We start from the raw sequence: 102437 nt of genomic DNA on the forward strand, positions 1-102437 counted from the left end.
TGACATACTTCTTTCGGCGAGAAGTGTGCACACGATGGACACTTTATTATCCCATGGCCATGAGGGGATATGAGAGGATTTGTGAATGGCAGTGGTAGGTTCTACGATAATGACAACATGGCGAATGTAGTATGTCCAGATTCATACTACACACATTCATACTATAAAGAATATACTTTTTTTAGCGGTCGTGAAGTTATTCAAAATAACTACCTTCTCAAGTTTGCGATTTCTGACTCATCCCTAGTCTTGCGTAGACAGACCTTCAGACTGACAGCAGAAGGTGTGGACTCCATCACAGCTTTAATTGGCCAAGGACCGCCCAGAGGCCGCCTGACTGACATGTAAAGCAATCAATCACAGTTTGATTTGTTCCACGTCAGGTTTAGAGGCGTGAAAATGTAACGAGGATGACAACCATCCTTGTGTCTGTGACGCTTCACTATGAAAAGACAGAAAGACTAGTATGTAGAATTTTTTTTTTTTTTTTGGTCCTCCACAAGGGGTTCGATGATGTTGACCAATAAGAGCACAGAAGCTCTTTCTTACACAGCTTTCAAAAGATGCGAACGACAGCCGATGGACCGGAAGTCATTCATTTGCTATGGAGAGTTGTACAGGGGTTGCATGGGGTGCCGACCATCTGCGGATGCGAAATTTTCGGATCCGTTTTAAGCTTTGGATGTGTTGTTAATTTTTTACTTGAGCTACTACACCGTATGCGACACGCCGCCCGGATGGGATGTATTCCAATGTATTTCAATCAGATCGGTGTGAGAATTATTAATACTTTTTGTTTAACTTTATCAGAAATACATTTAAAAACTTGCATGGTTATTGAGAAATAATCAATTATCAATTTAATATTTATATATTTTTTTATGTTGTCTGGCACAGTATTTTCACTCAAATTATTGGTGGTTATTTGTCCTATATGCATAGCTGTTTCTTGTTTGCATCGATTTATTCGTTGTAAACTCAGTCCGCTTTTAAAGCCTCATTATGCTTATAATTGTGCTCTTATAAACTATTCTAACTCAAACTTTCTGGGAAAATGTTTTTAGATAAAAGCTGAAAAAGTTGTCGGAAGCTTAGTGGTGGTGACGTTGAAGTTGAGCGACCGTGGTCTAGTTCGTTTATAGTCTACCTTTACCTTTTTGCTTCTGGCAACTACATTTAGGCTTCAAAATTCATAAAATCTGTGAAAATGATCTTGATGGACAAAACATGTAAGTATCATAAACCTTTGTTGATCACAGAGCTTGTTTTTTAGCGATAATCCAAAAGCATCCTACTGGGTTTTTGTCGAGGGAAACAGTGTGATGCTAACTGCCAGTTGGCCTACAAAGTGACGTCATACCTGCACCACTCTTTAGCTCTATGGTGCTGCTAGGTGGTACTATGCAATAGAGGAAAGGTTCCTGGAGCTATGGCATCAATCCCTTTATGATGTTTCCTAGAGGTACTACCATGACAGAGTGTAAAAAGATAAATGCTGGCAAACGATAGCGAAGGCGCTTCAGCAACCATAATGAGTTTATGGTTATTACCATAAACTCATGAGTTATCAGCACATAATGTGTGCTGGACTTAGCATTAAGCTAACACGCCGTTTTGGTTGCCTGTTTGTTTACTTTCTTGTTTTCGGAAGTCAGTCACTAGTTCCGCCCTCTTGATGACATCACGCACATCGTTAAAGACGGCAATCAATGATTGGTTGCGAAGCAACGTGTAGTCTTCTAAGTTTCTTGTGTTCGCACCCAGCCTCTGCCGAGACACGTCATGAAGAGAACAGATGTCATTGAAAGAGGGATGGGAGGTTAATTAAAGATTATGTGTACATATTAATAAAGAAAAAAAAGGTGTGCTTGGATAAATCATTTATAACGAACACTGCAAAAGTGAAAAAAGAAAAAAGAAATTTTTTATTTTATGGTGACTTTGATATCGGCCATTTTTCAGTTATCATTCATAAAATTTAAATAATTATCAGCTTATCTGTATCAGCAGGTTGAATACAGGTAAATACTTCCTTTAAGGTGCAGTAAGTGATTTCTAAAAAGCACTGTTGATATTTGAAATCAACCCAAACAAACACACCCCTCCCTTCATTGCTCCACCTCCAAAAAGCAATAAACAATCTTTATCATAGCAGAAGCAAAGCAAAATAATGCTTTGCGAAATATAAAGCTAAGTTGACAAATGAACAACATGGAACAACAAAAAATGAACATACCCAAGAGTATATACAAGCAAGAGTTCACTGTTAGTCGCCAGCAGCATACCAGCTCCAGACAAACAATGACACTCAAAACTGTCCTGTTACTATAGCTAACATTACAACAACAACAACATATCTTGGTTCTGTGAAACCGCAAAACCAAAGTTGCTCACGTTTGGAGCAGAAAAAAACGCAATCACGGCGTCCGTTTTCAGGCCTTCCCGCTTAGCACTGGAAAGCTTTTCTAATATTAGTCCTGAAGCTCTTGCCTGATCATATTCCTTCTTTTTCCAGTGATATTCCTCTGACCTTTTCTCTTTTGTAGTGTCTCTTAGGCTCAGCCCTCTCTCTTTGTCTTTCTTCAAATCTCCCTCTTGCTCACTCTCTGTCCTCCTCCATCATGTGTGGACACACCCCCATGCTGATTGGGTACAAGTGTGTTGTGGTGCTCGTCTGATCCACTTTCAACAGCGTTTCTCAGAAATCCTTAACTATACATTCTCATTAATTATATATGATAAACTTTCTCTTATATCATTTTTTTATTCTTGAAATAAATCTTAACTGAGACAAAAAATAAGTTCAATCTCCAAAGTACATATGAATTCAGTATGCATAATAACATACAATCTCTAAAATGTGCAGGTACAGTACCGTATGTATCAGGTCCTTTGCTGAAGGTCTAAAGTAAGGGAATAGGGATGGAGTGTGTTATCTTGGCATCTACTTGTCGCTCATGTGACTCACTCAAACAGCTAATTAGAGGCAGCCAAGCTTGCTCTGTTACCAGGCAACAGCGCCATGGGGCATTGGTGAGATTAGCAAGTTGGCGAGCACCGTGCTCTGGATCGGCTGGATCAGACTGTAGGTCCTCAGCAGGACTGTTTCTCTGAGTCACACCTGCAAGGCTCTGCAGCTGAGCACTCCTGGGGTGAGCCAGGAACAAAGTCGAACACCCTCTACACCTTCGCATGGTGTTAGGGGCAAAGGAACAGACACACTATATAGAATAAGACAAATTTAGGTTATCTACTAAAGAAAATCATATGTATTTGGTGTAAATGCGTCACTCGTACTCGTACACATTCATCACCATTCAAATATTACTGCATAAAAAGGGACAAGTAATTGAAAAATGGACAAATGAACATTAAAATAAAGATTAAAATGCCCCTATTATGCTTTTTTGGGGGGATAATTACCTTATATCTAGTATATAATAAAGCTTTTTGTGAATATAAAATGTATGCAAAGTTTTAAAGCGGGGCCAGAACCCGTCTACGGAGAGCCTGCCCACTCCCTATTAAGTCCTATTGTACCGAATTTTGGTTGTAGTTCCACCAGAGTTCCACTGGGGGCGCTCGCCATGAGTGCAGAATGAATGGGAGTCTATGGGGCTAGACGGCTAAATGTGTCTCTTTCACCCGATTGCCGTTGAGAAATCTCACATTTGAGTGTAGGTTTTGCAAGTTCAACATGGGTTATAGGTCGAAAGTTGAATGAACGAGTACTTATGTCCTTTCGATTTCTTACAGGTTGAGTTGTTGTTGCCCATAACACGCTAGCATTCTGCTAATGAACGCTGACTGGTCAGTGAAGGACTGATTACGACCAGAGATACCGCTTGATGCGGGACCAGAAACAAACAAAACAAAAACTCGTCTAGCACGTGTATTTACCTGTGTCAGCTGTGTTGTCGATGCCTCCAGAGAAAACAAAGTGCAGAGCGCGAAAGCACCAGAGTGACTGAAGGATTGCCGTAAAGCAGTATCTCTGGTCGTACGTATAACGTCATTGACACTTTAAAACATTTTTTTAAGCAAATAAGTGACTCTAAAAAATCTAACACCCAGCACTGTGTAATTTCTTTGCATCTCCTTTCGAATACAACATTCAAATTCCTAGACAAAAAATTATATCCTGAGAAAAGTGGATTTTGGTTGGTATAGCGCCATAGACCTCCATTCATTCTGCACTCGTCCAGTGAGCGCCCTCATATGGAATCAGAGTGGAACTGCAACCAGTTCAGAAGCCGGAAGTGTACTGAGAGTGAAACTTCTCATCATATTAGACATTCTCTGGCGGGGCTCAGTAGTTTCGGGATTTCTTCGCTGTATTCTCGCTTTTTGCTCGCAGGTTTCTCTCTAGAGCTCCCCCCACAGCTTCGGAATAGATATTTGACAACACTGTTGTAAAAACTCGTTGGCGATTCTCAGACACCAGAGGCTAGTAGATCAACGACATCAAAGGAGATGGGACATTCTTTAAAACGTCTTCTTCATTCGGGTTCGAACAGCTTGAGGGAGCGCAATAATGACAGCATTTTAGCAGATTTCTTTTGGCCGTAAAGCAATTGTTTACATCGCGAGACCTGATATCACGCGATACTTCCTGACGCGGCGGCCCGGCGGCCCAAAGTTGCAAGTGCGGATTTTCCGCTCACGGGCACCAGGGGGGTGCGAAACGACCACCATTCAACCCCAACTAAGTAATATAACCATTCCAATGACTCTGAAGCTGTTCAGTTAAGGTAAAAAAGTTACTTAGATCACCTTTAAAGATTAAAGTGCATGACAATTCTAAACTGCCTGAAACGAGTCGTCAGTAATTCCAGTCTAACTTCCTGCTCAAACCTACGTAGGTTTGTAACAAATTTGCGTAATGCCAGCCTATGGTCTTCCCTGGCTGCCCGCGAACAGCATCTATTTTGACCCGTCCTCAAACACTGTAGTTGTAGCTGAGGCCTGGAAGAGTTTGGTTTGTGCGGTTGACATGTCGAGAAGATGCCGTTTTCTGCACTGCAAAAGTAAATCCACTATGCATGCACTTCCAAAAGATGTGGACTCGGGCTCAAATTGATACTGTAAAACCGACACCATCGTTACTGTTTGTATCACTGTGTATCCAAAGTGCTGAGGAAGCCGCTGGAGCTGAAATTCAGATATGGAGCTGAAATTCATTTCGTTTCTAACACGTGCTGTAAGCAGAGAAATCACAACAGACTGGGCCATCTGACCAATCAGAGGAGGCTCTCAGAAAGGCATGGTTTGGAAAGGATCCTTCATCAAACCGTTTAGACACTGCAAAAGAGGTGATGCTGCAATGTATATTATGAGAAAATTAAAGTGTTTTTTACCCTGAATGCATGTAAATCTATTGTAGGAGGCCTCCAAAGAGCATTTAAAATAGCACAACAGGGGCACTATACATATGGCTACATAAAATGTATATATTAGGATGTATTTAGAAAATCTGTCCATCTGCATTTATATTCAGACGTGAATTATTAGAGGTCTTGGAATCTGACCCTGGAGGTCCAATGTCCTGCAGAGTTTAACTTCATTCCTAATCAAACTCACCTGCACAAGCTAATCAAGGTCTTCAGATTTAGTAGAAAACTTCACGTTTAGTAGTTTGATTAGGCTTGGAGCTAAACAGGACATTGGACATCCACGCCCAGATTTGAAGAACCCTCTAATCACATATTAAAACATGGAATATTATTTGTGAATATAATTGTTGCAACATATTCAGTTAAAAGGACTGATATAATAAAGAGTAGCAAAGCATTTCATTCTGTTAGGACTCAGCTATTAAGGCAGATCAAATGGTTTGCTAATACTTATGTGTCCATATGTAACACTGAAGTCAGTGTAAAAATAACTTTAATTTGCAATTACAAGCCAGCACCTTGTAGATGATCTAATTTGTGTTTGCATATATATTTGCATGGATGAATCATTCACAATAAGACCAGTAACATTCAATAAAAACATTTCCATGGATTCACAGTATTGTACAGGTCTAAAAACAATTTTCTTTTCTCGTTTTTAACTCTATTCCATATAATGTCTCATTTGATTTGTTGTTTTCATTAGGAAGCTCAAATTGAGGTTGTTTTTAAAGCACACAATAAATTAGCTCTCCGTGCATCTTACTCCCACAGCCAGAATATGAATTTTATTCATTAAGACAAAGAGTTTGTGAGAGAGTTTTTTCTTCTTCTTCTTCCATAAGACCTGGTATGATGATTATTACACCAGAAATGATGAGCTGCAATCATCTGGTACTTTTTAATCTTTTGTATTTTTGTTTATAATATTGACAAAATCATTCCATCAAGGTATTTTTAAGCATACAGAATTATCATGCTCTAGTTAGGAGCAAAACAAATATCTGTTGCAATACTGTATAAAATGAGACACATGAGCAAATAATAATAAAATGAAACACCTCAGAAACCACATCTAGTGTGATTTAGAAGTTGTGTCTATTCTATACATTTGCCCTATTTCTCCAAAGCGCACTAAATTTCCTACTTGGTTAATCATACATTTGTCTACATGTTCTTAGCCTAGAAATGAGATGTGATTTTTTTTAGAGCCACAGACTAGCCAACAAAACCACTTGACAGATTGAAACCAGAAGTTTGTACCCATCCATTTTTTTTTAAATATTAAATTAGTTAAATCAAAAGCAAGAACACCTGATAGGCCTAGTTGTTTTTAGGTGGAATCAGTGGGAGGGATGTTCTCATTCTAGAATATCACAGCATTGTGACACCACGTCCGTCATGTGATTGAGGTGTGAGCTTAGCTGTAGAGCCTCGCCAGAGAATGTCTAATATGGCGAGAAGTTTCACTCTCACTACACTTCCGGCTTCTGAACTGGTTGCAGTTCCACTCTGATTCCATATGAGGGCGCTCACAGGACGAGTGCAGAATGAATGGAGGTCAATGGCGGTATACCCCTCAAAATCCACTTTTCTCAGGATATAATTTTTTGTCTAGTAATTTGAATGTTGTATTCGAAAGGAGATGCAAAGAAATTACACATTGCTGGGTGTTAGATTTTTTAGAGTCACTTATTTGCTTTAAAAAAGTCTTTCAAAATGTCAATGACGTCAGAATGCTGACGTCATTAGCAGAATGCTAGCGTGTTATGGGCAACAACAACTCAACCTGTAAGAAATCAAAACGACATAAGTACTCGTTCATTCAACTTTCGACCTAAAACCCATATTGAACTTGCAAAATCTACAATCACATCTGAGATTTCTCAACGGCAATCGGGTGAAAGAGACAAATTTAGCCGTCTAGCCCCATTGACTCCCATTCATTTTGCACTCATGGCGAGCGCCCCCAGTGGAACTCTGGTGGTACTACAACCAAAATTCGGTACAATAGGGCTTTATAGGGAGTGGACAGGCTCTCCGTAGACGGGCTCTGGCCTCGCTATGTGCCGGTCCGAACTGATAAATGGTCCGTGCAACGTAAATACTGATTAACGTTAACTTACCTAACGTTACTTTAGTTTATCTGTATACATTTCACCAGGCATTTTTATTAACGTTAGGTAATACATTTCTAAACGGTTTCGCTAATCTTTCGGCTAATGTTTTAATGATGTTATTAATGCTAACGCGAAAACTGGGATAGCTAACAACAATGAAAATGACAAAAGTGAACGATAACATAAAAAAAATAGTTCTAAGATATATTTAACGTTTCAGTACACATTATTTCATGTTTTAAAAGTTATATATATAAAACCTCATATTACTTACCTTTCACAATCAGGCAGTCGTCGCTGGTGTCCGTTGACTGTTTGTCACTGACTGGTCCGTTAATATTTGAACCATCGAAGCGCGAACGTATTTAACCCAACGGTTAGGTTATCACTAAAAATAACCCAACGGCATAAACAAATAACCCAACAAATTTTAAAGATGACCCAACATGCATACACCAATGGTTGAGTTAAAAAAAATAACCCAACGTTTTTAAGTGTGAGCACTTGATTGGGCAAACATCTGTGTAGTGCAGGATGGTCAATTTTCCTAAAAGATAAAGGTAAGTTTTTCTAATGAGCCTGGGCTGACATTTTAAATACAAATCTACTAAAAGTGAATATTATTAACATTTAGGATCACACTTACATATAAATTATCTCAAAGCAAAAACATGGACTAAAAGCCACCAAACTAATTTTGATCACATTTAAAGCTAGTTGATCTGGACATGAGAGCCTTATCCCTGTTGCTCTCTCTGTCTCTCTTCTCTGCCCTCCTTTGCTTTTTGAGGCTAATTAAAATGAAAAGCAGATTTATGGGTGGGCTCCCTCTTGTCACTTCATGTTGGCAGGACCACTTGTGACTTTCACCTTGAGGGATCTGTGCCTGTTAGTCACAAGTCCTCCCAGCAAATGACTCCCAACCGTTTGATGACCTACTCCAACCTGCTGCAGCGCTGTCAACTCCTTGAAACTAAAAAATCATCATCATCATCATAATCATCATCATCATCATCATCCCGCCAGCCTGGACTCAACCCTGCCCTGCTCTTTACCCCTGCCTGATAAAACCCTAACCCTGAACAACAAGCACCAATAGAATGTAAAGAGCAGGCCAAGCAAACTGGAAAGTAATCTACTGATAAATGTAAAAGAAAAGAGGAACACTGAACAGCAGTGTTGTATTTAGACATTAATAAACTTTCGTGGACAGCTACAGCAGTTTTGTAATTATATTTAAAAGTGCATTATGGAACTTTAGTCTCTTTATCGCTATCTGTGGTTAAAACACTTATTTTACACTAGGTTTTACACAAGACCCACTAACAGTAAAAAAGTCTGTTGAGGCTATACCTGAAAACATTTTTGTCTGAGCAGTTAAACACCATATCTGTCACCGTAGTAGCCAGACCTTATTTTCCTTACTTATGGACATGCCCACTGTTATTTTACTGATACTAAGTCATAAAAATACTGACATAAATTATGACTTAAATACTTAAGACTTAATAATTATGACCTTCCACTATTTACCATAGTATGACTTTTTCAGAAATGGACTTACATAGTATTTATTATTATTTATATATTAATATTATTTTTTATTTTAGATTATAGCTTTTATTTTTATATTTTAGTTTCAGTTTTAGTAAAACTAAAATTAAACTATGTGCTTCTGTCCTTTCACTTTTGTCCTTTCAAATATTTGTACAAATATTTCAGTGTTTTACTTTTTGTAATTTTAGTATTTAAACTTATTTCAATTAGTTGCTAAGACAATATTTCAAATTTTCATGGCGAGGTTTTTTAGTTTAAGTTTTTTTTCTACCAACAAGAATGATTTTTAATAGTTTGTTTGTAGTTAACAATAACAACACTGGACATGACATACAAGGACAAATGCTGAAAGCCTTAAGAAACTGCCAAATCGGAAATTACCAATTATAATATCACAATTCTAGACCTACCATAGTGGATCAGAGTAAGACAAGACAGTTTTGCATGGAGTTTAGTACTCGCATGTAAATTGTGTTGATTTTTACCCAAATAATCATCCGCATTGCACTTTTTAAAAAACAGTGTTAAGGCAAGTATACATTGTCAACTAAGGAGTTGAGTTTTTTCAATGCCCTATGACAGTTGACCAACCTTCTCTTGCTCTGGAGGAAGCCTGTGGGTGCAGGCGGTCTGGATGGATGAGGCAGCTCAGAGGCCTGACATGATGACTGACAGCCACAGGGAACAGATGTGAACACACTTCTCCGTCAACGTGGCAAGAAAATGCATGTGTGTGTGTGTGTGTGTGTGTGTGTGTGTGTGTGTGTGTGTGTGTGTGTGTGTGTGTGTGAAATCTGAAGATGTTTGCATTTGTGCATCCCTTTGTGTGTGTGCGTGTGTGCCTCTGTATGTGTGTGTGTGTGTGCGCGTGCGCGCAATATAACAACCTCCTGAAATGAGATGACGATACACGTGTTTGTGTGTGTGAGTGTGAAGGCATATTTTCAGCAGTATTCTTGGAGGCCTTTCCTCCCCTAAGATTCTCTTTTCACACTTTGCTGCACAACACATCTGCATCCAATGACCTGACTTAATGTCTCACTCAGGCAAATAAGATTGCAGAAGTGAAGAACAAAAGACCTATCACTCACAAAAAGGGACGCTTTCGGCTCAGAGTCATTTGACAGTGTGTAACGGCATCCTCTGAGAGAGTCTGAAGGTAATTGATTTTTTTCTCGGTTTTTTTCCCCCATTTCACCCATTCTCCATTGTCTACTAATACAATTAAATCAGGCCAGAGGAGAAGGGTCCTGTGGAGGTGTTGTCAAGGTGCAGTCATCAGCATGCATTAGCAGGCCCTGAGAGGCTTCTGTGAGCACGCCTCATCTACCGTCCTCCTTCAAGGGATTAACAGACAGACAGTAATAACCAGGGAGATTTACTCACAATTAGCTTCAAACTGTAAACATCTTATAACAAAATGCGATTAGTGGTCTTTGCCGAACATGGAAGTCTTTACATGCTTCATTAATTGTGGATGTACTACTTCCGAAATTGTTTGTGTTGTTTTATTATTAGTTATTGTTTTTAATTTTGTGTGCTTGCTTGTTTTCTAAACCCCACTATAATGGCTAATGCTCTAAATAAAACATGTAGAAATGGAAATTAAGTAACTGATGGACGCTCCCTCTGAAAATTGTTTCAGTAAACAAAGCAAACACTAATAATAATGTGGCAGTATCCGACGAATAACATGGTGCTTTCACTTATACCATGTTACTAAATGTATCATTGTATTTAAAAATAAATTTAAATAATAGTTTATAGTAGTAAATATTGAATTCCATGAATATGTTAACTATACACTAACACCGCACACTACCATCATGACTGCTTTCATATAACAGTTTAATAAACATTGAGTTAGAAGTGAGTTACTAACATTTTAGACACAATATTGCCAACGAAAATAGTTCAAAAGAAGTCAAAGCGGAAAGAACTGTTACACGTCTCTAACTGTGAGTTCACACCGCCGCCGGCGAGAGCGGCAAAATTCGCTCTCGCCGCCCTGCCACCGACGCCGTGGAAAGATTCAGGGACGCTCTGACGTAGATTAGAATGCGTGATTTTTTAAAAACTTTATTTAAAGGGGCCACAAAGCAAATAAGACCTGAACATAAATCAGTAGGCCTATCCTATTTTGTGCAGAGTGGCCTCACGTAGGGTTAGTTAACCTAATGAAATCTTTTAATTGTGAAAGTAACAAAATGACAGATGGAAAGACCTTAACAATTATAGTTATTTTGCTAATGAAAAAAAAAAAAAAAATCAATTTGTGTTCTGAGTCTAATTTCAACATGCAGATAATAGGATGTTTAATAGACTTGGTATTTAATTAACATTGATTTGTGTGCAATCTACATTACAATAACTGTCCTGGTTGTAGCTGCAATTGGTCAAAATCATTATTATTTTGAGCAAATGAATTGCATTCCCGCTGAAAAAACAAGCGTTTTTAGTTCAAACAAGTTCTAGCGCGAAAATGTTGCCTATAAATAGTGTTGCGCGGCTTTTTCTAATCAAACTGACAAGACCATGGATGAGCAAGTTATTGCGTTTGGTGTGGCATTGCTCTACATGACGCAACAGAAATGATGAATTTTTCCATTTTGCTTAGGAACTAATGTGGTCGGAACCAAAGTTTACAGGATTGTGTTCTCTTGTATCCTCTCAGGCGGAGGACTTCTACATTCCGATTGGTTGCCGCCGAACCGCGTCATAGCTTATTACCATAAACTTATTACCTCGCCGCCGGCTCTCATTGAAAATGAATGGCTTCCGGCCACTTTGACGCTCTCGCCGCCGGCGGTGTGAACGCACAGTAAGCAGCACACTGTAGTGGTTTTTCATTCTTGAATGAATTGGTTGAGTGAATGATTAAAATGATTCCTTCATAGACAGTCACCTGTTGCCACCTACTGGTGTAACGGTGTAACCTGCAGTAAGAGTCACTTAAAATCCCCATCACTAACAAAAAAGCAACACAGCCAAGCGATGCAATCTGTGACTTCTCACTGATTGCATCGCTTGGCTGTGTTGCTTTTTTGTAATATATCAACTTAACAGACTTTGTCACTACAGAATTTACAAGTAAATGATGTGTGAATTTGATATAATGATACAGTAATATAATATAATTATATTACTTCATTGAATTTAATGCAGCTGTTTAATACAAATTTTGATTATAATTCTGTTTAGATCTACTTAATTTGCTACTTAATTCAGAATACTTACTTTGTCAAACCTGGGTGGTATGATGTTGGACATCAAAAAATTATTCATCATAACCTCAGGTGATGATTAAAATATTGGGGTTTTCTTGGAATCAATAACTGTGATCTCTAAATCTTCTCCTCATCAAGTATAAAATATGAAAGAAAGCTGTACCTCAAAAAGATAGCTCAGAAAGAGACCTCAAAGAGTTCCAGGACTCAGATTCATGTCTGTGTTCATCCAGACATTTTCATCTCTGTACTTAAACACAATGTTTCACTTTTTCCATTTTTAAAACATACAATGAAAGAAACAGAAATAGAAATCTCTTCAGTAGAGAAAAAGAGAAAAACTGAATGAAGACTGATTGATTTGAGATCCATCCTAGAGGTCTTTTCATTTATTTTAGTTAGAAGCTGTAATCTACTTTGAACTATAATTCAGTCCAGTCTTGTTTGCCTGATATTTCTGTTTTTCCATATCTCCACCTCAGTTCTCCAGTAACTTGTCAGCATTTATACTAAATCTGCCATGTCTTTCAAACATATGGCGTATACTGTACATTACAATCATACAAAATAAAAACTTATCAAACGAACTATTTCCTTTTGGCTGCAATGTCTCAGAGTTCTTTAAACACCGCTCCCATCCAAAAGTGAGTCTTCTTTTACATTCCCCATTGTTGATGTTGGGGGGGTTATGACAGAATTCAGAGCAATGTGTGCTATGCTAAGTCAGGGCTGTGGCAGAGGTTTAAAAAAAGAAAAAGAAAAAAAAGATGAGTTCTTTCATCTGTCCGTTTTTGAAAGAGGAGATAAAAGGACTCAATAAAAATCTCCTTGAATCTATCCCTCTCCAAAATCATATTCCTGACAGATGTGTTACCTCTTGTTATTCATCCCCTTTTTGTTTCACTCCATTCATCCCCCTTACAGGAGCAGAGCTACATGGCATGCGCTGGTTATTTCCAGACGTTAATATATGCATTTTAAAGACTTTGCCTTCATTTGAAGAATGCAACGGTTACCCACACCGAGATATCAGAGAAACGTTTGAAGTGAGTGCTCTCCTGCCCGCCTTTGTGTTCTGGGCTTGTAATATGAATGAATAATGTATCAGGGATTAGAAATTCATAATGCTCTTGTTTTCACCTTCCATGAGGCTTTCCCCCTCTCACATATCCCTGCGCTGGCCTGTGAGTAAAATCTCATTATGGCAGATTCCCTGAGGTGGGCAGGGCCAGGCCTCGAGAAACGGCCCGGATGGCACTGGGAGACTGTATGGATGATGGAAGCTGGAGGAGAAGAAAAGTTTTAATCACCTTTCACCAAAACCACTCCACCAGGGAAGGCAGGTTTGTGTTATGTGCTGGAAATTAAAAGCACAAAAAACAAACAAGCAGAGTTTGCCTGTGGTGATTAATGCTTCGAGCGGGGGAAAATCAATTTTGTAAAGCAAAAAAAACATGACGTCTGTGTGGTACATCACCAGGAATGTGTTTATGGAAAGTAAGAGTGCTGGTGACATGAGCTTAGCTGTACTAAGAGCTTCTGGAAGGTGTCAGTGATCGGTTTACACATATTTTACAAACCGAAAAGAAACCCGTGGGCAGGGCTTACAGAGAATTTTCACAGGTGAAAATGAAGAACATGTCTCGCACAACATCTACAAAGCAGTTTTGCCTAGTAATGAAGAATATCCACAGGGCATTTCTTTCAGGATTGTTCATAGGATATGCTGATTAGAGGTAGGAGAGAAAGCCCTGTAGCTAATATCCTCTGAGATCATAATTTCAACCAAAAAAAAAAAAAAAAAAAAAGAAAACTGTGCCTTCGTTGAGATCATATGGGAAGTGGGGAAAAGATGTCAGTGGCTACTAGTCTTAAATCTAGTAAACTGTGCAAGTTTTGTTATTTAAAGGTGCATTGCGCAACTTTTCATGTTAAAAATACCCGTTTTCTAACCCATACATGCTTAAACAATTGCCTGATGGGCTGACTGAGCCCTTCTCTGATCACTGCGATTGCCTCTATAATCCTGTACAGTAAAATAAATAAGAGGGATTCGGGTCGGAATCTGAGACTGGGCGTGACGTCATGCGCGTTCACGGCACGCTCATATGTCTGGCAGGTTTGTGTATGCGCCGACGCCGCCATTCTCCGTAGAAAATGGATTCTAAGAGACCGGCTTGTAGTTCATTTCAAACACCAACGCAAACTCCACGTAAGATAAAAAAAAAAAAGAGAACTTTTGTCTAGTGCAACCAAAAGGTCCAAATTGGAGTCAGACAGGCGTCGGGGTAAGACGAGAGTAAACATAGGGAAGGCTTTCAACAAATGTGGAGAGATCTCCGGTCTGCTCTAGGGCTCAAACGGGATCCATCAGTTGGCTTTTTTCTTGATAAAAAGGTAAGATATATCCCATTCTCTAATGTCTGATACGGCCAATAATGACAATAAATGACGATCCATAAAATGTGTAATGCTTTAGCGTAAGCTAGATAAATGTACAATCGGAATAGGTTTTACTAACTTACCATTGTCAGTGATCAGGTTCAGAATGATTGTGATATAAAATGCTGATATATAAGTTAGATACTTAGACACAAATTTTGAGCAAATTACTGCTTAATTACGATGTATTGCTATTGGAATATGCTACTTAGCTGATCAATAAAACAGGCTAAACCCCCGCAAATCTTCGGCGGATTAGCCTGTTTGGCTTTTATGGTAACGTCATAGTGCCACTTGATTGTTTATTACCTTGAGACATTTGGGTGTACTTTGTTGACCGACTGTGTATGGTATGGTATCATGATTACAATTTTGAGCTTTTACAAAGTTATAACTTATATTGTTCATGAACGTGTTTCCATAATAATAGTCATAAGTGGATACAGTAAACACATAACACAGTTCAACATGGAGATAGATGGGAATAAAAAACGAAGTTTTCTACTACCCCCATTTTTTCCCTCACACATAAGTGTGTTATTTACTCAATTGCCTTTCCTTTCACATATTTTAAATTACTTGCAGATTTAAAACTTTATTACCTCTGAAGACATTATGATTGTAAACAAAAGATTTGTGCGGCTGATGCTCCTTGGGTTATGACCAGCTCGAGCTCGTGCAAGCGTGCGTGTGCGTGTGGTCCGTGAGCGTGCACACCTCTGGTTGCAGTTTCGCTTGCCGCCAGAGGGGGCGTAGTTCTGCGAAAACTCAGACTCTCGCGCAATGCACCTTTAAGTAAAAAATTAATTATGCTCGGCTGCATTTATTTGATCAAAAGTAAAACTTGCAAAACTGTGAAATATTATTACAATTACTATTTGAATGAATTTTAAAATGTCAAAGCTGAATTTTCAGCATCATTACTCCAGTCTTCAGTGTCACATGATCCTTTAGAAATCATTCTAATATGCTGATTTGCTGCTCAAGAAACATTTCTGATTATTATCAATGTTGAAAACGGTTGTACTGCTTAATATTTTTTTCAGGATTCTTTGATTTATAGACAGTTAAAATGGAGAGCTTTTAAATGAAATAGAATCTTTTGTAACATTATAAATGCCTCTGTCACTTTTGATACATTTTAATGCATCCTTGCTGAATAATAAAAAATAAAAAAAAACAGCACATCCAGACCAGAAAACACTTTTGTTCTCATTGATATATGAATGTTTCAAATGTTGTTAGATTGACCTGAGATTCCATTATCCTACCTAATGATTGTATCCTACATTCACATGAATTCAAAATGTTTTTCAGCACTAATAACACCCAAGTGTTATTGTGACACTAAAATTATGATGTTTTTGAAAAGAGCAACATTCAAAGCAAGCTTTCTTAACCACACTTTCCTATTGGTCATCTTTTGCATTTGAACTGTGCTGGTTTGGGAATAAAAGGGAATATTTCTCTTCAGGAATATCTCCTCTTCTGTGCGAACATGTAGGCTAAAACTAAAGTTTTCTTTTGTGATCATAAAATCCAGTAAGGAGTAATAAGATCCTGTTGGGAGGAGTTTAGGAGGTGTGGGAGACGAGCAGAACGATGGGTTACAAATGTTAAGAGCTACAGAGGAACCACTGCAACACTGAATCAGCAGAGAAAGAGTGAGATTTATTCAATTAATAAACTCTAAGGATACAATAGGGAAGCTCTGATATATTTATTTTGCATTGTTGTAGTTATTATTTTCCTAAAAGACTATTGCTTTAAATGTATTACAGGACTGAATAGAGCCACCTCACCTTAGTTCAAGTAGGGGCAATGCTCGTACTTTGCAGAAGTTGCTGCTGACTTGCCCAGTTTCTGTCATAGAGATCTGCAGGAAGGAGGGTGGTAGGTCACCATGGAAACCCAGGATATTTCATGTCTGTAAGCCACCTAGGGATCAATGAAATATTAAACTCAAAGACCATTCAGCAACTAAGGGTATTAATAGTATTCCAACTTCTAGCCAGTGTGCTCTATAGCCGCTATAGTTTGTAGTTACACAAAAAAAAGAGAAAAAAGAGAAAGATACTTTATTGATCTCTGAGGGAAAACTGTGTAACTCAGTTATTCTGCTGATCATCCAACAAGACGATTAAGACAAAATGTGAGTGTAAGTCAGTGCAGTCATTCCCTGTTTAATATACAAGTCTTTGATCCTGATATTGTATATTTTTCTCTCATTTGAGCTGCATAACAAAATGCATTTCCCTTGTTTTTCTACAACTGTGAGGAAAGAGAGGACATAGTCGGCTGACCATGTATAAATGCAACAAATCATCTCAAATTAGAATAGATTATATCAAGACAATCCTTTCTTATTATCCTGACCAAGAAGAACAGATTGATTAGTGTGGATCTAACTGAAGGTATTCCTGTGGGGAGAAAACATCAATTCAAACGAAATGCTAAATCTGGATTGACAAATTGAGTTTGAGGCTATGCTGCAATTATAATCCAACGAGTTGGATTGTCGTAAAATTCATTACAGTTCAAATACCTTTCAACAAAAATTCAACAAATTAAGCCGTTTTTTAAGGGACTTCTTGCACTGTAAGAAAATAATCTGTACAGAAGAAAAAAAGAAAAGGTACTGGTAATTTTATGTCAGGACATTACTTGTTAAGTTTATGGACATTTCAGTCATTACAACTCTTGGAGTGGATTATTTCAACCGTCATTTATTTGCATGGCGTTGGAAGAACCAATCAGCACTCGGTTAGAGTTTCATGCCTGAACTATGTATTTCCTTTAAACCTAAAACACAACAAAAGGCAATGCGTAATTCAAAATACAAGGAAACACCTGTGAAAAGTCAATACATAAAATTCTTCCATATTAAAACAGTACTATGGGCCCTATTTTCATGGACGTTTGTGTTTCGTTTCCCTCACCCACCACAATCCGGGGAACAGAATTAAATTTGATATTGTGTATAACATAAATGCACTCTAAATATCAACGGTTCTCCAAACAGGGATAGCAGTGGGTGAGAAATGTGCTCATTAAAATTTGTTTTTATTCAATGCTGATCAGTTTCATGCTTACTGGACTGGAGCAAAGCATACAATGCATAGCAAAAAGGCAGACTAGCTGATAAAAAGGTGATCAGTCATTTTAATTGAGGCCATATAGATATCTACTTGATCATGCCTTGAGATTCTACACGCTAGAAAATATAAATGGAAACATTATTAACAATAATTTGATTTCTCAAGCGTTTTTCTTATTTCTCAAAGTCAGTGGAATTCCAGCAGTTCTGCTAATTTCTTCTTAAACACACTTAAAAAGGGAAGTATATGAAATTCCTGATGGGATTAACATTTACAGTGCATTCTCTGTGTTACCTTGGTACAACCTTGATACTTTAGCGAAAGTTCAAAATAGTTTTCACAATAAATGCATTTAACAGCATTTTCATGAACGTGTCTTCTGACATTCAAGCACACATCTCACAATAAAGATTTACCAAAAATGTACTCTTGCAAACGTAGATGTTTTATGACGGATGCATGTCATCTCTGCACTTACAAATAAATAGAACCTGTCCATCACAAGATCTGAAAAGATGCTGTCATTTTTATTGGTGGAACCACCAAATTGAACTATGATTTATGATGTAGTCCAATGTAATCTCAGTTTTCTACAAGCTGAATGTCATGAAATGACAGCTGTCATATTTATACCATCACTTTTGCTAATTCAGCATTAAATTTGTTTTTACAGCAGGTAGTTCGTTTATATTTGCTGTTTTTATTCGATCATATCTTCTTAAAATCTAGTGTGTCATTTTTCTTGTTAGTCAGTTGATGAAAGTAGAATCAGCAGACAATAAAAATGGACAATAAAAGTTGTTGATAAAATGAGTAATGAGTTTGATCAATCATCAAAAAAAAATGAAGGTAAAAAGTCAAATGAATGAGATATATCTCATAAATCATTAAAGAGAGAGGACTCTGGGTAGCCAAAGCATCTCAGGAGAAGAAGCCCAGATACAGATACATCATGCATTTGCATGGCAAATATGTCACAAGCTCAACCTGATCTCAAAAGAAAAACGTAACGGTGACAATTTCATTTGAATTTGTGCGAAACGTATAAAAAAAGTATGATTATTCTGAAAAAAGTAAGCATGAAGGTCCACTCCTAAATATACCCTTCTTTGGGGCATAAGCGGATAGTACGAAATGTATAAATGAGATTCATACAAATTAGCCACCAACTCACCAAAATGTAAAATAGTTACGAATTACCACAGGGACGGAGGACAAGTTAAAGATAAACATCAGATGCACGTCTTGCTTCCAAGTGTTGAAGCATCAGCATGTAGTACAGAAAGGTCAACTTTAACATTATTGAAGCACATGCTTACCCTGATTCAGATTTCTGAAATTGTGAGAGCAAACAAATGTTTAGTATGTGTTTTTCTCTCTAAAATAGAGCAAATGAACTACGCGCAATACATGTGTATATGATCAAATTAAACAATCCGTGTAAAATAATAAAATGATTAGCATAACACCATTGAAAACAAAAACATCATCTACATATTTCCCCATTCACCAGTGATAATAGTCTGATAAAACTGCTGTCTGGTAGAGTTTATTTTTTAAGTTTCCTTATTATCGGGGTGTTTTACAAACGTAATCAACACAACAGACTGCATTCATTGTAAAGACACTGAGCAATTCACTTTGGTCAGCAGAACTTATTTACATTTTTTATTTCACCAGCATATAATTAACCTACAAATGGCCTGAGTTCAAATCATGATTACTATATTTGCAACTCTGCTCCATATTTAAGCAGCACTTTACTTCTGTGAAAGCATGCAGTAAAGTGTGATGCAACATTGTCTGTAGCCTAGTTTGTACAATGTGTGGAATATTTTATTTATTCAACTCTCAGGTGACGTTAGAAGCACTTAGAGTCTGACTCCTCATACAAAACCCTCAGACAGAGCAAGAGCGGAGATATGCCCAAAATCATTGCCACATGATGTCAGGGATACAATAGCCCACTGCCATGCTGAAAGCTTGATAACAGTGTTTGAACATGATGGGCAGCACGGACGGCATACTCCCTGAAAGGTTTCTTGTATTGTAGTGGCTTTTGATTGGCCAGAAAAATGGGTTACATTCTTACCCATATTGTAGATCTTGGCCCTAATCCTCAATAGAGCAGAAATGTAGCTGTGCTTGAATTTGTATGAAGTCCAGTGAGTATGAAATGTGTACGCTCAACTTTTTTTTATACCCTTCAGGATGGTACCAACTGTTTTCAATTTATAATTGGACCATTTTTGTCCAGCTGCGCAATTGTAAGAAGCAAATGCATTGATAACTACTGTAATTTTCTGTCATTCAACATTTGTTAGTACCCTTACAAACTAACAAAAGTACTTGCCTCAACCTCAGTTTCACAATCTGTTGTGTTTCTGAGCTTATGAAAGAGAATATCACACCCTACAGTCTCGTGAACTTAACGGACACACGTATGTGGTGGCCCTATTCACAAGGCCGCAAGTTAACATGTAGGACGCCATTTGGGAGAGGGCCCTTTCCAATGTAAATTAAATTAATTATATATTACATATAATTTAATAGGAAATTTTACTATTTTGTAAATGTTTGCAACTCAAATCACAAGCACCACAATTTGACCCACTTGAACACTTGGTCCAAATACAGGAAATAAACAATGTAAGTGAAAAGTGGTAAAGTGCAAAGGACATGCCCAATGTCTCGTCTGAGTGAGTCAACGGATCATTCACTCAAGTGATTTGATTCAACGCTGATTCATTTGTGAATGAAACATTGCTAGTGTCTGTTGCCTGCACATTATTTTCATATGCAGAGTAAAAACAGACATCTCAAAATTAGCTTATTATTTTATTGAACTGTTGATATTCGGAACAACAGCATGCACTCTTGCTTGTGTGATATTGCTTAATTGTTATGACAGGTCGAGGCAAGGAGAGGACAACTTTTTTTTTTCAGAAGACAAACCAAAACAAAGGTGGTATATCCAACGTGGAGGGCAAAAGCATAACAGCTAGGCATAATAACGTAGACAATACAGGACTGATAACTGAATCAAACTGAGGGCTTAAATTCACAAGAAAACGAGGGACTAAAGAAGACACGGGTAAACGTAATTAGTTACCACTGAAAACAAACTGGACATGACAAAAACAGGAACTAATCAATTACAAATCAAAATATTTTTTTTATTTCAATCTAATTCTTGACCTACGCTCATGAGGGTCAAAATAGAGAGCAAAATGTTTAGCAGTTAATTGGTTGTTCTATTTCTACACTGATAATTCACTACATGTTCATATCAAGTGTAGCTTAATGTTGACCATTTGTTATTTGAAACTAAAGTAGATGTTTTTCAGGCAGCAAGATAATGTTACTGTGCTGTGGGGTTTTCAGGCTAAATGGCATGTTTCTTTGACCTAATAGCATGCTTGTGTTAAATGTGCACTTGCAGATGGTTAAAGAGTTCATGCAGACGTGGATAGCTTTAGAGAGGTGCTGATGGAAAATGTGCTGTGGCAAGCTGAAGGGTTAACGGCCGACTGCTCTTTTCCAGTGGGGGGTTTCTCTCTTGCCTTTTCCCTGTAGTAAAGCAAGCTGAGCACTGGTCAGGGATGCCCACTGGCTCTCATTAAGAGATGCCAAATCATTATGGATCCCTTCCCTTCCTGCAAAGCCCCCCTAAACCTCTGGCGGCTCACGGCTGTGAGCTATCATTACCAGATGACAAACCCCATTAGAGTGCCCCCTCTCTGGGCTGGAGTGGATCTGACAAGCCCTCTTTAGCCTTCAACCAGTTCAAAAGCGCAAAGAAATGCATTAAATTTCCTTTTGGTAAATACACGCATACAGAAGCTCAACAACATACAGATATTTCCACACTATCACATATGCACATAGCCTTGTTTATAGACATTCATAAGAACAAGCCTACATAATTTTAGAGGGCTTTTTTCTCCTCTCTTTTATTCCCTTTTTTGGCACTAGCTGCAACTCCTTTTCCACAAAAGTTGGCATGGCAAAGTTTACAGTCATTAGGTGTGGATTTTGAATTGTGCAATACATAATAAATCAATTCATGAAACTCTATCTATCCATTTATTTATCTATCCATCCATCAATCCATCTATCTATCCATATCCATCTATTTTCTTTATTTTAAAGCTTGTAGATCGAAAGCCTTGTTAAGAAGAGTTTGGGGTCTTTTCCACTTTTTACCATTTGGATTGCTTTTACTTCACATTCCCACACTGACACTCCACCCTGCACCAGGTTTTAATTAGAGCTATCTGGTCGGGACCAATAGCTTTGCTTCTTAGACTTTGTCTTGCACGCCTACTAATTTAAAGGGACCTTGATGCCTGTGGGACTTTTTATATCATTCCAGGCAGGAGTGTGCAACGCATGCCCACTTTCATGTGGAAAACTTTGCATGTGACAAAGAGACTTAGCTGCTAGTAATGCCGCCATTATTGAACCTCAGAGAGGTTTTCAAATGGGCCCTCAGACAGCATCGGTCTGTTTGAGCCTGGATTCAAGTGTGCGTGGCAGCTGTGTAGAGCCTTACCCTGAACCAATAAAGTCTGTGAAGCCTTGTGAGTGCACTTTGTGGTTGTGTGTGTGTGTGTGTGATGAGAGAGGGGACTTGCAAGGCTTAATGCACAGCTGGGGTAAATTTACTCCAGGGGCAATAGCGGAGAAGGCCTGCTGTTGCCAAAGTGAAATGCATGGAGAGCCTGTGCAATGAAGTGTGCTTCCATTGTCTGGAAGTAGGGCAGTGGCACAATGAGGACTGGACCTGGGAGACCATCTCACCTTGGCTGGAGAAAGCTGTTGTTACAACAAGCCGATTCGCACAAAGATTTTGAGAGTGTGTCTGGGAAACTATTACATTTATGGCGTCCTGGAAAGCCTTGCAAAAAGTAATCTTGTTAGTAGGCTCACTGACATTTTTAATTTGCTGTAATATGTAAGGGACAATGTACAGTCAACAGTCAACAAAATACACCCTGACACAGAGGGGATGTGTATTATTTCTGCCTATATTTTGCGATAATGTACTTATGTGCCAAATAAATGAATACATGCACTTGAGATATTGAGTTTCAATATTTTATGATAGTAATTATATTATCTTTAAGCTTCCACTAATAAAATAAATATAGCGTACAAATCGAGACGAACATATTCAAGTAATATTAATACGAAAGTCATCCAATGAAATTTTCACGTCACAATCGATAATTGACCCTTTGCAGGGAGTTTGATTGACAGGCGATCTGACCAATCATAATCCGCAGAATCCGCCAATTTTGTCCGACAAAGCAGTCAGGAGAGTTAGTAGATTAACGTTGGAGGATTTGAACTTGAAAAACGGTGTGTCCTGACGTCTTTCCGCGGTTAAAACAACATTCCTTCTTAATGTTCATTCATGATTATTTGATGCTATAAATGATCGGTTCACGAGCAGCTTTAACTGAGGTGCTACAGCGATCTGTCATGACACATTAAAGAGCCACAAAACTGTATTTATTGTTTACATTTCTTTTAAAAAAAAATGACCAAATTTGAAAGGTGAGACTTTGTTTCATATCAAACGTAACCTGCTCTGTCCTGTCTGTCAGCGCGTTGTCAGTGTCCTCTTTGCTCCGCGATGTATTTTTGGTGTGGCGAAAGAACATGGTGTGGCGTAAGAGCGGCGTGGCTTGTCGGACATTTTTAACTTGAATCTGATAGGTTTCCGGTGTTATAGCTGCTCCAGTTATTTTAATTGTTCAATTAAGCTGTAATTTGATATTCATATTATTTTAATTTATTATCGTATTCATAAACACACTGGTTTGTTGTGCTAACGTTACTGTTTATTGCACTGTGCTGTTCTTGTAGTTATTTACCTATGCATGTTTCCTAAATTATTACGTTTTGGCAAAACGTAAGAATATAGGGAGCATACAATGAACATTTATGGTCATACAGACATTTGACCTATATTTAAAACATCTGGTGGAATAACTAAAGAAGAAAAGGTGGTTGAAATTTTAGGTTATTGAAAATCAAAAGGCAACGTCTATCAGAATGCTTATTTCCCCGATGCATTGGCCCACTTTCAGCTAGCGGACTTGCTCATATTAGGGTTCACCTTCACACTATGGCATAATCACACATGGCAGGAAGACATTGTCATCAGAATCCCGGGTCATGTCATCACAATTGAGTGACAACTACATTCGTTTCACTGCTTCTCTTATCTCTGTCTTTCCATCATAAATCACTGTTCTTTCTGTGGCCTGTCTGTCCACCCCCTCAGTCCTGTGTTCTGATCACCTCATGGGTTAAGAAAAAAATGAACTTGGAGGATGGGAAATAAGTCAGAAAATTAGTCAGTGTTATCTCAGTAGGATAGCGCAAGATTGTTTCGGCCGACTACATGGAGCTTAAATTCTGGATGCTGTCTGTCACTATAAAACCATGAGATGGCCAGGGAATCAGACTTTTTCTTCCTCATAATATTTAACAGTTTTTATGAAGGAAGATCAGTTTGGAAATACAATTTCATGGCTTTAAAAGGTATGATATTCATCGATTCTTGGGATAAAAATATGTCCTACAACTTTACCAGTCATAAGTTTTAAAATAGCTAATGTACCATTCAATTTTTTTCTCTCTCTCTCTGGTCAAAATTGGCATTACATTGGCACTCAGCTTAAAACCACAAAACTTTCATATAGATTTGATTATATAAAAACAAATATATTTTAAATAAACATTACTGTCTGCCTAATTCATTTAAAAACATGTATACCTCTTTTGTATCACACATTTTTGTCACCATTGTCATATGCTGGGGGGCTAATTCAAAATAATTCTCTATTACACAAGCTTTTTGTATTTTTCATATACAAGTACATGTTGAATAGGGGCAGGGGTGCCCAATCCTGCTCCTGCCGATTGACTGTCCTGCACAGTTCATCTCCAACCCTAATCAAACACACCTGAAGCAACCAATTAAGGTCTTCAGGATCACTTGAAAATTATAGGCAGGTGTGTTTGATTAGGGTTGGAGATGAACTGTGCAGGACAGTCGATCGGCAGAAGCAGGATTGGGCACCCCTGAATAGGGGGGAAATGTTTTATGTGAAATGTTTTAAATGTGAAAACAAAAACCAGTTGCATAATAATAAAATGTTATGCCAATATTATTACAATTTAAAATGTAATTTATTCCTGTGACGGCAAAGCAACATTTTCAGCACATTAGTCCAGTCTTCAGTGTCACATGATCCTTCAGAAATCATTCTAATATGCTGATTTGCTGCTCAAGAAACATTTCTTATTATTATCAATGTTGAAAACAGCTGTGCTGTATTTTTGTGGAAACCATGATGGATTTTTTTCTTTTTCAGAAAAACAGCATTTATTATAATTATTTTGGATGCATTAAAAATGTCTTTACGTTTGATCAATATAATGTATTCTTGTTGAATAAATATATATATATTTTTTTTTTTTTACAGATAAGTGATAAACCTACATAGACTCTAAGCTGCTTAGTAATTAAAAGATGACCTGTTCTTTCTCTCGGTGTATTAGGATGCAGTGCAGTGCAGGGTCCTCAGAGATTTTGTGTGTTATACTGACATCCAGTGGTACTGCAACAATGGACGTTGTTCATTGCCAATATTATATGCTCGACAAACAGGAATATTGTTTTAATCTGTGCTCGACATTTGCCTCTAACTCCCTGTCATTATCTAGAACAAAAAATCAGTTTGGCTGAATCACTGGTGTTTGATAAACAAATATCGGAAAATCATAAAACTAAAGAAAATCTCGAACAGCTACATTTCTGCCACACTCAATATGGCAGACAACTACAGCCATGTTTCAACTTTCGGTATCAACGAGACGTAGTGACGTTCATTGGCAATAGAAACCAAAACTGGCTTTATGACATGTAAACTTAAGCGATGGAGGAACCCAAAGATATGAATTCTCGTTCTGATTTTAATATTACTTGACGCTGAATGCATGAGCGGTGCTCGTGCAGTTAGAGGATGTCGCGCGTTACAGCCGATCTGAATTTTCAAACACTTATCGAGGTAGGTTTACTGTCAACACTAGCAGGCTGACTGTAATGTTTACTGAGCTAACAAGCTAATTACCGATAGTGCATCAAGTTTAAAAGTGAGCCAGATGATATACTGAATTAGATATTTCAATATGAGCAGCTGTCCGGTCAGATATCATGATAAACTCCCTCAGGGATCTCCTTTCAGAATCTTCAGTCATTTTGTTTACTTTACGTTTGATAGTGGTGATTAAATACCAGGTTACCACAGTTTTGTTGAAACAAACAAACAAACAATTAACTATAGGCCTGTTGGTTACGATATTAATCTTCTATTAGTGAAATGTGTCTTGTTGACGTTGTGGTGAATCAGACAGGATCCAGATGTCACTATGTCCTGATCACTATCTTGACGTTTTCTCAATAGTGTAATTACTGCTACCCAGATGATGTGCTTGATGACATCAAAGATGTGTCGGCAGTTTTCCCAAACCTGCAACTATACGTGGACTATTACTGTAAGTTGATATTTGAAAGCACAACAGTGGTCTAACTGATCTTTGTCAAAGTGTAGCAGGGGTAGTTTGGGTTATTTCACCCAAAAATGAAAATTCTGTCATGTTTTACTCACCCTCACGTCGTTCCAAACTCGTAGGACTTTAGTTCATCTTCGGATCACAAATGAAGATCTTTTGGATGACATCTGAGAGCTTTCTGTCCCTCCATTGACAGTCCACGCAACTGACACTTTGACGCTTCAAAAAGTTAATAAAGAGATCGTAAAACTAATTCATATGGATCAAGTGCTGAAGAGACACAATTACTTTATATGATGAACCGATTTAATTGAAGCTTTTGTTCACATATAAACATTAATCAATTCACACATCAGTTGTGGTAAAGGGAAGCACACATGCATGTTCGCTCGACGTGCAAGAACCAATGAGGTTTGTTCTCGTGTGTTACGCAGCACTTTGAGCTTCCGCAAGAACCAATGAGGTTTGTTCTCGTGTGTTACGCAGCACTTTGAGCTTCCGCAAGAACCAATGAGGTTTGTTCTCGTGTGTTATGCAGCACTTTGAGCTTCCGCAAGAGCCAATGAGGTTTGTTCTCGTGTGTTACGCAGCACTTTGAGCTTCCGCAAGAACCAATGAGGTTTGTTCTCTTTTGTTAAAGCATGTATGCTTGAACAACTGTTTATGTTCGCTGATCTGTTGTCAATAAAATCCTAAATTCAATCTGTTATATTAATCCATCGAAAAAAACACACAAAAAAACAACAACATTTGCTAACACTTAAACTAAAATTACATATACATTTAAACAAATTCAAAAAAATGATAAAAAAGCAGTAGTTAAATGGATTATGGCAGTCGTTTCATGTAAATAAATAGGGGCGATCAGGGACAGTCTGTGGTTGTCACACAGGAAAACAATGTCTAACTATGAGTCAAAGGTCTAATTACAGAAATGTGTCTTTTTTTTCTAACAGAGGTTTTCAAACACATCAAACATAAATGAAAATGTTTTTTGTGACTTCTAAACTGAAACTTCAATATCACCAGAACAGTGGACACAATAAAACCACAATGGCATACATGCAGAGAAAAATTAGCGGATAGATTTGAACAAAATGTCATAATTGTCAGGTTGTGGCAAGTTGTCACATGTTTTAAAAGTTATATATTTAAACAATTTATTAGTTGTCTTTTTTTTCTTTCTTTTTTTGTGCTGTTCCATGAATTGCTTTGTGTTTCATAATTACTGTTTATATTTAGCCTATAATAGCCTTCTGAAAGGCCTGTAATAGTCTACATACCCTGCAATTGGGGGATATTGTCGTACAAGTTCAACACGTTTCTTTTTTTACAAAAAAATAACAGTGAGCTATGTTATAAATAACGTGCTATGTTCAATAGCATATTTTGTTACGAAGACTAAAAAGACACAAAAATGTTTTGCTCTAACAAGCCCACACCACAACTATAATGATACCGACACTAAGGAACGATATAGTTGAAATCACTTTCAGAATTATAATTTTTTTCAGCTGAAAACGATTCACAGCCAATCAAAATCCATCCAGATTCATGGAACATAACTATAGCACATACCCGGAATAAACATAACGTCATCGTCCATTGGCATGGATGCTAATAAACACTATCTTTCATAAGTTTGGGGTCAAAATATTGCTTATGCTACAGTAAAAACAGTAATATTGTGAAATATTATTACAATTTAAAATATAATTTATTCCTGTGATGGCAAAGCTAAATTTTCAGCAGTCATTCATTACGCCAAACTTCAGTGTCACATGGTCCTTCAGAAATCATTATAATATGCTGATTTGCTGCTCAAGAAACATTTCTTATTATTATCGATGTTGAAAACAGCTGTGCTGCTTCATATTTTTGTGGAAACCATGATGGATTTTCTTCTTTGAGTATGTGGTAGATTTTTCTTATTACGCACATCCTGGGGCGACTCCAATCGACACCCAAGCGTCTACAGTCGACACTTAATAATCTTTATACTCTAGCACTGCGTCTACAGTCGACAACTGGCTTCGAGTTGGACGACTTCTCGTCCCTTTTCCTTTAACACTATCAAAGTGTCTAGTAAGCTTCCCTTACTACCTTGTTGCGCAGCACTAACTAGACAGACTCCAGACAATGCCTTTGAATATGCTTTAACCACGGCCGGAGGATCTCAGACAAATTTCAGAGAGAATCCCACCAGCAAAAAGAATACAACAGTTTTTATAGAATAGGAGCATGGCAAAAATGGCATGATACATTACATAATTTCCCTACAATTTGATTGGTTCTTCATATGCAAACCCTTCTGTTACTAGATATAAGCAACTTAGATCTCAAATCATTAAAAAAATGGAAAAGGTTAGAAGTTCAGTTGATTACTCAATATGTCTTGAGACTATTCTAGACTGTTATATTTTTGATATTGTCTACCAGCATCTCAGAATTTTCCACTGGTTTCGACACAAACTTCAGAGTGCATTTTGTTCAAGTGTTAGAATGTTAGGCCTAAAAGAGAAATAAAGTTAGATGTTAAAATTTGAATTTATTGTTATTGCATGGTAGTGTAGTCTTTATAGTTTTAGTTCTTGGTGTGAATTGACCTTAAGGTTTGTGCCTATACAGAAATTGACTATTGAAAGTATTGAACACTGTTAAATATTCACTGGCTTAGAGATTGTACAGATTATCCCTGTCTTCTATATAAAACGAAAACTCTTAAAAACAAGTGTATAACAGATATGTAGCATTTTTGCTTACTGTGCACATTTTCTTGCATGTGTATTTGCTGAGTTCGGTTGTCTTCTCTTTTTACAGTCTATCCCAACAATGATAAGAAGAAGTTGGTTTATTTGGGTGGCACTGTTCCTGTAACATATGAAGGTAAACTGGTTTCAGAAGATCTACTGCAACATATACAGTAACTCATCCCTTCCCATATTTATATTGTTCTTTGTTCTTTATTTATTCTATTGGCTTTCCACCAACTGAAACTCATATAGTATGTTTTATGTTGTTACAAAGACTCCAAGTACAATATTCCAGTTTGCATCTGGATCCATGAGACCCATCCCAAAAATCCACCCAGGTGTTACGTCTGCCCTTCACCCTCCATGGTTATCAATGCTAAAAGCAGCAATGTTGATGACCATGGTCGCATTCTTCTCCACTGTCTCAGCAACTGGAAGATTGTAAGTCAGTTATGTAGTTATTTCACCATTACTTCTTTGAAGTTAATCATTTATATTTGTCACTCTGGATTTAAATGTTTGATTTCCAGGGGTGGTCAAACCTGTCTATAGTTCTGGAGGAGATGATTGCCGCCTTTCAGCGCGAAACTCCTCTATTTGCCACCTATTCTGTCCAAACCCCTCCACTATATTCTCAAGCAAAGCACCTGCCGGCTGAACTGGTAGTTCAACCGAATCCTGTTTCATCCTATGGCAGGTCAGTGCTTGTTTGAGTTGCAGCTTAGTCATTCTTATCAAAAGCATTAGGCCTCAGTCTGTCAGTTTATCACCTTTTTAATGATCAGTGGTACTGATGTTGTCTTCAATTTTCTTTTTTGTTGTTTGTGCAGCAGCTGGCCACATACAGGCAGCAGTTCAATGCAGAAGACTTCAACAGCTCAACACGAAGCGTCCACTTCATCTGTGCCTCAGCATGCCAGCAACAGTAAACATAGATTTTTCTGCTGTATTAGTCTTGTATAGATTGTTCACTACTTCAGATTTTCAGTTTTATGCATTTTTTTTTACTCTCTATATACACCAGTGTTATATATTTTCTGTTTTAATTTTTAATTTTAGTAAAAGTATTGTAAATGTTTTTACAATTTTTATTAGTTTTCTATATTTTGCTAATATGTCTATGTAGTTTTTATTCGTTTTTTTTTTTTTTTTCAGTTTTAGTTATTTTTAGAAAATGAAAAATGTTGACTTGGCAACTAGATAAAATAAGTTTTTATCGTTTTTTTTATATATATATATTTAATTTCAGTTAACTTTCAAATTTCAAGTAACAAAAATATTTTCTTATGGTTTTAGTTAACTGTAATAAGTCATTCACAGTCATCACACTAAATTCATATTTGCATTGCCCATCTGATCACCACAGTTCAGTTTGTCAGAGTATGTGATCTTTAGTGAGTTGGTAAATAAAGCTGCAATCTCCATCTTGGAAGCAGAAAGCAGGCAGCATGCTGATCCATTACAGTTTCCGAGATTAGCGATTTAGTGCTATGAGTTAATGTTTCAGACTTTCACTTTTGATTCCTGGCTAACCATAATGTTTCCTTCACTAGTCCTACCCAAGAGTACAAAGTCCCAGATGAACCTGAATCAAGTCAGTGAAACAGAGATGAGTGGGGTAAGGAGATCATACACGCAAGAGTTGCTGGATTTTGGAATCACATTTGATGCACAAGCTTTGGACACCAACCACCAAACAAACCCGTTCATTTCTCCTGCCTCAGGTAATGTTTATGTAATATGTAAATATGTTCAGGCGATATTTTAAAACGCCCTTTGTACAGTTTTGAATTAATTAAAGATTACCTCTGCTTCAGCTCCCACCAGCAGTACTTCTAATGTAGATGACATACACGACATGTTCAAAAGCCTTCAGTTACAAAGAGTTGTCAACGTGTACCAGTTAAGCAACAGGGAGAAAGGTAAATTACACATCATTTAACCTTGTTTTTAAAGACGTGGCTTTTTGTGTAAGTATACTCTTAAAAGATGACAAAATAAACTTCTTATCTTTTTCTTCCTTTCTATTAAAAAATTAAAAATACTATGGCATCATTTTAGGTTTGAACCCTTTCATATAAACACATTTTATAAATATGATTAGTTTTAAAACTGTTGAGATAATTGAAAAACTTTTGTCCATCAATTTGTATATTCTTAAATGTCAGGGTGGAACAACTGCAAAAATGGCTCTTTTATTATGAATTGACAAGGTGATAACCGTAAACATGATAATGCATCATCCAGAGGAGCCCAACTGATCCTTATGGCAGAATGAAACAATTTGTAGATCTCTCTCAAATATTGGTAAAAACTTTTAATTTCAAGTATGGGTAGGTTGGTACACTTTCATGTCAGGTGGTACAACTACAGTATGTATACATACAACTATTTGGCAATTATTTAAACATTTTGAAATTTTATTTAACAATTGAAACTTGTTTAAACAGTTTGTTCATGACTCAAAAATATGCATTACATCAGTTTAAAAAAAAAAAAAAAACTTTTTTGAAGCTTTATTTATCAATGACACACATATACTGTATATAGTGTGTGTGTGTGTGTGTGTGTGGTCTGATGGCTTATAATAATGTGGACAGAACAACCTCATAGCTCACAGTAGGTCTATCTATAACTTTTTATAAGTTATTATTAAATGTCAATTGCCCATTGGAGATAGTGAATGGAATTTTTACTTTACATTCCACATCTTCTGCAGACGAAAAAGTAGCTAATCAAGATTCATGGCTATAAAGTAGCTTCAATATGTCCCACCCAGATCTTGTTTCAGTCGGAAATACATCAACACAGGAATTGTCAAGCAGTTTAACTGGATTATAATTGAGCTTGAACTGTCCAATGGCTGGACATTCATTTTCTGAATTTAAAACAGATGTATTGAACAGTATGTATGTTCAGCGTAACATTCAAGCGATTGTAAGATTGTTCCAGTTTGTGCTGGTGCCTCTTACACACTCATTCTCATTTCTCATTCTTAAAGCTGGAGGACCGTGGCAGGATTGTGGTGGGAGTCCCAGGGTTCACCCAGGATTAGTGGACAACCATCACAAGGTGGTGGTGAGCAGGCTTCCTGTGGGCATCTCTCCCAGCAAGATGAAGAACAAGCTCACCATCTACTTCCAGAGAAAGCAGAATGCAGGAGGAGAGGTTCTGGATGTCAAATACCCTGCAGCGCAGCCAGACCAGGCCTGGGTGCTCTTCAGAAATCAGAGAGGTACTATGGGACATAACTGGTAACCAACACTAAACAAAATGTTCTATTGCAATGAAAAGTTTTAATATCCACTTTTGTGTTTTCTCAGATGCAGAGCATGTTCTGAGGCAGCCTGACAGGGTGATTAGCATTAACGGGCAGGGATTTCTTATTCAGCTGAAGAAGTTTGAGGACATGGAGGTAAGAGAAGGCCAAATCAAGATAGCCTTTTCACCTATTTTTCACTCACCCATTTTGTACAAGATTGCATTATACAAAGAACCTACTGTCAGATCCCAGATGGAGTCCAAGGTGAGAAAGCCGAAATGTTTAAGAGCATTTTGAGTGTGGAGGGGTGCAGTTTCAGCTCCACAGATGTACTGGAAGCAGTGCAGTCATGCCGAGACCTCACTTCTGCTCTGAAATATCTCTGCCACGATTGCCCTATATGCCAGGAGCAAGTTTCCTTCAACAGGGTGAGAATAAATGAATTGTGTTCTTGACCTAAAAATATGGAGCCACCTTGAAAATGTTATTTACCTCAAATGATAATTAGGCATTATATTGATATTTAATGATAACAATTAATACACTACTGTTCAAAGGTTTTGGGCCAGTAATACATTTCTTTTTTTAATTAATTAATACTTTTATTCAGCAAGGTAGCATTAAATTGTTTAGAAGTGACAGTGAAGACATTTATAATGCTGGTCTTTTGATCTTTCTATTCATCAAAGAATCCTGAAAAAATGCATTGGGTTTTCTCAAGAAATATTAAGCAGCACAATTGTTTTCAACATTGATAATTAGAACTGATTGAGCAGCAGTATTAGAATACATTTCTGAAGGATCATGTGACACTGAAGACTGGAGTAATGATGCTGAAAATTCAGCTATGCTATCACAGGAATAAATTACATTTTAAATGATTAGAGTTGTTTTAAATAGTAATAATATTTCATAATATTATTGTTTTTACTGTATTTTCAATAAAATAAATGCAGCTTATTGAGCATAAGAGACTTCTTTAAAAAAAAAAACGTTATATTTATTATTATTCACTTATTATTGTAATAATCATATTACTATGGTTATTACAATATTTAATACTAATATAATTAAATGATTATGATTACTGCAAATTCAGGACTTAATTTTACAGAACATTTATTTTAAGCATAAAACTCTCTCACTCTGGCCCCAAGACATCCAGCCATTCTTATTGTTTTAGCCCTGATATTAGTTATATCATATTATTGTACACATGAGGATAATACACTGTAGGATATATCTCTTTCATAGTCCTAAATGTAGTGTCTGCCTCTCTTTTCCTCTTCAGATGGTCACCATGACACACTGCTCTTGCACATTCTGTGAGAGCTGTTTTAAGAAGTACTTCTCCTCTGTCATTAAGGAGAAGAGTATAGTACATGTTGTGTGTCCCCTCTGTAATCTTCCCGATGTACGAGGAGGCCGCAGGGAGGAGTCTATGGAGTATTTCAGTCTACTCGACACACAGGTGTGGAGCTTTTTTTTACCTTGTGCCTGATTTATTGAAAGATAGACCATATGAAATTGAATATAGAATATGACTAACTGTAAATGTTTTTGTATCTGTAGATCAGGTATTATTTAGACCCCGAGATCCATGAGCTTTTCCAGAGGAAGCTCAGAGACCAGGCACTGCAAGAAATGCCCAACTTCCGCTGGTGTGCACATGTAAGTTCCATCATTCACAGATTTTATAATGCTGTATAATGTCAGGTCTGACCATGATAGCAATTTATGTCTGGTTATATTTTTTTAAAGTTGGTAAAACAGTTTTTATTTTTTTTATTTTTTTAGTGTTGCTTTGGACTACTTCATGAAGCAGACAGGCTAAGGATGGACTGCCCCAGCTGTGGGAAAAGCACATGCTTTCAATGTAAAAGGCCGGTAGGTTTTACCTTTGAAAACCACAATGTAATGCTTTGCATCATATGCCTTACCCCCAATTTCCACCGGCTGCGTTACGGCTCCGGCACGGCGGCGGAGTCAATAGGTTTCCATTAAAGTCAATGAGTGTATTTCCACTGAATGCGGTACAGCTGCGTTCCGACTCCGGCGATCCGCAGCCCTCCGGAGCAGATACGCAGAGCTTCTATTTTTGCCGGATGCCGGAGAGCTCCGCAGCAATTCAGCACTTATATCGCGCGATCATACGTGAATTTGCGAGATCTCGTGGGTCCTTGTGACTTCAGCTGTCAGTCATGACCGCAGCCGTTCCGCAACAAATCCGGACCTGGTGGGTATTGACGGACGACGGAACATGGAGCTGTCACGCAGCGGAGCCGTTCCGCAGCCGTTACGCATCTGGTGGAAATTGGGGGTCACGTTCAGACTGCAGGTAGTAGTGGCTGAGTAGTTTTGCTCATACGTGACTCAGATCTATCAGATCTGTCTCAGAACAGTGTGAGCAGCACACTAATCAGGTCCTAAATCAGATACAGGACTTAGGGTTCTCCTAAATAGCAGTAAAAGTTCTTAAGTAAGTTTCCTCTTAAAATCTATTCACAAAGCTGCTGAGACCAACTTTTAATAAGGAATAGAGAGAGGTATTAAGCTAAGAGAAAGGACGGGGTTGAACTCGTTGCTATGGATGATCTCAACATGCTTACTAACTATGACCACAGTGATTGGCTGATTTGTTTTTGTCAGTGATTTAATCATAGAAATATTGTACAAGGTATCATGTTACCATATTCAAATAAATGTTTTAAAATAAAATGTTGCCATGTATAAAATGTATATAGCTAATTGTTTACCCTCTTACATTGTCTGCATCTTGAGAGATTGTAGAATTCAAATGACAAATGATATTTTATAAACAAAGCTCGAGAGGATAGAGGCATATATACATGTATATATACAGCCGACTCACCTGGTTACCTCGACAGTTTTCTGCATCCCTCCGCCACCCCGACTCCTCACTCTCGGCTGGTTCCTATCCCCAGCCGTGGATACGGGGGAGTATTCTGGGTTTGGGCTAAATTCTGAGCTCGGAGCCCTCAATCCCCTCGGACAGCACGCCAAAGACGCTTATTTTACTCTTTTACTTCTTCCGATTATTTGTAAGTGTGAACTCATGAAACAACTGCCACAGGTAATGGGACATGGTTTATTTATTTATTTTTGACATTTATTTATGATAGGACAGTGAGTAGATAGGAAGCGAAGTGGGAGAGAGAAAGGAAGGGGACAGGATCGGGAAAGGTCCACTAGCCGGAACTATTGGCTCCGACAATGGGACATTATTTTCAACTCGACTGCAATGCTTTATTCTACATAATCAATGCATATTGCCTATACATAAATTTACTTTTATGTTATGTCATCACAGATGAAAGTCTATAAATCAAAATATTGATTGCATTTATGAAGAAAAGGTTCAGCACCCAAGGCTCTATCATCTATTATAGTGTACAATGTGTTTGGGCGGATTTTAGGATTGTTTGTGATTTGGTCTTAGTGACTTAGGAGTCCTCTTGACTACCCCTAACTTTTCACAGATTTAGGAGCTGGTTTTAGCTCTAAAATGCTTTGTGAAATACTCTTAGAGCAAAAATTTAGGAGTCCTACAATTTGGACTGACACACCCATTATTTTTAAGGAGTTTCTCCTAAATCGGCAAGTCAGGAGCTGCTTAAGCCTACTTAGCCTTAAGATGTTTTGTGAATACGGCCCCTGATGTTTTGCAATGCGACCTCGGTCTGAACAGTCATATCAGAATTCATACAACTTTTACGTCACTCTAGATCAACATTTATCAAAATTTTGCGCTGATGGGTGTCATTCAAAAGATTTTACATACTGGTAGTTCTTTGTTCGCTCAGTGAATATGGAAGATGGCAGTTAGTCAGTCATTATAAAAAAAAATGTTTTTGGGACATTGCTAGAAAGAACATGTAAAACTGGGGCTGTTGAAAATGGTGGCCAGACAAGTACACATCTGAAGTAAACCATTCTTAGGCTGTTTCTCAAAATGCATTCTTAAGTGATCTTACATCTTTGTGTTTTTGTACTACGTCATCATCAACCGTCAAAGTCTGTTTCCAATACTCAAGAACACAAGTACAGAGAACGCGTGAAAGTACCCGGATGTATTCTTAATATCAAGGATGCATCAAGTATAGCCTTGAGAGTATTGAACGGTTAAAAATCCCAGAAGTCATCTCAGGCGGACTACATACGGAAGCCTGTAAGCTTTTTCTCACTCAAGAGATTCCTGCTGAAAACTCATAAATACGTGACGGCTCATGAAAGCAAACATTTGTTGTTTTGTTTGGCATAATTTTAATAAAGTTATAAATACCTGGAGAAAGACTGTAGTTCTATTTAATGGGCATATATAAAAGAATCTTAAAGTTGACAAAGCGTAACATTAAATATACGTCTTCATTTACACAAATACTCATGTAAAAAAAAAAAAATTCTAATAATAACAGTTAACTAAGTACATATTTTAATAGGTTATGACATCTGTGAAGTTAAGTTTTATTTATTGTGTATTGGATGGTGCTGTCCCACTGCCTAAAATGTGCTTGAACGGTCAGTTGAGCAAGAAGATCACGGCACATCTCAACTCACACAAAGATGCGTTGTGTCCTTCCTAGTTCGTTCTTTCAAGGGAGCCTCGCAAGAACAGTGTCCGCGAGAATGCAAGTCCGTTCTTTGCGTTCTTAGAAATGAGAAGCAGCCTTATTGTTGATTCCCTGCATTGTGATTGTACTTGTTATCTCATATTTATGGATGCTGTTGATCTGATGCTTGTTTTCTAGTGGGCTCCACAGCATGAAGGAATCTCATGTAAGAAGTTCAAAGAGTGGGAGCAGCTCAACAGCCCCGAGTACCAGAACTCAAGACTGGAGCAGCTCCTCAGCAGGAACAAAATAGGTAAAACAAAAACTCTCAATGACGGTTCCTGGTGCAAAGTTTCTTGTTGGAACTTTTTACCAGGTTGTAACGTTCTCCATGACCCTTTCAGATTGTCCAAAATGCAAATTTCGCTTCTTCCTGGCTAGAGGAGGCTGCTTGCATTTCAGATGCACTCAGTGCCAGCACGAATTCTGTGGAGGCTGCAGTCAGCCATTTAAACAAGGCTCTGTAAGTTTAGTTCTCTCAGCAGTTGTCAGTGTAGTTACCACAGAGTTCTGTATCAATTAATTAGCATCTGTTGTCCTTACAGGCCTGTAATTTTTCAATCGAGTGCACAGCTAAAGGGTTACATGCTCACCATCCTCGAAACTGCCTATATCATCTGAGAGACTGGAGTGTCCCGAGACTACGGACCCTGCTGCAGGTGACAGACGTCTCTACTGTAATCTAGCATAAAGGCCCCGATATACTTCAAGCGAAATCAAAGAGCAAACTGGTGTGATGTAATTTCGATCAAAATGAGGCCAAAATTAAGTTCATTTCAGGAGTTCAAAATAACTCACCAAAGCTGGTAAACACCTTCGAACTACCATGGCGATTACGTAGCGGGTAGGTGTGCTGTGAGGCTCCGCCTTCTTTGACGTGGAAATCTTCTCCAGTTAATTTCTTCAATTCAGTCCGTTGAGATCAGATGCATATAAAACATGAGCACACTGGAAAGCTGCTTCATAGTGGAAAATTAAGTTGACACTGACACTGTCACTGTTTTTCATGTTTAATACTGTAAAGCTGCTTGCTTTAAAGCAATGCATTGTATAACGTGGATTATAAATAAACATGACGTGACTTGACTGGAGTGCTGAACTGCTAAGCTCGTGCAAACATATCTGTGTCGCAATGATCAGATGCTTTCTTAACTGCTGCTTTCTCACCGCTGTCATTTTTGTTGCGTTTGTTATTCAAAGAAATAATACATATTCATCTAAACACCACTCTCAGCAGTATGGGTGGCGTCAGATGTTCACTAACCGTATACCGCTGCTCATGTATTTAAAACTTCTTTTTACCCCTTAAGCGAAGAACGAAAAAGAACTTCATTGTGAGTTTATCCATCATACCCTGCCGCAGTTAAAATTTGCTAAGCTACATTTATTTATCTTTTCAGCACTATGGGATATCACATCCTCTCATGTTCAGTTCCAAAGATTCGGTGGGGAGACACTCTAAAGGTACATCATTTGAAATAAGCCCACGTGTGAATATCGGATGTTTAGATGTCACATTTCAGTGCATGTTCAAATGTGTCCTTGTAGGCATCTGTGGTGTAATGGAGGTCCAAGAAACAGGAGCTGTGAAAGAGGAGCCATGTGGTCGACGAGCCGAGTACAATGGTTACTGCACGTAAGGAGAACTTACTTTCAGAATCCTTTATCATTCAGTGAAATATGTTCTGTCATAAATACAAACCCAGAGATTTTCTCAAATGTCATGCTCACTTTTAGGTTACATTATAAAGAGTGTCTGGTGGAGCTTATAAACAACAGTGCACTGGATCCTGTGGTACTGTTTGATGGTGCAGAGTTGAGGGTAGAAATGGACCGCTGGAAAGTGCCAGTCCCAGACAAACAACCTTTAGAGCCGGATCACCGGTACGAGGACAGATTGCGGCAGGTTAGTGCTTACTGGATTTAAAGCATTCGTGTTACTATGTAATAGACCAAAGCATCATTTGTGCACTGTGTAGTTAAACTGTCATATCCTGTCATTTGAGATAACAATGATTATTGTACATAATAAGGTTGTTTTAAGTTCTAAGTGAAAATAATAATGCCATAAAATGCACATTGTTGTCTTGTGGTTTTAACTGAACCACCTTAAAGAACCCACGCAATCATAGTTATTTTAATGTCGTTTAATAAGGAATAATAATAAGATAATTTCTGGTTCTTTAGCTAACGTTAGCATCGCTTTTCTTTATGTAGTTAAAGTACGAATACCACAACGATGTTAGACAACCCACACCATACATAAACAGTTTTTATAGAAAACTATCATGAGTACAGTCTCAAAAATACAATTTATTTCTTAATGTGTAAAACTTTTTACATTGGCACCTGAATGCACCTTTAAAATTACGAATTTATTATAGTTACAATAATTTACATATTTTGTTACACGTAAATATTACATTTATACATTAGTTATTATTTTAATAATTTAAAAAAAACTAAAGATTTTTTGTGATTCTACCTAGCAGTATTTGTTTGCAAAGTCTTTAAAGAAATACAGTCATACTTACAGTACATATACAAGCTCACACTGTGACATTAATAAAACAATGAAATTGTTAGTTGCAATTATGTGTTATCCAGAATGTTGTGATTGTGACTGCTTCATATCATATCAAGTGTTGTATCCTCTCAGATCTTAAAAGAGAGGGTGGGTCTGACCAGAGTTGCAGCTCCTGGATTGAAGACAGCTGCTCTTCCCACACCGTCCCCCTCTTCTCCTCCTGTGGCGGGAGCTCCATGGTACTCCATCTTGAGCCGTGCCGTGCCTGAGGAATCCCAGCAACTATTGCTGCTGACTGATTGAAGAGCATGGACTGTATATGCAATTTTGCTGTCACTATTAACACAAACAAATTGGCAAATCTCTGGATCCAGCCAAATTTGTTCTTCAATACATTATGATGGAGAAAAAAAGGAAGTCTTTCTTACCCTTACACAATTTTAATGTTATGTCAGTGGAAAATTATGCCTTAAAATGAGCAGAGCGACCAGCAATTACAGATTTTTATCCGTTTTTACAATATAAGCACTAAAGTTTCTGTATCATACTTACAGTCACTTCACATAACCCTACTTCTGTTAAAGCTTGTGATTTTCAAAACTTGTGAAGTTCTCTAATTGTTGGCTGTGAGTATCTACTCATACTTGTTTTAACTGTTTTATATTAATTTTATATTAAGTCAGCACACAGTATATGCATTATACTGAGCACAAGTTTGCACTTTTGGCCCTTGTGAAATGGGTATTAGCATGATCTGTAAGAAGTATGAGAGGTTATGTGTTGCAAAGATTATTATTTTCTGTGTGAATAACGGTGAATAAAACATTTATTTTCTCACAGTCTCATTTTCTTTTTTTCTGTTTATGAATGATGAAATAACATGGCTGTTAAAACCAAAGCCTAACAAGTTTTTTGTGTGTGTGTATATTTTCAGCTGCCAGAAATATTTGTGCTTTTTTTTTTTTTTTTTTTTATTAGACATTTTTCCAAAAAAAGCTGTTTACTGTTGGAATCACTCCGCTTGTCGGCATTTGTCCGTTCCAGACAGGCGCTCTTTCAGCAGGTTACATTGTACCGCCAGTTGGTGGGAGAAAGTGGCTTTTTGTGTATTATCAGTGAGTCGGTTTCATGCAAAACACTCATTTGGAAACGACACTACTGTGTTTGGAAACCCAACGGCTGATTCTGCTTTGAAGTCGTTTTAAATTTCTTCTGCTGTCGGAGCAAAAATAAGTAAGGTCTCAAAGGTAAGTTACTCATTAACTTACTGTTTATTGAACTGCTGTATAAAATATACAAGTAACATATTTAATGGCAATGAATTGGACATTCAATAGCTAAACGTTTATAATCAAACATCTGCACATAGCTTTAAACAATACATTTTTCACCATTGTAAGACAGAAATCATTTACGCAACATACAAAAGATGATAAAGTGTACTGAATTTAAAATGTACTAATAATATCATACTTCAATAGCACAGGAGCTTTCTTCAAAATACGTTTTATTTTATACTAGGGTCCACCGGTGCGTCATCTCTAACAGCTGAAAATGCCTCAATCTCTTTTATGATTCTCTCTCCAATTATGTTGTTATTTGCTGCAACAACTCTTCTAGACATCATGTCCATCGGTCCACCTGTGGGAATTTTAGGGGGGACAAAACATGCTAATACACAAGCATTCAAATTTAATAAAATAAGTCATTTCTAAAAACACATATTTTGGAAAAGCAAACTACTGACAAAAATAGAGTAACGAGATGCAGTTGGTGTTAACATTCAAAATAGTGTTATTGTTATCCAACACTATTTTTTTTAATTGTTGTAAAAATAAAATAAAAAATAAAACGTGGATACGGGGGAGTAATAAAAATACTTTTTGTGCGCAAAAACAAACAAAAATAACGACTTTATTCCACTTTTCATTTCCTTCTCTCTGGGCCTCGAGTCTTTTCATGTAGTGTTTAAGCGTAGCGCGTCTGTGTTGTACGTCACCACGTATCACACACATGACCAGCGTCGCCCAATAGTGAGCCTACGTGTGACGTACAACACAGACGCGCTACGTTTAAACACTACGTGAAAAGACTCGAGGCCCAGAGAGAAGGAAATGAATAGTGGAATAAAGTCGTTATTTTTGTTTGTTTTTGCGCACAAAAAGTATTCTCTTCGCTTTATAAACTTAAGATTGAGCCACTTGGACTATATTAACGATGTCTTTAATACATTTTCTGGGCCAGCAAGTTATAGTGTCTTAGAAGCCTGTGGAGGAGTTATCCAGCTCTCAGATTTAATCAAAAATATCTTAATTTGTGTTCCGAAGATGAACGAAGGTCTTATTGGGTTGGAACAACATGAGGGTGAGTAATTACTGACAGAATTTTCATTTTTGGGTGAACTAACCCTTTAAGCTTTGAAAAAAACTTCAATGATAAATGTTGCCTTGGCAACTAACTGAAATAACATATGATTAAGTATAAAAATAACTGAACGCTAGCAAGAGCTCTTTTTACCTTCAACATCCATGAGAACTCCTCCTGCCTCTGAGACTATGACTGCCGCAGCTGCTACATCCCAACAGTGGATCCCGATCTCATAATAGGCCTCTACACAACCAGATGCAACCAAGCACATGTTGATGGCAGCAGATCCAACACCACGTATCCTTAGGAAGGAAATGAATATTCAAGAGGTATTTGTTAATGCACATTACAGTATAATCGTGTAAACATGAGCTGTGTGTGGAAGAAACGTGGCACATACCCATGAACTGGCAGACACAAGATCTTCCTCATACTAGAGAAAATCTTATCAACAATTTCAGGATCTCTATTAGAGCCAAACTCTGTAGCGATGATTGACTGGTTGATCTCTGTTATATGATTTGGAAACAATTGGAGAGAATTCAGATGACTGCCAACAAACAAACATGGATCAACATGCTCAAGAAGAAAGGTCACCTTTTTGGTCCGACACTTGCAGCGGCTGTCCATTGCAAAAAGCACCCTTCCCTTTTCGAGCAGTGTACATCTTGTCTTCTATGCAGCTATATACCACACCAAACTCTAACTGCAATAGAAGAATGATGGGTTTGACAGACACTCTTCCCACTGGAAAACTTCCAAACCTTCCAAAGGCATGATAACTGATCAAGAAAACAAAGTAGGAGCAAAGTGGCAGTTTCCGATTTCATCTAACCACACAGTTGCAAAGATCCATTACAAGTGCTGTCAATTTGTTATTCTAAAAGTGCATTTGAAAGCAAATGATGCTTACCGTTTTGTTGACAGCAAAGCCAATGCATATAGCAACACATGGATATCTGGACAAAGGAAAGCATATTTAGTGTAGCTCATGCTAGAAGAGTATGAAAAGTCGCAAAGTATAAGTCAAATATGTAATTGATCAGATATATCATGTCTCACTAATGCCGGGGTCACACTTAACGACTAGCTGAAACATTCTAAGACTGAACTGAACACACAGACTGTTTCCAACGACTGGAGCAGATTTTAAACACTGACTGTGAACACCGACTGAATGCGACTGTCTCGGCGCGTTTGGGCATGATCAGTCGTAAGTATCAAATTACACTCATAATCCTCCTTACAGTCATTAAGTGTGTCCCCGACTTAAAGGAGAAGTCCGGTCAATTTTAACATTGAGCTCATTTTTTTGTACATTTGGAGTGCTGTCAATACAGAGAACAACGACAAAAATCTAAAATTTGCACCCTGTTGACTTCAATGGGGCAATATTTAAACCTGCTTTTAGCCTCTTAACATCCTTGATGTGTCATTACAAGTGCACAGATCATGTGAGTGATTCCTTCGGAGTGAACGCGAGTCAATCTGACTGCAGTAGATGTGAAAGATAGGGATAAAAATGATGTTTAATCAGCCAGCGCAAATACCTGTATTTACATCCTGTTTTCGGTCGAAGTCCATAGTAATCGATTGTCGATTTCACGCGCGTGATCATAGGTACTAAACCAATGCGCGTGAACTCGACAATCGACTACTTTTTATCCCTATCTTTCACATCTACTGCAGTCAGATTGACTCGCGTTCACTCCGAAGGAATCACTCACATGACCTGTGCACTTGTAATGACACATCAAGGATGTTAAGAGGCTAAAAGCAGGTTTAAATATTGCCCCATTGAAGTCAACAGGGTGCAAATTTTAAAAAGAGGATAACACGGTGTAGGCAACACCGATTTTTGTCGTTGTTCTCTGTATTGACAGCACTCCAAATGTACAAAAAAATTAGCTCAATGTTAAAATTGACCGGAGTTCTCCTTTAAGGGTTTCTCATAGTGATAAAAGTCATTGAACTTTCCTGAACATATGCCAGTGGGGTCCAAAATTGAGACCACATTGAAAATATGGGGTTTAAAATCCCATTTAAACCTGGAAATAAACTGAAATTTTTAAAGCTACACTGTGTAGGATTTACTCCCATCTAGCGGTGAAATTGTATATGACTACCAACTGAATATTACTTTCTAGCTCCTCCCATTCCGAAGGCGTTTTAACTCCTACAGTGGCCGTATTATTTCAAATCTGCCGGCAAACGCGAGCAAATCTCCCTCTCGCATTCGTCACGGTATGTTTTCTAAATGGCAGATTATACACTTCAGACGATACTTAATTAGTTGGTTGAAGTGATTACACATTAATGAGAACGTATAATATTGAAATAACAACGGGGTTTTTTTGCTAAAAAAAATATATATATATTTTGCTAAATATTTTAAATTAAATAAATAAAAGTTATGCCTGAAAATTAATAAGAAATTTTGACTTCATGTTATAAAAAATTATGTTTTTTACATTTTCATAAAAAAAAAATGTTTTATGTACATTTATAACACTATACTTTGTATTATATGATCTTTGCATCAAATTACAAAAAATATTTTACAAGTGAAGGTGTTTCTATTACAGCGGCTGTGGGAGTGACCAACGCTATCTCACGACCAATTCATACGAATTCGTACGAGTGAGTAAAAGGTGGCTAAAGAATTCGTACGATTTGTCTAAACCCACGTGATGGGTAGGTTTAGGGGTGGGGTCAGGTGTAGGTCATTCTTACGAATTCATACGAATTGGGCAACTCGTAAAATCTGTACGTCTTTCTCTCTTTGGAATGCCGTTATCAATCTCGCTCTATTTTTTCCTCTTTTTGAAAGTTGTGAAAACACTATTGTGGAGTTTTTCTTTTGCTATTTGAGCAAATGGGAACACAAAAAATATATTTAATGTAGTCTCTCATTCACGCTATATACTTAAACCCAACAATGGCGACTTCCGCTTCTGACAACCCCGGAAATGTGAAAATGGTCTATTAAAATATGACATATTTAATTGGTTTTCTTTTCTTTTAATAAAAATAAATAATAATAATTACATTTATTTAATTTCACAAGTGGTCTGAGACCTTTGAACCCCACTGTATCAGTGAATACAATTTTAATACATTACCCATGCACAAAGTTAGTGGTCCCATCCACAGGGTCAATAATCCATGTTGGGTTTTCAGTCAAAACACAAGGTTCTCCTGCAGCCACTGACTCTTCACCAATGAAACTGAAACAAACAGGAGCAGACTATGGTATATTCTCTTTACTTTAGATTCAATATGCTCTATCTTGGAAACTATAGTGTAATAGGTCTTCTGACCCTGTGTTAGCATGAAGGACTCAATACCTGTGTCCAGGAAACTTCTCCTTCACTGACGTAATAATAAGTTGCTCCACATTCTGGTCTGTTTTAGTGACCAGGTCAACAGAAGAGCTTTTACACATGATCTTTAGGTCATTCTGCAAAGTATCCCTCACAATCTGAGGACAACAGAGATAAGAGTACAGAAGGTTTCAGTACAAGAAAATGACAACAACAACAAAATTGCATCGTTTAAAAGAAAGATGCCATCTCACCTCTCCTGATTTCCTGGCCACAGTCACGGCATGGTCCATAGCATCCTGCCAAAGGTCAGGCATTGTGAGAGCCCCTTTCTGATTGGACATAAAAACACATATTTATTCTCATCAATATCAGATGTATATTAATATGTAATGTTGCTCTAAATCGATTCAGGAGTCCGAGTCACACTAGATAAAAGCTGCATTTTAAACCTCATTTTATTTGACGAGGCAGCTTGTTACTGATTAATTCCATATTTTTACCACTTTTCTGGCAGTCCCTTAATCCCAGCACACACTCCTTATATAGTGTTCTTTCTATAAATAGGCCTCCAACTAGGTCGAGGACTTTCTTTAAAAAGCCCCTACCCTAGCAAAAACGTACTATACTCTTAAGGCCAATTCACACAGCACAGACAAACACCAACAAACACGTTTGTTGGGTCCCGTCGCGTCTGTTGCCGTTGGTCGGGGTTTGTTTTCACCCAACTGAACATGTTCAATCAGAGTTATTCGGTGTCTGTTGGGGCTGTGTGAACATGACACTTCTATATAACATGCTAAATGCTTAGGACAACTTGTTGGTGTTTGTCTGTGCAGTGTGAATTGGCCTTTAGAACAAAAGATTCAAAATAGAACCTTAAAGGGTTCTGTCAGGCGCGCCATAGAACCTTTGAGTTCCCATCCCATTATGGGATCATTTTATGGATCTAGTTTTAATGAATTCATTTTAATTCACTATTTATTTGGATTAAATTGTATTAATTAAACAGCCCATAAACATACGTCATCACTAGAAAAAAATGTAATAACCCATTAAACATGAAAGTTTTATGTAATCATTTGAGAACCTTAAAAAAAAAAAATTGGCATTAATGTTTTACAGCTGTAAAACCTAAATCAATTATAAAATGTGTCTTTCATTTAAGCTCCATTTTGACAGTGGTGACTAGTAAAAAGTGCTTCAGTGTCATTTCCACCACATTTTGCACAATAAATACTGAAATTGTGTGCACTTATTTCACTCTCTGTTTAGATTATCACAATTTTGAAATGAAATGGAATCATGTTTTTGTTAGATATATTTCTTACTTTAAAATTCAAAGTCTATGTCGAGGACAAGGGTAAACATAAAAAGCTTAAATCAGCTGACAACTAGAAACCCAGTAATATCTGACGGTACTTGAGCATTTTAAGCCTTATATTCCATAAAGTGTATGTCTGAGCAATGCTTGTTCATCCTAAAACTGCATGACAGATGAGTTCTAGCTCATCTTTAGTGAAGGTATACTGTACAAATCTGCTTCCTTTCATCGCCATTTATCATTTAGCCAAGTATAAACATCGGTGCAAACAATGCATTATGATCTGCGCGTATATATAACGACATTCCAAAAACGAACTTGACACAAAAACACAATAATAACACAAACATCTTACCAATCAATGACCGGCGAAATGAAGACTTTCTGCTGTTAAGATTGTTGTGTTTCCGGGTTCATCCTTGAAGGACCCGACGAGATTAACCCTAAACCATCGGGTTATTTTAAAATAACTGCCTAAGCATTTAGCACAATGAAATATCCCAATTCTTCTTTTATATAGTTAAATACTACGTTTAAATGTTCTGTTTAGCACATAGGTGCGTTCTTCAAAAAAATGCATATCTTACTGATGCGCATGCGCTTTATGTCTTTCTTTCTCTTAGCATCCTCATGACAGCAACTGCCTGACCCTTTGAACTGGGCATGTAGTATTAGCTATGAATCAGTATTTAAATGTGAAATGCTGTTAAGTGTATTCTCTGAATCTCCCTATTTTTACTTTTCAAGAATAGACATCATAAACAATCAAAATAAATAAAGTGTAACAAGTCTTCGTGCTTCTTTTCATTGTTGTATTTATTACATGGATCGGAATTGATTTTTGTAAACAAACAAAAAAAGAACACTATTCGACTTTGTTGTCCCAACCTTTATTGCAGCACTCAAACAAAACATTTACAGTTGTTTACAGATTTGTGTCACCCAAAACTCCCTATATTTTCAATGCCTCAATAACTTAAAATGAGTTAGCCTATACAGCAGGATTTCATGTAAACCTCTGAATAGAAAGCCTTGAGTAAACATCTGTTTGTATGTGGATTTCAATAAAAAAAATACCCCCTATACAAATGGTGTTATTGCTGGTCGTGAGGTGTCTGTCCCTTAGAGCACAACCCCTACTAAAGCTGCTATACCCAACCTTTCACATATGGCTTTGAGAAGTTAACACTTTTGTAGAATTAATTCAATTTGACTATAAAGTGTCAAATTCTAAATAAAATAATTCCTTAAAAATCCTAAACAAGAAATTAATACCACTTTAAAAATTCACATTGACTTCAAAAGTGTTAGGGGTCAAAAACACCCTCTAGTTTTGTAGAAAGAAGAAAACCCTAAAAACTACATTGCAGCCATATGTTATGAAACCATCGAAGAGATTTGCAGCATTTCCTAAAGTCTAGCACAAAAACAACATCTATTCTGGCAGGCCCCATAAAACCACAGTGTAACACACAACATTACAATGAAAAAGAAAAAAAGAAAAAAAATCCACAGTGAAACACTTCAGGAGCCAGAATTGGGTTTCCTTTAAAAGATCAAACCGGTTTTCAGTTTCTTACAGTTTACTCTGCATCAAGGGTGAAAGCTACATTGTTGTGATAAAAAACATGACAACATTAATAGTAAATAAAAACATGTTTTGTCTTTCTGTGATATTAATGTGACAAAATACCATAATCATCTTCCTTTCTGAATGTAGTACAACAAAACTGTATTGTTTCTATATTGTATTCTTACAGATGTGCCTGCAACAGTTGAAAGGGCCAGAATAAATGCACTGGGAATTCAATCCATAGGCAGTGCATTACATCTGACAAATTAATTAGCACATACTGACTTGTGATGTCTCACAAAAAGCACTAGGAAAAATCTTTACCCTTTTACAAAAATAAAACATTTTGTAAAGTAGGTTGCTCCATATTTATGTGGGCATCCTTCACCAGTTATTACATAAGATGACAATCCCATTAAACAACACTGTTTCTCATATGCACACTGCACAGCAGCTGGAGTGTCTGCCTGAAATAGAGCTTGTCAAATCATGAGCCTATGAAACAAGACTTACTGAAAAAGGCATGAGCATAAATAAAAAAGTTTGATGGGGAGCAGACATACGCTTCTGAATTTAAAAAGGTGAAATCTAAATATGAAGAAATGCAAAAACAAGTTCTCCACTCTCTGAGCTCTTAGCAAAACAGTTACAGTATTGAGGAAAATATCAACAGAGGTACTTAAATGTTGACCATACACTGAAAAACACATAGGAAAACACCATGAATACATACTAGTGAGAAAAATGGCTCAAATGATTGCTTCGCATAAAGTTAAACAAGATTTTTTTAAATTGACACAAACATGCACATGCACGCCCATTCATACAAAGTTCACATAGCAATTATCTTGGTTAACCTGCCAGCATAAACTTGTCCTTGATATGCAACATTGGAAATGTAGACTCAATACATATTGGTAGTACAAAACCTAAGGGTAAAAAGAGCAAAAGATCAGTGCAGCTTTGCATAGTACCTTCACATAAAAGCAATTAGATTTAACGAAGAGAGACAATGATGATTGTGAAGATATCCGAGCTACAAAGCAACATGAAGGTGTTTGTACATACATAGGAAACCAAACTATCATCCATGATCATTAAGAAATGGCTACTTCACATCTATGTTAGAGGATAGGGAAAAAGCTTTGTCTGTAATTACAAAATAGGGATTAGAAAAGGGAAAGGGGGGTGGGGGGGGGGGGGGGGTGTCAAACCACCAAACAAATGTTGACAAAACATTCAAATAAATGTGTACTTGTACACAAGAGACTACATTATCAATTAACAAAAAGGCTTGTTTTAAAAAAGAAAAAGTCCAGGAAAATGAAAGGGTAATATAGTAGCATTCTCTTTTTTTTACTCCATGGTGGGAATCGGCAGCTGCACACTTCCAGTGGAATGCCATGTGGTGCTGGTCCTCTCCGCATCTTACACACTGCCTAATGTTTTATGTTTCTGTAAAACATGAAATGATTGACATTAAATACATTTAACCAGCTGATGTTTTTAGTTGAAGCAGACACTGTTTTAGGCAGAGACAGTCCATTTGTACATATGTGAACTGGAGAAAACACCTTTTTGATAGAACAGATTATGAATAAATTAAATAGAATTGTTAAATACAAAAAATGCCAGAGTTAAAGAAATTGTCCTTAATCAGATAACATTTTCACCCATTATGAAAAGGAATATAAATGGCAATACCTGTGGGCTCTAATTCAAGTTGTTCTTCTGTTTGGTTAATATCTTCTGTTAATAAAGAAGCAAGGAAATATAATTGTGTTAGGCATTAAGCATAGAATGTATGATTCTAAACATTTCTGTACAGATTTTCCACATTAGAAAGTCTTCCAATTCTTTATATATTTTTTTATAAACATAAAATTAAATTACCAACCTGCAAAGTCTTCCTCAGTCTGCTCTTCCTCAGAAGTTGCATCCTCTGTAACAAGACAGGCACATTTCACAACAAAGCAAACAAAGAACTGCTCATCTGTTCAGTGTAAATTCTATAAATTTGTCCACAAATCTGATGTTAACAGATGTTTGCATCCACATGAATGTACTATTTTAATAAGACATTGTGTGTATTATTGCTGCATAATCGCCACCAGAGTGAACTTGCAAAAACAAGAAAACGTACCCTCTTCTTCCATATTCTCTTCCTCAAGCTTGGTTTCCTCCATTATGGAGTCTTCTACTTCCTCATCTTCCTGAACTGTCTCATCTGTTTCCTCAATAAGTTCCTCTTCTGTTACAGTCTCTTCTACAGGGACAGACTCCTCAACTGTCTCTTCAGGTGTTTCTACTTCTTCCACTTGCTCTTCTATTTCAGGTTCCTCCACTTGTTCAGGTTCTTCCACGGCTTCTTCTACTGGTTCAAGCTCCTCAACAGCTTCTTCTACTGGCTCAAGCTCCTCCTCTGGCTCAAGCTCCTCCACAGCTTCTTCTACTGGCTCAAGCTCCTCCACAGCTTCTTCTACTGGCTCAAGCTCCTCCACTGGCTCAAGCTCCTCCACAGCTTCTTCTACTGGTTCAAGCTCCTCCACAGCTTTTTCTACTGGCTCAAGCTCCTCAACAGCTTCTTCTTCTGGCTCCAGCTCCTCAACAGCTTCTTCTACTGGCTCAAGCTCGTCCGCAGATTCTTTTACCTGTACAAGCTCCTCAACAGGTTCTTCTACCGGTACAAGCTCCTCAACAGGTTCTTCTACTGGTGCATTCTCTTCTACTACTTCTATTGCCTCTTCTACTACTTCTATTGCCTCTTCCACTGGTGCATCACCTTCCTCCAACACTTCCTCAATTGCTTCTTCCACCAGTGCAACCTCTTCAACTACCTCCTCCTCCTCCTCCTCTGGAGTATCTTCGTCTACTACTTCTATTGTCTCTTCAACTGATGAATCTTCTTCCACTGGAGCAGCTTCCTCAACTGGTATGACCTCTTCCTCTGTTGCAAGCTCTTCCATTGCCTCCTCAAAAGCCTCTTCCTCAACTGAAACAGTGTCTGTATCCTCTGGCACTTCCTCCACAACTTCAGGTTCTTCCTCAGGAACTTCTTGCTCTTCTTCAACCTCTGGTTCCTCCTCAGCTACTTCCTCTTCTGCAGCAATGGGCTCTTCGTCTACTGTCAGAGCTTCTTCCTCAGCAACTGGCTCCTCCTCCACAGTTTCTGGTTCTGCAAGGGAAAATAAGGCAACACTATTTTACACTGTCCGTATTACACATGTAGTTACTGTAGCAATAACTATAAATTATACATAATTACATGCAACTAACTCTAAACCAAACCCTAACCCAATAGTACGTACATGTAGTTAATTATTATTACTCAGTACTAAATGTATAATTACACTGTAACACAGAAAACCTTAAAATAAAGTGTAACCAAAAATAATTATAATAAAATCTAATATACTATGCTCCTATTGTGCCAATATATTTCATACATTATCCAATTAAATTTATGCCAAGATATTTTTTTTAGTAAACACTACATGGCATGCATACACCTATAAATCACAATACTTGTGAGTCAAAAAATAGCAACAATTAGACTAACTTCGAAAGGACATCCTAAAAACTGTACCTGGTGGCGGCTGAGCTGCTTCTTCAACTTTAACAGCTTGGATCTCTTCCTCCACAATAGAGTCTGGAGCTAATTCGGGAAAACATTTTTTTTTTACAGTTTAGCTTGTTTTTTTATTAGTTTTTATTTATTGTTAAAAGCCTTTGTTTATCTGTCATAAAGGTGCTTGTGCAATAATGCTTTACTAAGATTTAAACTAGATCAAACATGCATGTCTGCTATTCATAACAGGTCAATGTGATTACGCTCATGTCATGTTACACAAGAGCTTTTTGTGGTATGTGGCAAGACTAGTTTATAACTGGTGGGTATTTCAGATACAAGTGTTCATAGGTGACCATCAAAATAATTTCTATATAGTACACAAGTGGTGCATATGTATAATAGTACACAGTCCTTGTGTACACAGAGTTAATGTTTAATCCATACGCAAGATAAAGTTAATTCCCCTGCAGTCAAACAAGTGTTTTCTTTCATATACTTTTAATTATATATTTATATAAACAAAACTGAATAATTTCATGGGCAGGCAATCATTACATTTCATCTTGTAATAATGGCAGTAACTTGCATATTTTCATCACAATGTCTCTTAGGATTATAAAATCCTACATCTAATTTTAGATATTTCTAAGATATTTCTATGATCTATGCATCAATAAATTCTAACTGCACCCTTATTTACTGCTTAAAACTCTTGTGTGTGATTCTACTTTACCTTCTTCCACAGGTTCAGCAGAGGTTGTCTTAACCGTTTCACTGTTCTCAATGGTGGGCTTATCTTTCAGTCCTGAGGATTTTACATGTGGATGTGCATACATGAGGCAAGTGTAAAATATAAATCACATAAAACAAGCATATGACTCTAATCTATGAAGTGCATTAAATAACCTTTACATGCCATTTGGTTTACTTTTGCACTAGAGATTTGAGTTTTACAGGTATGTATTTAACTTTTAAAGACACAAAAGGTATGTGTTTGAGATTTTAAAAACAGACAAAAAGGGAAACAGAGGAGAGGAAAAAGGAATATTTATAGAAATGTTTACAGATATTATTAAGGGACAGACAAGCATTCTTGTGGAGAAAAAAAGGCCCATTTCAATACTGTGCAACTGCTTGTTCTTATATCAATCAACACTGAAAAGAAAACTTGAAACACCGAAAAAGCAAATCAGGATACTCATATATTTTATTGATATCACAATAATTTTCTCTCTTAGTTAAGTAATGCAACTCATTTTATTTATTATAAATGAACAAAATCAGAAAAACACCAATGTTGAAATCTCACACTAGCTAGTATTTCGTAAGAATAAACCAAAAATCCTACCCTCAAACAAAAACATTAAGGGAAATAAAAGAAATTCCACCTGACAATCAGCATATAGCACCTTGTTCTGATTCTGCTTCTACTAATCTCAATGTTATGAGTAACATCACTGATCATAGAGACAAAAGGTCTTGCCTTCGGCCTATAAGGGGTGGTCTCTGAAAACTGCTCATAACGGACTGAGATCAAGTTCAGCCAGATGTTAACACAATGTACACAAGACAACATGTTCTGACATTTAATGCCTTACAGTTTCTTTTTAGCTGCAGCTTTCTTGGATTCTTTGCCTTTTGCATCTTTCTCAACCTTTTTAACGTCATAATCAACGGGTTTCTCATGGGTTTTCTTTTCAACTTCTGGCTTTTCTTTCACCTCATCTTTTTCCACCTTAGTCTTCTTTGCTTCTTCACTTTCTGCCAGTTTCTCTCTTCCCTCCTTCTCCTTTCTAATTCTTTCCATGGCCTTTTCAACATCCTCTTTCTCTATTCTCTCCCCTTCCTCTTTCAGTCGAGCCTCAGCCCGCTCCCAAGCTTTGGCTTCGGATTCCTCTCTGATGCGGTTCAAGGTCCTCTCTTCCTCCTCTTTGGCTAGGATGTTCCTCACTTCTGCCAGTGCCAATTTAGCTATTTTCCTGGCTTCCACTCTTTCATGGATGATGGTGAGTTGCTGTTTCAGAGCTTCCCTTAGCTTCAAACCAACATCTTTGGCATGGGAAAGCTCTGGGGAGAAACTTTGTTTGATGACGTAATCACTGTAACTGAATTTCTAACACCACGCACGCCAAAACGCAATTAGTTGGAAAGATGCAAATCATTTCACATCAGAACTCCATTAGTATGTTAGAATATCCTCTACACTCAACCGATTTAACTAAAAGGCCTCCCAATTGTCCAACACAATATTCAAAGGCAGGCCATTTAGGCCAAAGTAGTTCTGCTGTAATTGATATTTTTAAATGAATTATTTTGATTGCAAGTTTCAAGAACTGCGTGTTTTTCAATAAATGGTTGTTTATGGAAAACAAAAATCATTACATTTTTATGAAGTTATATTTTAAATATATAAATAAAAACAAACCTAATTTACATAAATTAAGTCATCCAGTGGCCCCCTTGGAAGTTTGCTTCCCAGATGAGAACCACTGCTCTACACATTACGCTAGAAGATGATGTAGTTAGGATATGTTTATGACAAGTCCACAGTTCCTTAATACTATTTGCAAATAGCCTGGAAAATGTCATTGTTCATGCAGGCTCATAAATGTCAACTACAAGAGGTCTTATTGTTAAACACTCCTTGGTTAAACAGAAAAATAATATATAGCTTAAAAAATGTGATGTGAGCTCAGTCATGCAAACAAACAAGTCGATCAAGTAAACTTAGAAAATCCCAAACCACACAAGAGACTTGTCTGCTGCATGCACAGATCAAGTGAGCAAAATACCTCCTTTTCTCCTGGAAACATCTTTAGAATTTTCATCTAGTGCAAATGAGACAGTGCAAATTTAAGTCAGTGACTGCTTCTACAACTCGTACATTTTTGTGTTACAAAACACTGCATGATGACTTATGTAATGGTTGGGGATGCATACTTTTAAATATTGCTGAGAGAAAAGAAAATCTTTGTAAATAGTATGCTTATGCTATTGAGACAAACACCTTACAATGTGCATCACCCAACTGAAATCTGCAAGTAGTGGCTATTTGTACAACATTTGAGAATACCCAATCTTATTAACAAATAAAAAGCCAAACAAAGGAAAAATATGGCAACAATGACAAAATAATTCAACCGAAGGATCTGAATTGCTGATTTCCAAAAATAAACACTAAACCTGTACTTGAAATGTTTGAAGGTATAATTACTTAAGTGGGAATGAAGGAAATAGTACTAAATGTATCCCTCAATCTAAACCTAATTCTACACACTTAATTCTCTTAGAATACACTTCCAGACACAAAAACAGCCGTTTTGTAAATAAATCCTGATATGTACGCCGTAAATGTACTTTTTGTGCAAGTACCAAATAGTTATTGACACTCATAGCCCTCAATTCCAACCTAGTAATACAGAAGCCGTACATAAACACTGTATTACTTATCAGGCACACTATTTCAGGTGCTTTAGATTGGCAGGTAGGAACTGATTGTTGACGGTTACAGTACTCTGGGGTTCAGGTGACGTCTCCTACACAAGGACCTTGAACTAGTTCTTGCCTAGAGCAACTGATGAAATTAATTAATGTGTAATCTCTTTGTTAGATAAGTAATAAGTCTGTACACACCAGTGGTTCCCAAACTAGGGTGCCTCTGAGTTTTAAAAGGGGGGCGTGGCAAGGCTAAGGGATAGTGTATAGTCAGAAAATTGTTATGCAAAAGAAATCTCTTCAGGTTGAAGACATTATTTGCTTATTATGAAACTACTTGCATTTTATTTTACATTTTATTATTATCTCAAGATGACTCACAGTACCCGCTTGAGCGGTCTGTTATAGCAGTTGTTATCGTGGAATAACAGACCGCTATATGGCGTGATTAAAGAATCATAATTGAGTATTGCAGGGAGCCATGTAAAAATATAAATGAATGATGCATGGTTCTGCACTAAGCATGGACAAGTTTGTGAACTGACTGCTAGTTCAAGGTAAACAAAGCAGAGTAGATTTCAAACATCAACTACCAAAACAACGCATCTACACCAGACTCGAGCATCACAACATGACAAAATCAATTAGAACCTATTATAATCAGTGATGCCATCTACACTGGATGCAGCACGACGTGACAAATTCCCGACTATAAACTGATGCTCCGCTCCATTTCTGATGTACTCCAAGCACTTGTGCAACTTCAGACACAAAGGACAACTGGATTTGTAATGTTCAATTTGTTGTGTGGTCCAGTGTAGACAGCCTCAAGACAAGAAAGAATGACAAGGCATATCTCGTCCTGGATTCACCAATACAAGGACGGGTAATGAAGAGAGACCAAGTTGCGTGCCTCAAAATGTTAGCTTCTGACAGTATGAAGCCGAACAAGTTAAGACGCCACTTGTAGACTTCACATCATGAACAAAGAGAAGCCCGTTGAAGTTGAGAAGTCTGAGAGTGTCTTTATGTAGGTGTACAGTATGTAGATGGGGCTTGAAAATATTTTGCTCTACAAAAGGGGGGCCCGGCAGAAAAAGTTTGGGAAACACTGGTATAGGCAATTAGTAAAAGTTTCTTGTCTGAATTTAAAGGGTTAGGTCACCCAAAAATGATAATTCTGTCAGTAATTACTCACCCTCATGTTGTTCCAACCCCGTAAGACTTTCGTTCATCTTCGGAACACAAATTAAGATATTTTTGATGAAATCTGAGAGCTGGATCACTCCTTCATAGGCTTCTATGTAATCGATATTTGCCATCCCAGAAAGTTAGTAAAGACATTGTTAAAATAGTCCAAGTGACTACAGTGGCTCAACCTTAAGTTTATCAAGCGACGAGAATACTTTTTGTGTGCAAAAAACCCCCAAAATAACGACTTTATTCAACTATTAATTTTCTTCTGTGTGGGCCTCTGAGTGAGTTCACATAGTGTAACAGCGCAGCGCTTCTGGGTTGTACGTCAGAACGTAGACTCACTATTACGCTCAGATTTCATCAAAAATATCTTAATTTGTGTTCCCAAGATGAACAAAAGTCTTACGGGGTTGGAACAACATGAGGGTGAGTGATTACTGACAGAATTTTCATTTTTGGGTGAACTAACCCTTTAATTGAGGTAATACTGCAAGAGGGGTGGGATATATATATATACACATACTTTATATCCAAGCCTATCAATATTCTCTACAGCTTTGATAAAGGAGAGCAAAGGCAACTCGCATAAGAATAAAGAAACAACAACGTAACAACTTGACAATGTTATGTAAAATTGCCTATTTTGTAGTACCAAAAAGGTTAAAGGAAATACAAAACACAAAATGATGAGTTGCTGAGGATGCAAATCATCCCAAAATGCAATTGTGTAATTTAAAACGGCTCAAAATAAACCATTCACTGCCAAAAAAGAAAAAACGATAATCAGATTATAAAACAAGAATGTGTCAAATGTACAGTGTTAAATTGCAAGACTCAAATAGAAATACATACTATTGTTCATGATATAAGGGAACTGAGGCATGCAGCAAAGGTGATATGTTCATCTTTCAGCAATAAGGTCATATGCAAAAGGTAAGTAGTATATTAGTAGTTCAAAATAGCAGTTGCAAAAGAGCTGCAACAAAGCATAAACTACACAAGTTCAATATTTACAAAGGTGTTAGTGTTCATAATGACATCATCTTCTCAAGAGTTCACAGGTTCCAAAGTGACTGTTGGCAATCTTCCCAACAAAATATTTCTTCAAGTGTTAGGAACAGAATCAAGTCCTCGTCTAATAAAGTGCTTCTGTCACAATCGCAGTAGAAAACACAACTATTGGTTTTGAAGGCCTAAAATAACGCATGTCTTTTGGCCCTGAACCCCTTCAGTCTGTGACGCGCCAGCAACATCTTCCGCTGCTGCCTCGGTTTCTTCATCCTCTAGCGTTTCAAAAGGACTCATAACGTCATAAAGGAAGGTGAAGAAACCTTGAAACCAATCAGTGCCCTCTTCTGCTAAAATATCGAGGACTTCCTCAAGTGAGTCTGAGTTTTCTTTGCTGCCATCTTTGGTCAGCCCTACGCAAATGGGAAAATAAGGAAAAAAGAGAAAGAGAGGGAAAGAAAGAACAGTGGGAGAGCAAGAAAACAGAGAGAGGGTGGAGGTGGTTTGGTTTGCAAGGTTTAGTAGATAAGGATTCAGTGCTATAAAAAAGTGGGTAAAGATGCTATTAAAAGCATGAGGTAAAGGAGAAAAGGAACATGCATGCATGGGAAGTACCAATGAGGCAGTTTTTAATGAATGTAGGGCTCAGTTACTTGTGAAATCAGTTAAACTACCTGCAAAATGAGAAAATAATTCTTAATTTTCTCTCCTTATGATATGATGTAGCCGTTAAAACATAATATTGGCAAGCTGGTCTAATTCTCAAACTCATGCAATAAGGCAATAACCTCATCATCATGTGGTTTGAAAAAAATGATTACAACAAAAGCATGAAAAAGTACCATGCACGTGAATTAGTCCCATTTAATTTGTCATTGCACAAAAGTGAACCAAAGTCAGTCATGCAAAACAATCAGGTAAGAATCTCATTGAAATCAGTACACTTGCCTAGTAGTACTTTAGCGTCTTCCACATCAAAGTCCCCATCACCATCAGCATCATAGGACACAAGTTTACCTAGTAAAGTAAAGTGAATCTGATTTAGTCATTTGGCAAGCATTGTGCCATATATATATATATATATAAAAAAATGTTTATACATTAAGGATATTTCTTAGTTTAAAGTATCCCAAAAGAGACATGTTCTAGACTACACATTCTACAAAAATAATTGTGTAGAAATGGAAAATGCTTTATTACAACTTTCCTTGGCAAGTCATTCCATTAACATTAGCATTTATTATATACATTTAAATAGTTAAAACATACATATTGTTCCAAAAAACCCAAAAGTTAACAATACTGCATGTTTATAGACATACATTTATATATTATATGTATTTAAGTATGAAAAATGACACAAAAAATTAAATGACCCTTTCACTTCATGACAGATTATGTCAAAGAAATGAGGTTTATGGGGGTGATTATCACTGGTTCAGATGTCATACCTTGTAATACCTCTGAAAGATTATAGCGAAAGTCCTTTGCTTTGGCTGCATGCAAATTAAGGCCAGATACAAAAAACATTAATGTAATAAGAGGATTTTTAATACTACAATCAATATAAAAAGTCAAAAAAAAAAAAAAAAAAGAGAAACCAAAGACTCACCAATTACACCTTGATAGTCAACAAGGTCAAAATACACCACAGCTACAGAGGTCCAGACACCCAGGAGGGCCAAAACCATGAACCAGGTGAAGAACGAGGTTCCTCCTCCAACCTCTGCCTTCTTCCCATTCTTATGTGCCAGCTGCGGCTTGGCCTCTGAAGGACAAAAAAAAAAAAAAAAAAAAAAAGGCAGATTATACACAATGTCAAGATGAAATAAATAAAAAGAAAAGTACCAACTGATTCATTAAACAAATTCACTGCAGCACAGCAAAACCCTCTACACGTATGAATGAGGAATACATGCTCAAAATTGAACCATGCCTTTAAAAGCAAGATTAGTCCTTTAGTATTACTGCACGCATAAGCATTTTCACTCAATGCCACTAGTTGATACAAAATGCTTGTAACATTAGCTTTGAAGATGAAAATCTATTGTAGACAAATCAATTCCTTCTATATTTAAATGCATGTAGAAGATTCAAGGGGTATCCGATTCAGGTGAAAGATTCCCTAAAAGATGTTTAAATATTCCATTTGAAATCTATGGTAATCACAAGGTGACAAAAGTCTAAAAGAGTGCAGTTATTCTGAGGTCTGTTGACACTCCTCATGGAACCGTGGTATAAATACATCTGCATTCAGAGCTCTAGTGGGAAGAATGAACAGGTGTTTTGTCCGCTACGTTCTGCTAGGTCAAACCACACATGCTCATATACACTACAAACATTAGTAACAGACATACAGAGAGAAATAACAACACTAAAGTGTTACAACAAAGACATTCTCTTTTTACATGTTGTACAAGGTATCATATATATACGAACTTCACAAGAAAATGTTATAACAAAACATTTGAAAGCACTCCTGCAATCTCCCCAAAAAAACACACACAACATCAAATTTGTACTGCTCATATATACACAAAATACAAATTTAACAAAAAATTAAGTATTACGAATAAATTATTTTTCAAATATGAAGGCTTCCTCTCACACCCCTGCGATTCATTAAATGTCATCTCTTGTCATAAAAGCTTATTCCAAAAACATACAAATACTAATACCGGTTTCTTCGTTCACCACCTTGACCTCTGCATTCGGCTCCCCCATCCCTCCAGGCAAAGTGGGGAAGAAGAGAGCGTCCTCACCCAAATCCTACCCCGGACCCCTGTACAACAGCAGGTCTTCTGCCTTTTTGTTCCTGGTGAATTGAGCCGGAACTTAATATGGAACTCGACCAGCAAATGGATTATTTTTAGAACAGTCCGCTTGAAAGCCAGAACATCTCAAGCACTCATAGGAAAGGGTAGAGGCAAATCCCACTCCATCCTGCTGTTCTTAGTCACATATGAAAGCTGAAACGGCTGATTGGTCACCCAACTCACTATACTTAACAAAAGAGCAGTGCAGAATGGAGGATAAAATGCTTGGTCACATACATGCGTTTTAACGACATGCAAATCAAACTTTGGAAGGCTTTTTCAAGCCTCCAGGCAGAGGAGCATGTAAATCTGAGGCCAACTAAGTGACTATTTATCTTCCATACAAGGACCGGTCTCCCGAGTTTCTTGATGGAATAATAAACATGTTAGCGGTGGCTTCTGCTTGGATTTGTCAAAAACAAACCAGCCATATGTTAGCACAATTTATGTAAAAAAAATAAAATAAAAAAGTGTCTCAAAAGAAAAATAAGGTTTCAGATACACTTCTTGTAAAAAAGGTAGCAGCAAGGTTGCATTTATATTGTCAATTATTACAACAACTTAAAATATTTTTTTCCATGTTAATATATTTTAAAATGTAATTTATTCCTTTTACTTCAGTGTCATGTGATCCTTCAGAAATCATTCTAATATGCTGATTTGCTGCTCAAGAAACATTTATTATTATTATTATATTTTTGTGCAAAACAGTTCATTTTCTTAGGATTCTTTACGGAATAGAAAGTTCCAAAAGAAAATCTTAATGACCCCAAACATTTTGAGCAGCAGTGTACTTTTCATGTGCATTTAATGCCAATCAAAACTTTTAAGTGAAACCTGCATTAAGAGTATTTGAATCTTTCAGATAGATCAAAGTTGCATGCAATGTTTGGAAATAACAAGACACGCCCCTAAAGACAAACACGCTCGGTTCAACTCGTCACTAAATCTACAGGTAGTCAAACGGCTGCCATTGTGTCCTAATAAACATCTTCCCCTCCCCCATTTAAACCGGCTATGTTTTTTTTTTAACTCATGCACTGTTTTTGCCGTATCTGTACAAAATGTTCATTGTCCAGCTTACATAATACTGTAGTGGAATGTGTGCCTTGAAATACCTTCTCTTCTTCATTTGTACCTACACACCCTACTGCTAAGAGCAAGAGTTTGTGTCTGGTCACAGGAACAAACACTGGACATTAACCCCTTATGTGTTCTTATCAGCAGCATACACCCCCGATTGGAATCTTGAATGACCAGCAAACCTCCCCCTTCTTTAGAATAATAGATCATACTGGTTTGAAAGTCCAGTGGGTTGTCCTGGTGTCACAACAGGAGTTAAATATGTCAGATTATTCAAGGCATTTAATTATTAGAATATTTTGTATGCTTTTATAAAGTGTTAAATATTATTGTCATTCATAAGAATATCAGGACTGAACGGTGTTACTTGTTAAATTACACACAAGTGTATTATCAAACTTTGCATGAAACAGAAAATTGAACATTGTGAGATAAACACTGCATTTAACAAAAGCAAATAAAACATTTACTGCACAAACCATGTATGACAGAATTGTATTAGATTCAATGACCTTGAAAAACAACATGCAAGGTTATTTGAACAGAACTTTGGGATCAATAAAGAAATGCTTGAGAAAAAAAATTAAGTGCAAGCACATCATGGTGGACTGTCATTTCTTTACCATTTCTTTGGAAGTCCGCAAGTTATTCTGTGGTGCTGAAAAGATCCCTGAAAGGAATGATTTCGACATTTGATAAAAGAGGGCATTGCACCACTTTACCAACAGCTAAGTTCACTTTGATGAATTTGCTTTGCAATCGAACTTCGTTATAAATGCAGCATTTAAATGGGTGCTGGCCGGCTCTAGACTTAGACTAGATAAATATCATTGCAGGAAAAAGCTTACCATAATGGATTAAAAACCCAATCTATTTTACAGATTTCATATAAGAATAGGCATTCTTATGGCACATACGCAATTGAGGCTCTAGTGGCACCTCAATGACACCAACATTTTAAATAAAACACATGTTGTAAAAGAGAGAGAGAGAGAGAGAGAGAGAGTGAGAGCGAGAGAGAGAGAGAGAGAGAGAGAGAGAGAGAGAGAGAGAGAGAGAGAGAGAGAGAGAGAGAGAGAGGAAAAAAAGTTTCAGGATGGCAATTTGTATCTTCCTGTGTCTTTTTACATAATGATGATCTGCTTTATTAGCTTAAAATATAGAGATACCACCATTATAAAACAGGTTGTAACAAGAGATGGCCACAGGATACATTAAGCTTTTCCATGAACAAAACTGCCTTTACCAAGAACAGTAGCTAATAAACAAAAAGAATGTGCACAGTGGCCCGAAAAAAACAGGATAATGCACACAATACCAAATAGCCTAATGCAAAAAATATTAGCTCATAAAATGTAATATAACTGAAAATGTGCATGACTGAGAACAATTCTACAGTATAACTGCATGCATTGGAGTTCTATCTATTATCAAGTTTTTTGGGGTAACATTTTACACAGCTTTTCGTTCAAATTAACCTTTTTTACAGTGTTAAGTCAATCTATATGGCGAAATCTATACACACGTGTCTAAACTGTATGGGTTCATGTAACGTTACCTTCAAAAGTCCAATAGTTAACAAATCTACCACTCTTACATAACCACGCAGTTACTAAAGTCAATAATAGTAGCTAGATAGCTAACCCAACACCCGGAGAGTGGGGTCCTGCAATGTGGCAGACTTTCTTTTCACAGGGTCTGTGGTGACATGGGACCCTAGAAGCCACGTGTAACCCCTCCCACGCTCTCCCAATATTGACACGTGAGCATTTAAGAGTTCGCACTGGGGCAACTCTGACTCCAACGATGAGCAAATATTTATATGAAAATATAGGTCATTTGCTGCTGTTGGAATTAGCAAAACGGTATAATAAACTAGGCCTTTTGGGTCTCGTGCAAATGAGACAAAAAAGCATGCAGAAGTTCTGCAACCACTTCCTCCCATTTTCCAAGTGCACAGACATGATCGGGGTGGGAGATTTAATACACGCCACTCCGACTGAAAAGTTCTTACTCGCTACGACGATTAATGAACTATTTGCGATTACAGTGTTAACACAACTAATGTAACGTTAGTTTATATAGCACAACTGTAGTCGACACAATGCACTGTGTATGTTCTTATTTTTTGACCTGTTGTATCTTTTTGTTGTGTCTCTTTGTGGCTGATAATCCATACCCAGTGCATTTAATATTACATAAACAAAATCAATGTTGCCGCCTGATTAACTATCAGGCCTTCGCAGAAATGCACATATTTTCGACGGAAGAAAATGTAAACATCCATACCTTTTTTAACTGTTCCTTTTGGATTTCTCTTAGCCATTGCAAGTGGTAGTTCTTCGACGTTTCTTACTCTGTACAAAACGAATTGACTGTAATTCCAGTCTCAGTTCTGGTACTGATGCCCTGCAAAATCAAATCCCTATGCCTTCAGACACTGAGGCCCAGCGCAACCCGTCCCCTTTTTGAGCGACTAAGCGTTCGACCAATGCTGTTCAGACAAAGCCGCTGTGGGCGGGGAAAACAAAAATGTCATCCAATCGCCGAACAGTGGTCGGTGACTTATTCAATCGTGTGGATACCTGCGGGATACGACCGCCCAGTTCTTTCCTGTTTTTTTTCTACCAGCACTGGAACGTGGCAAGATGGAAGGTTGCACTTATCGCGAGATCCAATCCATGTTATATACAAAACAATTCACAACATTATCGTATCGATGCGTGTAACGGTCGAATGAATTCGTCGTGTGATGTATGACCTAGCATTTGAATAGGTTGTTATTTGCAAAATTACTGCAGTCTGGACTCTAGAAAATGAGTTCTGTTCAGCCTCCAATTTACTTGTAAACTTAGCCTGTAGGAAGAAGCACACGCTGAAGGAAACAAAGTTTAGTTTCTCAATTATACGAGCATTTTGTATTAAACGAACTTAATTAAACCGGATTTGTCCTTATAGTAGCCTATATAGTGAGGGGGTGAAATTAACAACGTAAACTTTGTTCTTTTTTGCTTGGTACAAATTGTCCCATTGTTGCGCCCCACCCCCTTTCTGCTTATGTCCACCTCATCCAAAACTGTAGTAGCACTAGTGTGTAACTTTACTCGCATGAAGTTAAAACTTGTTGAAACTATAATTCGGTTATACACTCTGTTATTGCATTCACATAGGAGAATCTTAAACAATAATGTTTATTTTCTGATTACTTGGGGTTTGGACATGTTTTGATCGTAACAGGAATCTGTTTAATAGTAAGTGTAATACAAAGAATGAAGTACCATTTGCTTTTCAGATGTAATGATTGTAAAGATAAAATTCAGCTGAAACCCACAACCAGATATTATTGTACAATTGGGACAGTTACCCTAGGAAAGTGGATTTATCTTTAAAGAATCACATACAATTAAAGAAAAGAAATAGATATAATAAATATATAATAAAGAATATATATATATATATATATATATATATACATATATATACACACACACACACACACATATTTGCATTACATCATTTGTCAAAAGCTTTTGTCAAGACATGTGCTTGTTTGGCAGATCTGAGTTATTCTAACCTCTCAGACAATGCTGCCATACTACATGCATGTCAAACATAGTAACTGAAAGATAAGAAAGAAGGATTAACTTTGACTTAATTAAATCTATTTTGATCCTTTTCAAACAACCATTACCACTTAAGTGATGAAACACTTAAAGATTAATCTGTCCCACATGCATGATTTCTAAACCAAAAAAGACAAGAACCGTCTAATATGGAAATTAGAGGCAGGATTAAATATGGCAAGTGTGCAAGACTAATTGTAACTTTAGTAATAGATTTAGTCAATGCTCCAACATAAAATATTAATATACAACAATACTCTTGCTGTGTGCATGAGATGTTCTGAGATACATGATAGGATAAAAGAGGTATGGGAACCATTTGGGCCTTTCCCACCATTTGGCATGTGTGAGAAAGTGTGATTTTCTTCACAGTGCAAATCCCCAGGATACTTTTGCCTATTCATTCTGAAGTGGTAGTTGTCCCCACATAATGTTTCACAGTAGGGCTTTGGATATTAATAGTTGGTAGTATGACATGTACAAAATTCACAAAACAGTTGGAGGTATGACATTTTGTACAACATTATGTATTGTGTATTTTTTACCACCAGAGGGCATGATAATTGTCTAAAAATATACTTTTGATAGATTCAACACTATTCTTGAAAATTACTGTTTTAGATATGTACACAGTTGAAAGTACCTCACATATGTTGTGCAAGTAATAACATTACAAGTTTGTTGCAGCTTGTTGATGTTTTTCCCTTTGGAAACAACGTTTGGTACACCATTTGGAATAACATTGCGTTACAGCCCTTACACAATGACACCATGGTGATAGGGAGGGATTGTTATCTTAGTATCTCCTTCGTTCCCCCTGGAGACATTCCATTTTTATGTCCCTAACCATTACTAGACTACAAAACTATGGTTTTAAAATATTTATACTTATTGTTTAAATCTTACAATCTAAATAGACAGGCAAGATAATGGAAGATAATAAGAATTTGGCAGGAATGTAGTACACAGCCTGGAGCCTCTTCATTCACCCAATTGGATTTGGCAGCTTAACAGTTGAAAACATCTTCACACAATGACATTTGTGATTGTCCAGTTCCCACGTTTATTTGAGTAGCACATTGACATTGTGTATTAATGTGTCTGTGTATATCTTTTTATCATTATGGTAATGTACATTAAAGTGGGAAAAAAATAATTAACAGTTGTAGTTGGATAACAATTGATGACAACACAATTAAATAATGAGCCACTAATGTAAAACAGTGATTTTCTTCTGTCATTAGATACACTGTCTGACAGGAAAGGTGCAATAAACAGAACAAGAGGTATATACATGGTTTCAGAAATTCACATTTAAGGAAATCTGTAAACAAGTAGAGCTCCAGTAAGGTCATTCGTCTCTGGTTATATTTGTTTTAAGAGTCGGAGCAAAAGGCAATAGACCAAAGTGCCACTTTACAAACCCACTTAGAGTATACTAAATAAGAACATGCCCTCAGCTTTTTATTTATTTAAAATACAGCAAATATTACTGAATGCTGCAGTTTACCATTACATTACAGATCATTTGACTCCATAAACACAGAGGCTAATGTTTTGTAACATCCTGAGTTTTGTCTATTGTTATGAAAATAATACAATAAAAACAATGACAATTCACAAGTAAAAGAAACAAAGGCACTTTGATATTTCAGTCTCATACAACATTGTACACTAGTTGTGTTATTTTAAAGATACTACAAAATCCTTCTTCTAAAAGCAACAAACATCTGAAATATAGTGCTATATTGTATCATCAGAGGTATATCAAGTACTTTCAATGAATATCTGTGTGATATAGAATTCAATAAAATCACATTATCCAAATGTGATAACTGGGAATGTCACCTTTTCCAGTCTGGAATGAAAATAAAAGTAAAGAAAAAAAATCCTATTTAGTAAAAGATTACAATTACAATTTAGGTCAGCAATATTATCCTTAATTTCATAGAAAGTATGTAACTTGCCACAGCAGAACACAAAGAGCACATGGTGAGAAGTACCTTCATTTTAATTAGTCAAAGGCGGATGACTGAGAAGCATCACCTCCACCGCCTGATTCTTGCGGGTTGCGCAAGTCTATAGAGAGCCTATAGAGATAATCTTCAGACTGCATGATGAACTCAGTCCACTCTTGGCACACTTCATCTATGCCTGGTCCGGTTCCTCCATACACAGGAGGGAGAATAGCCTTCGGAAAGTAACTGCAGAGACTTCGGACATATGAACAGCCATGCATATGAATCTATAAGGAAAAGCATCACCATAGATATTAAACTGATTAAAACGAATCCTCTTAAAATCCCATAGTCTACTTAAATGTCACTAACCCGTTGTTTGATTTTGTCTGGAAGAAATGGACGGATCATGGCAAAGACGGGACGGAAAAAAATGGGCTCGTTTATCAAATGGATGCCGCGTACTTTCAAAGGAAAGGAATCCTGCAAGACAGAGTTGATTTTTTTATTTGGTGGATTCATTTTAACTCACTCGATAATGTATTCATATATTTTTTTCCATTTTTAAAATTAATATTAAAAAAGCTAGCTATAAGAAGAGGAAAAAAACCAACTATATACTGTACAAGTTTTTCTAGATGTGGAAGGGGTGTTATAAAATATATAATCTTTTGTGAAAATGTTTAAATTGATACGTACCGTGAGTACAGAAGATATCTTTTTTGCCAGGGAAGGATTTATCTGCAGAGCATGAGCAAAGCACCAATCTTGGAGATCAAAAATCACTTTGAGTCCATTTTTGCGAGTCTCCCACTCTCGAACAATCAACTCTGACGTAATGAGGCTCACACGAAAAACCTCGTAAGCTGTGAATTCTTTGGGGTTCCACCGACCTGAAAACAGTGTTTGGAAAATGTGTGATATTCCCCATTATAATGGCAGAAGTTTTTATTTTATTTTATTTTTTATATTGTTTGTGTATGTACTTGCCAATCCGATAGATTAAAACTCGACCTCCAGCATCGTCTCGTGATCTCAAAACTCCATGGTAATTGTTTTGGAGAAGTCCTATGATGGATAATGGCCGTAGATCTGCAGTTATTTCTGGACATTCTTGTCTCCATTTATGATAGTTGATTAACAGCTGTTGAAAAACACAAGATCAATTATATATTAGTCTCAAGTTTTTTATTTTTAAGAAAATTATCGGGACAAAAGAAGCATTACTCATTACATTGATTATGGTTGGTTTGACATCTGAATGCAATGTCAGTCAGAAAAGAAAAAATGTGTACATCAATTATTGAACATCCAGTCCCTAGCTAGTCAGTATAGCTGAAAAAACCTTATTCAACATTCCTGTTTATTTGATGTTCAATGAAAAAATCGATTAAAGAGTTCTACTCACAAAAAAAAAAAAATCAAAGGTCAAATGGCAACCTTCCTGTCTCTCTCTTGAAACCAACACGGAAGTGACTTAAACTGCAATTCATCGACTGGCCGCTAGACACAGGCTGCAAAAGAGAGTCAAATTATATTAAGCCTTAAAGTTCTGCATAATTAAGGGCGTGGTCACTTGAGTGACAGGTGGATTGCCGCGGCTGTCACTACTAGCCGTTTGTCTGCTGTCTGTTAGCTGTCAAGTCACCTCAGCTAATCCCGCCTTTTTGCCAATTTTCGTTTATCCAAAGCCCGTCTACGGAAAGCCTGTTCACTCCAACGCCCTATTAAGTCCTATTGGTTGTAGTTCCAATCAGAGTTCCACTGGGGGCGCTCGCCATGAGTGCAAAATGAATGGAAGTCAATGGGGCTAGACGGCTAAATGTGTCTCTTTCACCCGATTGCCGTTGAGAAATCTCAGATTTGATTGTAGGTTTTGCAAGTTCAACATGGGTTATAGATCGAAAGTTGAATGAACGAGTACTTATTTCTTTTCGATTTCTTACAGGTTGAGTTGTTGTTGCCCATAACACGCTAGCATTCTGCTAATGACGTCAGCATTCTGACGTCATTGACATTTTGAAAGACTTTTTAAAGCAAATAAGTGACTCTAAAAAATCTAACACCAAGCAATGTGTAACTTCTTTGCATCCCCTTTCGAAAACAACATTCAAATTACTAGACAAAAAATTATATCCTAAGAAAAGTGGATTTTGAGCGGTATAGCTCCATAGACCTCCATTCATTCTGCACTCGCCATGTGAGCGCCCTCATATGGAACAAGAGTGGAACTGCAACCGGAAGTTTATTGAGTTTCACTTCTCCCCTCATTAGACGTTCTCTGGTTTATCCTTATCTGGGAGTGACGCGTGGTGACGCGTTGCAAGATGGCGACCTCCGGCTCCGCCCACTTTAGGCTTCAAAAATGCTCTTAAGAAACCCACAGGTGACGTCACGGACACTACGTCCATATTTTTTTACAGTCTATGGTTTGCATGCAATTCTGCTTATGACCAAACAAAATGTATATTTATGTTTGTATATGATACAGTTTGCATAAATTACCCCAAAATTTCAATGAATTCTCGTAAAGTTTCAAAATTGAAATATTTCCAAAATTCCTCAGCTTAACCGGAAATTTTCCACCCCTTTGCAACCCTAGTTCACATAGAGTTTTTCAAGGGCTAATGTGAATAAAATATCTAGATTTAAATTCAAAGAGACAAGATAGTCTGTGCATGACCTGACATTTTATTCTTATTCAAAACGAGGCGATGTGAACATTATGAAGCGCTAAGTGACTTTGGCTAAACAAACTCATGTAATGTAGGTTTCCTTCATACTCAAAGCCAGAGGGCACTCCCTCACAGAAAGTCCAAAATGGACTCATAGAGGTAATAACCATAGACAGTAAAAGAAATGGAGGTGTTCTGATTAATTACTTTGTCATTTTGCCTCGACGTCCTCCCGATTGCCCGCGAGCTTCTCCTCCTGTCCATACGGTAATTTCCTACTGTGCGACAGAGAGTCGCGTGGCTGTGACGCAATCGTTAGCCTACTTTTACAAAAACTGCTTCTACAGGGCCATAACGTAAGCTACAAGGTAATGGAGCCTTTTATACATTTTCGTGTTTCTTTAGAAATAAATAATGGACAAATGGAGTCTTTAAACGCCTCAGATGTGAAGTTATTCGCTGTCAAAGTGACGCCAAAATGAATGGGAGTCAATGGGATGCTAACTGCAGGTGGGGTTCCGTTAGCCAATGGCGGCGTCCGGGGGTGCTTCAAAATAATACAAATCCCTGCACCCTTGGGTAATAACTTATAACATTCCAGGAAATCCCCAATAGGGCTTGGGCGTCGTGACGTCATACTTGGCGTGGCCATAGGGCGTGGCGGCCATGTTGATGGCCTCGCGAATGTAAACATACAGCAAGTCGAACAAGGAGAAGCAGAGTTGAGAGAAGAAAAGAAAGAAAAAAGATGTTAAAACCCCGAAATGGATGTGGAGTTTACCGGGATACGTTAAATAGGGAAACCAGGGACCAGTATGTGGACAATTTTTCCTGTAAAATATCCCGTATTTTAATACCTGACTCTCATAACATTAATGTTAGCCCTTCCATCGGACCTGTCAGTCTCTGTACTGTTGTCCTGTTGCTACCCCCTTGCCCTTCCAGCGAAACAGATGTTTTCAAAGCATCGTTTTGCTTACTTGAAGGCAACCTCAGGGTGATATTGGCCTTTTTAAGATAACAGCGTGGTTGTTGTGAGAGCACGATTTCATGCCAATCTGTAAGCAAAGTCACGTTAGACCTAGCTTCACAACTCGCTTAGTTATTGCTGCAGTTTTGTAGTACGAATTTTTGCTGTCAGCAGAGGGATAGCAACAGAAAGATGAATGTTGAAATTTTCATTTTTCGGGATATTTTATAGGAAAATACTAAAACGGGAAGACAGCGGGAAAAGAGCTCAAATGCGTGAGAAACCCGGAAAAAACGGGAGGGTTGACAGCTACTAACTACACTTTTTTGCCGATTTTGTCCACATAACGTTACTGGTCCCTGACTTCCCTATTTAACGTATCCCCGTAAATTCCACATCATTTTCGGGACTTTAATATCTCTTTTCTTTCTCCGAACTCTGCTTCTCCTCGTTCGACTTGCTGTATGTTTACATTCGCGAGGCCATCAACATGGCCGCCACGCCAAGAATGACGTCACGACGCCCAAGCCCTATATGGACAAAGGTGTCCAGCTATGGCTGTAGCAGAGTAAAAAGCAGAAAACGTTTGACTGATGAAACGTGAAACCAATAATCACACCGTCACACGATATGTTTTTCAAGCCATCTCGGGGTATTTTTATAACAATAAAGTAGGCTATATGAATAATAATGCAGTGCTATTGATATAGACGTTATTACAGTACAAAAGCTATAAAAGATATTTTCTGTGATATATATATATATATATATATATATATATGTGTGTGTGTGTATATGTATTTTATGTCTTAGCCAGTAAAAAGAATGAGAAGAAAAACTAAAGCCTGTCAATTAGATAGGTATTTGACATACATATCTGTCCCCTCACTTCTTAAGTGATGGCAATTTTACCCCAGCATACATGTGAGAGGTGTTGTGTAATATCAGCCCGTAGCCTAAATGTTATTGCAAACCAAATCACGTCTCACCAACGGTGTTACTATCACTACAGAAAGCACGCGCGTCAGTTTACACATTAATCATTTGAGTTCAGTCAAAGTTTAGGGTGAAATAGTGTTCCAAACCTTGAACGCCAGTGCCACATCAAAGTCTCTCGCCTGCAAAAAACGTATCAGAAATGTTTTCGACAAATCCAAGTGTCGAATGCTTTTTTCTGCTTCTGCTTTTTGCCTTAGCTCTGCCAAATACGGCGCAATCCGAACAGAATCGACAGGTAAATTATTTAATTCTTCGATGGTGTCAACTTCGTCAGACTTCATATTTGCGCGAGCCGATCGAGTGTCATTTTGTCCGAGCAGCGGTCTCACTTAAAAGGGGGCAGGGAATGAGCCCCTCACATCCCAATGAGAACTATAGCCTAATGTTTTTTTCACCTTTGTACATGTCAACTTTCGTCAAACATTGACCAAGCCAACTTTGCAAACTGATTTAAATCTCTCTCGTCCAAATAAACAGACTAGACCCACGCCTTACTCAAAACTGAGATCAACTGTTGACAACAACTTGTTTATGACCTACGGCGGAATTCGTCCAGATGTTTAAGATGAATTTAACATGAGTGTGAAATGAATTAATCATCTTGCATACCACTATGAAAAAAGTCCACTGAACTTAAACCCAAAATTCACTAAAGAAAAACCAAAATGTAAAAGATAACAATGACCAAACAAATATTTTAATTAATGTTATACAGCAATTTAATTCCTGTTGCAACTTTCCCTGATTTGACATTTATTAACCCTTTCATGCATACATTTCAACCACAGTCAAGGTTTATTTCTACATGTTTTTATTGCTCTAAGAGTACGAATAACAAGATCTGAACTTCTTTTATTTTTCAAAGAGATTTTCAGATGTCCACTTGAGTGGACAGTATGTGTTTTGGTTTTAACTGAAGAGATGCTGTATTAAACATAATACAGTAATGACATAGCTCTGGGAACCCAACTCAGACTGTAGAAAATGCTCAAGTCGAGTATGCCGATTTACCTTTATTAGCTGATAATTCTGATTATGTTCAAAATGGACAAATTTCTACAGTAGCTCTCCTCTCTGAGAAAACCACAGACTGAAATCTATATTGGGGATTATATGTAACATGCATTACATAATCAGATTACTTTTTTGATTTCAAAAGTAAAGTAATGCACTACAATAACATGCATTACCTAATTAATTTAGCAGATTAAGTAGCCTATTTTCAAGAACACATAAGTATTGCCACAGCATATCATCCTGTAGCCCAAGATTGGTTGCCCACTGAAAGCAGAGTTGAGTCTGGTTAATACTTGGATGGGAGACCAGGTTGCTACTGGAAGAGGTGCTAGTGAGGCCAGCAGGGGGCGCTCTCTGTGTGGTCTGTGCAGGTCTTAATGCCCCAAAGTGATGGGGACACTATACTGTTACAAGCTCCGTCCTTCGGATGAGAGATTAAACCGAGGTCCTGACTCTCTGCGGTCACTAAAAATCCCATGGCACTTCTTGTAAAGAGTAGGGGTGTAACCCTGGTGTCCTGGCCAAATTCCCTCCATTGGCCCTTATACAGTCATGGCCTCCTAATAATCCCTTCCATTGAATTGGCTCTATCACTCTCTCTCCTCTCCACCTATATCTGGTGTGTGGTGAGCGGGTGAGTGCGCTGGCGCCGTTGTACTGTGGATATTGTCGCATTATCCAAGTGGATGCTTCAAACTGGTGGTGCTTGCATGAGGAAAGAACCCTGACATGATTGTAAAGCGCTTTGGGTGTACATAAGTACATATGAAAGCACTATATAAATGCCTCATTCATTCATTCATTCATTCATTTAACAACAGTCACAGTATGAATTGTAGCTGATGCGTGATGTCCAATTTATTGGAAAGATGATTAATCAGAATTTCCTTCCAATCTAAAATCAATGCTTGGAAAATGTAACTATAATTTGACTCCCTGGATGTTACTTGATGGTACAACTAGGATAGAAGGAATGGGTTTGGAAGAACAATCCACATACATCGGCTTGCCACTTGGTGACAGTGTATAGGATGATGCACTAATGTCCAGTGTCCACTGTAGTGGTCGATATGCAACTGTGCAATCAAAACCCAATACGCAAAAAATGCCTTGTTGAATAGCTGTCCACGGTATAGTGACCTCTATGTGTGAAAGGGTTAATAGTTCAGTCTAAATCTTCAGGTGAAATCTTCATTAAATAACCTACCTGAATGTAGCCTATACGTCAGTATGGTTTTACTGTTAACTTGTTACAGATATTACAAAAAATATTGTTTCAGATAAAAGGACATTAACAATGGCTTTAAATTGACCTTTTTCATGTTTCTGGGTTTCTCAGAAGCGGAAGTCGTCATAGCTGGGTTAACTTTTAGGTATGATGTCACTTTGTAGGCAAATCGGCAGTTAGCATCACACTGGTTTCCCTCGACAAAAACCCAATAGGATTTTTCAATAGGCTTGTGGATTATCGCAAAATAAAATAAAAAAGCTCTGTGATCAACAAAAGTTTATGATACTTGCGTTTTGTTCATAAAGATAATTTACACAAATTAACACAACCTTTATGAATTTGAAGCCTATAAATGCAGTCGCCAGAAGTAAAAAGCTAATGCTATAAATGAACTAGGTCCCACTACTTCAACATCACCATAGCTAAGCTTTTGACAACTCTTTCAGTTTTTATAGCTAAAAACATTTTCCTGCCATCGTAAATATACGACTTTCCACCTCGTATATGAACTTTCCCTGAGGACTTGAAAAACACCATAGGCAGAAAAAAAAAATCATATTTAAGGATCCACATTTTGAAAATCCACCGGAAATAGTAGACCATCCGGGGACTTCTGGTAGAGGCCTACTCTTTTCAACATAGCCTACTATGCTTTGGGACACACTTATTTTAATCTCACATGCTGTTTAGGATGGACATGGACATTGAGACGAAGGGCATGTCTATGTTTTGGTCTACAAAGTGATGCCTGCACCAATAGCGGTGAATGAGAGACTACATTAAATATATTTTTGGTGTTCCCAATCCCATTTGCTCAAATAGCAAAGGGAAAACTCCACACTAGTGTTTTCACAACTTTCAAAAAGATGAAAAAATAGAGAGATATTGATAACGGCAGTCAGAGGAGAGAAAGATGTCAACTTTATCATCAGCTGCTTTATTAGAACACCCTCACAGCAGCGTTAAGTATAGTGTTATAAATGTATAGCCTACTTTTTTTTCAATGAAAATATTATATATATATATATACGATGTCGATGACCGTTACAACACGTCATCACAGTCTGTGAAAAGGGTCCATTAGTGAATATTCTATACAAACCCACTCCTCAGAAACCTCATTATGTATATTTTTTTAAATGAAACAATAAAATAAATTTCACGCTTTAGTGTGTCTGTTTGTCATCTTCCCAAAATGTCACATTTTATAACATCAATCAATCAGTCGTTTGACACGTCATTTGTTGGCTAACATAGCCTGATAGCTAAACTGAAACTCAAGGACGCAGGGATTGAACATCTGTCTGCATGGTGACGTCACGCGCCTCCCTTGCAATGTAGCGCTCGGCGCAGTTTCCATATTTATATGTCGTTGGCTCGTCATTTATTTGAAAGTCCTCTTTAATATTAAGCAGCGATATGAACACATTTTCATGGCTTCACGGAGGTATGTACATGAACACCTAAATCCTAAAATTAACGTAGATAACAAATCCGTCTCATCCACCCTTGTGGGATGATGCAGTGATGATGCAGGGTAAACGGATGCTGCCTGCCGACGACAGTGGGATTAAATAATAATAACCTTATGAATGTTCTGCGTATTTTGGTTCGATTTAATTAGCAGATATTTTGAATCAGTAATCCTTTTTTCTTCTAATGTTACAAATGGCATACATTTGGGCTTCATTTGCGAGTGTTGTCTAATGTTCGACGTTATTCTGTGCATTTAATTTCGAATAGGCCTGTTTTGCCATAGTTTAACTGTTATGATTTTGATGCTTTAGGTCACAGGGATGGAGAGCTGTATTTGATGCCTTGGATGTGCAGGCATTCTGAATGCATTGCCTCTGGCTGTGTGCTTTGTCCATCAGAACACAGGCTTCCAGTAGGCTATCAGCAGACACACCGAATAAGGAAATATTCAGCATTACCAGGATGAGATTCACATCTAAATAGGCCTTAAAGTGTGCTTTTGAATAAATACACCTGCTGGCAGAATCCGATTTGTCTGGCCTGTGGTGCAAGTCATGATGTATCCTAAATCTAAAACAGGTTCAGCTGCTCATCAGGTCCTGAAGAATCTCTTTTTGCACTTTTGGCTCTCGCTTTACGTGTTCACAGTGGACCTTGATTTAATTTATTTCAATTAAGGCACGCGGTGAATGCCAAGAGCGGAGCCACATATCCTTCAAAAAATGTAAAGTTGCCTGTTTATGACTATTCTAAAGGTGTTTCTTTCAATACATTTATGTTATATTCCTAGTACACTACTAGGCCTACTTAAAATGTTCATACAATCAGAAGCTCTGTTTGCATTGGCATACTTTCACATGGTTATGTATGTATTCACAATTTTGTGAAATTTCAAACAAAATACGGACTCTGGCTAATATTTTTTTTATGTTGACTAATGGTCAACACATCTACAGTTCAATTAAAGGTCATCCTTCTTTTTTATTTAAGGTTTCTGACAGGCCTTAACATTTCTTTGATGTTGTTCAATTGTATAAATCATTTTGAAAGTGTGTATTCTACCATGTAAATTCAAAATGTAAATTCAAAATTATTATTTTTTTCTTTCTTTTTTTTTCTTCATTGTTGGTTGAAATCTGGTTATCCTGAAGTTGGGTTTGGAAAAAAATGTCATGTCACCTCAAATACAACATGATGCAAATCTGAAACTTAGAATGCTTATAACAAATAAAGTATTTGCATGAATATGAAAATTGTGTTCTGTTTGAAACTGTTTAACAAAGATTACTAATATGATCAGCTTTACTGGAGTCCTTGCAACAAATTTCTTCATAGGCTTCTGCTTTACTGATGTGTGAAATTTACTGCTCGTAAGGAGTAATTTCATATTAGCAATTTAGCACACATTCATTTCAAGGGTTGATGGATTCATTTCTTTTTTATGCTTCTTATTATCAATATTCTTACAAAAATTACATTTAATTTATTGTCTGGATTGAAATTATTTTATATTTGCACCATTTAAGTGTCTCAAAATACAAGGCAAAGCTATTGAAGCATCTGAAGTGCATTATACAGACTGTTTAATGCTGCACATAAATGTATGCAGGAATTACAGTTGCAGAAATGTTATGAAAATGTAGGCTATATTTAAAAAAAAACACAGATATATGACATTAGTGAAAATACAAAATTATAAACAATAAATAATGGATGTCATTCACTGCAAAGTGCTGCATCAGAGTCGTTTTTGATACTGCCCGCTTAAGTGGGTCCAGTGTTGGGTGTAAATCATTACTACTAAGTAATTAATTACTGCAACTTAATTACTTTTCCCTTGAAAAAATAAAGTAAATGATTACTCTTAATTTTTCTGATGTAATTGCATTAAATACTGTATAGAAAAATTCTATATAAAACAATTGCGGCCTATCAAAATTAACGTCTAATGTTAAAATAATGTACTCTTTTCCCTTTAAATACATTTGTCAGTTCAAGAATCATTTATGTAACATTACATAATTTGAAAGAATTAAAAGTGCAGTTTCATGTCTATCCTTGTTTTGTTCAACTTGTTGAGGTTGATTTGGGATATTTTTTTAAAAGTATAATGTTAAAGACTGCCACTGACACTGTTAAAGATGTAATTAACTAGTAATTAATAACTTTTTTTAGAGTAACATACTGAGTGGGTCAGAGCTTCCATATTTTAGTACTACTTTTACTTTATGCAGCATTGTATTATAGAATCTGCTGGAACTAAAGGCTTTTGGATAGGCCTATTCATATACTGAAAATGTATTTACAGAGGCAAAAATTATATTGATTGACCCATAGCATATGTCTTGTTGCAAGCCAGTTTAGCACAGCAGCTATAGCCATAGCTATATGGCTTGCTGGTGTTATTTTGGTCGGCTTTCATCTGGTAAGGCTAGGACCAGCTTGTCAAATGAGTGAAACCAGCTTAACACCAGTTTGGCCAGGATGTGAGATCAGCTTGAAACAGCTGGAGACAATCTTAAACAAGCAAGACAATCTTAAACCAGCTAAGACCATCAAATCATCTGCAATAGTAATGTTCAGACTAAATTAGCCTAGGTAAGTTACCACATGCATTGTACAAAAACAATTATTTTAAAATTGCATCCTGTGACATTTCAGTGTCTAGTACACCAATAACAGTTCACACAATGTATACACTAGTACACAGATTGTGCTCATAGGCCTATGCCAGGACATTGACATACTCATCTTGGTCGATCTTCAGTGTTACGTCAAATGGACTCGTTCACACTGGGAGAGTGAACGCGCTTCACGCGCTTCACGCGCTTGCACAGTGTCGGGCAAAATGGCGGACAAAACGCCAGGTGGGGCGCAGAAAGCCAACTCTAAGGTATTTCATGACTTTTCCATTTCATATCAGTATGTTAAAGCCGACCTTTCTTGTTTATGACAAGAAAGACGAAATAATATTGTGTCTGACTCAGTGGTGTGTCGCTCTGTGATACGAAAAAGGTCCATTGAGCTGCTCGGTTGTGATGCTAACTCGCTAGCAGTGTAGGTAGCTAGAAACCGGCGGCTGCACAGATTTTTTTTTTAATAATACAAACCCCCGGGCTAAAATATGTTTGCCATACATCCTGCATTTGACCCTCTTATGTTTTTTAATTCTTTTGACACCACCACAGAACATGAAATAAGTTCATGTGTGTTTATTGTGTGCTGACAGAGCTAACACGAACGTATCTTTACATTAATTATTGCATTACATTAATATATGGACGCTATACTACTATATAGAGAAGATGGGCTTGATATAGCGCTGTGAATATCTAATTTGCGCGTTCAAAGTTGTGCTAACTTGCTCCTTTTGCTTTGACGAGCTAACGTGATAATGTTCATCTTTACTATAGCCACGTGAAAGGGTCAACAGAAAAGGGAAAAACAGCTGAGATAGTGCCATAACCATATTGTCTGTATTTGTGTTAGCTGCTATAGCCACACCAGCTCATCTGTCCTGATGTTTTCAGTGATTGGTGATTACTGCAAAGTGCACATCTTAGTATGCAGGGCAAACAGTTACATCTTTACTTCACAGAAGCTAAACAAATCAAAGCCGAAGATAGATAGACCTTATTTTTATTCCTTCTTGTTTTCCCTTTCCTTTCCTTTGTGCAGTTTTGTTTTTATACGTTTTGTAAAGTATATGAGGAATGCACTAACATCTATTTTTTCCCTAGGCAGGAACACTAAAGGTCTGTGTATTATGGAAGGGGATGTCATTGCTGACTTGTATAATTAAATATTTTCATATTTTCATGCAGGCTTTATTGGAAAGTAAGTTAAAGGCCTTTAGTATCGGCAAGATGGCGGTTGCTAAAAGAACACTAAGTAAGAAAGAGCAGGATGAACTCAAGAAGAAGGTAAGTAGCTATGAGGTCCAATACCACACTGATACCACACATTAAATGACAGAGGATCACACACTACTAGACTTTTCAAGTCATTCTGAAAACTACAAACTCACACAGAAATGTGCAGATCATTGCTGGGAGAAGCATGTTAATTGAAAACAATGTTTTAAAATCAGTTCAAAATATCAAACATGGTTGAAATCCTCTGAATGGACGGTTTCATAGTCTAAAGCTAAAAAATCAATCTCTGCCCAATCGTACACTGTTACTTTCAGTGAAATCTGTTAACTCCAACTGCCCAAAACCTGCAGACTGGCTCTGGCAAATCAGTCATAGGATAAAATATGTTTGAAAGGAGCTCATGTGTCTTTGTGATTTATTTATTTTATTTATTTATTTATTTATTTATTTTTTAGGACAACTTGAAAGTCTGGTTGTGTGTGATTCTCAGTCGTTTAATAATTTATTTCTCTGCCCATTATTTCATAATCTGCTCAGATTTTAGAGTATTCAATTTCCAGTCTTAATTTTCATTTTAGGGTGAACTATCCCTTTAAGTCATCATTTACTGAACCTGGTGTTGTTCTAATGCAGTATGCCCTTCTTTCTTTTATGGACCACAAAAGGAGAATAAAAAAAATGTCCCGCTCACATTCGTCCATGGCAGTGAATAGCGACCAGCCTCAAGCGTTTTAAAAAAGACGCAACAGAATCATCCGATACGACACGTGTGGTAAATTCCAAGTGTTCAGGGGGGTATAGCATAGGGTTTGGTGAAAAACAAACCGAAATGTAATTGTGTATTATTTGAATTATTTACTTATTTTTGTATTGTACAAATGTATTATTTAAAGCTGCAGTCCATGCTTTTTTTGTGTGTTAGTGAGTACATCATGAATCAATATTCCAAACCATGTTTTTGTATTATCCTGAATCACTATGGTACACCTTTAATAAATATTTATATTCAGAATATTTTAGACTGGTACGGTTCGTACCACTGCGGAGTAGCCCAGTACCTGCTTGACTTGTCAGAGACATAAACAGAGAGAAGTAGCTCCAGCTGCAATGTTCTTCTGCAAGACGCATGCAGTTCTGTTTATTAACCGCCAGAGCGTCAAAAGTTATGGACTGCAGCTTTGACAAAAATCCTGTCGTTGGTCTTAACTGCACGTTTGTGAAACTCTATTAGCGACGTAGTTCGCTCCAACTGTCCCAGAAAAAGCACACAAGTTGAGAGAAATCAAGATGAATTAAAACAAGACATTAATACAACTCTTAGAAATCCCCAAAAAGTATACCTTCTTCACTGAGTTGAAATCTTTGTTTGTCAGTCAGATGACAGTCAAAATGACAGTTGACAGATGTGAACGCAATAACTTGATGTTACGACAAACACAACAGATATATTCCCCTCAGAGAAGGCACAAGGGTTGTATTTCATGTCGTGTTTTTGTTAATATAGATTTCTTACAACTTGTGTGCCTTTTCTGGGCGACAGGGAGTGAACTGCGGTGCTAATAGAGTCTCACGAACGCGCACGTCGCGTAACTGTGCACAGAGAAGACCAGCAGCCAAGGTCAGGATTTTCATTACATAATACATTACATTTCGATTCGCATACTATCGTTATACCCCCAGGAGACTTGGAATGTCACATGGGATCATTCTGTGATACTTTTGTGTCTTTAAAAAAAATATATTGATGCTGGTTGCTATTCACCGCCATTATATGTACGATCTAAGTGGGACATTTTTTTTAGATAGGATATACGGCATTAAAGCTGCATTCAGTAACTTCGGGATTTCTTCGCTGTATTCTCGCTTTTTGCTCGCAGGTTTCTCTCTAGAGCTCCCCCACAGCTTCGGAATAGATATTTGACAACACTGTTGTAAAAACTCGTTGGTGATTCTCAGACACCAGAGGCTAGTAGATCAACGACATCAAAGGAGATGGGACATTCTTTAAAACGTCTTCTTCATTCGGGTTCGAACAGCTTGAGGGAGCGCAATAATGACAGCATTTTAGCAGATTTCTTTTGGCCGTAAAGCAATTGTTTACATCGCGAGACCTGATATCAAGCGATACTTCCTGACGCGGCGGCCGGCGGCACGCCGGCTCAAAGTTGCAAGTGCGCATTTTCCGCTCAGGGGCACCAGGGGGGTGCGAAACGACCACCATTCAACCCCAACTAAGTAATATAACCATTCCAATGACTCCGAAGCTGTTCAGTTAAGGTAAAAAAAGTGACTTAGTTCACCTTTAAAAGAACTCCAGGGTGAGTAAACGATGACTTCATTTTCATTTTAGGGTGATTTATCCCTTTAAGATGCAAAATTCAGTATTAACCGATCCCCTATAATGACACTGATTTGCAAAAATTCTTCCCAGTCTAGTCAATCTTCAGTGAAATTTACTCTGTGGCACTTTTCTTAGTGTATCAATATTGTAATTAATGTTAGAAATTTTAGAATTTCACTGCATTATAGTCAGTTATCTTGTTCATATTCAAAATTGCACAATTGATAGTACATATTACAGTTAGACCAAAAAGCAGTATTATCAATGCACAGAACATAAACACATTGGTAACTGTTACATCCCAATAAATCTCACAAGTTTCACATAATTCCACATTATTCCACTTTTGCAATCTGTGATTTCTCACAGGAGGATGAGAGGGCAGCTGCGGAGATCTACGAAGAATTTCTCGCTGCGTTTGAGGGAGGTGAAGGAAAAGTGAAGACGTTTGTACGGGGTGGGATTGCTAATGCCACTAAAGGTAGGGTTATCATGTGGATGTTGCTACAGTGACCTTTTTTTTTTTTTTTTTTTCTATCATTTATAAAATATATATATATATTAGGGGTGTAACGATTCATCAACTACATCGATGTATCGATTTATATTCCTACGATCCAACTACATCGATCTGTGCTCGGCAAGTTGGTCTTCCGGACGACATATATCGATCTAACATTGTTTTAAAAGGTAATGAATCGATTGTATCGATACTAGGAAATAACGCATTGGATTTAAGCATGTCAGACTTTATATGGATGTTTTTTCTTAGCACTTTTAATGATAAAGGCGTTAAACGTTACTCGATTCAGTCTGCCTATCTGTGACGTGGTCGCCATGCGTGACGCGCCAGCAGCAGCGCAAACACAACAAGCAGCGCAAAGTCTCTCACCTCAGAAAAACGGACTTTCCTGTCCTCTCAGCCGCTATACTGCAGTAGCGCACACTCTTCAATTGCACGAGCAAATGCGCCGGAGCGCGCTGTATCACTTCACTAAAGTGCAAAAGACATACGAGAATGCAACGTCGTAAATTAGTAAGTTAAGAAATAAAAGTAAAATACCAATAAATTACGTTATTGGTACGTCATGTGTGTTGCTATTTATCAGGAGCAGTTTCCATGTTTCTTTACCAGTTCTAAGTATTGTGTATCACCATGGTAGCCTAATTGTTGTTTGTTTCCATAACAAAATGCCACTTACTGGTTATTTTGTATATTTTTATATGACTGGTGGCTCATACCAAGATTGTATTAACAAAAACTAGTTTGTGACTGCTATTTAATAGCTTAACCTCGCAGTGCCTACTGTTTATCAGTATTTGTCATATTCTTACAATTTTTTTTGTATGTTAAGTAAAGGGGGACAGAACTTGTGTGTCAACAATTTTTGTGTAAACAAATGTATTATAATAGGCCTATATAATTCCTAAAAAGGTGGGTCGCGGCTTGATGACCATGGGGAAATGTGGGTCCCATGGCCGAACTGTTCAAAACATCATTCAATGTTGTGATAATCGTAATTAATAATCGCAATTACAATTTCAAGGGAATAATCGTCAATTATCATTTTTGTCATAATCGTTCAGTCCTACTTTATTCAAATAAAATGTGAATGCATTTGACATTAATTGTTGTTTACTTGTTTGTTTATATCCATAATTAATTGATACCTGATTCCCTTAAAAGAATTTTTGGCTAAAAAGTCACTGAATCGATTTCAGGTCACTGAATCGTTTCGGATCGTATCGTTCTAAATGAACCAATATCGTCCTTGAATCGTATCGACAATCACGAATCGCGATACGAATCGAATCGTTGTTAAAACGAATCGTTACACCCCTAATATATATTCAAAAGTTTGGTTTTTGACAAGACTTTTTAAAATGTTTTTTTGAAAAGTCTCTTATGCTCACCAACAGTAAAAACAATAATATTGTAAAATATTATTTCAATTTAAACTAACAAATTTTCTATTTGAATATATTTTAAAGTCTGATTTATTCCTGTGATGGCAAAGCTGAATTTTCAGCATCATTACTCCAGTCTTCAGTGTCACATGATCCTTCAGAAATCCTTCTAATATGTTGATTTACTGGTCAAGACACATTTCTTATTATCAATGTTTTGAAAACAGTTGTGCTGCTTTTTTTTTTTTGAAAACCATGATTGATATTTTTCAGTATTCTTTGATGGATGGAAAGATCAAAAGAACAGCATTCATTTGAAATGGACATGTTATGACAGTGTTGTAAAATTAGGAATCTCCAATAAATAATTTCCACAATACCAAACCTTTGAATGATATATAAAGTTACTTTGCATTTTCTTTCAAATTATACAAAATGGCAAATTTTTATATACATTCCTCTTAATTGTCCCTGCTTTAATATCTGTGTGACATATCCATTACAGAGGAAGCAGCAGTCGATGAAAAGAAAGGAAAGCTCTACAAACCGAAGTCAAGGGTTTTGGAGGCTAAAAGTTTTTTACCTTTGGATACTCCACCACAGTTTTTAGCAATAGATAAACGCAATGTGAGTCTTGTCATTTATTTTCATTATTTAAAAAACAAAAAAAACAATCTATTTTGTTATTTACCTGTTCTTTTTCTATTATATTGCCTAGGCGTCGAAGAAGGGGGATAAAGAAAAGAAAAAGAGCAACCTTGAACTCTTCAAAGAAGAACTGAAACAGTAGGTGTTCTTTGCATTCTTATTTAACTAATGACAGCACCTTTAATATGTGACCTGATCCAGCAAAATGAGTCACAGTGACCCAAATTTCAAAACTGATATTTTGGTATTAATGGAAAGAGGAGACCATAAGCTTTCAAATGATATCCTACTCAAAGTCATACCTTGAATGGTTGTAAATATATACACATTTGAATTATGGTCGTCTGCCCTCTTTTTCCAATTGAAATCCTGAGAAAATCGCTTTTAAAGTTGTTTGCCCGTTTTTTGTTGATATCTTTCAAAATCCATTGCATTTAAAGGCATGAACTATTTATTGTACAGCTTAATTTGACCAAAGACATTAATATATGCTATTATGCCAGGCTGAAGCTCAAATTATTTTAAAGTTTTTATTTGAATAAATAATTTAAAAGGCACTTTTACAAACATTTACTAAAATCAGAAAGATTGAACAGAGGTGCTACAGTTTTGCTTGAGAGAGGGTGTGTGTGTGTGTGTGTGTCTCTCTGTGTGTGTGTGTGTGTGTGTGTGTGTGTGTGTGTGTGTGTGTGTGTGTGTGTGTGTGTGTGTGTGTGTGTGTCTGTGTGTCTGTGTGTGTGTGTGTCTGTGTGTCTGTGTGTCTGTGTGTGTGTGTGTGTGTGTGTGTGTGTGAGAGAGAGAGAGAGAGAGAAAGTGAGAGAGGCAGAGAGACAAGGAAACAGAGAACAAATAATGTTAGCCTATGCAATCATATCTTTGTGTAGGCTAGTTGACAATAACAGTGTAACATATTCATAACGGATATACCAACAGTTAAATATTGGGTTAAAATAAATCAAACACATTGTAATGGATTCTCCTTGCAGATAAATACACTCACAGAATAATTGCACTCACTCACATCCATACACGATAAACCACAGGGCTGTCATCAGAGGATGACACGTCTCCAGATTCAAAACAATCACTGACTAGCCTTAGCCACTCTTGATGACCAGCAGCAGAGCTTAGGTTAGAAGCCTCCAGTGAGTTCAACGCTTTTGGCGACTTTGCTCTCTTTTGACAGCGACATTTCTCAAATTAATAATATTTAATCTTTCTGAGGAGATCTGCTAGCTTGTTTACACAGAGCGCCGCGAGTCTGACAGGAGGATGGCTGGACCAATCGCGTGCCGGTCAGTCGAAATGGGGCTTCCCATTGACAAATGATCAGCGTTTGTGTACATTTCTAAGCTTTTTGATTGGTTCTATACAACGTGTAACACCATATTTGGAGAGCAGAGACGTTTCAGGGGATACCCGGGAAATGCTCAGAGGTGACGAGAGGAGTCGAGAAAAGCAATATTCATTTCCAGCGAATTTAGTAAAACTTTGTAAACTTTAATAGTCATTTAAATACCTTTACTCAATTATCTGGACTACGAAACTTTAGGAGATTATTTTTGAATGTCTGTTCTTTGAAATTTAGCACAAAAAAATAAATAAAATAAAAAATATTATTTTATTGTTTTTCCACATAAACGGCCCATATCTTAAAATGGAACGTTGCGACTTCCGACTCATTTCGCCAGATCGGGTCACATATGATGATCTCAAATATAATGCTACGGGTTTTTTGTTGTTGTTGTAGGATACAGGAGGAGCGCGATGAGCGTCACAGGTTGAAGGGCCGAGTCAGTCGTTTTGAGCCTCTTCCCACGATGGAAGGAAAGCGATCCTGTAAGTTCTTTCTTGTTATTTTCCCCCATCAAAACAGTCAGTTTCACCCTATGTTCACTCATGGTGTCAGACCCAGTCAAGTTTGTGCCCCTCCCACATGTCTCGGCCACTGCCGCAATTCAGCAGTGTATACGCTTTCAGATTCAGGAAACAAAATTCACACTGCTTTTCTTCTGCTTTTAGCGGATGGTTCTTCACGAAGAAACCGTCCGTCCAGTGGTAATTTTGTTTTATATACTGTGTAATGCAATGGCCTTTTTGCTGTTTATGTATCCCATCATGGAAGAAGGGATGGTAAAACGTCAGTTGTTATTCAAAGCTTCTTTTTTTTTCAGTCTTGGATGATTCAGCTCCTGGCTCTCATGACGTTGGTGATCCTACAACTACAAATCTGTATTTGGGGAACATAAATCCTCAGGTAGCTGATCTTTTTTTCCCTGGTGATTATTGTTAGGTCTCAAGCACAAAAATGTCCATTCTAAAACTGCTCTTTCACCCTCTAGATGAACGAGGAGATGCTCTGTCAGGAATTCGGTCGCTATGGTCCATTAGCCAGTGTGAAAATTATGTGGCCCAGGACTGATGAGGAAAGGGCCAGAGAAAGGAATTGTGGTTTTGTAGCCTTCATGACGAGAAGAGATGCTGAACGCGCACTTAAACATTTAAATGGTAAATAAATTCTTATTCAGATCTGGTAGTGGTCAACCAATATAACATGATAAATTGGACACTATTTTGCTCTTTTCTTTACATCGGCAAATAAGGTTTTTTATTTGGCCGATAACTGTTGGAAGTGGGACTTTTATTTTGACAGCTCTAAAAACACAGCACCTTAGCAGGAGCTCCCATTCTCCTCCTCCATTAGTTGCCCGTTTAAAAGTTCTGTCTAATAATTGAAAGGCAAGTGGTATAATGCTTTTTTAAATATGTACTGGTGGCATTCAGCAAATACACGTTTGTTTTTTTTAACAACTTTTTTTTGTGAAAAATGCTAATAGGATTACAGAATCAAGAAGTTGTTATATGAAGCATAAATCTGTTTATTTTGCTGATTTGTTTTATATATTTTTTCCAAATTTGCTTCAAATTATTTGTTTCTAATTATTTTTACTAAATATTATGTAAAATAACAAATTTAATTGCAGAAAAAATGCATGTGTTATTTACTATCTTTAAAAAGTGAGATGATATATAGGCCTATATCGGCCGTCTGCCACCCTGCTCTCTAAAGCCACTTTTCCACCGTTGGGCCAAACCATTCTTCTTGCATTACTGTTCTATTCCGTCCCAATCCGGCCCAGCCAGTACGGATATGGTTTAATTTCCACTGGGGTTGACAACGGATCTTTTTGAAATGTAAAGAGCAAGAGTTTACAGACGATATGAGATGTAAATAGCTACCGTGTTATGAAGGATAATCGGATATTTCTATTATTAACTTGTTTACTTCGCTCAAATAGCATGCTTGGCCAGCTACAGAGAAACTGGCAACAGACAAGTGATCAATCCTGAGTGGCGACGTCAATACACGCATTCTACCAGCACGGTTAGCTGAATAAGAATTCCAGGCTGAGAAATTGTGCCGTGCCAAACCAAACTCAAATGAATATATAATTATAACCATTCCTTACCACCCTTAGAACCGTTCATCTCAATGGTGGAAAAGTGGCTTAAGATTTCAGCATTGGCCATAAAATAAAATGTAATCGGTCGACCACTAAAATCTATGCATTCTTTATAATCACTTTGCGTTTATTGTTTCCCTCTTGATACTAATGAATAATTTGGCAAATGCTGACCATTTCAGGCAAAATGATAATGAATTTTGAAATGAAACTGGGATGGGGCAAAGGTGTACCAATTCCTCCTCACCCAATATACATTCCACCTTCAATGATGGAGCACACCCTCCCACCTCCACCCTCCGGTCTGCCCTTCAATGCCCAGCCCAAAGAGAGGCTGAAGAACCCCAACGCTTCAATGCCTCCCCCTCCGAAGTGCAAAGAGGAGTTTGAGAAGGTAACTTGGCATACGTGGGACAAAAAGATTTTGGTTAGCATGGTCATAAATGTAGTTAGGGTAAATGACTTTCTTAGTAATGTTTGTTTATATGCATTTTATTTGTGTGTGTGTGGATGAAGTGCAGACATTTTTCATCTAGTTTTTGTTCATAGAATTGTGCAATTTGACTAAATTAGCATTTTTGGTAAAAATCGTATAAATGACATTATATGTGTACCATGCTGATTGTACTGGTAAGTGTTTTGGAGTGTAGATTACTCATTGTCATTGCACAAGACATTTTATAGGTTTTGAATGCAAGTTAAGATAAAACTGTTCTCCTTTGATACTGTCTGCTTGAAAGAAATGTAAAGAGACTTTGTAAAAATATATTATGAATGTAGATTGTGTATGATTTCACTGCCTCTTTCTCTAAGGAATGTGTTCAGTCAAGTTTTAAAACTGACACCGTAGAACACGTTTGTTGTTGTAGGAGTATATGTTGCATTTAGTGTTATGCTTGTTTCTTTTTAACAATACTCACATATATTCTATGTTTATTATCTGATGTGACTTCATATCCAGACTCTGTCGCAAGCCATAGTCAAAGTGGTTATCCCAACAGAAAGGTACATGTTTTTCTTTTTTTCCAAATTCTTATGAAATGTAGAGAACTTATCCCATCTCTGTAGATTGAAAGATTGGCCATATCCATGCTACCAGAGGCTGGTTTGAGTGAGCAATAGTTGAGGCCTTGCATGAAAATCAGGAGCAGCTACTAACAATACAAATCACACACATGCATTGCATTTCTCTACAAAGGGTTTGCATCATACTGCTCAGATAGTGAAGGTCATATTAGTACAGAGAGTTCTGTGGGTTTATCGTTTTGGTTGACACATTTCTGTTCAAAAGTTTGAGGTCAGTCAATAGTGATAAAGACATTTATAACGTTGCAGAGATTTCTGTTTTGAATAAATAATGTTGTTTTTTGTTAACCTAGTTGTCGAAGAATCCTAAAGAAAATGTGGTTTCCATTAAAAAACTGTTTTTAACATTGATTATAAGTGATTCTTGAGCAGTAAATCAACATATTAGGATGATTTCTGAAGGATCACGTGACACTGGAGTAATGATGATGAAAATTCAACTTTGCCATCACAGGAATAAATTACATTTTAAATATATTAAAATAGAAAAGTTATTTGAAATTGTATTATTTCTTAATGTTACTGTTTTACTTTGTCTTGCATAAGAAACTTGAAAAATCTTACCAGCCTCAAACTTTTGAACAGTAGTGTACATTTTGAATGAATGCTGTTTGGTGTTTGTAGAGCCTCCTTTTAAACAGAACTGTTTCAGATGTTAGCGTTACGGCATGCTTGACCGGTTGTTCCACTGGATTTTGAGAGAGTGGCTCAGGTTTAATCAGACATACTACATCAGATGTTATTCATTACAGCAATACTAATTTAGCAACTAAAACACTACACAATAAACATTCACCTAGTGTCAGTTACACAAAAAACAGCCCTCTGGCTATTGCTCACTTTAACTGCCCCAGTATCATGGCACAAAAGCAACACCCAATCCCCGTAGTCTCAGTGACCTTTGACATTGGCCTTGGTGAGCAGCACAAGTTGAACTGTCTGCAGCAGCGAGGGACCAGAAAAGCGTCACAGGATGGATTGGGGAAAGTATACAGAATGATTGCCTGACATTGGTATGATCGGCTCCAATACTTGTGATTTGTGTTTCAGTACATTTGAAAAACATCATCTCTTGATTTTATCGGCCACTTCACGAGCCAGTCAGGAAGCCAATTGTTGTCCCTATATCTTAACTGACTCTAGAAGTGCTTACATGATTTTGTCCCTCTCCATCCACACTTGTCTATTGTCAATAAGCAAGAAAAATCACTGTCACTCGGCCTCACATTTAGTATCTCAGTAGCACGTCCAGTTTTAAGTTACAAGGGCAGAATGCTATGGCTGAGACTCAGATGTAGATGTAGAGAGGATTGAAATGTTTTGATTGTTACAAGCTGTTAGACTGCCAGTCAGTTTTAAATGTTAAAAACTCAAACATGTCAATAGACTCATGGATAGTAAGTGCAAGGATGTTGCATTTCATCAAATGTCATAATGTAGCAGTAGCATTTGTTTAGGTGTGGCTGTTGATGGCGCTGAATCTGTTTCGCTTTAACTGTGTTTTTCTCGTAGGAATTTGCTCTCTCTCATCCATCGAATGATCGAGTTTGTTGTGCGTGAGGGTCCCATGTTTGAAGCCATGATCATGAACAGAGAGATCAATAATCCACTCTACAGGTCAGTGCATATTTATGAATTTTTTACTCCAAGGCGTGAAATGAAAATTCATCGCATCTATTTTGCAAATGCATGTTTAAGAAACAATTTGACTTCATAATTTAAAAATAAAATGTTATAACTGGATCTTCCAGTAAAATGACAGACTTCTCCAATCATTGTCTGCTTAAACTCTGCCCCTTTCTTACAATCGACTGCACTCTCGCATTTCCATCTGCCTCCATCCAATCTGCAACCAATTAATAGAAATCCCCACCCTAAATTTTTTTTCTCAATAATTCAGTGTTTCGGTTAGATACAAGTCACAATATGGAAGAAAAGATCTTAAGTGATTTAAGTCAGACAGTAGTGATTTTTATAATTGTACTTGTCTTGATTATGTATTCAGAATTTGTTTGTATTCTACAGATTTTTATTTGAAAATCAAAGTCCAGCTCATGTTTATTACCGGTGGAAGTTATACACCATATTACAGGTTAGTCTTATTTATTTTCATGATTTTTTCAAAAACGTATTGAAATGTCCAGACATAAAATTTCTAAATGTCCACTCATAGGGCGAATCTCCTACAAAATGGAAAACAGAAGACTTTAGAATGTTTAAGAACGGATCTTTCTGGCGACCACCGCCTCTCAACCCTTATTTACATGGTACTCCTGAAGAGGAGGAGCGCGATGATGATGATGATGAAGAAAGTGGCAAGAAGGGCACCTTGAAAGACGAGTATGTCTTCGTATTGAAATCTGTCTTAATGGATTCTATGGAGATCTTGAATTCTTCTAGTGTGGTGCTACCAGTTTTTTGGTTGTGTGTACTAAATACTCTGGTCTGCTGCAGCGAGAGGGATAAACTGGAGGAGTTACTCCGAGGTCTCACGCCGAGGAAGAGCGACATAGCTGACGGCATGTTTTTCTGCCTCACGCATGCCGATGCTGCTGAGGAAATAGTGGAATGCATTGCTGAGTCTCTGTCCATACTTAAAACACCTCTGCCAAAGAAGGTTAATTTGTACTGTAGAATTAAGATTGACAATTATGATTGATTTTTGTTTCATTCATCACTTTTGTTTACATCTGCATTTCTGTCCTCCCTCAGATTGCAAGGTTATATTTGGTGTCAGATGTGCTGTATAACTCCTCAGCAAAAGTTGCTAATGCCTCTTATTACAGAAAATTGTAAGTTTAACAATTATTTTAAAGTGCGCAATCAAGGTATTAGTTCTTGTTTGTCTTCTTTTTAATGTGTTTGTCTTTTATTCTTTTACAGCTTTGAAACAAAACTTTGTCAGATATTTTCTGACCTAAATGCCACTTATAAGACAATACAGGGTCATTTACAATCAGAGAATTTTAAGGTGCGCCATTCGGCTCAAATTTTTAACCCATACTGGTTTTATAATAAAGTTAACTATCTGGATTTGACGTTTCTCAATTTTGGTCCTCTCAGCAACGAGTAATGTCCTGTTTCCGTGCATGGGAAGACTGGGCAGTGTATCCTGATCCGTTCCTGATTAAACTTCAAAACATTTTCCTGGGACTCGTCAGTCTCGATCCTGAAAAGGAGATTGAAGAACTGGTGCCAGAGGTTAGTTTGGTAGAGATTGGCTGATTGAGTTATGATTCATAGATTGTCAGTGATAAGATTTGAGTTGTCACAACTCATCTCAGCATGGACTAAATAATTGGATGTTTATTGGGTTTTCACTTCACTTCAGCTGCCAGAAAGGACTGAGGACATTGATGGTGCTCCTATTGTGGAGGAAGAACTGGATGGCGCTCCTTTCGATGATGTTGACGGCATGCCCATCGATGGAGCTCCAATTGATGGCGCACCACTCGATGACCTGGATGGAATGCCCATCAAGGGAACAGATGATGATCTGGATGGTATTCCTTGTAAGAATGCTGACAACATTGTTTATTTGTTTGTTTGTTTGATTTATTTTACCTTTCATACACTCAACTCCCACTTAATAGACTTAACACATCACTCTATTCCAATATCGAAAAGAATATACTTTACATTAGAATTGCTAAATGTCATGGCAGATGTTCTAAAAGAAATTTGTTTAGGAAAAAATGTCAGGACTTTTTCTTTTCTTCTTTAGTTGATCAAAAACCAGGTTTTAAGGTCGCTCCGTCAAAATGGGAGGCAGTGGATGGTGCTGCTTTGGAAGCTCAAGGTTAGTCCAGATTACGTTTATCACATCATCTAAACCTTAGTTACCTCCTCCTTTACACATAAAATTGATTTTTCTCTATTTTTAGCTGTAACCACGTCAAAATGGGAAATCTTTGATCTGCCAGATGAATCTGAGAAAAGTAAATCAAGGTACATTTTCCTAGTTCTACTAGGCTTGGGAAACTCATGATTATTAAATGTTAAAGGACATGCAAACGTCTTAGAAATGTCTGTACTGAGAATTTTTTCTTGTTAAGCCATTTCAATTGCAAATTAAAATATTCAATATTAAAATATTCAATTTAATCTCTATAAAATTCTACAATTTCTTATAGTAATCACAAAAATCAATACATTTGCCATGCAGTTTTGGTCTAATTTTCACTTTCTTGTCATAGTTCAACACGTGAAACTGAAAGTAAAGACACTCTCAGAGCTTCCAGTGCTGCAGAGCAGCAGTCCTACAGTAATCCTGTTAGAGAAGAATATGATTCAAAGTCTGCTAAATTTTTTGAGATGAGCGAAGAGAAACGTGCCAAACTTCGAGAAATTGAGGTATACCTAAATGCTAATAAGTGTACTAAACATAATGCTTCACATTCTTGAAGCTTTTAGAGATCCCAGTCATGTTTTTCTTTGTCTGTGTTACAGCTTAAAGTCATGAAGTTTCAAGACGAGCTTGAATCTGGAAAACGACCCAAAAAATCTGGACAGAGTATTCAAGAGCAAGTAGAGCTTTACCGCGACAAGTTACTACAGCGGGTTAGTATCAGCTTAATTGTCTTTGACATTTATTTTAGTCCTTCTATTTTGTTTGAAACCATACTTTTTTTTTGGACATTGTTCAGGAGAAGGAGAAAGAGACAGAGAAAGACAAAGAGAAAGAAAAAGAAAAAGAAAGAAAAGACAAAGAGAAATCTGATGTGTCCCACAAAGAGAAGGACAAAGATGACTCCACACCAGGCAGAAAAGAAAAGTAAGATCCCTGCATAAGACCCTGAAACTCCTTCAGCAAATGAGTAAATGTCTTTCAGAAATGGAGAACTCTGAATGCATTTAAGATTGTTTATTTACAGAAAAAGGAGACACAGTCCCTCCCCCAGCCCCACCCGAAGTAGCAGCAGTAGGCGCGGCAGGTCGCCCTCACCACGATCTGAGCGCTCTGATAGATCCTATACAAAAGACAGCTCTCGATTGTCTTATAAAGACTCTCCGAGAGACAGTAACCGCAAGTCTTCTAAAAGGTAAACGAATGATTTCATCGTGGCAGCATAAAACTCAATCCTTTGTGTTGTCGTTGTCATTACAAGCATGTTTATGGAACTAAGCTGAATGTAATAATCTGTATCATTTTTTAAAATGATTTTAGGTCTCCTTCACCACCAAGAACACCTAAGAGGTCGCGTAGGTCCAGATCAAGAACGCCTAAAAAATCCTCAAAGAAATCCAGATCTCGGTCACGATCGCCTCACCGTTCTCACAAGAAATCCAAAAAAAGCAAACACTGAGACTTCCGGCTATGAAAATATGCCTGGGTTGTCTTTTGTGCCTCAAATTTGTCCTGTAAATCAGTGTGAGGGACATTCCCTCTTTAACCCATCCTTGTTTTGAAGCTCACTCACATTGGCACAAGAACAGTGTTCAAGGGTCATCTATTGGGTGTTTTATAATGTCATTTAGGAGCTTCCTTTGATGTTCCAAATGTCCGAAGAGAAAATAACTGCAGTGGTTGGGGCAATCTTCCTTCAACACAAAAACTATTGTCTTATTCTTTTTTCTTTCTTTCTTTCTTTTTTTTTTTTTTTTTTTTTTGTCATTGTTTTTAGATCCCTTGAAACTGACTTAAATTAAAATAGTGCAAGTTTCAGCTGTATAGATGTTTGCTTTTCAATAAAGACAATTTATGTGACTCTCTGAAATGCCTTAGTATTTGCTCTTGCATGCATCCCAAATAAACAGTCTTAAAGTCTTAAACCTAGTGTATTTAAATAACGAACCAATTTTAAGCTATTTTATAAACATTTAATTGTAAACCAGAGGTTTTCAATCTTTTAGATGACCAAATATGATCATTGTTGCTCAAGGGGAGAAGAATATAAAAATATCCGAAAACATAAAAGGCAGTTACTGTATATATTTGTACGTGTAAAGACTGAATTTATACTGTGAAAAAATAATATAAATATGGGGAAAATATTTAGTTTCAATTACATTTGCATTCTAATTCTAAAATGTAATTTATTTTATTTATATATATATATTTTAAATCTTAATTTGAATCCATATTTTAATAAACTATTTAGCTAGTATAAATTAATCTTATTATTTATTACGTTTTTACAGTGTTTTTGTTTTTCCACGGTCCCCCTATGCTCATGAAATGCCTTCACGGCGCTTGCGCCTTGTAACTAACTAGGAAGTGAATACGCGTTAATCTCGCGACATTTCTGCAGGTACACAAACAAGGAAGAATCTTTCAGTCGATGTTTGATCATTCACAAAAATGAGTGCTATAAAGTCCTGCGGGATTTTGATAAGCTTTTGCTGCATACTTACGAGCTCCTCAGCATCTTCCGAGGTCTTCGATGGTGTTTTGGGAAACACTGCGTCTTGTCATAAAACATGTCAAATGACTTACAGTTTGCACACTTATCCACGGGTGAGTTTGTTTACGAACAAAGAAACGCAATTAACATTTTCAACCATTCGTTGGTTTGTCTTATCATGAGCTTGTGCATTGTAGCTTGTGTTTGTAAAGTTAAATAATTTGTACGGGAATAACAACGGTCTAAGCGGAACTGGTCTAGGCTATTTGCTTAATTTGGCCTGTTTGTTTTTGTAATAGGAGGAGGCGCTGTACGCCTGTCAGAGAGGGTGCCGTCTCTTCTCCATCTGTCAGTTTGTGGGTGACAGCAAGGATCTCAACGAAACCCAATCTGAATGCGAGTCAGGTAATATTAAAGTATTGTCTGAATCCTTAAAGTATTCGCTTTGCTCTATGTTGATAACAGTGTATTTGTTATGCAACCAGTTGAGTGTGTTTGACTTCCTGCAGCCTGTCGTGAAGCCTACAGCCAATCAGATGAGCGCTACGCGTGCAATCTCGGATGCCAGAGCCAACAGCCATTTGCAGAACAAAGAATGGAGCAGGTGTGAAGAACATATGTGAATAATTGCTTTTGATGCTCATAGTCATTCCATGAGCAATTCTAATTGCATGTCACCGGGGTGCTTTTTGAAGTCACTATATGTTTCTAATTTTTTTCCGGGTATGAAGTTGTTGATGATGATGCCCAGAATCCATCTCCTATACCCGCTGACTTTGGTGAGGGGTTTCTGGGAAGACATGATGAGCCAAGCCCACAGCTTCATCACCTCATCCTGGACATTTTATCTCCAGGCAGATGATGGCAAAGTAGTCATTTTCCAGGTAATGTGGTGATAATGTTATATGAAACTTTTATATCTATATATAATTAGACTGTATTCATAAGGAGGTACTAGTGTATAAAGCAGATATGCCCAAACTAGTTTGGCCTGCCATGTCATATCACAAGGTGGGGAAACCATTGAAGCATCTTAATTTCTAATCTATTTGTTTATTTTTATTTTGTTGTATTGAAATATAAGTAATATATAAGTGAATTTGATTTTTTTTTCTAAATTACATTTTAATATAGTTGAATATAATGTTCCGCTTTATTTTTAAGCCACCAGCCTGTAGTCGATTTAGATTTTTAGCCCTTCATAGTAAAAAGTTTGGGCATCTCTGGTATAAAGTAGTAAAGCTTATTTCTGTGCCAATGATCAACATGTGCTCTTCTCTCTTTTCTAGTCTGAGCCGCAAGTTCAGTTTATCCCTCAGTTTGAATTCCAGACAGACGAGACCGAAGAGTCGCAGGGCACTTGTGAGCACTGCACATAACACGCTTATGCTTTCCGCTCTGATTAATAAGCAAGATGTGGAAAGTGTCACACTTCATAACCGTTTTATTAGTTTTCAGACTTTAAACCAGGATTAGGCCTTAGTTCAATTAGGACATTTAAGTTGCTTTTTTAAACATGCCTTAGAAACAAACATTACTGGTGTGCATCTTGAGACAAAACAATGGCACTGACATACGTTAAGATATGTCAGTACAATTTGCTTTCAGTTTAAAAAGCTCAAACATTCTTGCAATTTACCCCCGGTTTCACAGACAAGGCGTAAACCGATGTTTGAGCTGTTTTAACTGAAACCTACGTGTACAGATGCATCTTAATATATCAGTGCCATTGTTTTGTCTCAAGATGCACACCAGTACTGTTTTCTAAGGTACTTAATTAAAGCTACTTAAATGTATTAAAGGTATAGTGGAGGATTTTCCCGAATTTTAGAAAAGAACCGCCCTCTCCACTTTTTGAAAAAATGTGACTGAGGCATCAGTGGGAAGCCCAACCTGTGCTTTTAGCGCACGCCAGTGTGTGAAATATTCTCCCAAAAACACTCTGGTCTTGTTTCTTTCTTCAGAGGCCTTTCTCTTCTTGTCATACAATTCGTAGACACTTTTTCTCTTGCGACCCTCAGACATTTTGAAAAAACCCGGTGAGAACGGCGAGCTTCAATGAATGGTTGAAACCGTAGCTCACCACCATAGACCGTATATAAACGGCTCACCACACATATACACCTGAAAGTGCGCATGCGCAGAAAGCGAAAACTACCTAGGGACGAGCACGTACGACGGCCTTACGTAAACATATCACCAGAATGATTGACAACTAGGAGGACCAATAGTCTTGATGATCCACCCGGAAAAAGAAAATCCTCCACTATACCTTTAATTGAACTAAGGCCTAATCCTGCTTAGTCTAAGCCTTTTCTGTAAAACCAGGGGATAATATCATACTAGTTTAAAGTCACAATGTAACAGAATTAGCAGATCCTTTCTTTTGTATTGTACATCGGAGTGAAATAGATTTCCAGAAAAGAAAAAAAATGTAGGTCAGGTTATATACATCAGTTGTTGCTTGGACGGAGCCAGATCTGAATGCGAGATCACAGTCGATTGTAAGAAAGGGGTGGAGCTTAAGATGACTAAATCATTGAAAATATGTAATATGTAACAGAGAAAAGTCCACAATACTATAACCAGAAGATCCAGTTATGGCATTTTAATTAAAAATGAAACCTTATTTGTGAAAACTCTTAGAAAATGTTGCAGTTCTGTTTGAAGCTGCTAGTGTCACAGAAATTACAGACTGCTCCATTAAGAAATTAAGTATGTAAATATGTAATGAAAGCCATGATTGGCCAGCAAAGGTCCTGACTTAGTGTCACTTTCCACTACAGCCTCTTAGCATCCTTCTCTTAACCCTATAAAGCAACAGTTTTAAGGCCTCTGATTTATCAACATGATCAACTTTTTGCACACAATCTACTACATGCCTAGTACATACTACATGATAATTGATAGATAGCCCCCTTCAGGTCATGGAACAGATGTCGTTTTGCTGTGAAATCTTTAATGATTTTTATAAAGTAAATGTAAGAATAACTTTTATATTAGTAATATTTCAAGATTAACATTTACTGGACTGAAGCAACTTAGGGGGGTTTTACACTACACCATTTTCAACTAAAAATGGAAAACTTGTTATGCGTTTTGGCCGTTCATTTACACGACAACGGCGTTTTGGGGGCCTGAAAATGCGAACTTTTGAAAACGTTTTTCAAAGTGCAAGTTTTTGAAAACGGTAGCGTTATCATCTCCGTGCAAACTACTAAAACATGAATTTGTGAAAACGGTGACGTCATGCACATGCGTATTACGTGTTCAGTCTGTAGGCGTGGAGTTTTTCTTTACAAAGTAACAACGCCAACTACTGGCCTGGCAGCAGAATACAGCGTTTTTAGTCATTGTCGTGGATCTGTGTGAACAGGGATCGGTTTGACAATATTGATTAGGCCTTTCCGGTTTTAGTACATCGTTGTCATGTATACATACCCTTAGCTTTACTTAATTATCCATTTATTTATTTTTAGAAAAAATCATGTTAAAGTGCATGTATCAAATATGATACAACAGATATTTGAGGAACGTTTATTAGTCATTTTATCATCATTAAAGTGATAAGTATGAGCTCCATTTTCTCCTATATCATAATATATGAGCGATAAAAGCCTGATGGTTTAAATTTGATACTCAGCAAAAAAACATTTGTACATTGTCTAAAGGTTAAGTAAACTTTCGATTTTTCTGACTATTATTTAATATACTTCACAGGGTTAATACAAGTTTTAAGATCACACTACTAATATAGCACCCCTTGTTTTTTTTAATAGTTGTAGATCAGGGGATGAAAAGCCCCGTCTATAAAGACTACCCAAGGAGCTTCATTCAGGAGAGAGACAGAGACATGTTCATTGATAGAAGCAACTCTGATGACGATTACAAGCTCTTCAACTGCCTTTCAAGGTTGGGCACATCTTGATCTCTTATTATTCGCAATCTGTTGGCCTTGTTGAATATAAACCATCATGATCTTGTGTACTGGTAGGAACCCGTGGTTGCCTAGCTGGATCCTGACCACCACTCTGGTTCTGTCTGTCTTTGTTCTGATCTGGATCTGTTGTGCCACAGTGTCCACTGCTGTTGAGCAGTATGTCCCTGCTGAGGTAAACTACTTCACGTTTCTTAGCCAATCACATTTCTTAGTCAATTCCATTTAACCAACTGTTCCACACATTCTCATCCTCTCAACAGAAGCTAAGCATAAATGGGGATGTGGAGTACATGAAGGACACGAAACTGACCCCTTATCTGCAGTCTTCTCTAGTGATCATCAGATCTCCTGGGGTGGAGGAGCAGGAAGCGGGACCCCTTCCGTCAAAGGTCAATCTGGATCAGTCTAACATTTAGTCAGTCTAACATCCAAAGGAATTGGGGTCTCATAGATTTGGTTTTCTCTGTTAAAGTTGTGATTATTGCTCTAACTCATTTACTGTGGGTTTCTCCTTTTTCAAATTTGATAAGCGTGGACTATGGGGAATATATTGTGTTGATGTTTTGGCACTTTAAAGGCATTACCTATTAAAATGAAAGCTCTGTAGGATCTCAGTTTTCCAGGTTACTACCCACCCATTTGTAGAGATGGTTTACTTTTTTCTTTTTCTTTTTTTGAGTGTTCTCAGTGTGATCAATAACAGCTTGTGATTTGAGGTATGTGCGTTGAACAATGAAACATTAACATTTTGATTTATGCTTCAGTTGCAGTGGGTGAACATTCATTCACATCATGAAAGCCTTGTAAATGAAAATATTTTACAACCTCAGATTTGTCATCTTGATATTAATAAACAAACCTACAAAAAGTGTTCAGTCTCTATTTAAAAAAAAAATCTGATATCTAGTGTATCCTGTGTAATTGCAGTAGCATAGTTTTTGCTGTGAATTTTGTCATTTGTTTGGACTAGTCAAAACTGATATGATTTTTGTTTGTGTGGGCATGTCAACGCCGGAAACAAAGATTATGCATAAGTGCTAATGATGTTACTATTGTAAGGGGATAATACAGATAAAGACCCAGAACCAGATAAGATTAATGAGTGCAGTCAACTGAAGATAGTTGGTAGCTTCATCTGCAGAAGTCCGCTTCAAGACTCACAAGGAGTTCGTAGGCCGCTCCTTACAAATAAGCTACGTCATTACTTAAGGTTGAATGATTCTGATTGGCTAAGAAATAGATAAACATAGTCAATTTCCACACATGGACTGATTGGCAGTAGCACATCTCCATAGTCTGTATGGCTGCCACCAGGACCCTGAGTTAGGTACGAGTGTCCCTCCGAGGTCACAAGTGTCTAGGCGCCCACATGTTGAAGAAAACAAGTCAGTCAATCTCCAATAATGCCAAACCAACAAAAATGTTAACCTGTTCCTTAACCTGTAACCAACAATACTAACTAACACACACAGAGAGACATCGCTCCTTCAAGGTTGGATTTGGTTGGCTCTAACAATAAACAGTAGACTCTTCCCAAAACATCAAGATAACATGTTCTTTCTCTCAATGAGAGGACACTTTAATATAGAACAGTAAAGTAAATGCTAAGAAATGGTCACTTAAACTATTGGTTCCAATGACCCTTGTGACCTATAGTTGTCACGGTGAGCTAGAAGAGCAGGTATATTTTTTAACACATGTTGAAGACCTTTCTCAAACGAAACGAATCCATGTTTCATCTCTGGAAGCTGGGCTAAATGAGCAAGCACTGCATTCCTGGCATGGGCCAGACCCTCAGTCACCTTTAAAGAATACATGAAAAGAACATTTTTGGTAATCACACTCATATAATGTATAGAGGAAAAATATTGATCATTAATTAACAACTTGATTGTAAACCATACTATATTATGTAAATCACTCATCAAATCACTCAAAAGGATATAGATATACAGAAGAGACGAGGGATTCCAGAATTTCCCTTGAGCACTCCTGGGCCATTTGTATAGCCTTCTGAGGACCATATTTTTGAATATCAGATGCAAGAAGAGTATATTGTTTTATTTTTATAAATGCTTAAAAAAATTAAACCTAACAGGACACAACCTCGGGTGAGGAAATTAGCCTACGTAACGCTTTAATGACAGGTAATTGAATCTATTCTATTATCTATTTTTCTGTATTGTGTGAATAGACCAATAGAATTTATTTGATAATTATTGTTACTTTTCATACTGAGATGGTCTGATAACCCAGAGAGAACTGAAACTGAAAAGGAGGGTAAGACATACTTCTCTAACTGAGAGTTCCTTCTCTAGACAGAATGTAAATTTATCAAGCCTAAGTGCTATTTTAAGCTATTATGTTAAATACAACTACCTTTTTCAAATAAATTCTGTTGTTTTGAACTTTCTATTCATCAAAGACCCCTAAAAACTGTATCATGGTTTCCAAAAAAAAAAAAAAAGAATCAGCACAACTGTTTTCAACACTGATAATATGAAATATAGAAAACAATGTATACTGTAATTTCACAATATAATTGATCAAATAAATGTATCCTGTACATCTGCATCAGGCTAAAAATACCAAGATTTCTGAAAATGAAGCAATGTACCAAAATAGATTATTGGACATTTTTTGTTTTTGAGGTCAGATGTGTTGTCTGATAGCATTGACTCTAGGCATGTGTTCACACTACCGTTTGTCCTATTTTGTCATTTGTTTTGTTTTTTAAGGCTGGAATACACTACACAACTTTGGTCCAAATTGTTGCCCTTATTTGCAGTCTGGACGAATCAATGCTAGTTCCCAAATGTTCAGTTTTGAGTTGACAGATTTCTCAGAAAATTGTGACATCATTCTCAGACATGGGAACTTGTGTTCAGAACGACTTGAAAGTCTGGTAGTGTTTTTTAGTGTCCATTTTTACAAAGTCAGTTAGTGTATTTTAAAACCTGTTCAGATTTTAATATTAGCAGATTTTTATAATAAAACCTGTTCAGATTGTAAAAGTTGTGTAGTGTATTCCAGCTTTAAAGGGTTAGTTCACCCAAAAATTACAATTCTGTCATCATTTACTTAAGTTGTTTCAAACCTGTATGAATTTGTTTCTTCTGTTGAACACAAAACATATTGTTAAGAATGTTGGTAACCAGACAAATGATGGTAGCCATTGACTTCAATAATATATATATAAAATATATATATATATTTCTGGAATATTGCACTATTTATTATACATGATCTGTCCATGCACATCATTGTTTTAAAATGCATGCCCTTGTTGTCTTTAACTCCCCCCCTCCCTCTAGCAGTCACATCTCTTCTCTTCTCTGATGACGTGTTTACTGGAGCAAGGGTGGGGCAACCTGACACAGCAATAGCATCAAAGCAATGACATCACAGCAATAGCAAACCTCAACCATCCAATCAACAGAGTGCTGCAGGGATAACGTATTTTTATAGGCCAAAACCCAGAAACGAGTAAACATTTTAACACTTCCGGTTCCATCGTCCTCCTGAAGTCAATGGGTTTTTAGTTAAATGCTTGAAATAAGGTCTGTGGTGAACTAAAGCTCAA

At 37.2% G+C, this 102437-nt stretch overlaps 6 protein-coding genes across 13 annotated transcripts; 3 read left to right on the forward strand and 3 right to left on the reverse strand.

The window, feature by feature from the left end:
- The first annotated feature begins 25439 nt into the window (after positions 1–25439).
- On the forward strand, positions 25440–40441 carry LOC311291940 (uncharacterized protein). Of its 2 annotated transcripts, none has more exons than XM_084411313.1 (21): positions 25440–25924; positions 26321–26411; positions 29250–29315; positions 29457–29623; positions 29713–29879; positions 30013–30107; positions 30736–30906; positions 31000–31104; positions 32184–32417; positions 32506–32597; positions 32690–32872; positions 33736–33915; positions 34017–34115; positions 34242–34331; positions 37214–37328; positions 37420–37538; positions 37621–37734; positions 38476–38539; positions 38624–38711; positions 38813–38981; positions 39735–40441. In XM_084411313.1, the coding sequence occupies exons 1-21, from the start codon at positions 25880–25882 to the stop codon at positions 39903–39905; spliced, it is 2625 nt and encodes an 874-aa protein (XP_084267439.1). In that variant the 5' UTR covers positions 25440–25879; the 3' UTR covers positions 39906–40441. The 2 variants fall into 2 exon arrangements, with proteins under 2 accessions (XP_084267439.1, XP_084267440.1); XM_084411314.1 differs by having other exon boundaries at positions 25753–25924; positions 30016–30107.
- A 413-nt stretch (positions 40442–40854) lies between these two features.
- impa1 (inositol monophosphatase 1) lies at positions 40855–47209 on the reverse strand. The gene is made up of 9 exons (XM_084411315.1): positions 46972–47209; positions 45547–45624; positions 45317–45450; positions 45092–45196; positions 42883–42928; positions 42567–42675; positions 42370–42478; positions 42120–42271; positions 40855–41243 (listed from the first exon to the last, which is right to left on the reverse strand). The coding sequence occupies exons 2-9, from the start codon at positions 45607–45609 to the stop codon at positions 41110–41112; spliced, it is 852 nt and encodes a 283-aa protein (XP_084267441.1). The 5' UTR covers positions 45610–45624; positions 46972–47209; the 3' UTR covers positions 40855–41109.
- A 281-nt stretch (positions 47210–47490) lies between these two features.
- On the reverse strand, positions 47491–63773 carry asph (aspartate beta-hydroxylase). Of its 4 annotated transcripts, none has more exons than XM_084410558.1 (10): positions 63589–63768; positions 59013–59168; positions 58852–58896; positions 58349–58417; positions 52494–52565; positions 51776–51844; positions 50333–51364; positions 50087–50131; positions 49894–49938; positions 47491–49644 (listed from the first exon to the last, which is right to left on the reverse strand). In XM_084410558.1, the coding sequence occupies exons 1-10, from the start codon at positions 63623–63625 to the stop codon at positions 49637–49639; spliced, it is 1578 nt and encodes a 525-aa protein (XP_084266684.1). In that variant the 5' UTR covers positions 63626–63768; the 3' UTR covers positions 47491–49636. The 4 variants fall into 4 exon arrangements, with proteins under 4 accessions (XP_084266684.1, XP_084266683.1, XP_084266686.1 ...); XM_084410557.1 differs by lacking the exon at positions 63589–63768 and adding an exon at positions 60079–60202; XM_084410560.1 differs by lacking the exon at positions 58852–58896 and having other exon boundaries at positions 63589–63773.
- A 2190-nt stretch (positions 63774–65963) lies between these two features.
- Positions 65964–71897, reverse strand: ttpa (tocopherol (alpha) transfer protein). Of its 3 annotated transcripts, XM_084411631.1 has the most exons (6): positions 71611–71897; positions 67871–68024; positions 67580–67773; positions 67253–67363; positions 66926–67167; positions 65964–66780 (listed from the first exon to the last, which is right to left on the reverse strand). In XM_084411631.1, exons 1-5 carry the CDS (start codon positions 71803–71805, stop codon positions 66937–66939), a joined length of 885 nt encoding a protein of 294 aa, XP_084267757.1. In that variant the 5' UTR covers positions 71806–71897; the 3' UTR covers positions 65964–66780; positions 66926–66936. The 3 variants fall into 3 exon arrangements, with proteins under 3 accessions (XP_084267757.1, XP_084267756.1, XP_084267758.1); XM_084411630.1 differs by having other exon boundaries at positions 65965–67167; XM_084411632.1 differs by lacking the exon at positions 71611–71897 and adding an exon at positions 69763–69937 and having other exon boundaries at positions 65971–67167.
- A 5802-nt stretch (positions 71898–77699) lies between these two features.
- On the forward strand, positions 77700–94287 carry u2surp (U2 snRNP-associated SURP domain containing). Of its 2 annotated transcripts, XM_084411633.1 has the most exons (27): positions 77700–77846; positions 78016–78141; positions 79073–79171; positions 81834–81945; positions 83878–83999; positions 84091–84158; positions 85771–85859; positions 86043–86078; positions 86195–86277; positions 86363–86528; positions 87667–87878; positions 88446–88489; positions 90083–90187; positions 90596–90662; positions 90744–90910; positions 91025–91187; positions 91283–91362; positions 91454–91541; positions 91634–91771; positions 91902–92082; positions 92295–92369; positions 92455–92518; positions 92767–92923; positions 93020–93130; positions 93217–93344; positions 93445–93612; positions 93738–94287. In XM_084411633.1, exons 2-27 carry the CDS (start codon positions 78097–78099, stop codon positions 93874–93876), a joined length of 2907 nt encoding a protein of 968 aa, XP_084267759.1. In that variant the 5' UTR covers positions 77700–77846; positions 78016–78096; the 3' UTR covers positions 93877–94287. The 2 variants fall into 2 exon arrangements, with proteins under 2 accessions (XP_084267759.1, XP_084267760.1); XM_084411634.1 differs by lacking the exon at positions 86043–86078.
- Positions 94288–94756: 469 nt separating this feature from the next.
- tmem59 (transmembrane protein 59) lies at positions 94757–99725 on the forward strand. The gene is made up of 8 exons (XM_084411232.1): positions 94757–95027; positions 95214–95319; positions 95424–95518; positions 95646–95798; positions 96204–96276; positions 98694–98826; positions 98909–99026; positions 99115–99725. Exons 1-8 carry the CDS (start codon positions 94872–94874, stop codon positions 99268–99270), a joined length of 990 nt encoding a protein of 329 aa, XP_084267358.1. The 5' UTR covers positions 94757–94871; the 3' UTR covers positions 99271–99725.
- Positions 99726–102437: the final 2712 nt, after the last annotated feature.

Source organism: Rutilus rutilus (genome assembly GCF_951802725.1).
Source record: "Rutilus rutilus genome assembly, chromosome: 6".
Lineage (NCBI taxonomy): Eukaryota > Metazoa > Chordata > Actinopteri > Cypriniformes > Leuciscidae > Rutilus > Rutilus rutilus.

Excerpts from the sequence above, each read along its gene's own strand:
- LOC311291940 (XM_084411313.1), top strand. The coding sequence starts at position 25,880 with ATGTCGCGCGTTACAGCCGATCTGAATTTTCAAACACTTATCGAG. Across the intron at positions 32,418-32,505 it reads GCTCTTCAGAAATCAGAGAG|ATGCAGAGCATGTTCTGAGG; the intron begins GTACTATGGGAC and ends GTGTTTTCTCAG. Across the intron at positions 38,540-38,623 it reads GGTGGGGAGACACTCTAAAG|GCATCTGTGGTGTAATGGAG; the intron begins GTACATCATTTG and ends GTGTCCTTGTAG.
- impa1 (XM_084411315.1), bottom strand. The coding sequence starts at position 45,609 with ATGCCTGACCTTTGGCAGGATGCTATGGACCATGCCGTGACTGTGGCC. Across the intron at positions 45,451-45,546 it reads TGGCCAGGAAATCAGGAGAG|ATTGTGAGGGATACTTTGCA; the intron begins GTGAGATGGCAT and ends TGTTGTCCTCAG. Across the intron at positions 42,676-42,882 it reads GCTTTGCTGTCAACAAAACG|TTAGAGTTTGGTGTGGTATA; the intron begins GTAAGCATCATT and ends CTTCTATTGCAG.
- asph (XM_084410557.1), bottom strand. The coding sequence starts at position 60,124 with ATGGGGGAGCCGAATGCAGAGGTCAAGGTGGTGAACGAAGAAACCG. Across the intron at positions 51,845-52,493 it reads TGCTGAACCTGTGGAAGAAG|CTCCAGACTCTATTGTGGAG; the intron begins GTAAAGTAGAAT and ends TTCCCGAATTAG. Across the intron at positions 50,132-50,332 it reads AGAGAATATGGAAGAAGAGG|AGGATGCAACTTCTGAGGAA; the intron begins GTACGTTTTCTT and ends GTCTTGTTACAG.
- ttpa (XM_084411631.1), bottom strand. The coding sequence starts at position 71,805 with ATGAAGTCTGACGAAGTTGACACCATCGAAGAATTAAATAATTTACCT. Across the intron at positions 68,025-71,610 it reads ATGTGGCACTGGCGTTCAAG|CTGTTAATCAACTATCATAA; the intron begins GTTTGGAACACT and ends GTTTTTCAACAG. Across the intron at positions 67,364-67,579 it reads AGATATCTTCTGTACTCACG|GATTCCTTTCCTTTGAAAGT; the intron begins GTACGTATCAAT and ends TCTGTCTTGCAG.
- u2surp (XM_084411633.1), top strand. The coding sequence starts at position 78,097 with ATGGCGGACAAAACGCCAGGTGGGGCGCAGAAAGCCAACTCTAAG. Across the intron at positions 78,142-79,072 it reads CGCAGAAAGCCAACTCTAAG|GCTTTATTGGAAAGTAAGTT; the intron begins GTATTTCATGAC and ends ATTTTCATGCAG. Across the intron at positions 90,663-90,743 it reads AGTTATACACCATATTACAG|GGCGAATCTCCTACAAAATG; the intron begins GTTAGTCTTATT and ends GTCCACTCATAG.
- tmem59 (XM_084411232.1), top strand. The coding sequence starts at position 94,872 with ATGAGTGCTATAAAGTCCTGCGGGATTTTGATAAGCTTTTGCTGCATA. Across the intron at positions 98,827-98,908 it reads CTCTTCAACTGCCTTTCAAG|GAACCCGTGGTTGCCTAGCT; the intron begins GTTGGGCACATC and ends GTGTACTGGTAG. Across the intron at positions 99,027-99,114 it reads AGCAGTATGTCCCTGCTGAG|AAGCTAAGCATAAATGGGGA; the intron begins GTAAACTACTTC and ends TCCTCTCAACAG.